Source organism: Hyperoodon ampullatus, assembly GCF_949752795.1.
Source record: "Hyperoodon ampullatus genome assembly, chromosome: 7".
Classification (NCBI taxonomy): Eukaryota; Metazoa; Chordata; class Mammalia; order Artiodactyla; family Ziphiidae; genus Hyperoodon; species Hyperoodon ampullatus.
This window is the reverse complement of record NC_136920.1, coordinates 41047668-41169563: the sequence shown is the minus strand read 5'-3', so window position 1 is coordinate 41169563 and position 121896 is coordinate 41047668. Positions and strand designations below refer to the sequence as shown.

Here is a 121896-nt window from a genome sequence, read left to right as displayed (position 1 = left end):
GGGATGCTAAGCTTCTGAGAACAGTGATTAAACCATACAGCAGACTCCCCTGAAAAAAGACACATTCTACCACCACGTGCCCCATGGATGTCAATTCTGCTCTGGAACTCAACCTTGTGGCCGCCCTCCAAAGCTGAATTATTCTGCTACAGCCCTTACCAGCCAAATGCTTTCCATATGGGATCACCTTCCTCAAGTCGCTCACTTCTAGATCAGAATCTCGTGGGAGTGAGTCTGCTGGCGGAGCCCAGGTCACATGTGTCTGTGCTAGCTGAAAAGGACACTGGAACAGAATTTGGGAGTTTATTTTGGGGATACAGGATTCATATGGCAGTAAATTCCCCAAATATAACAGTATGTTGTTCAAAAGGAGCTAGACAGCCTGAAAAGAAATGACAAATACCTACCACAGCTTTCTAATGAGCAAGTTTATTCTACTATTTATTAATTTTGTATTTTAGAGATTTTCTAGGCTCTCCCCACTGTTGAAGATACATCATGACTCCCCTGGACACCACACAGACTCCTTCTTCATCTACCCACACATTTATCTATATCATATTTTTAAATAGATCAGTATTTGAGTTTGCATTATTTTGTCTATGTGAACATTATTTTTATCTTGGCCAAGTACTGTATTACATTCTTTTCTTATATAATGTTATGTTTTCCCTAGAATTAATAGTTAACTTTTTTTCATTTGATAACTTTCTATATACCTATCATTAATGCATTCTAAACTTTATTCCAGAATTATAATTTCTTGTATCATATTTTAAAATTTCTAAGGCCTATCTGGTTTTCTAAACGTTCTTTTTATAACTTTTGTGTGCATGTGTCATGGATGTAATGCAGGGATGTAATCATCCCTGAAGATGATTATAGTTTTTTTGTTTTTGTTTTTTCTGCTTCCTATATTGTTTCATCTGTGCTACCTTTTTCTATTTGTTTTGGTCTCTCTGATGTTAAAAGTTTCCCCCAAATCTCTTGTTATTCTTGTTTTGCTCATATTTAAGAAAGAGGACTTAAAATTGTGAGAAGAGAGAATAGGGCTTATTAAAGACTTGGCTTCACTGAAGGATAATTGAGTAGAACACAGCCATTTCATTAGGGGTCTCCCAAGTGCAAGTAGTTTATTTTGTTTTTCTCATTTTCCTCTTTGGCTGATCACTTTCCTCAGAGAGGAATCCTCTAAACTCCTGCCTTTAAATATGACTGCCAGCATTCTAAGAGCTGAGCCATGGAAGAGGTTGTTTAGAATAGAGGCTTTCATTCAGTTCCCCTGTTTTTGGTATGGTACTCCATCCTCCTCTCTGCTGAATGCCCTAAGTCCGGAGACCTCTGGTTTGACATCTCCAGAGAGTAAACCTCTAGTTTTCTGCCAGATTCAAGAAGAGGCAGTTATCCAGCTGGGGAATGGTATAGAGGGAAGGATCCGGGTATACCCTATGTAGATGTTCAATCAACACTCTGTTTTCTTCCCTACCTGTTCCCCAATATTTTGAAGCACTTGGTGGATTGAATTCCTGAGCTTTCTTTTTTGGAAATCCCTGGCATGAGTTGACATACTTCTTAGCTTCAGCTCTTGTAGGCTTAGATTTCAGCTTCCCCTGGTCTAAGGAGTCAGTCACCACTAATCCATCAACTTTCCAGCTGCCAAAATTATACCACTGTCTTCTTTCCTGTTCTTTCTCTTCCTGTTCCCTTCCCTTTCACTCTCCTCCTCTCTCTCTCTCATTCTCTCTCTGTCTCTTGCAATCTCTCTCTCTCCCTCTTTCTTTCTCTATCAACATCTACCTCCCTCTCCCCTCTTCTTCTCTCTATTTTTGTGTGTGTGTGTGTATGTGTGTGTGTGTGTGTGTACTTCATATTCTATTGACATTGTAGTGGAATTTCAGGAGAGGAGAGTAGGGAAGGCATGTTTCAATCTGCCGTGTTAGTCAGAAATCCTTTGTTATATATTCTTTCTTAAAATCTTGTCAACACCCTGTAGTCCAACAGATAGAATTGAAATTATGTTTTTCACAATTTACAGGGCTGATTTTATCCACTTTCAACAAATCAGATCTTTAGTACTAACAAACTGGTGTTCCTGTTGGGCTTTTGATCATTATGTTGAGATTTGGGTAAGGTCTCATCTCCATTCTCTTCCAATCTCAATCCAATGTTTATAGCTAAAAGTTAAATCTCTCCCTGTTATGCACACTTGCTACCTTCTAATTATATAAGCAATACATGTTTATTTTAGCAAGTTTGGAATCACAGAAAGACACAAAGAAGGAGTAAAAAATTACTTGTAATTATTCCTCTTTTTCAATGTAATGTGTAAAACTCACTCCTCTGCAGTCCACTAGGTTCATTTCCAACCACCTACCATACGTCTGTAAGCACTATCAACATTTTCATCTGTAAGCTTCTAGAAACTTTTATGCTTACACCTACATATGTAAGATTTGGTCGGTTTCTCCCAAAATAAAAAATCACGCTATATATATCATTGCTATACATATCATAAAACTTGCTCTGTTCTTTTTAATTAATGATATATCAACAATGCTTTTCTAAGTTAGTATTTTTTAACATACCTCATTATTTTTAATGGGTATTGATATGGTTTTAAAATGCATTCACAAAGTAAAAGAAGTCCATTAATTCTTGATACTCCTTTCCAAAAGGTGGAGCCTAATTCCCCTCCCCTGAGTGTGGACTGAACTTAGTGACTCGCTTCTAATGAATAGAATGTGGTGGAAGTGACATTATGTGACTTCTGAGACTAGATCATAAAAGACATTGCAGCTTCCCCTTTTCTCTTTCTCTCTCAGATCACTCATTCTGAGAGAAGCCAGTTCTTTGTCATGAGGACACTCAAGAAGCCCTGAAGAAAGACCTATATGGCCAGGAATTAAGGTCCCATGCCAACAGCCAGTGAGGAACAGTGGCCCTCTGACACTACACATTCAAGTGAACCATTTTGGCAGTGGATACCCCAGCCCCACTGAAGCCTTTAAAAGAATGCCACGGGAGGGAGAGGAGGAGATAAATTAGGAGTTTGGGATTAACAAATATACACTACGGTATATAAAATAGATAAACAGCAAGGACCTACTGTATAGCACAGGGAACTCTACTCAATATCTTGTAATACCTATAAAGGAACTATAATGGAAAATAATCTGAGAAATATAATATATAATATATATATATATATATATATATATATATATATATATATATAACTGAGTCACTTTGCTGTACACTTGAAATTAACACAACTTTGTAAATTAACTATACTTCAATTTAAAAAAGTGAAAACAGCCCCACTGACATCTTGACTATAACCTCATGAGAGACCCTGAGCCAAAGTCACCCAGTTAAGTTGCTTCCTGATTCGTGACCCACAGCAATTGTGATATAATAAATGGTTGTTATAAGCTGCTATGTTTTGGAGTAATTTGTTACACAGCAGTAGATAATGATACTGATTTTGATACCTGGAAGTTGGATGCTATCCTAATAAGTACCTAAAAATGTGAAAGTGGCTTTGGAACTGGGTAGTGGGAAAAGGCTGTAAAGGCTTTGAGGAGAGTGTCAGAAAGTGTTAATAGAGGCCTGGTTGCCATAGGGAGGCTCTGGTGAGAGCTTACAGGAAAGTGAGGAACAACTTTAGGGAAACTGGAGAAAAGGGGATCCTTGTTACATAGTGGCAGAAAGTTTAGTAAGACTGTCCCGTGTGGTAATGTGGAAAGTAGAAAATGTACCTGATGTGCCAGATGATCTAGCTAAGGACATTTCCAGGTAAAATGCTGAAGGTGCCACCTGGTTTCTTCTTGCTGATTGTAATGAAATATGAGAGGAAAGAGAGAAACCAAAGGAAGGATTGTTAAACACAAAGAAGCCAGAAATGGATGGTTTTTAAAAATTCTGTCTTTCCAGATGGCAAACAAAACTAAAATGAAGAAATGGATTTGCAGCAAAGATCAATTCCAGGCCACTGCCAAGAAAGCCTAGTTTAGAGATGAGGCTAAGAGTGTAGCTTTAAAATACTTTGCTTATGACCTCAGGAAGATCTAAGATGGTGCCTCAGAGAGCTGTTCAAACAACAGAGCTTTGAAGAAGCTGAAGCATATTGTCCTTCCATAGTTCAGCAGAAGTTCAAGGTAGAGAAGAATTTACCTTGAAGAGATTTGTGGGTGTGGCTTTTGTCTAATGAAGTGAACCCTGATAAGATTCGTGGGAGGCCCACAGAGTTTCTAAAAATAATTATAATTACAGAAATAACACCAGCTTAGACTGAAGGAGATAGTACACAATGAAAACAGGCATTTGGAGCTCCAAAATTTTACTGAGAAAACTACATAGCTCCAAAATAGGCTAACTTTCAAGGAAAAGGAGGAATGAATCAGGAAAGTAGAAAATGTACCTGATGTACCAGGTGACCTTCAGAGGTTATTGAAGCCAAGAGCCATGAACAATCATTCCTGGTCAGGAGTAGGAATGAGTTTGAATCAAGAACTTCTAACATGTAGCTGAGTGGATTTCAGAATTGCTATAGAACAGTGACTGCTTTGGACATCCCATTTTTTCTCTTTTTGAACAAGAATGTCCAGAGTGGTTATCCTGTGCCTGTCCCATATATACAATATATATATATATATATATATATATATATACACACACATACATATATATATGTATATATATAGGATGAGTTATCCCCTCATGTATGTATTTATGTGTGTGTATATGGATGTATATATATATATGGATAACTTGTCTCTTTAGTTCACAGGGCTTGAGATCTAAGGGGATCTCAAGTATCCCCTTGCTGGGGGATCTCCTTGTTGGAACCATACTCAAGGAGTTGCACTTAAGGAATGACACCTGACAAGCTGAAGCCTCACCTGGATCTGATTAAGTTGACATGTTTCTGGACTTTAAACCGATGCAATAAATTGTTGAAATGGGGTTGGTTGGGGGGTGTTGGAAGGGGATGAGTATATTTTCTATGTGAGAATAATTTTAATCTGTGGCCGGAGGACAAGTTAAATAGTTTTAAAAATACATCCATAAATCATTCAACACACGTCCCTCCAAAAATGGAGCCTAATTCACTTTCCCTTGAGCTTAGACTGGATTTGGTGACTTGGTGCTAATGAATAGAATATTATAGAAATGATAATGTGTGATCTCCAAGACTAGTTCATAAAAGGCATTGCAGCTTCCTTCTTGTTGTCTTTTAGCTCATTTTTCCTGAGAGAAGCCAGCTGCCATGTCATGAGGATGCTCAAGAAGCTCCATGGAAATGTTCACACGGTCCATGTAGAGAGGGACTGAGGTCCCCTGCCAACAGACAGGAGTGGGCCATCTTGGAAGCAGATCCTTCAGTCCCAGTCAAGTCTTCAAAGGCTCCAGTCCTGGTCAACATCCTGACTGTAATCTCATGAGAGACTCTGAACCAGAAGCACCCAGCTAAGCCAAAACCAAATTCATGACCCTTAAAGAAATAAGGTAATAGATATTTGTTGTTTTCAACTGATAATTTTGGGGATAATTTGTTACACAGCAGTACATAGCTAATAAAGGTGTACACTATTCTGTTGCTCTCCCCCTTCCTTTTTTGCTATTATAAACAATGCTGCAACAAAACCTATTTTTATGTATATCTTTATGTCCTCAAGAAATTATTTCTATAGGATAAATTCTTAAAATTGGAATTTTAGGCTTGCACATTTTAAATTTAGGTAGATATTGTTAAATTGCCTCCCCAGAATAATTGTAACAATTTATACTCTCCCAAACAGTAGATGAGAATGTCTCTCTCTCTTTGCCAATTTTAAATGTTATTAGTCTTTCTAATTTTTCTCAATCCTACTTGATATTTTTATTAATTTGTATTCTTTATTGGTGAGGATGAGCATTTTTTTGTATATTTATGATTTGAAAAAAGCACCTTGCTTATCAGATGAATTTCTCTTTGCATGCTCCTACCCCTTGATCTTTCCTCTCCCACAATGCCTAGCATATAGTTCACATTACATAAATGTGCTGTTTTTGAATGGATGAATAATGGAATAGTAAATGAAATTTCGACACACAGAAAGTCTTTATTTAACCCCATGAGGTTGACTTTTTTTTTTTTTGCTGTATGTGGGCCTCTCACTGTTGTGGCCTCTCCCGCTGCGGAGCACAGGCTCCGGACGCATAGGCTCAGCGGCCATGGCTCACTGGCCTAGCCGCTCCGCGGCATGTGGGATCTTCCCGGACCGGGGCACGAACCGGTGTCCCCTGCATCGGCAGGCGGACTCTCAACCACTGCGCCATCAGGGAAGCCCGGGATTGACTTTTAATTGGGAAAAATACCTTAGCAACCAATTAATTTAATTACCTTTCCCTTTCCCTTTATCAATATTTAATTATCATTCAAGTGTTCTCTAAGCTCTTTATTTTAACTTGTCCAGGCTAATTTGCTTCTAAAAGTTTTTCTCTCTGAATATATAAAACACAGCAGAATAGTTACATAACGAATAATAACACTACAATAGAAACAACCATGTAGTGATGCTAATTCCAACTATTCTTAGGTACCTACTGAGTGACAAGCACGTTAAATACATCACTGACCTAATTTAATATGTACTACAGCCCTGTAACTACTATTATTTCCCACTATGGAAAGGAGGAAACTAATACTCAGTGAAATTAAATGTTAGACAGTCATATAGCTGTTAAATAACAGAGTTGGGATTCAAACTCTCATCTGTCTGAATTCAAAGCCCATCTTCTTTCTGTAATGCTCAGATAAATTTCTCAGAAATAAATCACTTGTATAGTTGTATTTTAATATTGTATATTCAAAGGAAAAGAAGGGTTCAAGATAAGAATTCCACAATTTTAAATGATGAACATTGAAATTATATATCTTTTCCTGCTTGGAGGGCCTACTGCCTACTGCTATTGATTCTTTTTTCAGAAGAATGAATTTCCTTTCCTTCATTGTTAACAAACCTAATTCAGCCATGGGCAGGTAAGTGACTTAGCCCAGTTAAAGTGAGAAATGCAATTGAAACATTTAACAATGAAAAGAGAAAAAAAAAAGAAAATGTGGTTTCTTCTCACAATGATCATCAGTCTCTCCCATCTAAGGATTTATGTCAAGCTGAGAAAATTCTCCCAGTCAGTTCAGATATAGGACTGCATAATGAATTTCAGCACAACCCCATGATAATGAGATTGATGCCTTCTTTACAAAGCAATTTACAAACTTTCAGAGATAATTTGGGTTTCTGGATGTTGAGGTTACCATAAACTGAAGGCAAGTATACTTTTCAGGTGACACTCCACAATGTTCCATCAGAATGATGTAAGTTTAGTTTTTAGAGATGACCAATCCCTAAATTGTCAAAAGTTGTTTTCTAACAAGTTTTCTGTAGAATCAAGCACTGTAGAATGCAAGCAGGTGGCGAGTAAGCGGCTCTATATGTAAGGGCACTGGGAACTAGATTTCATGGTACATATTTCTCTGCTTCCTTTTCTGAGACATATCTAAGAGGTTTCATCATTTTTGTCCAGGAAAAGGAAAAGAGAAAAATGTTTTGGTTTTCTTTTTTCCTATTGAATGTGGCAAACTTATGTTCCCTCAACACTGAACTCAGATGCCTCCTGGAATAATGTTTTATTATAGGCATAACAACTCATATTAGGTAGCAACAGGGACAGTGCTAACATGCTTTATACCAGGAACAAAAAGAGGCATAATGGTGGCAACATGATGAGTAGTCTTGCAACACAAACCTAAGAAACAAGGGTACTAGGAGTCACTTTTCTTCAACCTTCGTGTTGTTTCACATGCTCATTGAAGGGTGACACTAAAATGGATAAAACACTGGTATCTCTCTCCAACAGGAGCTGCAGTCTCTCGTGGTGATGACAGAATGTTTATCCATTGAAATTTGTTTCTTCATGTATCTCTAACTCAGTTTTACTCAGCCACCTGCACATTAACCACTGTTTATAGGATAACTAGGAAACATGACACTCAGAGATACACAGAAAGTAATTCTCAATTCATAGAAGTCATTTCAATAAAATTAAATAACAATAAAATAACGATAGTTAGATTTCCTAATACAAAATTCTGTGTTCTAAATATATTTTAAAGCCATATTCTCTTACTCCACACGTTGCTATAGTCTGTTCTTTAATCTCTCACTAACAACACTATTTATAGCAGAGGGGGGCTGATCTTGAAGCATCATTTATTTAACTCAGTCATAATTTTTACTGTTCCTGTTTCTAAAAATAAAGAGCTGAGGAAACTTAAAGAACATTTATATATAATATGATATGAAAAAATTTAAATAATGTAGAAAAGACTTCCATTTCTGGCAGCATGTTTGATTAGGTATACTGAACAACCCTCCTTATAAAAACAAATGAAATATAAAATATAAATATGTTGCTGAGTTGGAAAGAAAGAATGGAACCGATAGATTTGTAAACCCAAGTAAAAGCAAGACCTCTAACAAGGGAGTAAATGCTAACAGCAGCTTTGCCCTGAGTGTTTCTTCTTACACTGTGATGACTATGGGCAGAAGGGCAATGGATATAAAGCCCAGGACCAGCCCAGGTGAGGATTCTAATAGAAGACCCCTGCAAAAAACTGGGATCCCCAAAGGCTACTCTCACTATAAAAGTAAATGAGAGACAAAGAGTAAACTTAAATGCATACAAGTTTTTAAAAAGTGATTTAGGGGGTTGAAGGATCCCAGGATGGAATGCAAAATGTGACATTCTAACTATATTATAAATGTATGAAAGAGGTAAGGGGCAAAGGTACTGATCTAAGTAAATTTGGGTATGAATAGAATCTGTAAAAAAGGCAAAATTAACTGTACATAAGTACTGTACTCTAACTGATAAAGTTGTTTTTCAGAGGGTACAGGTTAACGCTTCCAATACTGCGATACCTGTATACTTATACAGTTGAGTAATTAAGTAAATAGATGGTGGATGGTAGGAGCCAATTTTTTCCTGTTGGCATAGGAGTTTACACATAAGCAAGGAGAGGAGGTTAGAATGATCCACATAATAGGTTAGTTGGAGATTACGATGGGAACTCATGTTTAGCCTAATAAAAAAACAAATGGTTACGTATAGAAGCATTTATAGATACTTGTAGATATAGATATTTATAGATATAGATGAGCCTGGAACATCTTATAATGCCAGAAAGTCATGAAGTGCTTCAAAAAATCCCAAAACTAAACGAAACTAAAACCCACAATGATGAGAGTATGTCAAAGGGACATAGAAGTTAACTGAAAGAATTCCCAGTGGCCAAAGCTGGAACAATTTGAGAAACAAAATAAATTAAAAAGCCTTGAATTATAATTCAAAGTATACAATAAATATCCATGAGTCCATACAGATATAAATAAATGAGAGAGATGAGACAAAACTTCCATGCAGAAGAATTTCAAATAATTCATATAGATACCCTACCCTTAAGGAGATGATGGAGCAAAACTCCTTATTCCTTAAGTGTGGGCTGTACATAATAACTTCCATCCAAAGAGCACAGAGTGGAAAGGGAGGGGAGAGTAACTTTACAGTGGGGAAACCTGACAAACACTATCTCAATCAGGTGACCAAGATCAACACCCACAATCATAAACCATGTTGACAGTAGGTACCCTTGATACAATGTGATGAAAATGGCAGTTTACTTCTGTGATCTTCTTCCCCCAAACCCATAATCCCAGTCTAATCATGAGAAAAACACAAGAAAAATTCCAATTGAAGGACATTCTACAAAATACCTGACCAGCACTTCTCAAAAATGTCAAGATCATCGAAAACAAGGAAATTCTTAGAAACTGTCACAGCCAAGAGATGCCTAAGAAGACATGATAACTAAAGGTAATGTGTTATCCTGGGTGGGATCTTGCAAGAGAAAAAAGGATGTTAGGTAAAAACTAAGGAAATCTGAGTAAAGTACAAACTGTAGTTAATAATAATACATCAGCATTTGTTTATTAATTGTAACAAATGGAGCATACTAATAAAAGATGTCAATAATAAGGGCTATTGAATGTGGGGTATATGGGAACTCTCTGTTTTATCTTCACAATTTTTCTGTAAATCTAAAACTATTCTAAAATAAAAGACACTTATTTTTTGTCACAAAAATGGAACAGCAGAACACATACCTATCTTAACTTTGACCCTAAGTGAAGGAAAATTCTTTCTCTGGAAATCTGTATCATAACTTGTTCCTACACTTATTTTTCATTCATTCATATTACCTGTGTTATCTTAAAAATCTCCTGTCAAAAATGTAATATAAAATAATTTGGGGTTGGTTATGCCGTAAGGCAACTCTCAAAAGCAAATGCAAATCCTTTGGAAAAATTTAACCTCAATTCTAGCCTCAAAGATGTCCCAGAAATAAATCCCCCCCACAAATTATCTTATAGTCAAAACTCATAAAACATACAAGAAAATAAGATAACATGATAAGAAATAGCAGTAATAGATCCCAAAATTTCAGAGATTGGAATTATAAGACACAGAATAGAAAATGACTATGATTAATATGTTTAAAAATTAAAAGAGAAGCCTGAACACTTTGACAAAGAAATGGAAGTTATAAAAAGTGACAAAGATGATTTGTGAAATAACCAAATATCAAATTCAACAAATACTTCTTGAGTACCCACTAAATGCAAGGGCATGTACTAGATACTTTCATATATAGTATCTGTTTTAATTTTCATAACAACAAATAATTCTATTAATAAGTACTAAAGTTGTAAACCTTCATCTTAAAATATTTTCCAATATTTTGTCTTTTCCCTACAATCTGGAAATTTTCTTCTGATCTGTTTTCCAGTTCACAAATTCTCTCTGTACCTGTATCAAATCTACTATTACACACATCTGCTGTGTTCTTAATTTTTGTTATTAGTAATTTTTTTAGCTTTAGAATTTCTATTTGGTTCCTTTTCAAATATGCTAAGTTGCTTTTTATATTTAGCACTTCTTACAGATTTTTCAATCTTATTTTTATTTCTTTAAACATATTATCCATATTTTTATAATCTTTGTCTGATTCCAATATATAAATCTTCTGTGGTTCTGTTTCTATGGTCTGTACTTTCTACTAGTTTTCCCTGATGGTATCTTGTTTCCTGGTCCTAGATTATATTTGCGTCTGTTCTGCTATTTGAGATATTATTCTTAGGAAGAATTTGAGGCCTAGAATGATTTTAATCTTCACCAGAGAAAATTTTTGCTAACTTTTTCCAGGTGTTTTAATCTACCAGTCCAACACTGCCTTATCCATGCTCAGAGACTGAGATTGTCCTGAATTACTTAGGTGATCCAAAGCTGGGCTGCAAGTTAGTGAGAGGACTGATTTATTTCCACTTCACCATTTTCCTGAGGGCAAAGCTCTTTGGGATTCCAGCTTAAAGGCAGAGGGTATTTATTGACTACTTATCTGGGGTGAGCCCAGGCTTTGTCTTTTGGCCCCTTTGCTTCCCAAGACTACCAGAACTGCTGCTCAGTTTTGTGGTTATTCCTTCCAGAACATCGAATGCTTTCCAGGCAAAAGAAGCATTGAGCTCTGGGCTCACTTCTGTAGGTTCTTGCCTTTCTTCAATTTTGACCCAATAATTTCTCACTATCATATTAGCTCGAGACCTGAAAGGTTTTAACAGAGATGAGCTTTTGGAAAGAGTTGACCCCTGGCTCCAAATTTGTCTTCCCCATTGGGAACCTTTCACTTCAGCATCAACCCTGCCATGCCTGATTCCAGGAAATAAGCTATTCCATCCATGAAACTTTAGCTCAAGACTGTAAAAAATCTTTAGTTCCCTTTAATATCCAAGAGAGGGTTACATTTTCAAAACCACAAAGCAAAACACTAAGGACCTCTAAGAAGGAAAACTATAGGAAAAAGTCATGGTAGCCATTTTCCAAAAAATTTAGTTTTATTTTCTGAAACTAAAATGAGATCCGGTGTTCCTAATTCCCATCAGGAGGATGTGCTTCTGTGGCACCTGGGCCCCTGGCCAGCCGACACAAAGAGGCCCTCCCATCAAATCTGAATTGTCTGAATTCTCTTTGGAGAAGCAGCCCTGATGAGGAGAACTCATAGGACTGTGAGTCATGATGCAGTGAAAGGCCTCACCCTGCCTGGCTAAGGGGCCTAGTTATGCTTTTCTCCAATCCCTTTCCCAATGCAGGGAAGGTTAATGAGGACTTTGAGGGAGGAGACTTTCATAGTCCATCTCAAATCACACCCAAATTACTTAGAATCTCTCTCATTGTATGACCCTTCACACTTAACAAAGGGCTTTAGTACATTGACCAGGCACTCATATTCCAGGGCTGTGCTGTCCAATTTGGTAGCCACCAGTCATGTGTGGCTATTGAGCACTTGAATATGGCTCTAGGAACTGATTGTGCTGGAAGTATAAACTACACACCAGATTTTGAAGATTAAGTATAGAAAAAAAGAATGTAAAATATCTCAATTTTTTATACTGACTATATGTTGAAAACATATAGTTGAAAACATATTTTGGATATGTTGGGTTAAATAAATATACTTTTCAAATACTTTTCAAATTAACTTCACCTGTTTCCTATTTTTTAAGTTTGACTACTAGAATATTTTAAATTACATGGGTGGATAGGTGGTATGCATTATATTTCTATGGGACAGTGCTGTCTCTAGGGTGGCCTCGGTTCTAAAGACCGAATCTCCTTTTCCTGAATGGCTATTTTCTCAACTAGAATATGCATTGAAGCATCTCCAGAAGACTCCCTCAACCTGCTTCCACTTATAGAAGTGGCAAGATACAATCAGGAAAAAACCTGGATTCTAATCTCTATTTTTATCATTAACTAGAAATAGAACTAGTCAAATCATTTTAATTCTTTGGGTCTGAGTTTCTTTATATAAAATGAAGGTTTGGACTAGGTGCCCTTAATGAATTCTTCCAATTCTATGGTTATTTCATAATTATTATTATTAAATTTTTTTCTAAAATATTTTCCATGCATAAGGTAGTCATAACTTTTCATTGTAATATATATAATTTTTTAGCCTTCTTTTTAAAATGATATAAAAATAAATATTCCCATGTTGATAAAAAGACAGACATAAAGATAATTTATATAACCTTCCATATATTAAAGTCATATGTTTGTTTTCTGTACTACTATTATAAATTTTGGCATGAAAACTGTTTTGTTAATGAAGGTTTTTCAATTTTTAAGGTTCAGTCTATAATGATTATTATTTATTCTACATAATTCATCCCTTAGCTTTTCTTCCAAAGACCATCCTCGATCCTCTCCTCATCCCTTTCAAAACAATTTCACCTGAAAAGATCTAATAATAGGTACATTTCAGGTAAATTCAAGGCTTTGCAGTTCTTACTTGATGGCGGGGAGTCATGGAGCAGTGAGGAGGAGGGTAGGGTAGGTCTTTGCATTTTAAGTCTTAAGTCTCACCCTGAAATGAAACCTTTATTCCTATTCAATTGAATGGGATATTTCTATTCTGTATTGAAATTTTCTTTAAATCTGTCATAGTATGTGAACTCTCACATACCTATGCTTTGCAAGCCCTGCTCACATTCATTCTTTCTTGTGAAAATATGGCTTTAAATACATCTACAGTTACCTGTGCAAGATTCTGACTGCTAAAGAAACCTACTCAACCTTAATTTTTGGACAGAGTTTGAAGAGCACTGGATTTGAAGTAAGATGATCTTGGTCCATATCTTAGCTGCACTTGAACTAGATGTATACTCTTGGACAAAATTTTTTAATTCTCTCTAAACCTTAGGTTCCTAATATGCTAAAAGGAGCTATAATAACACCTGTTACACTTGTGTTGCATGGTACATTTTGAGCATATAAGGAACTAATGAACATAAAAGTACTTACCAATGGTAAAGGGCTACACAGCGTGAGTGATATTGGGCATCCTGAAACTTCATTAAATTTCACTCCTATTTCCATTTTCCCTTCCTGGGGTCAGAATAAATACATTGATCCATTCAGTTTAGACAAGAATAGAGAATATGACTAAGGTTTACAGAATAATGGAAGGTCTCAAGTTAAGATAAAATGATCACTTTCTTCATTCAATCATAATGAGGACTATGAAACACTTATTAGCACTAATGACCTGAGTTACTTTACACAATTCATCTATGAAACTCAATTTGTCAAGAAACAGCAAATGATTTTTTGAAATTCAGGTGGAATTTGGATGGAGGAATTGAGGTCAGTATTAAATTGATAGCCATATTAAAGTAGCAAATTAATGTTAATATTATGAAAGTGGAGTGCAAATAAAAGATTTTAAGAATTAGGAATTAATCGACTGAATGTATTGCAAGGAATACTGTCCCTAAAATAGATGCTAGAATATTTTCCAAACACAAAATCTAAGTGCTTAAAATATCACTCGTGGTATCAGTAGAAGAAAAAAAAGGGAATATATATATGTGTGTGTGTGTGTGTGTATATGTACAAGTATTTATGCATATATTCTTTCCTATCATTTCTTTGAAATCAGAACCATGAGACAGAGCTTCTGTCATCAGTTATACTTGGAATTTGGTGAAAAAGAAGAAAGAATTTGGAATCAATCACTCTGAGTTCCGTCCGTGTTCCCCCAGTTAGGAGGTATTTCCTTCTCCCTAAAAGGGAAGCAACACTATCTGCTCCGTCTAACTCGCAGAGTTGTTCTAAGGACCCAATGCGCTAGACGGGAAAGACAGGTACAGTTGCTGCTGAAAGTCCAGCAGCGCTTCCTAGCTGGGGGACACTTTGGTGACTCGAAGGGCAGCTCTCTTTGCCGTAAGTCTATTTCTTTTTCGTATCATTTCAAATGTGGGTAAGAGCGGGGGAAGCCAGGGGGATTTAAGGAACCTGGATGCAGAACCCTCCCTCCCCACAGCTGTTTACACTTTGTTCCCTCGTTATTTCGTGCATTCATTCGACAAATATTTCTCGGATCCCCATCGAGTGCCGGACACTCTGCTAAGCAGTGGGAGCCACAAAGTGGACAGCACCCAGAATATGGTCTCGGGGAGCCCTCCGTCTACTGAGCAGACCCCACACGCAGAACTGCAGGGCGGCGAGGTCCCGGGTAGCCCGGCAAGGCGCGCCAGCCGCGGCCTCCCGCGGGTCAGCCCGCCGCGCCGCCGAGCCCATGCCCCACCTCACCCCGCGCAGCAGCGAGTTCGGCCGCGTCCCCATGGCAGCCAGCGGCGGCTCTGCGGCGGCGTCGGGCCGGGAGCGAGAGGCCGTAAAGGCCTCGGAGGCCGCGCGGCGGGCGGCGCGGCCCCTCGGGGCGGGCAGGGCTGGCGGTGGTCCCGGCGTTCCTACTCTGGGGGCTTCAGACCTGTCGGGAGAGCGCGCGGCTCGGCGCAGGTAACCCGCCTCGGACCCTCGACCTTCAGCGCTTGTCCAAGAGGGGCGGGGGACCCCCAACAGACAGGCTGATCCGAGGAGGTTGGCCTTGAACCCTCCCGGCGGGCGCGGGCTGCGGGCGGGTGGAGAGAGGCTCGGACTGACCCTGTAGAATTCATAACAGAGATTCTCCCTAAACTGGAAGGTCTGTGTTCTAGTTGTGTGGCTTTGGGCAAGTCACTTGGCTCGTCTGTGCCTCAGTTTCCCTGATGTTAAAGTGAGGGATTTGAGAACCTACAAAATGAAATTATTCATCTGAACGTACTGGTCAAGTTTTCATTCCCCATTCCTGCTCCTCGGCCTCCTGCTGCACTCCCAATTCCAGGGTCTCTCTTTAATCCCTTTGATTTGAGAGGGACCTGAGCCTGCCTGTCTTCCTCCTCTTTCTACCATCTTGAATGCTGTTTAACTTTTATTCAGAGGAGTCAAAGTCCTTTTCAATATTTGTCCATTATCCTCATAGATTTTTTCTTTTTAATTAAAACTACCTTGCTGGGAAAAACATTTTTTTTTACTTTAGGAAGTACTAACATCCCTATTTTGTCAAAAGGGTGAGCAGGTGCCCACAGAGCCACTGAGGAATTGTAAGATTTCTGTTTTTAGGCAATTTTAGGCTTTTTGTCCTAAATCTCATGGTATATTCATTCTAACTAAATCCAGACAGGACCAAAGAAAGAATCTACTCAAATAAAGGCAGACCTTTAGGGGAGCCACCAGGAAGGAAAGCTTGGGTACCTTCAGCTGGGACCCATCTGGAGTAGGAATTCTGTTTTACTTATCTCACGTGCTGGCACTTTGCAAAGTACCTGGCACCAAGCTGTTGTTCATTAGATAGTGAATGAATGTTCACTTCAGTCAGTAGCACCTATTTCAACTCATCACTAAGCCAATGTCATAAATGCATGGGGCACACACACACATGCAAGTTTCTATGTTTTGTGGAACCAAGAGCTACTACACTCAGAAGAACTCATATAACAACATGGTTTGCCAGTAGCAACATTTTCTTGTTTTATAGGTTAATAAATGTAAGCATTTTAGAAATCTAGATCATTTTTCCCCCTCACAGATTAAAAATCAAGAAATACAAACAAGATGCTGTAGTTTCTTGACATGGAGAACCAAGCCCATAATACAGTGGGGTAAGTGCTGAGACATTTCTTTTTAATTACGTTGGTACTTAATTATGCCAAAATCTCCCTGATGATATGTGAATTTTGAAATTTAGTATTAATAGAGGATGTACCAATTATTTTTGGTGAGGAGGTTGGGAGAAATTCAAGTGACTTTAATTAAGAATCTATAGTTTGAGTCTTTCCAGTTTTAACTATGGATCTGTAGTCAAAAATCACCATTTTCCAACTTTTAGTGAAATTTTCCAGTGTTCTAGGGTGATGGATGCCCACAGAGGCCTCATGTGCTCTTGGGTTTCCACAGTGCAGCAGCTCCTGGCCAGCTTGCTCCTTTTCTGCTGCATTGAGTGTCCAAGCATCCCTCCAGGCTTGCCCTTAAGGCTGAACTCAAAACGTAAACATAGCCTCAAAACAGATTTAGCTCCTCAAAACTGCAACAAGAACTGGATATTTTACCAAACGTTTCAGGAAGAGATAAGGAACAGAGTTTGTATGGCATTTGCCATTGTAAAAAATTAAATTCTTTTTGACAAATGTCTGTCCTTCCCTGCCACCAACACCGTAAAGGTTTCTCTTCCTACTGTTTCATTAGCCAACTGGCCACTGGCTGACCCTAGAGCTTAGGGCGTTGAGAAGGAGTGGAGAAAGCGGGAGAGGGATGGGGGGTAGGGGTGATACTATAGTGCCTGATCTTGACTGTGACTGACTTTGGCACTAGTCAAACACTCCAGATATCTTACTTTCAGTTATTCTGCTCAGACTGTGACTTTGACATCAGGCTAAAGGAAAGCTGCACAAAGTCTTAAACTTCTACTGCATAGTCCTCCTTAGAACAGCCCTGCTAGGTATCATTCTCATTTTACAACTAACAAAATTGAGCATATTAGTTATAGTCTAAGCTTTTGTGACAAAGAGACCCCCAAATACACAGGTTTAAAAAAGATTGAAGTGTATTTCTGTTTCATCCACAAGACCAGAGATGAGCAGACCAGGGCTGGTAGGGCAGCTCTGCCATTCTCACTACATGATTTCCAGCTCTGGGCCTGAAGTGATTGCTTCAGCTCCCACCATCATGACTGTGCTCCTGCCAGAGGGAAGGGGGAAGGGCAAGAGGAGAGAGTAAGACCGTTCCTCTTAGGAGTATGACCTGGAAGTGACAAGCCTTGCTTCTGTTCACTCCGCATTGGCCAGAACTTAGCCCCAGGGCAAAAGCTAGCTGCAAGGAAGGCTGAGAAATGCAGTCTCTAACTGGGCAGCCATATGGCCAGTTAAAGCTTAGAGGTACTATAATAAAAGGAAAAAGAATGGATATTGGTGAACAACTAGCAGCCTCTGTCACATTGAGTTCAGAAAGGTGGAAAGAGAGAGAAATAAAGCAGGAACTTGGCCCAGAATACACAGCTGGTTTCTGGAGAAGGTAGGATTTGAATTCAGCAGATATGTCTGGCTCCAATCCCAGCATTTTGCTACATTAGAAATGGATGGCAAAAAGATGTGGGGAGTATCCTGCCTGGAATCCATAGCAGAGCCAGGACAGGGTTCTGGATTGAGCAGGTGGTAAGTCCCTGGTGTGAAGATGGCACTAAGGGCTAATATGCAGATTGAAGGTCTTGAAGCTAAGGTTGGGTACCAGATATCACTTCACTCCTGCAAATCTGAGGCCATGGAGACTGCTATTTCTCTTCATTCATTCTTTTGGAAAAAAGTATGGAAGACTGAATGTATGCCAGGCACAACACTAGGCTCTCTGACTCATACAAAGACCATTAAGAAACAAACCTTAAAGAACTTAGTATTTAGTAGGGAGCCATAGAGCTCATTTGGGTACAATGTAATTACAAACCAGAAGTGAATGAGAATTACTGGAGGTTTCCATGAGAAAGCCACCACTTACCACAACAGACATGGGACCAGACCTTGTCGACCTTGGCCTCCAAAGAATGGAGAGCCAGGTTGGCTTTGCCTCTGTCCCATGCACTATTGAGAAATATGTAAAAATTTAGATCATGAAGATGATAAAACCTCACTCATCAGGGATTTGTTATATGCTTATCAAACCATGTCACCTATATACACAGTAATGATTTGTGGAGCAATCTTCATTTGACAAAGATTTCATTTATGTAAAGTCTACAGTGAGCCATTCATTGGTCTAAGCACCAGGAAGACAGCAGTGAACGCACTAGAGACCACTCCTCCAAGGGATTTTTACATTAGTGGGAGAGACAGTGGGAGATATCAACATGTTTCATATGTGATATGAAGAAGAATAAAGCAGGCTGAGGATGAAAATGGGGTGGTCAAACAAAGATTCCTGGTAAGGCAGCATTTGAGCAGAGCTTATGTCTGGGAGAAGACGGTTCCAGACACGAAGAACAGAAAACACAAAGGCCTGAGGTGGGAGATTTTACACAGAACATTTATGATGTGGGTGAGTCATGATTATCTGACATCTAGGTTATAACAGGGTTTGATTTTTATTTATCCAAGATTTCTCCCAATTATAGGTGTTTGTGCCATAATTATCAACCTAAACTCCTTCTAAATGAAACATTTATTTATTTATTTTTGTCATGTTTGGTGGGGTTTTTCTGTTGTTGTTTTTTATACATCTTTATTGGAGTATAACTGCTTCACAATGCTGTGCTAATTTCTGTTGTACAACAAAGTGAATCAGACAAGTTTGTCCTTTTTGTTTTCAGAGTGTATGCCCAGAACATAAATAACTATAGAATGAATAAATAATCTACTTTTATTGGACTTTTTAAGAGAACCATGTCTACATTTTACTTTGTTTTTGCTTTATTCATGAATTACTACTCTTTGTCCTTTTATGTTTTATTTTACTTATCCTGTTCTGATTTTTGAGTTGAAAAATATGATTCAGTTATTTTAATGATTTCTGGATTTCATGATTTCTTTAAATAATACAAGCATTTAAAGCTAAAGTTCCTCTTGGGCTCAACTTTGCAGGCCGTAGAATTAGTGTTCCCACTCATTTTCTAAATTGTCTATTATTTCAGCTTTGATTTCCTCTTTGACTCAAGAGATATTTGGGAGATGTAATTTCTGGGGGTGGGGTTTAATTATCTTTTTATTATTACTTTCTAATCTCCCTACATCCATGGTCATAGAATATGACCTATATGATAGTTCAGTTTCATTAAGATTATTCTTATGATTTGTTACATGATCAACTTTTATTAATGTCCTTTAGGCATTGAAAACAAATGTATGTTCTCTTTTGCTTAAGAAAAAAGGTTAAAAAGTTATACATATATAGCCAAACTGTTTGTTATTATTATTATGTTTAAATTATGCTTTTCAAATCCATTATTACCTTTTTGTCTATTTGATCTGTCACATTTTAAGGAAGATCTTTACTATAATTGTAATTTTTATCCAATTCTTCTTTTATTTCAGGCAGTTTTTATTTTATATGTCCAGTGTTCTGTTGCTCAATATATTGAGGTTCATGGATGTTATATCTTCGTGGTATATTATATGGTTTAGCTTTCTAGAGTGTCTCACAAGTATAAGTGAGTGATTTTTATTTGAATTCTACTTTGCCTGATATTGATATTGCCCTCTCTGCTTTCTTCTTAATTTGCATTAGTCTGTAATAGCCTTCTTCATCCCTTTTATAAAGGAAAAAATTCAGTCTTTTCATTCCTTTGTAGGGAAAAACCCATTTTTTCCCTACTGTGTCTTTCTTCCCTGTGTGTCTCCTTTACCTTCACAGAGAACACTTCACTTCTGGTCACCAAATGTGTGGAAGTTTTTTCCCCCACCAGGCAATTCTCTGGGACACCAGCTGGGTGTCCTGCAATTCAACTCAGTTCTCACACTGTCTACCCAGAGACAGCATCAGATCCCATGGGTTGAGGGCTCAGTCCCACAAGACTGCTCACCACCCTCTTCAGCTCCAGTTGCAAGCCCAGGTTGTCACCTGTGCTTCTGACCACAGAGGTTCCAATAGCTCCTCCTTAGATTTGATTAATTTGCTAGAGTAGCTCACAGACTAGGGGAAACACGTTTAAACTCTTACTTTCATCCAGCTTGTTAAAGGATACAGATGAGCATCCAGATGGAAAGGATGCATAGCGCAAGGTATATGGGAAGCGGCATGCCACTCTCCCAGCACCTCCACCTGGTCACCAACCCAGAAGCTCTCCAAACCCTATACTTTGGGGATTTTTATGGAGGCTTCATCACGTAGGCATGATTGATCATTCATCACGTAGGCATGATTGATCATTAACTCCATTTTCAGACCATCTCCCTACACAAGAGAATGGAGGGGGGAGAGGCGGGGCTGAAAATTCCAAGTTTCTAATCATGACTTGGTCTTTCTGGTGACCAGCCCTCATCCAGGAGTCATCTAGGAACCTGCCCAAAGTTGCCTCATTAGAACAAAAGACACTCCTATCACCCAGGAAATTACTAAGGTTTCAGGAACCAAGGTCTAAGACCAATATTAGAGCAAGAGATCCCCCTAGAGTTCTTATCACTTAGGAAATTACAAGGGTTTTAGGAACTTTGTGCCAGGAACCAGAGGCAGAGACCAATATAGATTTTCTATTCTCTCATACCCTTGTTTTCAATATTTTTTTAATATCATATTGTGTCTCTTATAAGTAGCATATGGTTAGATTCATGTATATATATATATACCTCAATTGGAATGTCTTTGCCACTAAAAAGAGGATTTTATGATCATTAATATATTAACATTTGACCCTTTTTGCTTTGCCGACATTTGCTAGTCTTATCTAGTTTTCTTTTTCTTCTTTTTCTCTTAGAAGTTCTACATCCTATTTTGTAAGTTTTTAATTTACATTTTTTACAAATATTTTAAATTTGGATTTCTAGCCTGGCTTCCCGAATTTTTAGTGTAACTTTGACCTCCCTCAACCCTAAGTAAGACTTCACCTTTAGTACTGTTTTTGCTTCCGCATTCCCTTACTTCACCTCCGAGAAATAATCTGGATTTCTAGTCCTGATTTCTATTAATTTATATATAAATGATTATATATAGGATAATGTTAACTATTTTATTCCTCTTTTAAGAATCCTCTTTAACAGCTGTAAATTTGATTGCATCGCTTATTACTATTATATAAAATTTTCCCTGTTTTAATTTAAATTATTTAAAATTCATTTTTAATTTGACTGAAGTACTGCCTTAGGTAATCTTTTCATAAAAATGAACATAGGTAGTGTACTTCTTAACTTTTTTCATGTCCAAATGTCTTATTTTTTCCCTTACACAGGAACTCTGTAACAGTCATTACTCCCATGGTCTTGAAGTGTGGAGTGTTGAATATGGAAAGTCCAATGCCAGTCTCATTCTCTCCTTCAGGTTTTGTTATCCCTTTCTTTTTTTTTTTCATATCCGGAGGCTTATGGGATTTCTTTTTATCCTTGGAATTTACAAATTTACCAAGATAACTTTCTAGGTATAGATCCTTTCTCAATAATCCTTCACAGCGTTTGGTGAACACTTTTATTACTGAAGATTCAAATCTCTTCAGCTCAGTGAAATTTTCTTCTACTCCTTTGACTAATAATTTTCCACCATCTTGTTTCAATCTACTAGAATGCCTACGTCTCTTTCTTTTTTCTCATACTTTCCATCATTGTCTTTTTTGTTCTATGTTCTGGAGGAATTCCTTGCATTTTGTCATTTTTATTTCAGCAATGATTACATTCTGGTTTTTTATTGCTTCTCTTGAGATCTTTAGTATTGACAACCATGTTTTTATTTCCAATACTTCTTTTTTGTATGTTTATTTCATTGTTCCTTTTACATAGTAAATTGCTTTTCTTTATCAATGCAATACACCCTTTGACTCATTAAAAATATGAATAAGAAGTGTTTGAAATTATTTCTTCCTTCTTATATTAACTCCTTTACAGTCAGTCATTCTGTGGGTGTGGCTCTGGTATATTTCTCCACATCTTTCAATTTGTGCCTCTTTCCAAACCCCAACAATTACTCCACGGCACTGCCTTTCTCCCAGCCTCTGCTACTCTAGAAGAGAAATCAATTATGTTTTCCAGAGAAATCATTCCACCAACTACAGTGCAGCTACAGCTCCCTAAGGGCTCAGTATAACCACCATCCAATGTGCTGTGCAGTCTAATGTATTTAAGATTATTAAAGCTTATGTTTAATAAACTTATCTCTGAAGGTCATTTCTAAATAGGAATTCCACAAATGCACTGAGCAATGCTAGGGTCAGTAAAACACAGAGAGTCCCAAAGTTTCTGAATTCTGGAGTGATGTTTTGAAAAATGTCATTTTCCTTGTACAATATAAGTGGATGCACATATGATGGATTTTTTTCTTTAAAATATCTTTTCTAACTGAAAAACAATATTTATCCAGATTTTCCTTTACTTAGTTACTCATGTATGTAATTTAAAAAGTCATTTGGTTCTTTGTCACTGTTACCAAAAAACAGCAATCTCCTATTCCTGCTCCAGTTTTCCACTCCTGAAAGGCAACCACTTTCATTTCTTTTGGCTGATCCTTTGATATTTATCTCCACATCTCTAAAGAACATGCTTACATTGCTACTTCTTGATTGTTCAGTTTTGGTCACCTCGTCATCCCTGCTATACACACACACACACATACACACACACACACACACACACACACACACACACACACCTTTCCTCCGTTCTCTCAATACACCATAATTTTGGTTGGATCAATATTCTGTTTGCCTTGTTATGACTTTATAAATACCTCTACCTTTATAAATACTCTTCACCTCTGAGCCATATAGTATACTGTGATTACTTTTCCTTTCCTGCACATTTTGTTTTTCCTGGAGCTAATACCTCTAGATCTTAATTATAAATTTTTTGAAGTTTTCTTCTTTCTGCATAATTTTCTTCAAACAATGCCTTTCTGTTTGTATTTGACCTCGCTGTGTGAACTGCTTTCCTCAGATGTCTGTGATCTCTGACTGCTTGCTCCTATTTAAGAGTAATGGCATCGGAAGCTGATGGGAAGATCCAGTGTACCTGGGTAGGGCTTGTTGATAGTGGTCTTCACTGTCTGATTATCAGGGTAGTCTCTTTCCTTTGTCTCAGGCTGATCAGTTTCCAGAGAACATGATTCGAAATTCTCCTGCTTACAGGGTATAAGTTGGGCAGCCAGCGTTCACCTCCTGCTTCCAGAAATATCTAGTGGGTTGCTTCTTGGCTTTTTCCAATACCAGCTCCCATTTTTTTTAACCTTGTAGGTTAAAAATATTCCCTTGCTTTATTTTAGTAGGATTTGGGAAGGGAGCAAAATTTGTATGTTCATCTGTCTTCAACCAAAAGTCTCATTTTCTCTACTGAATCATTTACTCTTTATTCTGTGACTTATATCTTAGTCGTTGATCTCATTCATAGAATCTTGTCAAATCCTTCCTAAAAATCTAGGTACTGCTACATGATCTACCAAAATTTTTTTATCTGCCGTGAAAGTCATATTTTCAAAGACCAAGGCAGATGAATATTAAAGCACATTCTCACATCTGAATTCAGAAAAATCCTTTAAAGGAGTACTCTTCTATGTATACAACTTCTTTTTTTTAACGTTTTTATTGGTGTATAATTGCTTTACATTGGTGTGTTAGTTTCTGCTTTATAACGAAGTGAATCAGTTATACATATACATATATCCACATATCTCTTCCCTCTTGCATCTCCCTCCCTCCCACCCTACATATCCCACCCTTCTAGCTGGTCACAAAGCACCAGGCTGATCTCCCTGTGCTATGCGACTGCTTCCCACTAGCTATCTATTTTACATTTGGTAGTGTATATATGTCCATATATACACTAACACTCGCTCACTTTGTCCCAGCTTACCCTTCCCCCTCCCCGTGTCCTCAAGTCCATTCTCTAGTAGGTCTGTATCTTTATTCCCATCTTGCCCCTAGGTTCTTCATGACCATTTATTTATTTATTTATTTATTTATTTATTTAGATTATATATATATATATATATATATATATATATATATATATATGTTAGCATACGGTATTTGTTTTTCTCTTTCTGACTTACTTCACTCTGTATTACAGACTCTAGGTCCTTCCACCTCACTACAAATAACTCAATTTTGTTCCTTTTTATGGTTGAGTAGTATTCCGTTGTATATATGTGCCACATCTCCTTTATGCATTCATCTGTTGATGGACACTTCGGTTGCTTCCATGTCCTGGCTATTGTAAATAGAGCTGCAATGAACATTGTGGTACATGACTCTTTTTGAATTATGGTTTTCTCAGGGTATATACCAAGTAGTGGGATTGCTGGGTCATATGGTAGTTCTATTTTTAGTTTTTTAAGGAACCTCCATGCTGTTCTCCATAGTGGCTGTATCAGTTTACATTCCTACCAACAGTGCAAGAGGGTTTCCTTTTCTCCACACCCTCTCCAGCATTTATTCTTTGTAGATTTTTGATGATGGCCATTCTGACTGGCGTGAGATGATATCGCATTGTAGTTTTGACTTGCATTTCTCTAATGATTAATGATGTTGAGCATTCTTTGATGTGTTTGTTGGCAATCTGTATACCTTCTCTGGTGAAATGTCTATTTAGGTCTTCTGCCCATTTTTGGATTACGTTGTTTGTTTGTTTGATATTGAGCTACATGAGCTGCTTGTAAATTTTGGAGATTAATCCTTTGTCAGTTGCTTCATTTGCAAATACTTTCTCCCATTCTGAGGGTTGTCTTTTCATCGTTTATTGTTTCCTTTGCTGTGCAAAAGTTTTTAAGTTTCATTAGGTCCCATTGTTTATTTTTGTTTTTATTTCCATTTCTGTAGGAGGTGGGTCAAAAAGGATCTTGCTGAGATTTATGTCATAGAGTGTTCTGCCTATGTTTTCCTCTAAGACTTTTATAGTTTCTGGCCTTACATTTAGGTCTTTAATCCACTTTGAGTTTATTTTTGTGTATGGTGTTAGGGAGTGTTCTAATTTCATTCTTTTACATGTACCTGTCCAGTTTTCCCAGCACCACTTATTGAAGAGGCTGTCTTTTCTCCATTGTATATTCTTGCCTCCTTTATCAAAGACAAGGTGACCATATGTATGTGGGTTTATCTCTGGGCTTTCTATCCTGTTCCATTGATCTATATTTCTGTTTTGTGCCATTACCATATTGTCTTGATTACTGTAGCTTTGTAGTATAGTCTGAAGTCCAGGAGCCTGATTCCTCCAGAATCCAACAGCACATTAAAAGGATCGTACACCATGACCTAAGTGGGGTTTATCCCAGGAATGCAAGGATTCTTCAATATATGCAAATCAATCAATGTCATACACTATATTAACAAATTGAAGGAGAAAAACCATACGATCATCTCAATAGATGCAGAGAAAGCTTTCGACAAAATTCAACAAGCATTTATCCCAGGAATGCAAGGATTCTTCAATATATGCAAATCAATCAATGTCATACACTGTATTAACAAATTGAAGGAGAAAAACCATACGATCATCTCAATAGATGCAGAGAAAGCTTTCGACAAAATTCAACAAGCATTTATGATAAAAGCCCTCCAGAAAGTAGGCATAGAGGGAACTTACCTCAACATAATAAAGGCCATATATGACAAACCCACAGCCAACATCATCCTCAGTGGTGAAAAACTGAAACCATTTCCACGAAGATCAGGAACAAGACAAGGTTGCCCTCTCTCACCACTATTATTCAACATAGTTTTGGAAGTTTTAGTCACAGCAATCAGAGAAGAAAAAGAAATAAAAGGAATCCAAATCAGAAAAGAAGTAAAGCTGCCACTGTTTGCAGATGACATGATACTATACATAGAGAATCCTAAAAATGCTACCAGAAAACTAGTAGAGCTAATCAATGAATTTGGTAAAGTAGCAGGATACAAAATTAATGCACAGAAATCTCTTGCATTCCTATACACTAATGATGAAAAATCTGAAAGTGAAATTAAGAAAACACTCTCATTTACCACTGCAACAAAAAGAATAAAATACCTAGGAATAAACCTACCTAAGGAGACAAAAGACCTGTATGCAGAAAATTATAAGACACCAATGAAAGAGATTAAAGACGATACAAATAGATGGAGAGATATACCATGTTCTTGGATTGGAAGAATCAACATTGTGAAAATGACTCTACTACTCAAAGCAATCTACAGATTCAGTGCAATCCTGTCAAACTACCACTGGCATTTTTCACAGAACTAGAACAAAAAATTTCACAATTTGGGCTTTCCTGGTGGCGCAGTGGTTGAGAGTCCGCCTGCCAATGCAGGGGACACGGGTTCGTGCCCCGGTCCGGGAAGATCCCACATGCTGCGGAGCGGCTGGGCCCATGAGCCATGGCCACTGAACCTGCGCATCTGGAGCCTGTGCTCCACAACGGGAGAGGCCACAACAGTGAGAGGCCCGCGTACCGGAGGGGGAAAAAAAATTCCACAATTTGTATGGAAACACAAAAGACCCTGAATATACAACTTTCTTAACTTTATAGTGTCCTGTCCCTCTGAGACATATTCATAATCACAACTTTACTTACCTGTTTCTTATGAGTTAAATACATTTTTAATTATAATTTGTAAAATATTCTAAGTCAATATATATTTGTAGTTCAATAAATTGTCATGTATTTTTTTTGCACATTGAAAATTCTTTTTATTTGATTGATTCTCGTGGTATCTGAGTGGCCCAGACTATACCCCATTATTCTCCCTCCATCATAATTTATCCCCCATAAAATACACATATTCCTCTCTAGAGTAATCAGATTTAACAAGTTCTAGTTTCTTGTTTCTCTGAAGAAGCAAAGTGAAGTGGACCTAGGGTAGAATTCTGATATCTCAGACTTTGAAGTTAGACCCTGAAGAGTTAGCACAATGCTAAGTGGTTGTAGGAATTCACTGAGTGACTTTGAAAGGAGGGAAAGACACTTAGGAAGAAAGGGGAGGGAGTGGGATAGAGGGGAGGAGGTAGTAAGGGAAGAAAGAAGGGAAGAGAAAGATTCCTTTGAAAGACTTGTTAAGCTGCTATTAAGTTAAGGCAAAGATTAAAGATTACCTCTGTGTAGGATAAATTTGCACGTAATTTTTACAGGACAATGTTTACAAAATGTTGGTTGTATTTGTTACAAGTTACATTTTTTTTTAAATGAAAAAGAAATAAGCCATGATATGTGTAAACCTAGGCATGTACCTCAGGATCCAGGCACACTCACCCTGACCTGACATTGCAGGTGCTCCATGGTCCGGCACCTTGGAACCACTTGGAGCAGTTGCGAGCCTCTTGTCAGAGCATTGGTTAAACAGAGAGGTGCTAAAACATGAAAATGATAGAAACAGGAGGAGCTCATTAGTTCTCTCCCCTGCGGGGGAAAAAGCAGTCTCAATGGACCATAGTTCATGTAAAAGCTATGTACAAAAAGAGCATAACAGAGCCAGGTGCATTATAGAATCATGTGGTGAAATGGCTTCCAAATTTTCTCTAAAAAAGAGAAAAGCAGAAATGCAAATATCTTGTGCTAATCTTATTTTCAAATTATGAAAATACTTTTAAAAAGTTCAAGAATAGGAAAAAAATGGGTGGATCAGCAAAACAGCTGACTCATGAAGGACAGCTGATCAGAGTATGGATGAAATCTGTACCCATTCATATAAGAAACTGAAGTGGGATCTGAGGCACATTTGGTGCTGTGGCCCAGGGACCCCGGAATACCCAAATCTTGCCTCAGATCACAGACCATCTCAGGGAAACACATACATACTTACAATGGCAAAGAAAAACAGACACTTTGAGCGGTGAATGATAACGAGGCCACCCACTTCCCACAGTGTCCATGGGGGCCATGAGGACACCCCTGCCCCTCTCAGCCGTGGTGGTATTGGCAAAGGACTAGTGGGGAGCCTGAACCCCTCCCCCGGCCACCCAGCAGTAATGAGGAGTCCCTTCTCCCAAGTAGCAACAGATGCTTAGTCAAGGACGTGGATTCCACCATGGCCTGGCAGGAGTGAGACAGCACCCCATGTCTCTGATGGTGCATTCTCAGAAGAGGCCTGTTGAACACAAATTTTAAAAAGGATCCAGAGTCTCATAACACAATACCCAAACAGATTAGGGTTTTTATTTTTCTGCAGATTGGCAGTTCAGAGCTGACACTGGCTCTACCATACCATCAGGGATTCATGGCACTTACAGTGCAGTGGGGGGACAGATTTTAACAGATAAATGAGGGTATATTCTGTCAGGGGGATGGTAGTGACTGCTTTGAAGAAAAATTAATCAGGTTATGGTAGTAGAGAGTTACAAAGTAAATCTGATAAGGTGACATCTGAAGAAAGACCTACAGAAAGTGAGGGCTCTCTTCATATGTATTCATATATATGAATATATATATGAAATATATATATATGAATTATATATGAAAATATATAATTCATATATATATGAATTATATATATGTATGTATGTGTGTGTGTATATATATATTCAATATGGCCTGGGGAATGGCATTCCAGGCAAAGGAGACAGCAAAACAAAGGTTCTGAGGCAGGAACACGCTTAGTATTTTCAAGGAACAAAAAAAAGGCCAGTGTGTTTAGAGAGGAGCAAGCCGGGAGGAAGGTGGTAGGTGGTGACCTCAGAGAGACAAATAGAACCAAGTCCTGTAGGGCCTTGCAGACCTTGGTAAAGACTTTAGGTTTCACTGTGTAAAATGCAAAGTCACTGGAAGGCTTTGAGCAAAGCAGTGACATTTTCTGACCTAATGTTTTTTGTTTGTTTGTTTTGTTTTGTTTTGTTTTTGCGGTACATGGGCCTTTCACTGTTGTGGCCTCTCCCGTTGTGGAGCACAGGCTCCGGACATGCAGGCTCAGCGGCCATGGCTCATGGGCCCAGCCACTCTGCGGCATGTGGGATCTTCCCGGACCGGGGCACGAACCCGTGTCCCCTGCATCGGTAGGCAGACTCTCAACCACTGCGCCACCAGGGAAGCCCTGACCTAATGTTTTGAAAGGCTCATTCTGGTTGCTATGTGAAGACAAGACCATAGCAAAGCAAGGGTAGAAAAGACAGACAAGCCGAATTCTAATTCAGTGGGAGATGGCAGTGGTTTGGATCAGGTTGGTAGAAATAGTGAAAAATGGCGATGTTGTGACAGAAAAGCTGATAATATTTAGAAATCATAGATTGAATGTGGAGTGTGCAGGAAGGAGATGTGATGGTGGGCTTTTGTCCCACCAGTTGGAAAGATAAGATTGTCATTTATTAAAATAAAGAAGGCTGGAGAAAATGCAAGCTTGGTTTGAGATGCCTGTTACCCATCCAAGTAAAGATCAAATAATTAGCTGTATATCCAAGTCTAGATGTATCTTTCTGCTTTATCACCCTCAGTGTGTGGCTTTATTGTTTGGCCCCAACTAATGATTGCAAGATGGCGAAACCACCTCCAGCATCACATCTGCCTTCCAGGAAGGGAGCAGAGGAAGGGCAATGGGTAAAAACAAAAGAGAGCGTGCCAGCATTTTATTTGGGGTCCCTACAGAAGCCAAAGCCCTGAAACAAGGATTTGGATACAAATAGTTTATTTGGGAGATGAAAGTATGGTGTATTAGTTTCCTATGACTGCTGTATAACAAACTCAGTGGCTTAAAACAACTAAAATGCATTTACTCACAGTTCTGTGGTCCGGAAGTCCAAAATCAGTGTCACTGGGCCAAAATCAAGGTGCATTCCCTCCAGATGCTCTAGGGGAGAATCTGTTCCTTGCTTCTTCAGGCTTCTGGTGACTGCCAACATTCCTTGGCTTGTGGCTACATCACTCTGATCCTTAAGGCCAGCATCTTCTCATCTGTGTCTGATTCATCTTCATACCCCCTTTTCTTGTGTGTGTCAAATTTCCCTCTGCCTCTTTCTTAGGGCCCACCCAGATAATGTAGGATAATCTCCCCATCTCAAGACACTTAATTTATACAAAGAACTTTCTTCCAAATAAAATAACATTTACAGGTTCTGGGGACTCAGACCTTACATCTTTGGTGGCCATTTTTCAGCCTATCACCTGTAGGGTTGGGGAAGTAAAACAAGGAAAGGTAGGTTATCAAACCAAGTACCACTGAGGGTGACTGGAGCAAAATCCTGATGGGGAAATTCTGGAACCCAGTGTAAATCACACTCCTCAGAGTTCTTCCATCCAAGGAGCAAATGAATGTTTATACACCAGTAACCGAGAGTTATTGGTTGAAGGTTGCTCCTGGGAGGGCTTCAATTCCCTGTCACTCCTGGCCTATCACATAGTAGGCAAAGAGGACTCCAGTAGCAAGAGAAGACACTTAGGCAAAGAAATGCAGGTTCTGTCCACTGGAAATCAGGCTGAGTGCCCTGAAGTGGTAAGTGTGAGAGATGTGTGGGACACCAACGGCAACTGCTGTGTCCTTCTCTTCAACAGCTTCACGGCAACTTCCGCTTACATTTCATAAGCCAGATTTTGTTACATGGCCATGCCTAGCTCCAGGGAAGACTGGGAAATGTAGTTGTTTTTTTCGCTGGACACATTTCCACACTGAATAACATCAGAGCTCTCTGTTGGTATGGAAGAAAGGAAAGCTGGATGTTGAGTAGGCAACTAGCCACATAGGAGATAAGGATGGAAGCAGACAAGAGATAAGGATGACTCAGATTAGGGTTTTATCACTGGATATGGTGAGAAGTAGTCAGAATTTAGTATACTGGAGGCAGTGCCAATAGGACTATTGTTCTGGGGTTTGAGGAAAACACAAATCTAGAATCATGAAGTTTTTTATCTTGAGTCACTGTAACTATGGTGCCAATTAAAGAAATGGAGTGGACTGGAGTGGGAGCAGGTTTGTGGCACAGGGAGGGAGTCTAGCACTCTGCTTTGAACTTGTGAAGATTGAGATGCCTATAGACGCCTATGGGAATGTCAATGTTGAATAGGTAGTTGGTTAGAGAAGTCCAGAGCTCAGCAGTTCAGGCTGCAGATACAGTTTTGGAAGTTATCAGAACAAGCTGGCATTAGAAGTTTCATTAGAAATTTCTAACATTTAGGGAACAGTATATTTCTTAGTTTTCTAGCATTGGAAAAACAGATTTTATCAGTGTTTGCCTAATTCTTCACTGTTAAGATCCAGTGAAATAGACGGCTGTAGTTTTAAATAGAAAAAGGGTAAAGTGACTGTCCTCACATGTACTAACACTGCAGTCTCTCATCAGATAGACCTTTTGGCAGGAGGGAATTTTAATTGTCTTAAGAGATTGGCTTATAGAATCCATGCTTATGGTTATTAGTGGAAGTCAATCATTAAATATTTAAATGTTTAAATAGTCAAAAAAAGTACAAAGGGGGGCTTCCCTGGTGGTGCAGTGGTTGAGAGTCCGTCTGCCGATGCAGGGGACACGGGTTCGTGCCCCGGTCCGGGAAGATCCCACATGCCGCGGAGCGGCTGGGCCCGTGAGCCATGGCCGCTGGGCCTGCACATCCAGAGCCTGTGCTCCGCAACAGGAGAGGCCACAACAGTGAGAGGCCCGTGTACCGCAAAAAAAAAAAAAAAAAAATACAAAGGGTAATTTTAGATGTTGAAAATGGGATAGCAATATACGTCAGATACAAATTTGATTTGGGGTTCATACTTTTTCAGTGGCTTTATAATATGTCCAGATTTGCTTTAGTTTCAACCTCTCCCATAGGCTTAAAAAAAGAAATATAAAAAAACAAAAAAATCTAAGCTAATGCATGTGTAAATATTTATTTACTATTAATTGTATCCTATGTTTGTATGTATTAATATAGAATAATTTTTCAGATAATTATTTATGCTTCTAGATGATTGTAGAAATCACCCTGAAGAAAGAGGGTTAGTGCTTGCTAACATTTCACTGTCTCCTTACCTTATTCGATCTGTGAACCAAGATGTTACTCAGAATGTGAATAATTATCACAGAAAAGTTTCAAGAAAAAGTTTATCTGTAATGTAGATCTTTAAACAGAATTTCCATTCCCTTTAGAACATTAAAAAAAATGAGATTTTAAATTTGTATGTACCTAGAATTCTTATAAAACATTGATAGAGACTTCAAAGCTATGACATTGCATTTTCTTTCTATAAACATCTTTTTTTATGATTATAATGAAGGCTTTAGAATAAGGCCTTTATAAGTACAGTTAAGCATGCTTTATTGGAATAGTGGGATTTACACCTCCTCCACATCCTAACATTAAGCTTATCACAAATGAGAACAAAGAATGGACTGAATATGAGCCACCATCTCAAATATGCAATAAGAATAGGCATTACAATGCTAGTATGTCAGCAAACAGTCATTGTGACAGTAAATAACATTTTTTGGACAACAAAAAAAAGTGCTTGAGAAAAAGCTACTTTTAACTATAATTCAATAATTAATTTTGAAGAAGGGCAACCATGAAACTATGACCTAAAAATCATAAAGTGATAAATCTTTCATTTACTGTTTTAGGAGAGACAATTGACTAAAGAGCAGGCTGACACCACAGACATGTATACAAAAGTGAGTTCTAGGAGTTCTGCTGGAGTCTTTCTCATTTGGTTCTAATTATGTTTCAGGTGTAGTACAGAATGTGACGTGCAAAAATAGGATTTGTGAGCCACCACGGAAATGTTAAATTCTATTTATTTATTATTATTTTTGAAACTGAAAAAAAACAGTTTATCCATTTCTCCTACCTCCACCTCTTGCCTCTGGCCACCACCAATCTGTTACCTGTATCTATGAGTTTGGTTCATATATATATATATATATATATATATATATATATATATATATATATATATATATATCTTAGATATATATATATATATATAATCTTAGACTCCACATATAAGAGAGTACATATGGTATTTGTCTTTCAGTGTCTGACTTATTTCACTTAGCATAATACCCTCAGTGTTCATCCATGTTGTTGCAAATGGCAAGATATCACTCTTTTATGTGGCTGAATAATATTCCATTGTATGTGTGTGTGTCTATACACACACACATATACATACATGTACCACATCTTCATCCATTTAACCATCAATGGACATTTACTTTGTTTCCATAACTTGGCTATTGTTAAATAATGCTGTAATGAACATGGGGATGCATATATCTTTTCAAGTTAGTGTTTTCATTTTCTTCAGATAAATGCCCAGAGGTGTAATTGCTAGATCATATGGTAGTTCTATTTTTAATTTTTTGAGGAACCTTCATACTGTTTTCCATAAAAACTGTACCAATTTACATTCCCATCAACAGTGAACAAGTGTTCTCTCTTCTCCACATCCTTGCCAACACTTATTATTTCTAGTCATTTTGATAATAGCCATTCTGACAGGTGTGAAGTGATATCTCACTGGTTTTTTTTTTTGTATTATGTTTAATGATTAGTGATGTAGGTTAATGATAAAGAGCATTTTTCATGTGTCTTTTGGACATGTGTATGTCTTTTTTGGAAAAACGTTTATTCAGATCTCATTTTTTAATCATATTTTTTTGTATTGAGTTGTATGAGTTGTTTATATATTTTGGATATTTGCAAATGTTTTCTCCATTTTCATTTTGTCAATGATTTCCTTCGCTATGCAGAAACTTTTTAGTTTGATATAGTCCCGCTTGTTTATTTTTGCTTTTGTTCCTTGTACTTTTGGTGTGAGAATCAAAAAATCATCGTCAAGGCATAATGTCAAAGAGCTTTACCACCTGTTTTCTTCTAGGAATTTTATGATTTCTGGTCTTACACTCAAGTCTTTAATCCATTTTGAGTTAATATTTGTGTATGGTGTAAAAGTATTAGTCCAGTTTCAATCTTCTGCATGTGGCTGTCCAATTTTCCCAAAACCATTTATAGAAAAGACTGTCCTTTCCCCACTGTGTATTCTTGGCTTCTTTGTCATCAATTATTTAACCATATATGCTTGGGTTTATTTCTGGTCTCTTTATTTTGTTCCTTTGATCTGTGTGTCTGCTTTTCTCTGAATACCATACTGTTTAAATTACTATAGCTTGTAATGTAGTTTGAAATTAGAGAGTGTGATGCCTTCAGCTTTGTTCTTCTTTCTCAAGATTGCTTTGTCTATTTGGGGTCTTTTATGGTTTCATACAAATTTTAGGATTATTTGTTCTATTTCTGTGAAAAATTCCATTGGGATAGGGATTTTGATAGGGATTGCATTGAATCTGTAGATTGATTTGGGTGGTATGGACATTTTAACAATATTAATTCTTCCAATCCATGAGCATGGAATATCTGTCCATTTATTTGTGTTGTTTTCAATTTCTTTAATATCATGTAGTTTTCAATATACAGGTCTTCCAACTCCTTGGTTAAATTTATTGCTAGGTATTTTATTCTTTTTTGATGCAATTGTAAATGGGATTGTTTACTTAATTTCTCTTTCTGATAGTTCATTATTAGTTTATTTAAATACAACAGATTTTTGTATATTGATGTTGTATCCTACAACTTTACTGATTTGTTTATTAGTTTTTAACAGTTTTTTGATGGAGTCTTTATGCCATATATATATATATATATATATATATATATATAGTGTCATCTTAATATAGTGACAGTTTTACTTCTTCCTTTCCAATTTGGATGCCTTTTATTTCTTTTTCTTGCCCAATTACTCTGGCTAGGACTTCCAATACTATATTTAATAAAAGTGGTAAGAGTAGGTATCCTTTTCTTGTTCCTTATCTTAGAGGAAAAACTTTCAGCTTTTCACCATTGAGTATGATGTAGGCTTGTCACATATGGCCTTTATTATGTTGAAGTACTTTTGTATGTCCCCTCTGTACCCACTTTATTGAGGAGTTTGTCATAATGGATGTTGAATTTTGTCAAATGCTTTTTCTGCATCTATTGAGATGATCATATGATTTTTATCCTTTATTTTGCCTATGTAACATATCACAGTGACTGATTTGTGGTTGTTGAACCATCCTTGCATCCCTAGAATAAATCCCACTTGATCATAGTGTATGCCTGTTGAATTTGGTTTGCTAATATTTTGTTGAGGATTTTGCATTTGTGTTCACCAGGTAATTTTCTTTTCTTGTGGTATTCTCGTCTGGTTTCAGTATCAGGTAATGCTGGCCTCATAAAATGAGTTTGGAAGAGTTCCCTCCTTTTTTTTTTGGAATAGTTTGAGAAGGATTGGTATTAATTCTTTGAATGTTTGGTAAAATTCACCAGTGAAGCCATCCGGTCCTGGACTTTTGTTTGTTGAGAGATTTTTGATTACTGATTCAATCTCTTTACTAGCAGTCAGTCTGTTTAGATTTTTTATTTCATTATGATTCAATCTTGGTAGATTGTATATTTCTAGGAATTTATCCATTTCTTCCAGGTTGTCCAATTTGTTAGTGTATAATTTTTCATAGTAGTCTCTTATGATCTGTTTATTTCTGTGGTATCAGTTATAATATCTCCTCTTTCATTTCTGATTTTGAGTCCTCTTTTTTTCTTGGTGAGTCCAGCTAGAGGTTTGTCAGTTTTATTTATCTTTTTCACAGAACCAGCTTAGTTTCACTGATCTTTTTTTATTGTCTTTTTAATCTCTATTTCACTTACTTCTGCTCTAATCTTTATTTCCTTCCTTCTACTAACTTTGTTTTTGTTTGTTCTTCTTTTTCTAGTTCCTTGAGGTGTAAAGTCGGACTGTTTATTTGAGACTTTTTTTTTCTTGAGGTAGGTATTTATAGCTAAAACTTCCCTCTTAGGACTACTTTTGCTGCATTCCATAAATTTTGTATGTTACATACCCATTTTCATTTGTCTCAAGGTATTTTTTACTATCTCTTTTTATTTCTTCTTTGAACCTTTGGTTATTCAGTAGCATGTTGTTTAATATCCACACATTTGTGAATTTTCCAGCTTTTTTGTGTAATAAATTACTAGTTTCATAACATTGTGGTCAGAAAAGTTGCTTGATATGACTTCAATCCTTTTAAATTTAGTAAGACTTGTTTTGTGACCTAACATATCATCCAGCTTGGAAAATATTCCATGTGCACTTGAGAGGACTGTGTTTTTGTTGCTTTTGGATAGAGTATTTTATAAATATCTATTAAGTCCATCTGGTCTAATGTGTTGTTTAAGGCTGATGTTTTTTAATTGATTATTTGTCTGGATGATCTATCCATTAATGTAAGTGGAGTATTATAGTGTCCTACTATTAGTGTATTGCTGTCTATTTCTCCCTTTAGGTCGGTTAATATTTGCTTTATATATTTAGGTGCTCCTACGTTGGGTATGTAAATATTTACAAATGTTATATCTTCTTGTTGGATTGACTTCTTTATCATTATACAATGCCCTTTTTTGTCTCTGTTACAGTCTTTGTTTTAAAGTCTATTTTGTCTGATAAAAGTATAGCTACTCCAACTTTTTTTTTCAGTTTCCATTTGTATGAGATATCTTTTTCCATCCCTTCACTTTCACTCTATGTGTGTCCTTACATCCTAAATGAGTCTCTTGTAGGCAGCATATATATGGGTCTTATTTTCTTATCTGTTCAGCCACTCTGTGTCTTTTGATTGGAGAATTTAGTCCATTTACATTTAAAGTAATTATTATTTTTTTAATTTTAAAAATTATTTTTATTTATTGTTTATTTATTCATTTTGCCTGTGCTGGGTCTCAGTTGTGGCATGTGGACTTCTTAGCTGTGGCATTCAGACTGTTAGTTGTGGCATGAGGGCTTCTTAGTTGCAGCATGTGGACTTCTTAGTTGTGGCATGCGGACTCTTAGTTGCAGCATGTGAACTCTTAGTTGTGGCATGCATGTGGGATCTAGTTCCCTGACCAGGGATTGAATCCAGGCCCCTGTGTTGGGAGTGTGGAGTCTTACCCACTGGACCACCAGCAAAGTCCCTAAAGTAATTATTGATAGCTGTGCACTTACTGCCATTTTGTTAATTGTTTTATAGCTGTTTTTATAGTTCCTCTCTGTTCCTTTCTTCTTCTCTTGCTCTCTTCCTTTGTGATTTGATGACTTTCTTTAGTGGTATGCTTATATTCCTTTATCTTTTGGGTATTTACTATAGGTTGTTGCTTTGTGGTTACCATGAGGTTTACATGTAACAATTGCTATCTATAACAGTTGATATAAAGTTGATAATAACTTAAGTTTGATACCATTGTAAAGCTCAACATTCTTACTCTTCCCCTTGCTGCATTTAATGTTTTTGATGTCACATTTTACATCTTTTCATCTTGTATATCCCTTAATTGTTGTAATCACAGTTATTTTTACTACCTGTTTTTGAATCTTCTTACTAGCTTTATAAGTGATTAACTCACTACCTTTACTATATAATTACCTTCCCAGTGAGATTTATTCTTTCATATGTGTTCTTGTAATTAATCAGTGCCCTTTCTTTTCAGCTTCAAGACGTTCCTTTAACATTTCTTGTCAGGCCAATTTAGTGGTGATGAACTCCTTTAGCTTTTGCTTTTCTGGAAAACTCTTTATATCTTTTCTGAATGGTAACTTTGCTAGTTAGAGTAGTCTTGGTTGAAAATTTTTTTCTTTCACCTCTTTGAATATATTGTGCCACTATACATTTAGTAGAACTAAATAATAGTAATATAACTAAGACAGATAGTATGTTAATACATTTTTTAAATGAGTTTTATTAGAATATTTTGAAAAAGGTAAGACCTAATAAGATTGCTCATCAGCCTTTTGGAAACTCATTTTCTTAGGCTTGTCCATGTTGCATAAATTAGTGTCCTCTTTATTTTTTCTCCCTGCTTCCCTTCCTCTCTCCCTCCCCTTTCTCCATGATGACTTCTATATTTGTTTTTTAAGGCAAAGCCCCTCTTCTCTCTCCCAAGGTAAAGATCCATTTCTGTCAGACATTTCTCATGTCCTGAACTGAACTCACTCTTTTTTTTTTTTTTAAATAGACCTGTTATCCACTTCTGTTTTCCAGACTGGTGTTGTATAGACTGACTCTACATTTCAGTTTGCCGAGAACAACCACTGTTTACACCTGTTGTCCTGGAATAATTATTATTAGTGCCCCTTTCACTTTTTTTTTTTTTTTTTTTTTTGCGGTACGTGGGCCTCTCACTGTTGTGGCCTCTCCCGTTGCGGAGCACAGGCTCCGGACATGCAGGCTCAGTGGCCATGGCTCACGGGCCTAGCCTCTCCGCGTCATGTGGGATCTTCCCGGACTGGGGCACGAACCCGTGTCCCCTGCATCGGCAGGCGGACTCTCAACCACAGCACCACCAAGGAAGCCCTCCCCTTTCACTTTTAAAATTGTCCTGGGTTGGATAACAAATCATATGGTCACCATAGTTATCTGTCTGATGAAGGTCTGCCTTTTAAGAATCAGCACCTAAGCCCATTGTTAAAGGACTTTGGAGTGACATAGATTCCATATATCTTACCCTAGCCCCTTTTACTCTGAATGACTCTCTCCACATTCCATTCCCCTGCCCTTTCCCAACACACTTGCCACTACTGCCTCCATTTACGTCACCAGCTTTCTAGTTTGCTCTCTCTTCATCTCCAAATAATGGTGTACTGATATTTTAACTCTAGGATCCCCAAACTGGTATGTTACCCTGCAAGTCTCAATGTGCCCCCTCCTTTCTGGCTTAATGCATTCAGACTGCTGTCCTGACCTCAGGATCTTTCTCTTGTGAATTGCTCCCAAGGATAAACCCAATAGTTAGGGCAGGGGTTTATATGTCTTAAGTAGTGTTATCAGGCGCAATCCAACCAGTCTCCAATGCTGAAAGAGTCAGAGAATTTTTTTTTCTTTTTTAGCTCCTTGATAACTTTTCTAAACTTGGAATAATAAGGTCTACTTTATGGGATGTTATGAGGATTCGTGACAGGAAGTACAGGAAAGTAATTAGCATAGTGTTAGTCAGCATTTAACTAAAGGAAGAAATAAAAATATAAATAATGTACTGTCCAGTTATGGAGGAGGCTAAACTAAGCCTTTTGTATTTTATTTTAAAGTTCACTAGATTTAGGAACAGATATTGATATGGAGACAGCTGAACTGCTATTAATTATCTCTGAGAAACTGAAGAAGGGAAAATATACTACAAGATTAGACAACTGACTTTCAAAAGGGAGTATAAAGCTGAATTTGATGTAAAAGTGTGTTTGACTAAATCTTAGGTAAGACTCTGGAAAAGATTATCAGTGGTTTGTAAGCATCCAGAAGAGGAAGCAGTGGCCACCAGGACTCAGCATGGATGCACCCAGACCACTGCATGCTAGACCAGCCTTGCTTCAAAATGCAAATATGCTGGTGCATTGGAGAACATATAGACAGAGATGTACTTGGGCTTTGGCATATTTTATAGGGCTTTTCACCACATTTTTTGTGGGAAAAAAAGTAAAGTTAATTAAGTGGATTAACATCTGATTATAATAAAAGAAATAATCAACAGATCACTGCGACCCTGAAGGGCTTGATAATGGAAGGCCAGAGGGCTCTGTCCTCTCTCCTGTCCTTTATGACATTTAACAATCAGTTGTATAAAAAAAAATGTATATGTAAAACAAGTAATGCTTGTCAAATCTGCTGCTGACACAAAATTGAGAGGTATAGTGAATATATTCTCTGACAGTACCAGGATCACAAAATATAAGCTCAGATGTTACCTCTTTCAGGAAGGTTTCTGTGATTGTCCACGCTGTCCAATACCCAAGGGGTATTCGAGCCCCTCCTTTCTGTTCCCAAAGGAACTGTATGTATTCATCAATCTGTTACTGTACCTGCCTGCCTTGCAAGTCTTCCTATACACAGGCAGTTGGTCTTGTATCTCTATCTTCCTAGTTCCTCTCACAGTGGGTAGAAGTCACCTGTGAATGTTTGCTTCCTTAAAGAATCAGTGATGACAACCTACACAGAGACTGAAACTGTAACACTGAAATGTAATGAAAATAAATATAAATCCCTGCCCTTGGAGCATCCCCCAAAATGAAACAATCACAAGATAGTGAGTAGGTGGCTTTACTCGTAGCATGCATTAAAAGGAAAAAGCATGTTTAGCAAGAAAAAACTCGCCTTAAAAGTCATATGATATCACTGCTTTACCCTTCCCCCTCCCAAATTCAAAGCTAAGGTGATCTTCATCTGCTTGAATGAAAATATGTATCACCTAAAACAAAGGATGTGAGAGTCCCTCTCTGAGCTAATTAGACTATACCTTGGGCACCATGTTAAAGTTCTGAACAATACATTTCAAGGAGGAAATCGACAAACAGGAAAGAACTTGTTCAGAGGAGAGTCACCAGGATTATGAAGGTTCTGAAAATCTTAAAATAGTCATTCATTTCTTCAACTAATACACAGTTCAACAACTGTATATTAAGCATATAGTATTTCCTAGGCAGTATACTAGGTAGTCAATGGTAGAGAAAAAAAAATCTCTACAAGCAATTGAAGGAAATAAAGATAACTTGTGAAAATAAACAAAGACCACCCAATAAGAACAAATGAAGGCTATTTATTCAAAGATTTCTATAAAAAGGGAGTCAGCTATCACTTGCATTTGGCAGACTCAAAGACAGGAAGGAGAGTGGGAAGGCTTAACAGTGAAAAACCAGAAGGCTTCAGGTATGCCTCAGCCCTAGGCTGTTGACATGGGGAAGCTAGAGGCAGGATCGTTAGAAGCAGGGCCTCCTATGTGATTAGTTTGGGGAACATATTTGCCTTTCTCTGGTTGGTCCTGAGTTGGAAGTGGAGGCAAAATTGGAGAAGCTGTCAGTCATTGACCAACTCTTGACCATTCTAGGACTGTTGCTGCAAAGGTTTTGGGTCAGAATCCATTACCATATATTCTGGCATTGTCTGTTAGTATGTTCAGTCTCAAGTATTGAACATTGAGAAGACTCAGGAAGAATCTGGAGGTACACTGATAACTGTATTCAGTGTATTGATAACTGTATTCAAGTATTTTATAGTCTACAGTGTTGAAAAGGCATTTGTTCTCAATGGTTACAATGGATCAAATTAGGACCAGTGGATGAAAAAGTTCTTCAGTATAAGAAAGAACTTTTAAAAACCCACTTCTGTCTAGATGCAATCTCAGACAGTGGTTACCTGCTAAAGGAAAAGTTCAGACCTAGGCTGGGTGACTTCTTGGCAGTGATATTACAAAATAGATCACAAACTTAGGCATGCACCAAGTGGCACGTACTTGATACCTTTGTTACCAATGCAGAATCTGGGCTCTGTCCTAGATTTGCTGAATCTGATCAGTGGGGTATGATAGATGATTCTCTCCAGAAACATTTGTGGAAGGTATGCAAACACTGAATGGGTAGTTGGACTAGATGACTTGTAAAAGCCCTTCCACCTTGAAGTCTAATATTCTGATTTTTGCATATCATAGTCATAACCAGGAAATAAACATTTTGTTCACTTATTTAACAATACTGATTGAGTAGCTCATATTATGCCATACTCTACTTTAGGCCTATATTTTAATTCCATTAGCATGGTACATTCCTATACACCAAGGAGATAGTAATGGAAAATACTCGTTTGTTGACTCTTCAGAGGTTTATTGAGCATCTGCTATGTGCTGGAGCACTGTGCTAAGCCTTGGGGAGATAGTGATGAACAAGACTGATGTAGTCCTTTTTCTTTCAGAGCTTACACCAGCAGAAAAAAATAAACAAAATGTATTTACAGTAAAGGGTGATACATGTTGTTATGAAATTAAAATGATGTGAAAACCATTCTTTTCATTCTGTTGTTTTTCCCCACATCAGAACTTCAATCAAAATCCAATCAAGTTTTTTATAGAGGAATTAGTATTTCCTTTCCTCAGATTTGTTTTAGGTTTTAAGTAAAAATTGAGAGCCTTCGGGCCTTAGCCCAGGAATGTTAGAAGACTTAAGAATGGCATTTTGTACTTAAAACCTCTCTGGTGTCAAAACTGGTGAATCTGCTGTTGAATAAGCCAATCAAAGGGACATCCCTTGTTCAGGGTGACTCTGGGTATTTGAGAAAGGGATTCTGGAAATTCTGAGTTCTTTGAGTTCAAATACCTATTTCTAAACCTATTGCAACAGAGCTAATTTGTACTACATTTTTCAAGCAAGTTCTTATGCAAAACGCCATGTCTTTTGCTGTGTGGTATACAGGAAGGAGCTTAATTAAGACGGGAAGCAGCCATCTAGGATCTAGTTCTGGCTCTTCCATTAATTAATGTGTGATCTTGATGTCGCTGGGCTTCAGTTTTTTAAAAATGCTAAATGATCCTTAATTAGCCCTAAAATTCTGATTTGGTGAAACTAAATGGAGGAAATGATGTCTTTTACACCTGCCTCTCCTGCCTTCCTCCCAGCTACGCAAATATATTGGAAGCCCTATCAGCACCATTGAATGGATACTGAAGTAACTTGCTTTTCTAATCTGGACATTTGTGTGTTCTTTAAGCTGAAGTCTGAGGCCTCAACATCTACCTGCTTATCCAGGCTGAATGACTGGATTTATACCAGGTCCTTGCGGAATGCTTCAGCTTCTATGAAGGAGAACTCTACCCTGGGAGCACTTAGCAATCTCTCCAACTCTTGGTCTCTATAATTCTAGTTATCACCAAGCATCTTGTTTCAAACACATTAGACCTTCCTAGACCCAAAATATTACCACTTTTCTGACTAATAGTATCCGCTTGTCTAAAATCTTACATTACTCTGCCCACACCTGCCCACTTAGATTCCTTCCAAAGAGACACCACCAGCCAGATCACACCAACTTTCTCTCCCGAAGGAGCAGCAGTGTAGCCCAGATAGTACATTTGAATCTGGTCCTACCTAGCCTGGGCTTGTTCCTCTCTCCCTGGCAGGCACAACTGAAGCCCCAGCTGACCTACCATCAAACCTCCTCAACTTATGATAAGCACATAGGTATATATATATTTACATGTAAGAGCATGGAATCATTTTTCATAATTAGAATTTTCCTTCAAATTGGCCCACTCTAAAATTAATTAATTAATTAATTGATTGATTGATTGATTATTTTTAAACTAACTTTCTTTATTGTGACCTTATTTCTGACATAATCCACACAATATTTTTTCATTTTAGGACTCCCTTGTCTAAGTCAAAACTTTTAGGTCAGGGAGATCCATGCATTACCACCAGTACATAAGAGAAATGCAGGCAGTGATTTTATCAATATATTGCATTATATTATGGCAGCAACTGTACTTTTTTAAATGCCTTTGAAAAGTATGTACACTGTTAGCTCTGAAATTAGCTTTTAGTTTTAATTTAAAATGTTAACCTCTGGTTTTCGGAATTCTTCCTATTTAAATAATTGAACAATTTGAGGAAATAATGATCAAGCTATTCAAAGCAAGATCATAATTTTTCTTGTTCTCACATTTCACTCTTTTTAAATGTATTTTACTTTTCTACAATTGCCAGAGCTTCTCCTTGTGAGGCTGAGCTTCAGGAATTAATGAAACAAATTGACATCATGGTAAACAACAAAAAACTGGATTGGGAAAGGAAGATGCAGGCTCTGGAGACACGATTAGATCTTCGGGATCAAGAGTTGGGAAATGCACAAATTTGTTTAGAACAGAAAGGTCAAGAGGTACTGCATAGATGTGTTAATAAATTGTTAATTCCTCAGACTGTTATAAATAGTATTTGTTCTGTCAGAATATATTTTTCATTACACAAACTTTTTATCAGTCATCAGCAATAGCATTTATAGCTTGAAATTCTGTCAGTGTGCTAAATGTATTCTATCAAATAAGCAGCAAGCAGAGCTTAAACTGGTAGTAAGTAATTGCCAGTGCAGACAGAAATAGAGTCTAGTCAATGTCATCTAGGAAAGTAAACAAACATTCAATATGTATGTGAAATAAATACTGTTTGCAAGCAAAGATGTCCATGCTTTTGCTGCTGTAGAAACAAAGTAGTCAACAAAGCTGTGCCTTTGGATGAGGCAGAGTTCAGGAGCATTTGCCTTTTCTCATCCGCTAAAAAAATCTTTCCTAAAAGAAGTAAAAGGTAAAACCTTGATTGTAGAACAAGAGAGAAAACAGTTTGGTGAAGGGAGTGTGTGTATACCTGGGCGCCCACTTGGGAGGAATGCCCTGGGCCCCAGTGAAGGTGCTTGTGGCCAAGCTGGTGATAGTAGAAGGAGGTCTGAGTGCTCTCTGGCCTGCAGAGGAGTTCAGGAAAGGCATACGCTTCACCTGATGTGGACTTTCATGTCTGTGAATTTTTCTTTGGGGTGAAGCATAAGAAACATGTTTACTGATCACATGCTAATAACTAAAACATCAAGTCAACTTGTTCAGTGGCCGTTTTTCTACCTCTAATGGCCTCTCAGTGGAACTTAGTTTTTTTGTCATGGTTAACTAAGTTATTGTTTGGCCTAGTTAGTTATCAATAGAGGCAGGTCATAAGACCTGGCATATGGAAGGGACTATTTTCTCACTTTTGTACCTGTCACAATACAGATGTGCGAACAGGGGCCTTGCCTACTTTTTAAGCAAATTCTGTAAGCCAAATCCCTAAGAACTCCTCTTAGACATTTTTCTTTTTCTTTTTAATTTGTTAGTTCTTATAAAAATGTAACAATTACTCCACAACACCACTAAAACAGAGTTCCCATTGAAGGTAGTAGCACCTAAAATAAAGCTGAAGTGTGTCTGCAGGGGTTCTACCCCAGGAACGACGACATAAGTCTCCCAAAAAGATAATACGAAGTAAATTTTAAATCTTGCTTTAAAATGTGCCGGTGAGAAGGATCTTTTGTCAAACATCCATACCATACTGTCTTAATGTGTACCCAGTGGAATAGTGCTAGCTACATTTGGTTTTTGTGAATTTAATTATTAATAACTATTCTAAGAACCACAGTACAAATATTTATTCTTGGTTTGGTACAGCAGTTTTATTTGAACTGTACTCCTCTTTTGTACATTTTCTGATCTTGTCAGGCAAAATTTAGAAAAATCAAAATTAAATTTTATTCTTAATTCAGGTGGGGTTCCTTAGACAGAAGTTGGACAGTTTGGAAAAATGTAACTTAGCAATGACTCAGAATTACGAAGGACAACTACAAACCCTAAAAGCTCAAGTAAGGAAACTTATTACAATTTAATATCATATGTTTTGGTATATGTTTTGACCTATAAAATTGTGTTAATTTTGTTAAAATGAATTATTTTTAGTACAAGCAAAAGTTCTAGTATTTCAACTACAGGTTATATGTTTGGCCCTGTCTTTCATTGTTTTATGTGTATTGATTTTGTCTCTTTTATTAGATTGTCAGCTCTGTATCCCTTTAACTCTTAGCACAGTGCTAGACTAATGGCTTTCTATTTATCAAGTGATTAGTAGATTAATTATATCATGATAATTAGCTTTGTGAACAACAACAACAAAGCATTATCTTTTGTAGTCCCTACTTCCTAATAGGGGTGTCCTTTCTTCTATGGCAATTTAAAATATGGAGGTTTGTTATTATGAAATAGATATTTGAAAGAACAAAACTAGTCTTTATTGCTTTGTTACTGGTAGGACTGTTTCATATGTGAGAGGGCTTCTGCATATATGATGAGAGGGATACTGATTTCTTTCTGATTTATCCCTATATTATACTCCCCACTGTGCTAGGAAGCAAAAAGTCTTCTCTTTCTTCCCACAGGTGACACATAGGGCAATAAGCATCTGAGCATCTCAGGTCTCGTAGGTACTGTAGCCTTGCTTCACTTAGTAAATTAATCAATGGGAAATATGGTTTGATTATGAATTTTACTTTACAACCAGCTTTTTTTGGGGTGCAGAGATTTCACAGATGATAATATAGTTAAAGGAGCCCAAAGAAGTTAAAGTTCCTCCTTACGTACCTTTTTAGGGAGGTGATCAGCCATTACAATAGGAATATGAAGCATTTGATTCCACTTAATGGGTATGATCTTACAAGACTAGCTCTTAAGTCTACCTAGATATTTTGCCTGCAATTTAAATAGCTGCTGCTAGATGGTAGCTTGAATTGTGAAACTTTATATGGGTTTTCCTAGTTAAGACTCTAAGCATTTAACACTTAAGTCAATCAACCTTGCTTTTTCTGTAAAGATGAAGCTCTAACATAGCAACATAAATATTGAATCACTATAATTTTTCAGTATAAACAAAGAGATCACAACCTGGAATAAGTTTGAAAAAATACAGAAATCTAGATACAAGTTAAGTACCATCTCTAAATTATATTTAACGAGTTCAGTCACAGCTTACCAGATCTTTAATTTCTGGATTTTTTTTCATGTCTGTTGTTAAAAAGTTTGGGGCTTGTTTACAGGCACTGAGCAGTCATTTAATATATGAATCCTTGCCATTTGATGCTTTGCAGCTCTATTTTATTACTCAGCTGCCAGCTAGCCAACAAATGTCTTTACGGCAATTTTCACAAAAATTTGTTCTGTGTACTAACACTGAGAGCTTAGGAAATACTATTTACTCTTCCTCTTCTCCTGGACATTCACAGTGCATAGTAGCGTATTACAGGCTGTGAGAAGTCTTGCTTTAAAAATATCCATTTAGCCTTTTTAATCCATCATTTTTCAAACATATTTGACCATGGAACCCTTTTGTTTTTTAAACTAAAACCAACTAACACCATAGCACAGCTACAGTGTAAACACCATAAACAAGTGTTTCATGGAATACACTTTAGAAACACTACATTGTTGTTGAGAGAACAGCTATATGCTTCCGCTGCAGTTTTCTGCCTCTCTTTTCTTCTCTGGTTAAAAGAAAGGAAGGGAGAGAGTTATGGGGGGAAGGCAGAAGAGAAGGAAGAGGAAAGGAGGGAAAAAGAGAAAAAAAGAAAAGTACTATGTATTTGACTTGGTTTGCATAATAACTAGTAATATGTCATTTTCTAACCAGAAAACGATATCTTGTGGCAAACATGCTTTTGTTGCTGCTGGCTCACTCTACTGCTTCTTTCTTTGAAATTCCTCATTTCTTTACAACCTTATTTTCCTAAAATATCTTAAGGGTACATTTTACCACACTCTGCCTTAAAAAACTCAACTCTGTCAAAACTTTCTTGTAGAATTTCCTTCCTTTTATAAAATGGGGTGTTTTCTTTTCCTTCTAACCATTATAAAACTATAATTATATATATATTTGAGATTTCTACTTCTGGAAAGGTGGAGTCAATCTACTTTCCCCTATTCTTCCTGCTAAATGGAACTAGAAATCCTGGGCATTATTTATAAAACAATAAGGAGACTCCGAGAAGTGGAGAGGAAAGACAGACCAATTAGGACCTTGGGACCCAAGGAACAACATGGTGGTGAGTTCCTGGAATTTCTTTTTACCTTTTATATCCCAGACTGGATAACAGAGAAGCCAGCAACCCAGACACTCCAGTGGGCACAATCAAACAAAAAGAGCCCCAAGGAAAGCCTGCTCCCTACAACTGAAAAACCAGAAGAAAAGACAACCTACCAAGATTAAACACTTTTAGATAATAACTGCTTGACTCTAGCCAAAGGCCACAGAATAAGACTATGGCTGCAAACCCACTTCACCAGCAGAGACTGAGTGGACAGCCTCGGTTCCACCCTTACCATCTATAATGAGGTAACCCAGGCCCCAACCTGGATGGAGTCAGAGAAGACTGAGTGGAAATCCAGGAGTTTCATCACCACTGAGTGTCAACAAGGCCCTCCCCAGCCCATGGTGTCAGTGGAGACCATGTGGAGAGCCTGGACTTCTCTGCCCATCTGGTGGTGATGAGGCAGCCCTCCTCCTCTTCTCTGGAATGGTATCCGAGGAAGCCTAATGAGGAGTCAGGACATTCACCACCTCTCCATAGCAACAGGGCTACTCCCCTCACTACAGCATCATTGAAGGCCGTGTGAGAAGCAGTAACAAGGCACTTATGCCCCTCCAATCAAAGTGGTGTTAGTGAAAAATGTGGGGAGCCTGAACTCTTACTCCCACTCAGCAGTAATTAGGAACACCTCCTCCCAGTTACCAGCTGAGGCCAAGTTAAGACCTGGACTTTCCCTGCCACCTGACAGCAATGAGGCAGCATTCTATTTTTCCCTACTGGGATGTTGTCAGAAAAAGTACTGCTAAAACACAATATTTAAATAAAATCCAGAGTCATGTAACACAATACCCAAAAATGGCCTCAGTTAAAAAATCGCTCATCACACCGAAGACAAGGAAGATCTCAACTTGAATGAGAATAGGCAATCAAGAGACACCAACACTGAGTTGATATAGGTGTTAGAATTATCTGACAAGGAGTTGAAAGCAGCTGTTATAAAAATGCTTCAATGAGCAATTACAAACATCCGTGAAACAAATTAAATTAGAACATTTTAGCAAAGAAAACTAAAGAGCAAACAGTTAGAAATTTTATAACTGAAAAATACAGTAACCAAACTAAAAAAAGTCAATGGATAGGCTCAAAAGCAGAATGGAGAGGACAGAGGACATAATCAGTGAACTTGAACATAGCAAAATAGAAATTACCCAATCTGAACAACAGAGAGAAAACAGACTAAAAGAAAATGAACCTCAAGGACCTGTAGTATTATTATAAAAGGTTGAAAATTTGTATCATCAGAGTCCCAGAAAAGAGGATAAAAAAGGGTAGGACTGAAAAAGTATTCAAAGAAGTAATGACTGAAAAGTTTCAAAACCTGGCAAAAGATGTAAATCTACAGATTCAAGAGACTGTGTGACACTCAAATATGATAAATCCAAACAGATCTACACCAAGACACATCATGGTCAAAGTTCTGAAAACTAAGACAAAGTCTTGGAAACAGAAAGAGAGAAATAACACTTTGCCTATATAGAAAAACCAATTCAGATAATGGATTTCTTATCAGAGACCATGGAGGCCAGAAGGAAGTGGAATGTTTTTCAATTGCTGAAAGAGAAAAAATGTCAACCCAGAATTCCATGTTCAGAGAAAATATCCTTAAGAATCAAGAGGAAATTGAGAAATTCTCAAATGAAGGAAAACTAAGAGATTTTGTCAGTAATAGATCTGCCCTAAAAGAATAGCTAAAGGAAGTTCTCTTGGTAGAAAGGAAATGATAAAGACTTTTGAGACATCAGGAAGGAAGAAAAAAATTGGAAAAAGTGAAAACATGGGTAAATGCAACAGACTTTACTTCTCTTGAGTTTTCTATTGATAAATTGTTTGACAGCTGAAGCAAAAATTATAACAGTGTCTAAAGTGATTCTTAATGTATATTGAGAAATTTCTTAAAGACAGTAATGTTAGAAATGGGTCATGGCAAAGGGACATAAAGAGAACTAAGATGCTGCACTTCACTTGAACTGGTAAAATGTTGACACCAGTAGATTGTAATAAGCTATGCATCTATAATATTACACCTAGAGCAATAACTAAAAATGCTATACGAAGAAATACATTCAAAAATACTATAGGTAAATCAAAATGGAATTCTAAAAAATGTTCAAAGAACCCAGAGGAAGTCAGGAAAACTAAAACAGAGAAACGAAAAACTGGATAACAAACAGAAAACAAAAAATGTCAGGCTTAAACCCTAGCATAATAATAATTACATTAAATAAAAATGGTCTAAATACACATGTTAAAAGATAGAGATTTACAGAGTAAATTTTTAAAATGACCAAACTATATATTGTGTTCCAGAAACTCACTTCAAATATAACTACATATGTAAATTGAAAGTAAAAGATAGAAAAAAATATATAGAAAAATATATACCCTACAAATATTAATCAAAAGAAAGCAAAAGTGGTGCCAAAATAATTCAATGGAGAAAGAATAGTCTTTTCAACAGTGACAGGACAACTGGATATCCACATGAAAAAGAATTAAGTTCAACCCTTACCATAGACAAAAATTAACTCAAAATTGATCAAAGACCTAAATATAAAAACTAAATCTGTAAAACTCTTAGAAGAAAATATTGGAGTAAATCCTCATGATTTTGGATTAGGCAATAGTTTCTTAGATTTGGCACCAAAAGCACAAGAAAAATTAGGTAAACTTGATTTCATGAAAATTTTAAAAACCTTTGTGCTTCAAAGCACACCAAAAGAAAGTGAAAAGACAACTGACAAAATGGGAGAAAACATTTGCAAATCATATATTTGATAAGGGACTAGTGTCCAGAATTAAAAAGAAAAAACTCTTACTAGTCAACAATAAAAAGACAGAAGACCAAATTTTAAAATGGGCATAGATCTAAATAGGCATTTCTCCAAAGGAGATATATAAATGACCAATAAGCACATGAAAAAGTGCTGAACATCATTAGTCATTAGGGAAATGCAAATCAAAACCATAATGAGATACCCCTTCACACCTGCTAATGGCTATAACCAAATGATAGATAACAGCAAATGTTGGTGAGGATATGGAGAAATTGGAACCCTGTACATTACCACTGGAAATGAAAAGTGGTACAGCCACTTTGGAAAACCGTTGGCAGTTCCTTAAAAAGTTAAACTTAGAGTTTCCATATGACCCAGCTATTCTACTCCTAGGTATATACCCAAGAGAAATAAAAACATATATCCACACAAAAACTTGTACACAAATGTTCATAGCAGCATTTTCCCATAATATCCAAAAAGTGGAAACAATCCAAATGTCCATCAACTGATGAATGGATAAACAAAATGTGGTATATCCATGCAATGAAATATTATTCAGCCATTAAAAGGAATGAAATATTGATACATGCTACAACATGGATGAACCTTGAAAACATTATGCTAAGTGAAAGAAACCAGACACAAAAGACTACATGTTGTATGACTCCATTAATATGAAATGATCAGAGTAGGCAAATCTATAGAAATGGAAAGTAGATTAGTTGTTGCCAGGCCTTGGGGAAGGAGGAAATGTGTAGTCACTGTTAATAGATATAGGGTTTCTAACGGAGGTGATGAAAATATTCTGAAATTAGATAGTGTGATGGTTATACAACTACGAATATACTAGAAACCAATGAAGTATATACTCTAAAGCGTGAAGTTTATAGTCGATGAATTATATATCAATTTTAAAAACAATGTGAGAAGGAAAAAGGAAGCAGCAATGACTACATTACTGTCAGATAAAGTAGACACAATTGTTCACAGCTTTACTTATAATAGTCAAAAACTGGGAGCAACCAAAAATGTCTCAATATGTGAATGGTCAAACAAACTGTGGTTACATCCATACCATGGAATAATACTGAGCAATAAAAAGGAATGAACTACTGATACACCCATGCATATATTGTACTGACATCAATTTCCTGGGTTTGATACTATACTATATAGTTCAATAAGATGTAAATATTTGGGAAAACTGGGTGAAGAGGATGCAGAACCTCTCTGTAATACCTTTGCAACTTCCTCTGAATCTATACTTATTTCAAGATAAAAAATAAAAACAAAATAATTTGTTAAGTTATTTAGAAATTTCCTCACAGACGTTGATAGACCATGACACTTATAATCAATTACTTGAAGGTAGAAGCAAGAAAAAATAATACAGAGTCTAAGTTATAACAAGAATTACTGGTAAGAAAAAGATTATATCAAGCTTGATATTTAATTTTATTTAAACTTATATCAACATGAATAAGTGTATGTTGTTTATATCTTTTAAATTAAGTCCTCGGTTTTCTTAAATGGAGTATAAGTTGGTTATTTTATAGATTGACTTACTGAAATTAAAATCGTCAACACAAGATGTCACTAAATAAAATTAAGAAAAAAAACTTGGTTGTTTTAAATTTTGAGCCTTGCTACATATGGTTAAGACAGAACTGAACAAAACATTTTATCAAGTGAATCGCTGTTTAACTGTGCAGTTAATGAAGTTCCAAATTTACACGAAAGCTGAATTGTGTTCAGCTTCAATAATTTAGTTTTAATAACTGGTTCTATCTTCACTAATTGGAACATTTAAGCTTTACTGCATATCCTAATCGTGACTTAAATTTTGAAAGAGGTACACAAGAAAAGAACTATCATGAAATCGAGTTAGGAATAACCAATAGTAAAATGTTATCATTCTGTATTATTTACAGTTCTCCAAACTAACTCATAGCTTTGAAAAACTGAGATTACACCAGATGGAACAAAATAAATTTCTACAAAAAGAAGTACCACATGTCAAAGAAGAAACACCCTTTGAACTGAGCAATTTGAACCAGAAATTAGAGGTGAGCTATATTTTCTTAGTTTCTCCCTGTGTATTGAGATTGGTTTTTGTTGTTGCTGTTGAGGGCTATTTGTCTCTAGTGTACACAATGACATGTACCGCTGTGGTAACAAACTCCATTAGAAATCAACTTCTCATTGAATATATTTTCTTAGTGCACCTTCCCTTCAGGCACTTAGTGAATTAAAACATCACTTCAATTTATACATCTTTTATGTATATCAGCATTTTTGGAGAGCAAAAAAAAAAGTTCAAAGGAACTGTAGATGTTGAGTGAAACTGAAGGACATCCCTGGGGTCACTTAAAGTGAGTGTCTAGTAAATCTTTTAATGGCTGTTTAACTATTAGGTGCTTAAATCCCAATGAAGCCTCATAGCAGTTTTCAGAACAGAGCTTGAAGTTTCAGGATCTTTTCTTTGAAGAGGTAGTGCCACTCCAATATAGCTACCCCATGTTACCTGGAACTTCTAAAATCTCAGTCCCTATAAAGGTTTACCATTATGTCATAGATACACTTATTTTAATCCCCTTAACTTTCCAACCTTGGAAAAAATAAACCAGCTATTTTTCTTCCCTGTGCCCTTGAGCATTCCTGCTACTGGTCACATAACAACAAATAGATTCTAGTATGAATTCCTGTTCTCTAACCTTAGCTAAATTCCCAGTGCTGCTCAATCATTGTTTTTTAATTGACCTCAAGTTGACCCCTATCATGTTATCCCAGTCATTTTTTTTTCACTGTTCTCAAGCCTTAAACCCCAGCTTCTCCCACTGTCAGCCAATGATTTCAGTTTCTTCTACTTTGTTAATAGGTAATGGTTCTGTACTTCCCAATCACCCACATAGAAGCCTCTTAGGAATCTTTGATCTGTTCCTTTCTCTTACTCTCATATTCCAGCCCAGATTTGCCCCTTTCCTTTGTCTAATGCCTCTTATCTCTGTCTTTTCTCCTGTCTAATTGTCCTTGCCCTGTTTCATACTTCTTCATCTTTATCATGACTCTTCAATTAAGTCCTTCTCAAACTTCTCCTCCAAAATATTTTTAAGAGCAGGAAAAAAAAAAATCTGGAATCACAGTCCTAAAACCAGACTATTGCAAGAACTTTGTTGGAAGTCTTTGGTTTTAGTTTTTAAATTCCTGCAAATTTTATATTGTACTGAATAATAAATGTACATTCTTTTAAATACAAAATTACTACCACTAAGTAAGTTTGACCCTCTAGGAAAATGCACTGTGTATAAGTCCCTGGCTCTTGCAATGGTGTAACTCGACTGGCTTCTGAAATATTCTGGTCTCACAGAAGATGCCCAAAGATTGCTACGTAATATACATGAGCTTTCACTGAAAATGCAGTTAAGTCACTGATGTTCCATTTGATTGACTTCTCATGGGGATTAGTGGGAGAATTACATTCATATAAATTGTTTGGACAAAAAAAATGCCTTAAGTTAAGTACTTTGTGTGTATACATTTTACATTTAGGGAGCTAAATATTTATATAAAATGTATCTCATGAAATTATAGTGGAAATTAGTAGCAAAGTATGACTTGATATGTTTGTACTTATACAAAAAATTTTAAGCACACTATGTAGAAACAGTTTAATCAATTTTATTACAGAAATGCTTCGTGTACCTGTTTTTGCTTAGAGGCATCTGAAAAATTAATGTGTAGGAGATGGGCTATTCCAGTTTTAGTCTACATCTAAGCATGTTTCTCCTTGGGGACAAACATTTACACACTGGTACAGTGATCGAGCAATGGGAAGCAGCTTGCTATAGTGGAAGAACCTGACAGTTTACAACTTAAAATAGGACCTGACTGACTCGTTTATTTGCCCTGTGACCTTTAGACAAGCTGTTAACTTCACAGAGATTACAATTTTCACCAATAAATGGGGCTAAAAATATAAGTGACATTGTGGTGATGGAAGAAAAAAATATATGTGTGTTTAGATGCACACTCAAGTATTTGGGGGTAAAAATACATGAAGTCTGGAAGTTGCCTTAAAGTTCTCCAACAAGAAAGGGTGAAGCGATAGATGAAATATAGATGGACTGAGTTGACAGTAGTTAAGCTGGGTGAAGGGTATATGGGAGTTTGTTTTACTCTCTACTTTTATGTAAGTATGAAAATTTTCACACTAAAAAGTTAAAACTATCTTGCAAGTGGAGGTTTGTAGAGTCCCTGACATACAGTAATCACTAAAGAAATGGTCATTCTACCTCTCAAGATTTAGTAGAGGGATTAAAAAATATATATATAATAATATAGCTTCTGCTAGAAACTTTGATTGTAATGCCTCTGATCCACTCTCAAACTTAAAGACCCAGAAAAGGTTTCTAGCTGTGGAAAACTTACTCTGGAGGTTTAGGCAAGTGTACAGAGCCTCTGGAACTGGAGCCTGGGCCGACACCTCCAGTCTCTACAAAATCCTTATAAAGCTTTCTCTGTCTTTGCATGGCCCCATGACTGCTGGAGATATTGTGCTTGCTTGCTTGCTGATCTTGAAACCAATACATCTGTAAGACCAAGGAAGCCAGGACTGTTATAAGGACCAGTCTATATGTTTGTAACACACATTTTTAGCCTTGTTTGGCCTCATTCTTGGCCTCATTTCTACCTGTTGTAGAATTTGTAAGGAAGTGAGGCTGATGTTCCTGCCTCCTCCTAAAGCATGCTGGGAAATATTTATTGTCAAGATTGAGATTGTTGGGTGTTAAGTATTAATATCATTGAAAGATATGAACTGTGCAAGTCAACCTTGCCCACATTTTGACTTCTGACTCCAAAAACTCCTTTCTAAATTAAACAGCAATTTTTTAATCCACCTTGTACTGATTTGAAGTGTACCAAGTTTTGTAAATTTGTCACTATTTCTGAAGACCCTGTTTTCATGTACCTAATTTTAAATTGTCAAATGTCAGAATCAAAGTCAATAACTTTAACTGAACTGTCTCCATTTATCTTAATAAATATGGTCTATTTATCAGGGTATTATTATATATTTAAAACAGGGTCTATCTATATTTCTCCATCTTTATTACCACCACTCAATTTCAGGTCACCTTTAATTACTATAAAAGCCTCCAAATTTATAGCCTTCTTCCACTGATTATTTTGGGACTTTTGGATTTATAAAATGAAGATTTCCCCAAATATTCTTTAAAATCATTTCTCTATAGAAAATATGAAACGCCATATTCTCATTTTAAGCAAGATGTAGCTTTCATTCTCTAAATTAGTATATTTATTTTCCAGCTAGCCAATCCAGTCATTTCAGCCATCTTCAAAACATCACCAATCTCTCTAGCCAAGTGAACTCTTTTCCAATTGACATATTGTTGGGGATGGCTAAGATAATCATGGCATCATCTGCATGGCTTTTATGTGGCACTATTATTGTACTAATACTGTAAAATTATTTACATGTACATTTCCCTACTTTATTTTATATATAAATTGATTTTTTCTTTCAAAAATTTGTTTCTTTTAATCATGAAATATTTCCAAATTCTCCTCTCTCCACAGTACCTGCTGGACACTAACACTACTAATACTACAATTAATACTACTGAGTTGATAATTGGAAACATCAATGCATTCATGCCATGTATTTACATTCAGTAATATATCGCTATGGACTTAGTAGCTATAGAGTTTGTTTCCAACCACATTGTTTTCTTTGCAAAATTTAGTGAGAAATGTTTACATTTTTGGAAATATTAATACCATGCTTTTGTTTGTACATTCATGTAAGTGGTGCCTGGCACTTTGCCATGCACTGTGAGAAATACAAAAGTAATGAAATACATAGTCCTTACCCTTAAGTTGCTTACAGCCTGGACAGAAAGATGAGATATGATGGCCAGCCCTAGGCAAAATTGAGAAGCAGTGAAGTTTTCTTTGGGATTCCCAAAGCCACATTCTTTCCTCTTATAAATTTGTGAACAGATAACCAGGCTCCATGAAGACACTACTTGAGCAAAACGGTGAAGAACTGAGAGCATGCTGTATCAAGTAGTTCTACCATTTCTTCCCCAGCTTAGCCCAGTTGGTACTGCCTAAAGGAGGCCTGAGATGGTTGTTCTGTCTGTGCTCAAGAATGGGTCAATCTTGGCTTCACCTGGGATAACAGCTTTGAAAGCCAGAGGGGACAAAGTCATTAAATCAGTCCAAGCCCCACCCCCTCAAAAACAAGGGAGAAGGTTTGGTGACTGAGTGTAAAGAATGAAAGAAGGGAAAAAAACTTCTGGTGTCAGCTCAGGAAATAGAAAGGAAGTACTGGTTGATGCAAAAAATTGTTTGAAAGTCCGCTATTTGTTATAAAAAATTTTTACATTTTTAACAAACAAAATCCTTATTTTTAAAAAGATGCAGTAAAGGAACTATACTCTAATAAAAATTAAAAATAAAAATAAAATAGCGGATTCAATTCCATACTTTCCTAGCAAAAATTAGAAGATATATCTATTAGTAAATACAAGATGAATGATTTGATACTTTTTTGTTTTCCTATTGGGGAAAGAATGGATTTACTTTTTTTCTCAGAAGAAAGATGTACAAATGAAAGAAGCCCTGTTCACTGTGCTTTAAAATGAATAATTTTTTCAATTTATATTTCTCTCTCCACTTTTTAAAGGAATTTAGAGCAAAGTCAAGAGAATGGGACAAGCAGGAGATACTATATCAGACTCATCTGGTTTCTTTAGATGCTCAACCAAAAGTATTATCTGATAAGTGTAATCAATTTCAGGTACATTATCTAATACTATCCTCTAAATCAGAATAAATTAGAGGTTAAATACTATTACTTTCTTTACCATTCAGCATGTAATCCTTCTACAGATACAAATGCCAACTAAGGGAAAATAACCAGAGTAGGTCCAACACTGGATAGAGTTACAAGTGCGTGAAATATCTGTAATGGTGACTTTAGTCTGTATGTCTCAGAAGGTGGTGCTATTAAAAGTCTCCATTGTATTACGTTATTAAATAACATGTTTTTGCATACCTATCAGCAAGTCATTTAGAAAGTCTTAAGATTGCTTGGTCCTGGCACTCTAGAACCTTACAGCCTAGACACAGATAATACATGTACAGGTTTACAGATAATTAATGACAAGTGAATGAAAAGGATACAAATCCTTTTGGAGGTCGAAGGAGTAAGAGAAAACTTTGGACTGAGATAGTCAGGAAACATCCTCCAGCAGGGGTGGGACTAGGCCTGGGCCTAGAAGAAAAATGGCTATATTTTGAGACAAGAGAGAATGTATTCCAGGTGGTGGAAATAACATGAGCAAAGTCACTGAGGCAAGAGAGCAAAAGGCAAATTCAGGGAATGGAAAGTGGGCCAATTGGCTGGAAGTCCATGTGGGAGGTGAAGGGGCAGTAGGCGGGAGGGAAGGCTGGCGAGTTGGATATTAGATTGTAATAAGCCTTAAAGGCTTACCTAAGGAATTTGGAATTTTTATTAATGCTGGTAAGAAACATTTTTGTTTGATATATACTTATTTTTCATTCTTTCTTTAAGTTACTTGAATTATGTGTTATATATGTTCCCTGAATTCAACAATACAAAATAATGTGATGTAAAACTGATAGCCTCATCCTCTATTCCATTCTTATCCATTTAATATAAGCATTGTTAACAATTAGGTGTTTATCTTCACATACATTTTCTTTTGTTTGTACAAATATGTAAATATATGCTTGTGTGGAAATTGTATATTTTTCTTTTATAAATTTTGCTTTTTTACTTAATAAGCCATGAATAGCCTTTTGAGTCACTACTTAATTAAAATATTTCAAAGTATATAGTGTATATATATCATATATACCATAGTATATCATAGATGTACCATAATTCTTCAATCATTTCCTTATTAACTAACACTCAGGTTGTTTCCAATTTTCTGCTATTACAGTAGTGTAACAAATACCCTTGTATGTACATCTTTAAATACGAATACTTTCCTTTTGTTAAATAAAAATCCTAGAAATGATCGCTGAGCCAAAGGGTATGTTCATTCAAATTTTTAATAAATATTAGCAGATTACTTTCTTAAAAATGATAGTAATTTATAATTCAGGAACAGGCAACAAGACTACCCCTACTCTCACCAGCATGGACTATCTGTCTTTTGATTTTTACTAACTTGATGGACTAATAGTAACCTTGACTTCATTTGCTTTACGTTTCTCTGACTACTTGTAAGGTTGAGCATCTCTTCTTGTGTTTCTCAGCCTTTTTCATTTCCTCTTCTGTGAATTGCCTGTGCATAAACTTTGCCCACTTTTCTTTTGTGTTGTTTGTCTTTTTTAATTGATGTGTAGAAGTTTTTGTACATCAGAAATCACCCTTGTTATACATGTTGACAACTTTTTTGTACAATCCAGATATTTTGTTTTATTTTTTGTCATAGAGACATTTTCAACTATTATGTAACTGAATCCATGCTTTTTTTCATATCTTCTGTATTTTCTTTTTTGCTGAATAAGAATTCCCTAGCAAAAGCTGTCTACTCTACTCTGCATCTTTGCTCTGAGGTTATACAGATATATTTTCTCTTTATGCCACCTGAAATTGAGGTTTTAGAATAAACACAAGACTGAATTATGAAGGACAAAGCTTCATTATCTAATAATATATTTAAAGATGTTTTTACTAATTCTTTTCTATCATTCTTGAACTTTATGTAAGCTTAAATACGATATTCTTCACTTAACTGACACAATTTTCATATTTCTCAGAAACAGGAGCAAAGTTACCAAACTCCACTAAATAGTAAAAAACAGGGCATAGAAGACAGCAGCTCTGAAATTCCTTGGATATGGGAACCAGATACCAGTTGTGAAACCAATAAAAGAGATGAGTTTGTTATTGAAAAATTAAAATCAGCTGTGAGTGAAATAGAGTTAAGCAGGAATAAGTTACAATATGAAAATCAGAAGCTCTTACAAGAACTAAAAATGTACCAAAGACAGTGCCAGGTAAAGATTTATTTGTTTTTCAACTGTTACAGCCCATGAGTTGTACAAATGATGACTCAACAGGTATATGGATTAGACAGCTAATTTTTTTTATTACATATGTAAATTCAGCTCATATTTCCTCTTAATAAGTAATTCTTACTTGATGAGTAAATTCAGTAATCCCATGGGTACTTTTCCCCACTAGGTGCACTCGGGTTCTGCAGCAATGTAATAATAAATATTACCAGTGCAGTAGAACAGTGGTCTCTCACAGACCTCTCTTCCTAAAAACCATGGCCCTTTAGCCACACCACACCCTCTGTCCCCAGTGTTCATTCTCTCTGACGCTGTGCCTCTTTGCCTCGCAGGAATCCTGGGCTGGAGACCCAAGAAATTATTAAGGGTTTGACAACGTAATCACCTCCCTGAGAGTCATTAGGGTCACTCCCTGTGATTTATCACCATTAACCTTATCATAATCGTTTACCAAATAGGAGGTAACTCCACCTTGATAGATGTGATGGATGGTTTTTCCAAGGATTAATTTTTTTCTTAACTCAAAAATCTTTTTTTGTCTCTCTCTTGGAACCGCTAAGAAGGTTATGCAGCATTCATCAAAATTGATCATTACCAATTTCTCGACTAAATATGTATTTCTTATTCATGGCTCTCCCAGTTACTTGAGACATTCTGTGGTTTTCTCTCCCATTCTAGGTCTTATCTCCCACAAGCAAACATTCAGCCTCTTTCTACTGGTTCCTCTGTGTCAGTTGGCCCATTTCTTAGTCCCACTGTACTCCCTCCTCAGGCTGAGGTCACCTTCCCAGGCCACTGCCTGAGCAGACTCCCACATGTCTAAGATATTCTACCTCAGGCTCTTCTTCCTAGGGTCATTTCTTAGTGTTGGGCCGACTTCTCCTTCCCTCCTTCTGCCACATTGTATGTGGGATTACGTGGGGGATTCATCCTTTCCCTTCTTTCTCTGCCAGCATCTATCTTCTGTGTTCCCCTGTCCCCACGTTGGCAAGGGGACAGAGCACAGGCTCCCAGCTTCTCCTATCCTGTGGCATTTCTAAGAGACGTACAGCTTCCCACCCCAAACTCCAGTTTTGTTTGGGGAGGGGGTGTTATTCCAATACAAATGAGAAAGCAGATGTACACAAACCAAGCTAAACCACAAATGCTAAACACTGAGAAAGTCATACATCTTCTAGAAACAGAAAAGTTATTGATGATGTTTTCTCTGGATTCACTAGAATGTAAATGAGACGAGCCCCTCCTCTTCTGCTCTGGAGCTTGTCCAGGTGCTTTCTAGTGTTTAGCTCGCCGTCAGCCCACCAGTCCTGGTGGAGCTGGGTTTGCGTGACTGCTGGTTCTGACAGGCTCCCCTTCCTCCCAGGGGCTGCTTCCCCTTCATCCCCCTGGACAGGGGCCACTGGTCACACCTCTGGCCCTGATTTAAAGATGACTTAAATTTACATTTTGCAGCTGTCTTTATACTGCTAGAGGCTGCACCAGAATCACAAGGATTCACTTGTAGAAAAAAAAATCTAATTATTCTGGAGTATGTTTCACACACACACAAAAGATATATTATAGTTCTAATGAAAAGATTTTTGAGAAGTAATTTGCTTCAAAAACTTCAAGGTATCTAAAAGCTAAGATTTCTACTTCCAGGAAAACACTAATTAATTTTGATGCAACTAGAAAAAAATGCTCAAAATGATGCTTTTGTTTGGCCTTTTCCCTGTTTTACTTCCAAATTTTACTTATGTTTCATTCTTTTGCTTTAGAATAATTATCAATTATTTACTGCTTGATAACTGATTGAGGGTTCAAAATCACTGCTTCTCTCAAACCATTAAGCAAATTTCTAACTAAACAGAAGGGCCTCAAACTTGTTTTACAAAATTTATATTTTACCAAATGGGAATAATTAGAAGTGAATAATCACTGTAACCAGTGCATGTACTTAGAAAGAAGTTTGTCTTCTCTTTTTGCAAAACTGTCATATGATGGTGTTCCACGTCTTGCACATGAATTTAAAAAGACAACCATTTCAGTCTGAATTACTGTCACTTATTGTATATAAAATTCTCTTTAGTTTACAACACACTTTAATGCCAGCTGCATCTGAATTTTCACACGAATCACATCTTCTCACTTGTCTTTCCACAACCTTGAAATGTGTCAGCATAGCTATTAATTCCATTGCATATGTTTATTTACTGTGCTGCACTACTCACATTTTGAAAATGTACAATATTTCCCATTGGCAGTTAATGACAGAAATAAATTGTTCTGCATTTTTTCTAATATCTATGCCAAAAAAATGGACCTTTTTTGTTTGCTTGTTAATATGTTATTAAGGTACTAGAGCAGCACTGTCCAATAGAAATATAATGCAAACCACAAATGTAATTTAAACTTTTCTAGTAGCCACATTAAAAGAAGTAATATGAACTGGGTGAAATTAATATATAATAGTAATAAACTTTATGCAACACAACATATATCCAAAGAGTTATCATTTCAACATATAATCAATGTAAAAAATTATTAATGAGATATTTTACGTTTCTTTTCATACTAAGTCTTCAAAATCTGGTGTGTATGTTACACTTACACATCTCAATTTGGGTGTTTAGTATTCACCAGAAGTTCCCAATCTGTATTAAGATTTCATAAAAGTTACAGTTAAAAAAGTAGAGATTTACATACCCAAGTTGTTCCAAACAAACTTGAAAGTGTTCCAGTAACTGAATCAAGTACCAAAGAATCATTTTCCTGAATATTTGCATCCACACTGACAAATAATTGATTTGGCTTTTATACAAAAGCATGCTAATTTTAAATCACCTAATCTAAGTTAAATCACCAATTCTTGTGTCAACTCAGTATTATTAACATTGAATTCAAAGGGATATTACACAAGTCAAAAAACAACTCAATTTATCAATATCAACAAAGCTTCTTTTTTTGCACTTTCTAGTCAATTTTACATAATGTTGTCAATTATAATTAAAAACTTTCACATATTCCTTCATGTTAGAAAAACCTGTCAAATCATTATTATTGTAAAAGTTTCAATTCTAACATAAATTCTTCTACCTCTGCAGCTAGATCACAAATAAGCTTTTTTTTCCCTTAATGATATCTCCAAATGTCACTCTTTTTTTTTTTTTTTTTTTTTTTTGCGGTATGCGGGCCTCTCACTGTTGTGGCCTCTCCCGTTGCGGAGCACAGGCTCCGGACGCGCAGGCTCAGCGGCCATGGCTCATGGGCCCAGCCGCTCCGCGACATGTGGGGAATCTTCCCGGACTGGGGCACGAACCTGTGTCCCCTGCATCGGCAGGCAGACTCTCAACCACTGCGCCACCAGGGAAGCCCCAAATGTCACTCTTTTAGGTATTATTTTCTAATGACAGTACACAAGTAGACTCCATTATTATCACATTTTACAGAATTCCATGGTGACACTACATTTCATTGTACTGGAGTTAGAGCCCTTTTGTACCCACCCCCTTCCCCAAGTGAAGGCAGGTCCACTCTTCTACATGCAGATTCATGTTAGATTTCTCCCTGGTAGTAAATCTGCAATGCAGGGAGCCGGGAGAGTGCCCTCCTCAATTGGGTAAAGTAATCGATGACATTCACATCAAGTTAATTTGTCTTTCTATTTGCTAATCTATTGTTTCACATTTCTTTTGTTTATTTTGGAATTTTAACCTCATCTGAAAAATCCCCACTGTTTGAGACAAGGACTTTATCCAAACAAGTCTGTTAAGTCACCTATTTGAATATATTTTCATTCTTATTTCCAAATCAGCCAGGAATTTCTGGGGCTAAAGTATTGCAGCTAGGTCTTTTACTGAACCCAGGTCTCTAGGTCTCCTGGAAAATAATACATTATATTTAAGACTTTGGTAAAAAAAGAAAGAAAGTTTATCTGGGAACCCATATGTCCTATACTGTCTACATGATTGTAATTCTAAGCTGTGAATTTTTGCATAAGAATTAATGAATAAGAAAATGTATGTCCACATCAAAGCTTATACATGAATTTCATAACAGCATTATTCATAATAGCTAAAAAAAAGGAAATACCCAAACGTTCATCAATTGATGAATAAATAAAGTGGTGTATCTATACAATTAAATATTATTAATAAAAAGGAATGAAGTGCTGATACATGCTACAACTTGGATGAACCTTGGAAGCATTATGCCCAGAGAAAGAAACCAGTCACAAAGGCCACATGTCATATGATTCCATTTGTATGAATTGTGCAGAATAGGTAATTCCGTAGAGACACAACATATGGTAGTGGTTGCCAGGGGTTGGAAGGAAGGGAAAATGAGGAGTGGTTGCTAATGGGTATGTGGTTTATTTTAAGAGTGATGAAAATGTTCTGGAATTAGATAGTGGTGATGCTTGCACAACTTTATGAATATACTCAAATCCACCGAACTGTACACTTTAAATGGGTGAATTTTATGGTATATGGATTATATTTGAATTAATCTATTATTGACATATAAAGCATTATTGAACAAACGATTTTTTGAAAATATCAACAGTGGTTTTTTTACAGCCTTTATTAGCAGTGCCCTCAGAACAACACCCACCCCCCATCTTTACCAATAAGCTACAGGTCTGTTTTACTTATTTTGCATGAAACAATTATTTTTGCATCTTGAATGTTCTAACTGGACTAGTAGACAAAAGATCTGGATTTTTCCATTCCAGAATCTGCCACTTATGAGCTATGTAACTTTGGACCAAGTCTGGCCCTCAATTTCCTCATCTATAAAAATGGCGATGGATTTGATGACTTGGGTCATCAAATATATTAATATGTATTTAATATTAATTACATTAATAAATATTCATTTCTCTGTGTAATTGAGTGGAGGAGACCTGTTGATATGAAAGGACTCTTCCATTCCTGTCTCCCAGAGAACAGCCAAGTTCTGCTGGAGAAAATCACTCAACAGGTCATGGACACAAACCTCAAATGAGTATCAACACTACCAGGAGTCCTACTGTGTTGCTCCAAACAACTAACTCTCCCATGCCCGTTGAAGGCCATCTCAAACCTTCTCCACTCTCAAAAATCCCTCCCCTACCCCCACCTCCACCTCTCCTTCCACTGACCTGACATTGCCTTTTTCCTTCACAAGGAAAATAGAAGCCAACAGGTAGCCCCTCTCCTAGCTCCCCATTTCCAAATGCATATACGTGTCTCCATTCCATCTTCCTTCCTTCTTTCCTACTGCAGGAGCAGAGGGACTTTTTGCTTTAGGCTATTCTTTCACTTGTGCTTTGGGACCCACCCCACCTACCTTCTCAGGAACCTGACACTGTTAGTATTACCCCTTCTCTCTCCCAACTGGATCCTTCCCAACAGCTTCTAAACTTGCTCAAGTCCCTGCTATTAGCCAAATAAAACACTGGGCTCACAGGATTGCTGGTATTTCTAGTTACCAGCTAAAGTAGGGCTACTATTGGGCAATAGTGGAACCATAAACCGTGGTTTATAATTCACTTTGTTGGCCAGCTTTGAAATTAGATTTTTCTTGGCTATTATCTTATTTAAATTAGGAATTATTTGCATTAATTCAAATTTTATGCATTGATATTTTATTCATACTTTTATATTTCCCTCTTTCATACAGTATGGCCATATTTGGATGCTTCTTTGTCTCTATCACTAGACTGTAAGCTCATAAGGACAGATCCTGTGTCTGTATCCTCAGTGCTGAGCATAGAGTAAGAGCTCAGTAAATATTTGTTGAATAAATGAATGAAATTCTGTAAGACAGAGCCAGCAAAGTATTATATATCCGTTCATTTGAAATTAGGCTGCTTCATAGATGTTAAATATTTTTTAAAGTATTATACATCATGATATCCAAATGTGAGGATTGAAATTTTTTGATGTTTTTATTTAGGCCATGGAAGCAGAACTCTCAGAGGTGAAAAGTGAGTTACAATCACGTGATGATCTCTTGAGAATTATAGAAATGGAACGATTGCAGTTGCACAGAGAACTATTAAAAGGAGGAGAGTGCCAAAGTGCTCCAGAAGATAAAAAAAGGTATATTTTTATATTCAGCAGCCTGAGAAAAACTATTCAAAACATCATGTTTGAATATTTTTAAGAGTTTTATATTTGAAACTAGAATTAAAAGTCAGTTTTGGGGGCTTCCCTGGTGGCGCAGTGGTTGAGAGTCCGCCTGCCGATGCAGGGGACACGGGTTCATGCCCTGGTCCGGGAGGATCCCACATGCCACGGAGCAGCTGGGCCCATGAGCCATGGCCACTGGGCCTGCGCGTCTGGAGCCTGTGCTCCTCAGCGGGAGAGGCCACAACAGTGAGAGGCCTGCGTACCGCAAAAAAAAAAAAAAAAAAAAAAAAAAAAAAAGTCAGTTTTGTATTAACATGCTGTTAATTATTAGGTAATATTAGATATTAAAAATAAAGTTAGTGATTATCTTCAAAATCAGTATCTTTACTCATCTAGAAAATTACATCATGTTCTGATATGTGGATATTTATGTGTCATAATGAAATCAGAGACTTTCTTAGAAGTTTATTCTTCAGAATATCGTAAAAACAATAGTATAGAGCTGGTATTTAATTATCAATGTTGATAAATAATATTTATTCCATATTTTTCAAATGTTTTTATTTTGTTGGCCTTAAACCTGTTACTAACTTTTCACTCATAAATGTTGTATTTATTTTGGCCTCCACACTCACCATCGTGTCAGTTCCATTAAGGGTTTTGTTAGAACAGACTTTTTTTTCCTTTTTTAAAATCAGACAGATATTGTGTACTACATAACCACAAAGGAAATGGGACTTCAGAGGATTATTAAATGTTTATGTTTGTGAATAGACAGTTTGACTGTTCTAACTATTCACTGATGTTCTAAGTCTCATTAGAACTTGAATCCTTCTTACATCTGAAGGCTAATGCCAGACCAATGATAGGATTTTAGAAACTGAATAGCCAAATGGTAAGGGATATTTTATTGAAGGATAATTACATTGTTTTAAAGGCAATAATTATTTCTTCTAAGTTGTGGGATCTGCTAGCATTTCTTTGAGGTCTACACTTAACAACAAATGGCAAATTAAGATCTGTAAAAATGACCTACTGTGCATCTAACCAAGGATGGTAGAATGCCTGTTAGCCAGTTAGCATTATAGAGTGCTCAGATATATAAGCTATATGTCATCACTACTGATCATTAATAAATCCATTGGAAATATATTATGTGCAAGGCACTGTCCCAGTGTGGTGAGTTGGTGAGAAATGTCTTCACGTAAAGAATGTATATGCCTAAAAACGTAAGAAATTTCCTACAAGAGCAAACCATTCAACCCATGTCTAGCTCTGGTTTGTGAAGAGCATTGTAGGTATTTTCTCTGGAGCTTTCTCACAAAGCCAATGCTGAATTCCAGACATTGCCAACTGTCCTTCAATACATGATTTAATCTAAAATCTTGCAGTTATTCACATATTTGGCTAATACAACTCTTCTGGTATGCCTGCTTGCCATCTTCTATTTAAGTTGGTATATATTTTGGTCTCCGAGCTACATCCTTCTAATTTGGAGGATATTCTTCAGTTCTAGTATTCTGAGATTTGATGAAAAGATAGATATTTAATGTTTCACAGCTTCCATTGTATTTTAGACTTTGGGCAGAGTCTTCTCAGCCTTCGTCTTTCCCACTGAAAGTTTCTAATTCTTAGAGTTTGTTCTCATATGAACATGATTCTATCCTCTTTAATGTTTTTTTTTTTATTTAGACTCTGTTGTGTCTTTACAGCTGTATTAAGGTGAAGCAGCCAAGGCTACTGAATGTAGACACACAATAGCTTTATAATAGTAGCATTATAATGTCTTCATTCATTTTCAGAACCTTTCTCCATAATGCTAAGATTTTGTTAGCTTTTTCTTTTCTTATAGAAACACCTTGAGCTGATACGTTCTGAGAGTTATAAAAATAATTTCTACATTCCCTTCTTACAAGATAAATGATAGTTCCTTTATATCTTTATATTAGCATGATTATTGTTTTCTTCTTTGAACTTGTCCACATTAAAGCTTGATGTTTGTTCCATTCACTCACTGAAATTTATAAGATCATTATGAGGTTTTACCATTCAGTTCAGCATTCCACTCCCTGAATTGCTTCAGAAGAATTTAAAAAATAGGAAATTTCATTTTTCACCTTTTTAAAATCATAGCAAATAAGAGATATTTAGGATTGATCCTGAGATAATGTTTTAGGAGAATATTGGATAAAATACTCACAATATATTACTGAGTGGGAAACAAAAGGGGACTGAAAAATAGTGTGTTCAGTACATTCTAATGGTACAGGAAACATGTATGTTTTTATACACATATGCACAGGCAAAAAAGACAATTAATATATACACAAAAATGCTGACAACAGTTTTTCCTAGATGACAATTTATCACAGTATATACTCTGATAAACTCTGTTTTCTACAGTTAACATGTATATTTGATAATCAGAAAAAAGCAATCCAGTCCAGACATATGTACCTCAGGGATATCACTATTAATTTATACCTTTTAAAAGAGCCCTTTATTTTCCATCTTTACATTAGTTATTTCTCTATCATTACTCAGATTTTGTTGTGTTTGAATGTGTGGCTTAAGTTTTTGATTTGTGGAACTCTTTAAAAAGCTCTTTGGAAATCTAAAATTATGCTCACTTACAGGTGGGTACATTCCTCAAAACCCCAGACTCTACCAGGTTAGTCCAGCAATAGTGGAAAGCATGTTTCTTTTCTTGCCTGGTTATCTTTATTTTTCTGTTTTAATGTTTTTTTAATTTTACCAACCTCCCTGATGTGGAAGTGAACATTACCTGTTTCTAGTTCTCCAACCTTCCTATGGAAATGGTACTTTTTATACTAGTTTCTGCCTTTCCTCTCTAGTGTCCATATGTGGTTGCTATTCCATTTTATAAATTGAGCAGCCAAAAAATAGACATATTTGCACTCTCTCTGGGTAGACCGTCAGATTTAATCATTTTGGATCACTTTTACAGAGTAGTGGCTCCCCTCGGACATCTCCTGACATAGTTCCTTTCCACAGTGTAGAAGCAGGTCAGGTGTATTTTCTTTTTTAAACTGGCTCCCAAGCTATTTTATTATACCAAACAGTCTTTTGTTCTTATCCAAAAATCTTATCTACATATGCAAATCCAGTATTCAGCCAATTTTTAATGTATAGTTGAAATTCCATATTAATAACTAGGTTTTATTTTTTTCACTAAGACTATTTGCACTCAGTTAAATATGCAAATACTTATGGGACCTGAATGTATTAGAACTTGCCATTTCTGTAACTAGAAATGTTTCCAGCAGACTAATAATCTATCTCTGCATCCTATGATGGCCTAAATTAACAATATAATCCTAACAATTTATCAAGTTAAACTTAATTTTTACTCATTATAATTTGTAGACTTGAATCATCTTATTCACCATCTATTAAAGAAACAGAAAAACAATGGAAAGAGCTGTTTGCAGTGACCCCAGATCAACCAAATCATGAAAAAGAATTGAACAAGGTATGGCAAATAATGAGCTTTGTTCTTCCAGGCAGATCTGAAGTTTCTGAATACAAAGGGGGAAAATAATCTTCCCTCTCACTCCCTTCTTTTTCCTTCTGTGTTTTCTCCTAAGATAATAACCTACCAAGCTGCTAAACTACCAATTCTGACACTCTTCTGTGTGATGCTATAAGAAACACAAACCTTAGGTCATCACTCTGCTGCTGGGAGACTGCCCAGGAAACGCAGAGGGGCTGTGGCTCCATGCAGAGTAGCTGAGCACAGTAAGTGTGAGAGCAGAGGCCTGCACTCAAAACCACACACTAGGTGCATAAGCTTTGGGAAGTTGCCTATGCGAGCTGCTTATGGTCCTCATTTCTAGGATGGGGGTGGGATAATTAGCCCTACCTCATAAGGTTGTGATGAGGATTAAACAAGCTTAAACAACTCTTGCCATGTGCCAGAAGCTGTTCTAAGGGCTTAACAAATCCTAATTCATGTATCCCTCACAACCATCTTATAAGGTAGGTACTAATACTATCCTCTTTTACATTTAAGGAAACTAAGGCACAGAGAAGGTCAGTAATTTCCACCAATATTATATAACTAGTAAGTAGCAGGGGCCAGATTTGAATCCAGACAATCTGGCTCCAGAATTCATACTCTTCCTTTAAGTTAAAATCCATTAAAAAATGCAAGTAAAATGCTTAAAACAGGGCCTACCTAGCTCAGAGGAAGCACCTAATAGATGTTGGCTGCTATTGTTATTGGTTACACCCACATTTTGTCATTGAGCACCTAACATGTGCCAAGTACTCTGCCAGGAGCTAGGCAGCTACAAAAACTGTCTTCTCTTCTTCCTCTAGTAAAATTCAGTAGTGGCTTTCCCATGAGTTTCTCATGGCTGCTACCCACTTCTCTGGTCTTTCAGTTTAAGGATTACACAGAATATTCAATGCTATATAGTCTAAACAATTGTTAAAAGTAGGAAAATACTGGATGTGGCTTTGAATTATCATCTAGTGCTCAGCAAAGTGCCTGACACACAATGAGTGAAAATAAATATTTAGAGAACAAATTAATTAATATTAAGGCTGAAGTCTCCCATAATTGTATAGGGTCATAAATTCAGTTGTTTGTATAAATTAAACAAACATTTATTGAGTATCTAGTAGGACTGTTGCTATACTGCTTATTTCTGTAGGAAATATAATCATGTAAAAGACAAATCCCATCTCCTGAGGAATTGACTGTCAGGCAACTATTAAGTGTAGAAAAGGTGTTATGAATTAATGATCATTTTCCTTATTTTTTCACATAATCCCATGAAACTTATTTTACTGATATTTTAAAATATAACTTTAAAAACTGTTTTTGACTGGAGTCCCCAGTGAATACATTATGATAAAAGGTTGATTAAATCCTCCTAAAGTATAGTTACACTGTTCTTAACCTCATAGATTTAGGTAGAGTAATAAAACTTAGAAGGAATCTACTGATTTTGCACAGTTTTGATGTGGAGGGAGAGACTGCAAGACACAAATCTCTTTACAGACTCTGGGAGACCTCTAGATAATGCATTGCTGTGCAGAAAAGGTAACAAATGAATTGTGTATAAATAGCTATAGTTTCTGGGAAGTGTTTGTAGAGAGCATTTTCATTCTCTTGTAATAAAACCAACAAGAGCCATGTATTATGAATCTTTCAAGTGTTTTATTTCTTTCTCTTTTGTCAATATAGAACGATTTTTAGTAACTTATTTTGTGATAGAATTGACATTTTTAATAAAGCCAAAAGTCATTTACAGCTAGGTAAATTAATCTCATTTAAAAAGAAATTTTGCAGTATAGCATGTTTTAATATCTAAATGTTGTGAAAATAATGAAAATAGTTTACTCCTTCTTCATGATAATATATTCATTTTTCCCACATTTTAAAAATACCATTTTAAGAGAACATGTTAAACTACACTATGGGGATGCAATCAGCAAAATCCAAATTGGGGCAAATGATAGAACAACCCCATTGTTCATCGAATAAATTGTAAGAGAAAAAATTGGAGAGAGAAGATGGGAGACGAAAGGAGATGTGTAATATTGTCCCGGGGTAAGGGTATTTGTACTTCAGTCTCCTAGTCTATGCTTCTACTCTTAGGAGCTGGATAACTTAGACCCAGTCAGTTCCTTTCCCTGTGAGCCTTTTTTTTTCCATTTTTTAAATGATGGAGTTAGACCATGTGATTTCTAAGGTTATGTCCAACTCTGAAATTCTAAAAATTTTAATAAAAAGAATAGCCTCAGATGAGAGATTGATGGTATAAAACCTGAGGCTGGACTATGGTTACCTTACTGACCTGAGTACTTTCCATGTTAGGTCATCCCACTCTGGCTTTTTTCCAATGTGGGAACCACGTTCTAGGGCCATGCTCACAGAGGTTACATAGCACAATGGGTAAGGACCTGGAATCAGACTGCCTGTCACCAAGAATGTGACTGTGAACAGCTATGTATCTTAATTTTCTGATCTTGAATATAGAGATTGTGGTGATTAAATAAGACAATGTATGCAGAGTACTCAGCACACACACACACACACACACGCACATGCACATGCATGCACAAAGAGAAGCTTTAAAAAGATAGGTGCCAGGGACTTCCCTGGTGGCGCAGTGGTTGAGAGTCCGCCTGCCGATGCAGGAGACACGGGTTCATGACCCGGTCCAGGAGGATCCCACATGCCGCGGAGCGGCTGGGCCCGTGTGCCATGGCCGCTGAGCCTGCGCGTCCGGAGCCTGCGCATCCGGAGCCTGTGCTCCGCAACGGGAGAGGCCACAGCAGTGAGAGGCCCCCGTACGGGGGAAAAAAAAAAAAAAAGATAGGTGCCAGTCTCAATGTGTGGACCATATTTAGATCTCAATTCAAATAAGCAAACCTGAAAACCATTCATTACACTTCTGATACAATTTTAAATTTGATAGTGCCTGGATATTGTATGATATTGAGGAATTGTTGTTAATATTTTTAAGACATTACAATGGTATTCTGGTTATGTTAGAAAAGAGAGAGAGCACACTGCTATTCTTTTAGAGATATATCCTGAAATGTTTAAAGATGAAATGAAAAAAAAGTTTTTGAAGTAAGTTCCGAGGGGTAAATTCATATAAATCTCTTTGTGAATGGCCCCTACTTAACTCTCCAGCCTTACTTCTCACAACGCACCAAGTCCCAGCCACTCCAAACTCCTTTTGGTTCACTGAGTGTGCCTTCTCCCTCTGACCCCGCTCCTTCACAGCATTCGTTGCCTGGGAGCTCACCTCCATCTCTCTCTTCCATCTGGCTTCCATTCATCCTTCAGTATTCAGTGCGATGTCCCTTCCTCTGGGAATCCTATTCTGGCATCCCCAGGCTGGAGTAAGCTCTACTCCACTACCTACTGCTGATATCAGTTGCTACACTGTTCTGTTTATTTTCCTCTTTCCCCCGATGGACTGTGATTTTTTTTTGAGACCAGTGATTACATACTTTATCTCTGAACCTCAAGAATTAGAGAGAGTGAAAGATTTCTAGAAAGCCGGGAGGAGGCTGGACTAAGACAGTGGTAGTAGGAATGGAAAGCAGAGGTGAGATTTAAGAGAGGTTGAAACAGAAGGGACAGAATTTGCTACCTGACTTGATTTGGGAGGATGAGGGAGGGGAGGAGTCCAAGGTGATCCAGAGGTTTCTACCTTGGAAGGTTTAGCTAAAGTTAAGAATATGAGACTCCACCGGCTTAAGAAATGTAGGTGATGCTTTTTGATGGACACCTTAAGTTTGAAATTTATTGTAACAAGATTCTAAAAAACATAGTCTTCAGTCACAAATAGTACAGCATGATTTAGTCCAAAAAAGCACTGAATTTAGATCCAACAGTCCTAAGTTCTAGACCTAGCTCTGCCAGTTAATAGCTTTATGAATTTGAGCAAGTCACTTAACCTCTCTAAGCCAATTTTTTTCTCCCTAAAAAATGGTTCTTCAGCCTCTGGGTTGTGGGTCCCATGCTCTTCCATGACACCAAATCCGAAGTGGTGGTTTAATGGGTATGAAGTAAGTTACACGAGATGAGTGAGTTCCACAGTCTGCTGCACAACACAGTGCAACAATAAACAATAAGGTATTGTGCACTTAAAAATTTGTTAAGAAGGTAGAGCTTGAGTTGAGTATTCTTACCACACATACACAAAATTAAAACAACAGGGGACACAAAGAAACTTTTAGAAGTAATGTAATGTTTATTTTCTTGATTATGGTGATAGTAACACAAGTGTATGTCCAAACTCACCAAATTTTATCCATGAACTATGTGCAGTTTTTGTATAGCAATTATACCTCAATGAAGCTGGGGGAAAAGTGCTTGATAATACTTTCCCCACCTTCCTGTCAAAGTCATCATTAAAGTGGTATCAGTAGTTGGTGATGACTTACATACAATAGAAAATATAAGTGAAAAAAATTTTGAAATTGGAAGGAGAAAGTAAATTAATCATTATTGTAAGTATCTTTTTCATTTAGCATTGATCAGAAAAGAAGGGTAAAGTGAGGTCTGGCAAAGTTTTAAGATAAGATGGGAAGACCGAACATGGCCAATAAAACCTTTCAGCTGCTGTATAAAGGATTTGTTACTATTTTCTGGAAAATATCTGCTGCAGATAAGAAGCCAACTCTATCAGGAGGAAGAGTACCATAGCTCTGAGCAGGAAAGAATGAGGAATGAAATCTCTGACCTAACAGAGGAGCTTCATCAGAAGGAGATCACTATAGCAACTATCATGAAGAAAGCTGCCTTTCTGGAAAGACAGTTAAAACTGGAGTTAGAAATAAAAGAGAAAATGTTGGCGAAACAACAGGTATGCAAGCGACAGGAAGCACCTGTCCAGGTCACTCTTGCTCAGTGCAAATAGTCGCCTTCCTTATTGATTAATAAAAGTGTTGTATTTCTTGTATTGTTTCTGAGACTAACAGCACAGAAATGCTTTGTGGAGTCACATAAAACCTTGGTGAGATAATGCAAAGTGTCATCAAACAAGAACCAGGGAAACAAGTGACAGCACAAGAAAATTTCTTTAAATCTCATGCTAATATTTTCTATTGACCCATGTTCTGATCACCTCCCACAGCATGCTCTGGTCAAAGATTTCTTCCTGAATTTGTTTTCCATAGTTCTCTTCTATTAACATTTGTATCTTAAAAAAAGCTTCTACTCCAGCTTTTCTTGGACACTTCCCACTCCCATTTTGTACCTTTATTTTAGAGTTTTAAAAAATGGATATGAAACACGAAGATTAGTTCATATTTACTGAACATTCACTCAATGCATAGCGTGGTTCATGGGGAAAAACAGCCATTATAACATTCTACTGTTAAAATACTGCAAGTGACTTCTAAGTCTTCCCTCCCTCCCTCCCCTCCTATTCATTTTGAAATTCCCTCAGTCCCATACTCATCATCAAATTGGTGGCCTGCTACTGAAAGTATAGGGTTTCTCAGTGTTTTTACCCCAGATATAGAGGGGTTTTTAAATTTTATTTTATTTATTTATTTTTATACAGCAAGTTCTTATTAGGTAGCTATTTTATACATATCAGTGTATATATGTCAATCCCAATCTCCCAATTCATCTCACCACCAAATAGAGTATTTGAGAGCACCATTCAATAAGTTTCTAGGCATATGAGGGTTACTTCATAAATAACAGGGCTATTTCAATCCTGAGTATTGTACAAACAAGAAAAGATTCTGCCTATGCCCAATTATAAGCTTTAAAGTGTGATTAATTTGTATAATATACAGGAAAACAGCATGGATAGGACAATAGCATTGGTTGCACCTGTAAAGGAAATGATATTTTTACAGGTGTTAACAGTGATCTGGGTAGTTGGATCATGAATGATTTTTATTTTCACCTTTATATTCTTCTATATTTTTAGATTTTTGTCAAGGAGAATATATTTTGTAATTTACAAAAGTAAACCTTTTTAAGGGAAGTATTTTATATGGAAATGAGCCCTAGATAAATAAAAGGGCAAATGCTATGTCTAAGTGCTCTTAAGTAGAAGAAATGAGGGAAAAAAATAAATTAGGAGACAAAATGAAATTGTCACAAAAAGAAGGAAATTTGGCAGAAGTATCAAGAAGAACAAAATTAAACATGAAATCATATTTGCATATTGTAAAAATTAATCAGGTCATGAACAAATTTAACGGACACTATTATTCAAGCATGTTTTTAAAAGTGTGATTTTTCTGATGGTAATTTGCATACCATAAAAAAATAGTAGTGAGAAATGGAATTTTGGAATAGAAAAGAAAAATATAATGAATCATTATTGTAAGTATCTATTTTTAATTTAGCACCAATCAGAAAAGGAGGGTAAAATGGGGCCTGCTAAAGATCTGAGAACTGAATGAGGATACCTGATTTATGATGATCCTGCCTAAGAAGTGTTTCCCTTCACTACACTTCGAAAATATTTACATTACCAAAATAAAATTAATTTTCATAGAATGGTGAACTTTTATTATGAATTTTACATTCACTTTTAACTACTAATCTCCTTTCAGGTCTCAGATATGAGACATAAAGCTGTCAGAACTGAAAACACACACCAGAAAGGCATGATGGGAGATCTAGACCCTGGATGGTACATGGTAATATGCTGAAATCATTCAGTAACTTGAACAGAGAGATTACTTAGTTGGTCGGGATTTACCCAGACATTCTTTACTGAACGCTTCCCACATGTCAGGCATGCAGGAGATGGGGTGGCAAATTATCTTGCACTTAGATTGAATTTACTTTTATCCTCAGGCTAGAACATGTGAATTTCTAGTTTTCTCCCTTGTTCTTTTCTTTCATTGGGCTCAATTCTGATCATTTCCTCAAACACACTACTTCCTTGCTTTTGCTCTTGTTGTTGCCTCTGGAATCCTACATCCTACATGGCCTGACTCATGTGTCAACTTTCCCCTTGATGAAGCTGCTTCTGAAACTCCAGTCAGAATAAATCATTCCATTTACACTTGGTTTGTATTTTGGTCTGACTTGTTTCATAGCTTATCACTTCCCCACTGGATGGTGAACAAAGACTGTGCCTCACTAATGTGTGTATCACCAGTACCTCCCAGCGTCAGGAGTATAGACAATGTTCAGTGAATGCTGGTTGAATAAAAAGAAGGATGGATCAGTGAATGATTGAGGACTGACCATGTCGTTTCAACCAGTGTCTTTACAGGTTTACACAAGGCAACTTAAACAGGTTCTGTGCCTTTCATTTCAAATGTTTAATATAACAGTTGAGGATTGGTTTTTTACATGTAAAATAGGAAAACTTTTATTTATTGAACTAATGAAATACTATTGTTACTTGTCTACCATTTATTTGCTCTGAGTGAAAATTCTGAGATAAAATAATTTTCTGCCATGCAGGGAATGGAGGGAATCGAGTACAGCAGTTGCTTAACCTGGCCTCACATTCCTCAGCTGTAAAGTGAGGAAGTTGGATCAGGCATTTTCCATGGTCCTTTCTTAAGCCAGGATACTGTATTTCTTTTTTTGTCAATATTTTATTTTTGCTTTTTTAATTGAAGTATAGTTGATTTACAATATTATATAAGTTACAGGTATACTACATAGTGACTCACAATTTTAAAGGTTATACACTATTTATAGTTATTATAAAATATTGGCTATATTCCCTGTGTTGTACAATATATCCTCATAGTTTATTTTATACATAATAATTTGTACCTCTTAATCCCCTACCCCTATCTCTATATCTGTGAATCTCTTTCTTTTTTGTTATGTTCACCAGTTTGTTGTATTTTTTAGATTATACATATAAGTGATATCATACAGTATTTGTCTTTCTCTGACTTATTTCACTTAGCATAATACCCTCCAAGTCCATCCATATTGTTGCACATGGTAAAATTTCATTCTTTTTTATGGCTGAGTAGTATTCCAGTGTGTGTGTGTGTGTGTGTGTGTGTGTGTGTGTGTACCACATCATCTTTATCCATTCATCTGTTGGTGGACACTTAGGTTGCTTCTGTATCTTGGCAATTGTAAATAATGCTGCTGTGAACATTGGGGTGCATATATCTTTTTGAATCAGTGTTTTTTGTTTTCCTCAGATACATACCCGTGAATGAAATTGCTGGGTCATATGATATTTCTATTTTTAGTTTTCTGAAAAACCTCCATACTGTTTTCCACAGTGGCTGCACCAATTTACATTCCCATCAACAGCGTATGACAGTTCCGTTTTCTCCACATTCTCACCAACATTTGTTATTTGTGTTCTTTTTGATGATAGCCGTTCTGACAGGTGTGAGGTGATATTTCATTGTGGTTTTAATTTGCATTTCTCTGATGATTAAGAATGTTGAGCATTTTTTCATGTGCCTGTTGGCCATCTGAATGTCCTCGTTGGAAAAATGTCTATTCAGTTCTTCTGCCTATTTTTTAATCGGGTTGTTTGTTTTTTTGATGTTGAGTGTATGAGCTGTTTTTGATATTAACCCTTATTGGTCATATCATTTGCAAATATTTTCTCCCATTCAGTAGGTTGTCTTCTCATTTTGTTGATGGTTTCCTTTGTTATGCAAAAGCTTTTAAGTTTAATTAGGTCTCATTTGTTTATTTTTGCTTTTATTTCCTTTGCTTTAGGAGACAGATCCAAAAAAATATTGCTACAATTTATGTCAAAGAGTGTTCTGCCTATGATGATACTATATTTCTGTGATAGTATGTCCTTGTTCTCCTAATAGTCTGTATTCTAGCATCAAAGAATAGAAGCATTCTGCATTCTTCTTTGGGCCTTGTTATGGATCCTGTGATTGGAGTATAGATGGATAAAAAGTAAAGTATGTGTGATTTCCCTGTCTGTTACAGAAAATCTGTGTAACATAAGGACTTTTTTTTTCTAAACTGGACACAGGAAAACGTTATTTAGGATCCTGCCCTCATCTATGTCTTTTTCTCTCTCAAAAAAATGGTTTTTGTGTCATTTTTTTACATTTCAATCTGGATGTTTTTAGTTGTGTATTCTGCTTCATCACAGCCCCCACTAAGCCTGCTTCACTCTGGCTCCTGTAGGCATTTGGCTTTGTTCATTTATTGGTTTTCATTTTTTCAAGAAATAAAACACATGAAGATGTGTAAGGAAGAAGCTAATTATCTCTGCTGCTATCCCCAATCCCAGTTTGGACTCCAGAGATACTCAGTGCTAACCAGCTAGTGTATAGCATTCTATAACTTTTTCCTTGCTTGTGTACACACTTAGGAGGGATGAGCTGAGTGTTCTTTTACAGAAATACATGTGTAATATATACATTATTCTAAACTGCCTTTTGACTATGTATCACGGACATCTCTACAAGTCAGTAGAGAAACACCTTTTTTATTTTTCTTAATTTCTTAGAAAAAATAAATGTATATATACTCATGTAAGGTATATACAAATTTTAATGAATTGACGCATAACTTACACACTAGTGATTTTAGTACAGTCTCTCTTTTTCTCTTGCTTCTCCCCTTCCCCTTTCCTCCATTTCTCTAGCCACCTCATAACCCATCCACCAGATAACACGTTAACTATTCAATATGTATCATTTTGTGTTTTTTCATATATGTTTGTGTATGTGTGTAGTCATATACCTATTTAGGGGTTTTAATTTTTTTTTAAAAATGGATTAGATTTTACACACTTCTCTGTGTCTTGTACCCTTTGCAGATCCTATGTCAACAAGTTTAGGTCTTATTTGATTGTATAGAGTAGCTTAATAATATCCCATGATGTGAATGTATCAAAAGTTATTCAGCTATTTTTTCAGAATTATGGTTGACCCTTGAATAACGCAGGGGTCAGGGGTGCTGACTCCATGCAGTCAAAAGTCTGTACATAGGGGCTTCCCTGGTGGCACAGTGGTTGAGAGTCCACCTGCCGATGCAGGGGACACGGGTTCGTGCCCCAGTCCGGGAAGATCCCACATGCCTCGGAGCGGCTGGGCCCGTGAGCCATGGCCGCTGAGCCTGCGCATCCGGAGCCTGTGATCCGCAACAGGAGAGGCCAAAACTGAGAGGCCCGCGTACCACAAAAAAAAAAAAAAAAAAAGTCTGTACATAACTTTACAGTCAGCCCTCCTCCATATCTGAGGATTCAATCAACTGTGGGTCGTGTAGTACTGTGGTACGTATTTAGTGAAAAAAATCCATGTATAAATGGGCCCGCACAGTTCAAACCCCTGTTGTTCAAGGGTCAACTGTAATTCATTCATAATTAATAACTCTGTTTCTAGATTTTTACACAGATACACAATACTGTCAAAAACATCCTTGTACATACATCTTGGAATAGCTTTCTGAGAATGGAATTGCCGATTCAAAGAATATGTTTTAATTTTAAAATATTTGTTGTTGAATCATATTTCTGCCGTCTCTGTATGAGAGTACCCTTATCTTTCATCCTTAGTGGCAATAATAGGTGTTATTGCTCTTTTATATTTTTGTCGGTCTGATGGGTGTAAAGTGATTTCCCAATCGTAGTGTAATTTGCATTTCCCTGACTACAATGAGCATATTTTTGCGTATTTATTGACAATGTACTATAAATTAGTTATATTCTTTGCTCCTTTTTCTTGAGCAAAGCTCAAACTCATTTTCTTTGGGCAATCTTTTTCTTGTCAATTTATAACAGCATTTTTCTAAATTTGTTGCTTCTAATTTTATTTGTGATATCTTTTTATCATACAAAAATTTTTAAACTTTTATTTGTCAAACATGTACATCCTTTTGTTTATAGCATCTGAATTTCCTTCCTTGTGTAACATGGTTCTTCCAACTTCTAGACAATACATATAGTTTATTCAAAGATTTTTATATTCTTCATCTAAGTCTTTAATCCATTTGAATTACACTTTTGCATGTGATATAAAACAAGAATCCAATTTAAATTTTTATATAAATATTAAGCTCAATTAATCCAGTTTCTCCTGATAATTTCCTGTTGGATTCTGTTTGGAATTGAATTAAGTTTATATATTATCTTTGAAAGAATTGGCATTTTTATAATAGTAAAATTTGCCATCCAAGAATATGGCATGGCTTTCCATTTCTTCATCTCTTATTTTATGCTCTTCAATAAGACCTTACAATTATCTTTGTATAAATTCTGTGCCTTTCTTTTTAAATTTATTCTCAAGTATTTTATAATTCTTGTCACTATTGTAAGTGGAATATTTTCCATATCTAAAAACTTACTGCTAATATAGAAAAAAAAGCCAAATTATCTTTTAATTCTAGTAGGCATTTTATTAGAGGTTCTTAAGATTTTGAGATATGCAGTTGTCTCAACAAAAATAGTTGTATCTCTTCTTTTCTCCTGTTCATATCAGTAATTTTTGTCATATTGAACTTGCTAGCACTTCCAAGAGAATATTAAATAATAATAGTGATTGTTGACAAATTTGTCTAATTTATGATTTTAGATGAAATTGTTTTAGAGTTTTACTGTTTAGGATAATATTTGTTCTTGACTTATGGTCTTTATTTTGTCTTTCTATTCCTAATTAGAGTTTTTAAGATTTGCTGCCAGTTTTATGAAATGCCTTTTCAGCATATGTGACATCATGTAGTTTTTTGTCCACATTAATTTGTTGATGTGTAATAGACTATGACTGACAGATTTGCTGATATTGATCCTCATTTGAATTCCTGGAATAAACCTTCTTGGTCATTGTATTCATTTTCTAGTGCTGTCATAACAAAGTACCACAAACTGGGTGGCTTAAAACAAGAGAAACTGTTGTATAGTTCTGGAAGCTAGAAGTCTAAAATCAAGGTGTCAACAGGGCCATGCTCCCTCTGAAACCTGTGTGGGAGGATTCGTCCTTGCCTGTTTATAGCCTGTAGTGATTTGCCAACAATCTTTGGCAATCCTTGGATTATAGATGCATCACTCCAATGCTTTGTCTTCACATGGCCATCTTCTTTCTGTTTTTTCATATCGTCTTCCCTCTATGCATGTCTTTCCCGGTGTCCACATTTCCCTTTTTTATAGAATACCTGTCATATTGGATTAGAGTCCACCCTAATGACCTCATTTTTTATTTGATTGCCTCAGTAAAGATCCTGTTTACAAGTAAAGTCCCATTCTAAGGCATTAATAATGGTTAGGACTTCAACATATAACAGTCATACTCTAACAGTTTTGATATATTTCTGGATTCTATGTGGTAATATTTTATTTAGAAATTAAGATTTGTGTGTATAAATGACATTTGTATATAATTCTCTTTTTCCTTGCTTGTTATACAATTATGCTGGCTTTATAACATAAATTGGGGGCTTTCCATATTTATGAGCAGTCTAGCATGGTTTAAATAATATTGGAATTACAGTTCTTTAAAGGTTAGAAGGAGTTTAGCTATGAAACTGTCTGGATGTTGAACCAGTGAAGATAAACCATAATGGAAAAGAATATAAAAAAGAATGTATATATATGTAACTGAAGTTTCAGTGAAGTAGATTTTCAATTACCTTTCTGTTCTCTTTCAGGGTACCTGGTATATTCAAATTTCACTTCTTCTTAGGTTGTTTGTGGTCATTTTTATTTTTCTAGGAAATCTTTACCCATTCCAGTATGTTTCCTTGTTACCAAAGGGAGTAATATCCTAAAGTTCTTTGCATCTTTTCTATATTCTGTATTTGTTTCCTTTCTTAATTCTAAGTTTGTATAGTTTAGCTCTCTCTCTTTTTTAAGTCTGGCACACAGAATCATTGCTTATTTTATTAGTATTAAAAGTATTGACTTTGGATTTGTTATTATTTATTCTTCCTAATTTCATTATTACTGTCTTTTATTAATTTCCTCTTCCTGATTTGTTTTGTTGTACTTTGTCTAATATCTTAAGATAAATACTGAATTTCTTAATTTTATATATTTTTCTTTAATTGTAAGGGTTTTAAAAGCTAGATGTGTTCCTCTGGATATAGCTCTTGCTGCATCCCATCAATTTTGCTGTGAAATGTTTCTCTTCAAATGCACTCTGCCAGTCATAGAGTGGGCTTGGTCTCTGAGAACAGGAAGACCAGGAACACCCAAGAGGGCTAATATAACCCAGCCAAGCCCCTCCTAGGTTACGTGGCCCTGCTTGCTCTGAGGGAAGGAAGGAGTCTTCACCAGCTTTCCCTGACAGGAGCCTCACTCACTTGGCTCAGGAGCAAAAGGTTAGAAATAAACATGGTACAGGGGAGATGCAGCAAGATGCCAACTTCCAAGTCTCCCTCACTCCACAAAACAAGAATATTAGAAAATGTATATCCCAAGAGAAGTTAGCACTCAAGTTTTAATGAAGTTAGTCAGTTTCACATTGGTTTCTTAAAGCTTTCTTTTTTTCCCCCTAGCTTTATTAAGGTATAATTGACAAGTAAAATAGTATATATTTAAAGTATACAGTGTGATGATTTGATGTATATATATATTGTGAAATGATTACCACAAATTATTTAACACATCCATCACTTGCATAGTTACCATTTGTGTGTGTGCGTGGTAAGAACACTTAAGATCTACTTTCTTTGCTAATTCTCAGTGTACAATACAGTATTATTAACTATAGTCATTATGCTGTACATTAGATCTCCTGAACTTTTTCACCTTATAAATGAAACTTTGTATTCTTTGATTCAACATCTGTTCATTCCACCCCTGCAACCCCCCACCCAGAGAGCCCCTGGCAACCACCATTCTACTCTCTGCTTCTATCAGTTTGACTTTTTAAAGAAATTCCACATATAAGTGCAATCATACAGCATTTGTTTTTCTCTGTCTGGATTATGTCACTTAGCATAATGTCCTCCAGGTTCACCCATGTTGTCACAAATGGCAGGATTTCCTTCTTTCTATGGCTGAATAATATTCCATTATGTAGAATTTTCTGTATCCATTCATCCATTGATAGACACTTAGGTTGTTTCCATATTTTAGCTATTGTGAACAATGCTGCAATGAACATGGGAGTGCAGATATCTCTTCAAAATACTGATTTCATTTCCTTTAGATATACCCAGATGTGGGATTGCTGGGTCATATGGTAGTTCTATTTTTTATTTTTTCAGGAAACTCTGTACAGTTTTCCATAGTGGCTTCTCCAGTTTATATTCCCATCAGCAGTGTACAAGAGTTCTTTTTGCTCCACATTCTCACTAACACTTGTTATCTTTTGCCATTTTGATACTAGCCATCCTAACAGGTATGAGGTGATATCTCATTGTGGTTTTGATTTGCATTTCCTTGATGATTAGTGATGTTAATAACTTTTTCATGTGTCTGTTGCCATTTATATGTCTTCTTTAGAAAAATGTCTATTCAGGCCCTTTGCCCAATTTTTAATTTTATTTTTCGTATTTTTGCTGTTAAGTTGAATGAGTTTGTTATATATTGTGTAAATTAACCCCTTTTCAGATATATGGTTGGCAAATATTTTCTCCCATTCCATAGGTTGCCTCTTCACTCTGTCAATTGTTTTCTTTGCTGTGCAAGAAGCTTTTTAGTTTGCTGTAGTCCCACTTGTCTATTTTTGCTTTTGTTGCCTGTGCTTTTGTTGTTATATCCAAAGTATCATTGCCAGGGCCCATGTTAAATAGCTATTTCCCTTGTGTTTTCTTCTAGGAGTTTTACAGTTTCAGGTCTTATATTTAAGTCTTTAATCTATTTTGAGTTAGTTTTTTGTGAGTAGTCTACGATAGAGGTCTAGTTTCATTTGTTTGCTTGTGAACATCTAGTTTTCCCAACAACACTTATTGAAAAGACCATCCTTTCCCCATTGTGTGTTCTTGGTGCCCTTGTCAATGATTAGTTGACTGTACATGTGTGGATTTATTTCTGGGTTCTCTATTTTGTTCTGTATTTATCACACACCACAATCACCATAGAATGTTTTTATTCATTCTATAAATACTTATTGAATGTCTGCTATGTGTCAGACAGTATGTTAGGATTGTAAGTCAGACTAGATCCTTGAATTCATGGAGCTTAATATTAGTGGAAGGAGACATACATTAGTGGATACAGACAATTAACTAGATAGTTATGCTAAAGAGTGATAGGAAATTGCAGAGTGCAGGGGGCTGTATAGGGGTTACCTAACCTGGTGCCACCAGGGAAGCCCCAGTCATAGACTTCTTGAGGGAATAAGTGGACTATGTTTTATAGTTTTTCTTCATACAGAGTTTGGTATAGTGTAGGGCTCAGTGAATACTTGTGGATTTATGGGACTCACCTGTAGTCTAAGAAGCATGAATAAGTTATCATGAAAATCATTTCTAATATCATCAAAAAGATCACTGAAGCCTTGTCTTATCTCACTTTCTGGATGATCTCAATCCCAATAATCGTTGACATTCATTGATTCAGAAAACATTTGAGTTCCTACTTGGTGCAACATAATTTAACACATAATTATACCATATCTATATTATTTACTATTTTTTCATACACGTTACTTTAGCCTACTCAATTTTATTGTATTTTCCATAAAGGCAGAGTCACTTTTTGATATTTGATTACCTCTGGAGCACTTAGCACATATATATATATATATATATATATATATATATATATATATATATATATATATATACACACACACATATATAATATATATGTCTAAAGATTTGTTAATGGGTTATCACAAAATGGAATGCCATTGATGTATAGCCTTCAATGTGATCTTATTAAAATAGCATTTAATCATATATATTTTATGTAAGATTTTACTTCATATAGGAAGGTTATTTTAATTGAAATGTACTTGACATAAAATATGTTGGTTTCAGGTGTGCCTCATAGTGATTTAGCATTTGCATATATTATGAAATGATCACAATAGTCTAGTAACCATATGTCCCATATAAAGTTATTTCAGTATTATTGACCATATTCCATATGCTGTTTAGTACATCCCATTGCTTATTTATTTTATACCTGGAGGTTTGTACCTCTTTTTTTTTTTTTTTTTTTTTTTTGTGGTACGCGGGCCTCTCACTGTTGTGGCCTCTCCCGTTGCGGAGCACAGGCTCCGGACACGCAGGCTCAGCGGCCATGGCTCACGGGCCCAGCCGCTCTGCGGCATGTGGGATCCTCCCGGACCGGGGCACGAACCCGTGTCCCCTGCATCGGCAGGCAGAGTCTCAACCACTGCGCCACCAGGGAAGCCCAGGTTTGTACCTCTTAATCCCCTTCACTCATTTCACCCATCCACTCTTACGCCCTCCCCTCTGGCAACCATCAATTTGTTCTGTGTATCCTTGAGTCTGTTTTGTTTTGTTTTTTAGATTCCACGTATAAGTGAGATTATATGGTATTTGTCCTTCTCAGTCTGACTTATTTCACTTAGCATAATAGCCTCTAGATCCATCCACTAGATCCACTTGTTGTCCCAAATAGCAAGATTTCATTTTTTTAAAATTATGGCTGAATAATATTCCATTGTATATATACACCACATCTTCTTTATCCATTTGTCTGTTGATGGACATTTAGGTTGTTTCCATATCTTAGCTATTGAGTTAGTGTTTTTGTTTTCTTTAGGTAAATACGCAGATGTGAAATTGCTGGATCATATGACAGTTCTGTTTTTAATTTTTTGAGGAACCTCCATATTTTTTTCCTTAGAGGCTGTACCAATTTATATTCCCACCAGTAGTGCACGAACATTGCTTTTCTCCACATCCTCACCAACACTTGTTATTTTCTGTCTTTTTTATGATAGCCTTTCTAACGGGTGTTAACAGATGATCACATTGTGGTTTTGATTTGCATTTCCTTGATGATTAGTGACGTTGAGCATCTTTTCATGTCTTTTAGTCATCTGTATGTCTATTGACATCCACATTTTTTAATCAGTTTTTTTTTTATGTTGAGTTGTATCAGTTCTTTATATATTTTGGATATTAACCCCTTATCAGATGTATCATTTACAAATATCTTCTCCCACTTGTCAAGCTGCCTTTTCATTTTGTTTATAGTTTCTTTCCCTGTGCAAAAGCTTTTTAGTTTGATGTAAGCACGCTTGTTTATTTTTGCTTTTGTTTCCCTTGCCTGAGGAGACAGATCCAAAAACTATATTACTAAGACCAGTGTAAACGAGTATACTGCCTATGTTTCCTTCTAGGAGTTCTTTGATTTTAGGTCTTACATTTAAATCTTTAATACATTCTGTGTTTATTTTGTGCATGGTGTGAGAGTAGTCCAGTTTGATTCTTTTGCATGTAGCTGTCCAGTTTTCCCAACACCATTTATTGAAGAGTGGTCTTTTTCCCATTGTATATTCTTGCCTCCTTTGTTGTAGATTAATGACCATATAAGTGTGGATTTATTTCTGGGCTCTCTGGTCTGTTCTATTGATCAATGTACTATTTTTGTGCCAGTGCCATACTATTTTGATTACAGTAGCTTTGTAGTATAGTCTAAAGTCAGGGAGCATGATATATCCAGCTTTGTTCTCCATTCTCAAGATTTTTTTTGGTTATTCAAGGTCTTTTGCATTTCTAAACAAATTTTAGAATTATTTCTGCTAGTGCTGTGAAAAATACGGTTGGTATTTTGAAAGGGATTGCATTGAATCTGTAGATTGCCTTGGGGAATAGGGTCATTTTAACAATATTAATTCTTCCAACTTTTGAGCACAGTATATCTTTCCATTTGTTTCAGTCATCTTCAATTTCTTTCATCAGTGTCTTATAGTTTTCCAGGTATAGGTCTTTCACCTCCTTAGGTCAATTTATTCCTAGGTATTTTATTTTTTTAATGTGATTATAAATGGGAATGTTTTCTTAATTTCTCTTTCTGATAGTTCATTATTAGTGTATAGGAATGCAAAGGATTTCTGTATATTAATTTTGTATCCTGAAACTTATTGAATTCATTTATTACATCTAATAGTTTTTTGGTGGCATCTTGAGGGTTTTCTATATATCATTTCGTGTCATCTACAAACAGTGACAGTTTTACTTCTTCCTTTCCAATTTTAAATCCTTTTATTTGTTTTTCTTGTCTCATTACTGTGGCTAGGACTTCCAGTACTATGTTAAATAAGTGGCAAGAGTGGGTATCCTTGTCTTGGTACTGATCTTAGAGGAATTGCTTTCAGCTTTTCACTGTTGAGTATGATGTTAACTGTGGGTTTGTCATATATGGCCTCTATTATGTTGAGGTATGTTCCCTCTATGCCCTCTTTCTGGAGAGCTTTTATCATAAATGGATGTTGAATTTTGTCAAAAGCTTTATCTGTATCTATTGTGATGATCACATGACTTTTATTCTTCAGTTTGTTACTGTGGTGTATCAAATTGATTGATTTGCAGACATTGAACCATCCATGCATCTCTGGGATAAATCCCACTTGATCATGGTGTATGATCTTTTTAAAGCGTTGTTGAGCTAGATTTGCTGGTATTTTGTTGAGGACTTTTGCATCTATGTTCAGCAGTGATATTGGCCTGTGGGGTGTGTGTGTGTGTGTGTGTGTGTGTGTGGTGTCTTTGTTTGGTTTCAGCATCAATCTGATGCTGGCCTCACAGAATGAGTTCAGAAGCATTCCTTCCCCCTCAATATTTTGGAATAATTTGAAAATAATCAGCATTAACTCTTCTTTAAATGTTTGGTAGAATTAACCTATGAAGTTGTCTGATCCTTAACTTTTATTTGTTGGGAGTTTTTTGATTACTGATTCAATTTCATGACTGGTAATGTCTGTTCATATTTTCTACTTCTTGATTCAGTTTTGGAAGATTGTACATTTCTAAAAGGTTATCCATTTCCTCTCGGTTGTCCATTTTATTGGTGTATAATTGTTCATAATAATCTTTTATGATCCTTGGTATTTCTGTGGTGTCAGTTGTAATTTCTCCATTTTCATTTCTGATTTTATTTATTTGGGCCGTATTTCTTTTTTTTCTTTATGAGTCTGGCTAAAGGTTTATCAATTTTTTATCTTTTAAAAGGAGCAGCTCTTAGTGCCATTAATTTTTTCTATTATTTAGCTTCTAATTCATCTATTTATGCTCTGATCTTATGATTTCTTTCCTTCTGCTAAGTGTGGGTTTTGTTTATTCTTCTTTTTCTAGTTTCTTTAGGTGCAAGGTTAGATTGTTTGAGATTTTTATTGTTTCCTGAGGTAGGCTGGTATCACTATAAACTTCTCTCTTGGAACTGCTTTTGCTTTATTCCCATAGATTTCGAATTGTGTTTCCATTTTCACTTGTCTCCAGATATTTGTATTTTCTCTTTATTTCTTCAGTGACCAATTTGTTGTTTAATAGCATTTTTTTTCTTACAACTTTCCGTTTAGTTATTTCTAGTCTTATAGTATTGTAGTCGAAAAAGATGCTTGATATAATTTCAATTTTCTTAAATGTATTGAGACTTGTTTCTGGCCTAGCATGTGATCTATTCTAGAGAATTTTCCATGTGCACTTGAAAAGAATGTGTATTCTGCTGGTTTTGGATGAAATGTTTTGTATGTATCTATTAACTCTAACTGTTCTAGTGTGTCATTTATGGGCAGTATTTCCTTATTGATTTTCTGTCGGGATAATGAGTCCATTGATGTAAGTAGGTTGTTATAGTCCCCTACTATTATTGTATTACTTTCACTTTCTCCTTTTATGTTTGTTAATATTTGCTTATGTATTTAGGTGCTCCCATGTTGGGTGCATATATATTTACAATTATTATATCTTTTTCTTGAATTGATCCCTTTATCATTATGCTATGTCCTTCTTTGTCTTGTTATAGTCTTCATTTTAAAGTCTATTTTGTCTGGTAGGAGTATTGCTACCCCAACTTTCTTTTCATTTCCATTTGCATAGAATACCTTTTTCCATCCCCTCATTTTCAGTCTGTGTGTGTCTTTAGATCTAAGTGTGTCTCTTGTAGGCAGCATATATATGGGTCTTGTTTTTTAATCTGTTCAGCCACTCTGTGTCTTTTGATTGGAGTGTTTAGGCCACTTATATTTAAAGTAATTATTAATAAGTATGTGCTTACTGCCATCTTGTTCATTGTTTTCATAGTTCTTTTTTGTTCTTTTCTTCTTCTTTTGCTTTTTTCCTTGTGATTTGATGACTATGTTTATGATGATTTCTTAAGTTTAGATGCATTTTGACAACTCTACATTTTTACTCCCCACTCACGTTTAATGTTTTTGAGGTCATGTTTTATATCTCTTTGTTTTGTGTATTCCTTAACTATTTATTATAGATATAGATGATTTTAATACTTTTGTCTTTTAACCTTCTTCTAGCTTTACTACCTTCTGTATGTTTGCCTTTACCAATGAGAGTTTTTCCTTTCCTAATTTTCATATTTCCAGTAGTGACCTTTTCTTTTCTGCTTAAGGAAGTCCCTGTAACATTTCCTGTAAAGCCGGTTTAGTGGTGCTGAACACTTATAGCTTTTGCTAAAAGCTTTGTCTCTCCTTCAAATCTTAATAATAGCCTTACTGGGTAGAGTATTCTTGGTTGTAGGTTTTTCCCTTTCGTCACTTTAAACATATCATGCCATCCTCTGCTGAGCTGCAGTTTCTGCTGAAAAGTCAGCTGACAGTCTTTCAGAGTTCCCTTGTATGTAACTAGTTGCTTTCCCTTACTGCTTTTAAGATTCTCTTTACCTTAATTTTTTTCCATTTTAATTAAAATGTGTCTTGGTGTGGGCCTTTTTGGGTTCGTCTTATTTGGGACTCTCTATGCTTCCTGTACCTGGATGTCTGTTTCCTTCCCCAGGTTAGGGGGATTTACAGCTATTATTTCCTGCAGTAAGTTCTCTGCTCCTTTCCCTCTCCCTTCTCCTTCTGCAACCCCTATAATGTGAATATTAGTATCCTTGATGTTGTCCCAAAGGTATCTTAAACTGTCCTCATTTTTTTAAATTATTTTTTCTTTTTTCTGTTCAGGTTGGGTGATTTCCCCTACTGTCTTCCAGTTCACTGGTCCATTCCTCTCTATCATCTAATCTGTTGATCCCTTCTAGTGTATTTTTTCAGTTATTGTATTCTTCAGCTCTTTTTGGTTCTTCTTTGTATTTTCTAACTCTTTGCTAAACTTATCACTGTGTTCATCCATTCTTCTCCTGAGCTCATTGAGCATCTTTAAAATCATTGCCTTGAACTCTTTATTGGGTAGATTGCTTATCTCCCTTCACCTACCTCTTCTACATATGGAATATATATCTCTCTCACCTCATTTTGCCTAATTTTCTGTTTTTATTTCTTCATAGTAGGTAGGTTGATTATGATTCCTGATTTTGGAGAAGTGGCCTTATGTAGGAGATGTCCTATGGGACCCAGCAGAACACTCCCCTCTATTCACCAGAGTTGTGTGCTCTTGGGATGCCTCATATGTGGGCTGTATGAACCCTTCTCTTGTGGCATGGCCAACTAATGTGGGCACACTGGTTGGCAGGGCTGGGCCCTTGTGAGGGTGGCTGCCAGGCTCTGCCTCATGTGGTGGATGCTGGCCCACAGGTGGGTGGGGTTGGGCCCCAGCATAGCTGACCATGCTGGGGCCTGAGGCTGGTTCCAGACTTCTGATAGGTGGGGCCATGCCCTGGCACAGCTGGATGTGCAGCTCATGAAGTCCTGGGACTGGTGCCATCCAGCTGGTGGGCAGGTAACCCCTGGCACTAAGAGGCTAGAGGGAGGTCTCCAAAATGGCACTTGCCAGTGCTGGTGTCCATGTGGTAGAACGAGCTCCCAAGAATAGCTGCCACCTGTATCATCATCCCCAGGGGAGTCCTATTTGCCTCCTGCCTCTCCAGGAGGCTCTCCAAGATTAGCAAGTTTATCTGATCCCAGATCCTTTCAAACTCTGCCTCTGTGCTGAGACTTGGAGCATGAGAAGTTTTGTGTGTTTTCTTGAAGAGCAGAGTCTCTGTTCCCTACAGCCCTCTGGCTTAACATAAGTCCTGCTGGTGTTCAAAGCCAGACATCCTAGGGGCTCATTTTCCTGGTACAGGACCCCCAGTCTGGGGAGCCTGATGTGGGGCTCAGATCCCTTGCTCCTTGGGGAGGACCTCTGCAATTATGATATTCTTCCAGTTTGAAAGTTGCTGATCCAAGAATGTGGGTCCTGACTATACCGTGTCTCCACCCCTTCTACCCGTCTCATTGTGGTTCTTTCTTTATAACTTTAGTCATGGAAAATCTTCTCTGCTAGTCTTCAGGTTGTTCTCATAGGTAGTTGCTCTATAAGTAGTTGTAATTTTGGTGTGCCCCTGGGACAAGGTGAGTTCAGGGTCTTCCTACTATGCCATCTTGAACACATTCCCCTCATAGGAAGTTGACTTTATAATTGCTCTCCATTTTTTATATATGAAGATTTGGAATTGACTTTGATAATTGAAATAGTCACGCCACTGCCTGAAGAGAAAAATCTTGTGTGTATTGAATAATAAAAAAGAATTCAGTATGACTCTTGGCTCTTTAAGCCTTTAAAATCTATTGTCACCTATTTAGCACTTATCTGTTTAAAGATTTAATAAAGAAAACTCATATCTGTTATATGTTAAAATCCCATAATTAGATAGTTAATTTGCTCTGAAATAACTAAAATTAATAAGTAAACATACAATTAAATAATTTGTGTTGAAACTTTACCTCGGGCAGTAAGAAACATAATATTTACATCATTATCTTTAGATCTTCTAAAATATGTAGTATTTGTATAATATTAAAATAACAATTATTTTTTTCCTTCCTAGATAAGTGGAATTGCTGATATAAAGGTAGGTCATTTCTGAATAACTAGAGCTTTGAGAACTTTTCTGCTTAATTAATTGTGAAACTCCCTGATTATTTACACTTAGGGGAAAAAAAGGTTGAAAAGTGACACCCACCCAGTGGTAAGACCTACCCAGGTAGGAACAGCAGCCCTGCACTCAGTTCTTACCTACTGCATACCTGGGGCTGTGACCACCCCATTTTCCTCTGGAGAATTTACTGTAGGGACTATCCACCTGGTATGTAAGTTTTCCTCCAGTCTCAGTGAGACACTTAGAATAGGAACAGTACTAGCAAGTGGTTTTTTTGTGCAAAAACTTGACTGTATGGAGAAAAGTGAGGGGTTTGTCTTTATTCTGCTCCTGGGTAAATTGCAAAGAATCAATTTTATCATGATAGTTTTTTTGTGATTCCATATCTATTTAGACCTATATTTGTATTTGTTAAATTTTCTTTTATTTAATGAAGGTGTAATCAAGTTAGATTTAATCAGAACTCAGAATTTATGGTAATTTTTAAGACTAATTTGCCTTTCACTATCCATAAAGTTTGCTAAATAAAATAACAGCATAAAAAATTAGTACCCTCATAAGCATCTAAAACATCCATTTATATACTAAAAATTAATATAGTAACCTTAAATTAACATGATTAAAGCCAGTCCTTCTGTAGAAGTACTTTGTTAGCCTAATTACTATTGTAGAATACACATGAATTTAAGAGAAAAAGTGCACATACAAAGTACTATCATTCAGACAGTTCAGCAACTCAACTGGCCTCGAGCCAGTGAGTTCAAGTAAACAGGCACCAGCAGGTTTTTCCATTTCAAGAAAAAAGGTCGATTAAAACTATGAAACCCTAAAATTTAGAGGGAAAAAACAAGAAATTGAGATAATGGGCCTGTAAAAGAAACCATCAGCAGTACAGAGGTAAAGTTTAATCAATGCATGATAACCATCTAGTGGAGGATATATTTCTGAAATCCCTAGAAAAGTATTTAGGAAAAAAATAAAATGAGAGAGCCCCAAAATGTTGTCCAGGAAACTGGAAAACGCTTTTAAATACAAATCGTGTAAATACATTACCTGTGTAATTCTCTCAGGTCATGCTCACAACACATTTAATTTTGGTACATTTAGAAAATTCTGGGTTTTTAAAAAAATCATTACTATCATCCTTAATGACTTTAAACCAACACTGGGCCAAAGAGTCACAGATGAAATCTAATTTTATAGAAAATTTTTGAATAAAATTATAACAGAGCAGCAGACCATCAAGAGTTATATATTTTGACTAGTAGATGTCTTTTTAGGAGTCAAATTTTGAATCTTTTCCAAGATCTTTTTCAAACATATCTGTACATATGAGTATTCTCCTTATGAGTGCAAATTTTATAAGATCTGCCTCCTTTATGTTTATCACAAATCTGCTCTAATTTTAGAATAAACAATCCTTTCTCTTTTAAAGCAGATTATAGATTACTCTTTTATATGCACCAGTGTATCTCAAATGAGCAAAGTTGAGATATACTAAAGGCAAGGGCCTAACAAGCAGAGAAATACATTGAATGGCCCTTCTTTCCCAAAGGGCATCTTGGTCAATAGACATATAAATATATAACCCTTGCTGTACTGTTTTGAGGACACTTGATCTCCTGGGGCATTTTTTTTTTTATTCAAAAGTAAGATCTTTCTAAAATTCATAAACTTCTATAATACATTAGGCAGTAAACAAAAATTTTAATAAACAGACTTTGCCTGTGAAGCAAAAAATAAAACAAATAGGTAAACATTTTAAATGACTAATATATATTTCTATACCTATCAATGTTGATACTAATATGATAGTATATGAATAATTTTAAATGTGCAATTAGTCAAAAATTTTTGAATGACTTTAATGGCATGGCAGCTCATATGAAATGGCACTCAAAGCCTTAAATTTAGAAACTTAAAAATGAAAGTTCTAAGCCATAATCAACTATAGTCTTATGAGGTTTTAAACATAGACATTTGTAGCTTCAAAAGATACTTTACTCATGTTATGCTTTTTGTGCTAAAATATTATCCTTCTGAAAGCAGAGAGCTATTGTTTAATCAGCAACTACATAATTCATGGGTATTCGAATCATAACACTATAAAGGACTACATGGGGTCATTTAAAACATTTTCATGCGTTTTCATGTGAGTATATATCCTGTTTTTTAAAATTTTGTGAGAAAAATGTTTAGACTCTCCCTAAGAAACTTCTTACAGCATTTAATTAAAACAGCATCAGGAATCTTTCTTCTTGCTCTAAACCTCTCATTTTGTGATTTAAATATGCTGCTTATTCTTTTATGAAGATATTAAAATTGGGTTGCCCATACCAGAGAGTAAAACTTTATCATGAAGCTACATTGGTCAAGACTGTGTGGTATTGGCATGGTCTCAACCAGGATCTAATGATCTTGGTATAGAATGGTCCAAAATCATATCCCAGTCTACATGGATTTAGTATATAATTTGTTGCATCACCCAACAGTGGGGAATTGATGTGTGATTTTCCATAATGACATGTATTGTTTTAATCAGAAAAAAATCTTTTAAAATTGAAAGTTATGTCAATTCTGGCTCCATTATTAATCAGCACTAGAAGGCATACCCTATAAACACAAAAACTCCTTTATCTAGCCAATTTCCTCTAACTGCAGAGAACAGTAATGCATGGAGTGAGCCTTTTCTGTACTGGAGCGTGGGCAGTAGTGTGTGCACCCCTTTTACTGCGATGTGTTCAGTGGCAGCTGTCCCTGAGGACCTGTGTTGTGAGAAGGCGAGGGTGAGAAGAGGCATTTAGGAGGCACACAGGAGTAGAGCTACATCACTTGACTCTAATTAAAGGGTCTTTCCAACGTGTGTCCAAATGCACAGAAAACATGCGTCACTTGTAAGTAACAATTTTTTCAATGATAGTTTATTTTATTCTCTAGAGTATGGACTTCACTAACAGCGAACATGCAAGGCATACATCTACTAACATACTGGAATATGAGAATGAAAGGCTCCGAAATGACCTTGCAGAACTTCATGCCAGTGGAAAATCAGCATGGGCTAACCAAAATACCTACGAAGAAACAGGAAGGTATGCCTATCAGAGCCAAAAAAATAAGGGAAAAAATGAAGATTGGTATGCTGACACCATTACATAAGGACATAACTGTACAGACATTTAAGTGACATTTATTTTTAAACAATTCAAATTATAATTTTATATACTTTCTCTTCAGTTTTTTAACATTTATTTTATGGTGATAATTCAATAGTCTAGATATACCATTTTTTATATGAAATTCTGTGTTGCCAATAGCTTTCAAAGTATAACAGTGAAATGGGTAGAGTGTTAAAATGAGTTTTCGTCACTTCAGACCCTTCTTAGAACCTGATGTGGCATACAAAATATACAAATAAGTAATCTTATTTTTTACGTCAAAATATAGGAAGATACCACGTCTGACTTAACTTCAAATATATATACACTTTATATTGACACTCCAGCAGTGGTGAAAAACTGTGGTCATTTCATAGGAAAGAATCTATGAATGTGTAAGAGAGGTCCTTTCTGTGTGAAAAGAAGAGTGTGGAAAATCAATATCTGCTGCCTCATTATCCCCAGGCTCTTTAAAATGTCTTAGTTTAAAATTTAAGTAAATACATCAGCCACAAAATTGGCTAATTTCTTCAACTTCAGTAAAGTATTTATGGAGTCAGAACTATCTCTGGAGTTCTTTCACCATTTTCCCATACTTGGAAAATGCTCAGCAAGACAAACAAGTTTCTTTTCTATAGGATTTCTCAAAGCCATTAATATTGCTAATTACATTGTGAGTTTCCAGGAACAGGTATGATGTGCAACATTCCCCAAACTTATTTGATTTATTAACATTCCATGGTGCTGAGAAACAGTAAATTAATAAGTCCAGACCCAACTTCAATACAACTTTTGCTTTGAAGCTCATAATACTTAGCATGAAAACTTTACATACTGTTTTCATAAAATATAAATAATATTTGCAACTTTGGGAAATTCACTTAACCTTTGTTTTCCCGTCTGACAAATACAGATAATAGTTATAGGGGTTTTCTGAGGACTATAGGAGAAAACATAGTTCCATGTAAAATATATAGTCCCCTAAATGTTAGCCATTATTACTGATGTTATTATAACTAACAAAATTGTTAGTATTTATAATAATGTTAATACTGCTCCAACAACTCACAGTACCTAAAAAGTATATTTTGGTGGATAAACAAATGGCTGAATCTGACATTTCCTCAAAAGATAGTCCTGTTGGGGAGGAGTGATACCAGGCTCGACTTTGTAACTAAGGGGTCCAGTTCTACAGGTAGATAAATCCATAAGTCCAGGGGCTGTACTAAAAATGTCTGCTCAGCATTCTTGTGGATGTAGTACAGTTCTCTCCCACTTTCACCTCCCCAGCCCTGTATGTATTAGAGGGATATATTCTAACCTGATGTAAGAAACAGAAAGCATTCAGAAGTGCTAAAGTAATAACCCCTCTTCAGGTGGCTAGGGAAGGGAATGAGGGAAGACTGGCTGCTACCCAAAAAAAAGCAGTGTGTGGGGTGCTGTGATGGGGTGGAAGCAGCAGCACAAAAGCAGTGTGGGGAGGATGAAAGCCGGCACTGCGCCACACCAGGGGCCAGTTCTCTGGTGCATGTGCCCACGTTGACCGACCAGTAAAACTGAAAATCTGTCCAAAGTGGCCTAATCTTGATTTGAGGGTAAGAATGTATTTTCTAATATAGAATGAACGCTTTACAAAGTGCTTCCCTACTCTATGGATTCATTTCTCCATGGGTCAACTCACCACCCCATGTGTATAGTTTCTCATTGTAGGAGAAAGCAGGCCCCTGTGTTACAAAGGGTCTTCCAGTGTATCTTAGTCATTGGTCTGTGTTGAGCGCCCATTAGATGCACAACACTGTTTCCTATTCTTGCTTGTTGGGAATAACTTTGAAAGCCTTGGATGAAAGGTGTTGTTATTTAAACAAAAAGACAGCTACTCTGCTTTTTACTATTTTTAAAGAGTGTTTTTATTGTTTGGATTGCTCCCTTTTCTCTTTGCCAGGCAGTAGGGAATGTGTTAAACATGCCTAATGAAAACAAGACAGTAGGGGACACAGAGAGCAGCATAAGAGGTAAAATGCTCAGCAGGAGACTATCTTAATAAGCAGTTTGGGCGACTATTCCTGCTGCAAAGCCTTGTGTCCTGCCAGTCTGATTTGTTGAAAGTTTCATTAAGTTTGTTTTAATGGCTTGTCTGATTTCCGTGTTCTCCAGTGACCTGATTTTTTTTAAAAGAAACAACATTTCAAATGTTCTGAATAAATTATTACCATGTAAAACCCACTATGGGGAAAGAGTTGTTGAGAGGCAAGGACACTGTGAACTCACCAGTGGAGAACTGTAAAGCACATATCTATTAATTTTAGTAAGTGAAAAAGGCAATGTGCTTTCCTTCCCTCACAGCACGGCTCAGTGAAGTCAAATAGTGAAAGCTCTATGTATTGATTAGGCAGAAAATAATTTTAAAAAATACATAGTCATATTTACATATCAATGGCTAATGCAATAAGGTCATATTAAGCTATTTTAGAAAGGAAAAAGCTTTTAGGTAAAGGTATATAAAAATAACGTTCCACAAAATTTTTAAGTCTGCAGTCTAATTTTGAGCCACTTCTTGCTTTTACCTGAGGAAGATTTGTATACTGTATTATTAAAATAATCTTTTAGCCACTTGGAGGTAACTCAGTTTTTGTTGTTGTTTTTCACTCCTGTTAGAAGTGATAAGAAAATTTTCATGCTCATCCACTTAAAATGTGAAGAATTTTAGGATATTCCAGAGGATTTACTTTCCAATAAGAAAGTTATTCAGCACTTTAAAAAAATTAATGAATGAGATGAAATTGAATTTGGTGAGGATGTATTAAATGTTTTTAAAGTTTTTAAAAGTTAGAGTTTTGAAGTTTAAGGATCATTTACATTCTCACTTAGAGTAGTGGTATCCAGAGCTATTAATATACAACTAATTTTAATGGCAAATCAGTTTTATAATAAATGGAGTTTTATCTCTATATACAATTCACACTTAAAACTGAATATACGGCTTTAAAAATTATATCCTGTACCAGAAATATCTTGGTAATCACAAGCAAATCTAGTCAATAAATTAAAAGTTTCTAATACTAAAAAACCACAAAGTCAGGTTTGTCTTAATCACTCTACAAAATCCCTTGTCAAGGAATGAATAGCTGGTTAGAAGCAAAAAAGTAAGTTGAGTAAGTTTTGGCACCATGGTGTTGCTTAATCAGGAGAAAAACACAGCAGGTGAAAGAGTTCTAGGCCAGGAAATAATGAGTAGTTCATAGAATAAGGGAGCGTTATGTGGAGTGTTAGAAGGCGAGGCTGGAAGCAGGTAAATTAGCATAGTTTGTGCAGGGATCCTGTTCCATGCTGAGGACATTATGGGACAGCCCAGGGAGGGTTATAAAATTAATGGAGGGCCAGGATTGGATGTAGTCGGACAACTCTGTAAACTGTGCAGAGTTGACTGAGGTCTCAAGTCGACTCAAGTTGGGTAGAGTTCTGCTCCCCAACAAAGCAGTCAGGTCCTGCACTCCTGGCAAAGTAGGCAGAGGCCTTAGAATGGGGCCTTTGGGAAAGCTAATTGAACAGACGGGCTTGTGAGAGTGTATTAAAAGCTTTCTGAAATAATTTTTTTGTGTGTGTGTGGTACGCGGGCCTCTCACTGTTGTGGCCTCTCCCGCTGTGGAGCACAGGCTCTGGACGTGCAGGCTCAGCGGCCATGGCTCACGGGCCCAGCCGCTCTGCGGCATGTGGGATCTTCCCAGGCCGGGGCACGAATCCGTGTCCCCTGCATCAGCAAGCGGACTCTCAACCACTGTGCCACCAAGGAAGCCCTGAAATAATTTTTAAGATAGCTTTTAAATTGATATTCTTAGCATGTTTTGCAAGGTGGTTTTATGAAGTATTTGAATAGCTGTATTCTAGAAGAACAACTTAGATATAAAGATGATTTAAAGCAAAAGTACTTTACTTCATAATGTAGTCTTTCCTTTCAATTTCTACATTTTATTGATCTTAAAATAAAGAGAATGTTCATACATAAATTTTAGTAGTTAAGACCATAAAATTGTATCTATACATCCAAAGCCAAATGGATAATTGAGATAATTATTTAGATAATTTAAGACAAATAATACTTTCCCTGAATTCTCTGTGTAATTGAGATTATAGAGAGACGTATATTTCTTGAACCATTTCTATAATTATCTTATTTTTTTCCCACTGTGCTTTGAAGTATAGATGGTAGCTTCACTTAAGTTAAAAGGTTCAGCTGAAGATTCTATGCAGATGTACTAGGCAATTGTTGTAATTCTATTTGAATTGTGGGATGTTTCATTTTATTGTGCACATCATAAACCATGTTATTTCAGTTTAATTTGCTGTTCTGTTTCCATGGTAATTATGGTTTGGAAGAATGGATTTTTTAAAAAAGATCTATTTCAAGATGAGTAAAAATGTAAAGCATGTTGTGCTTGTTTTTATGTACTAATTTACAGATGCCTCACTTACCTTTTATTGCTATTTGTATGCATAGCTTTGAAAATGTTTGCATAATAAAAAACAAGTTTATATAGATAGTCTTTGGATAAGAACAGAGGAAAAGAATGTAACTTTTTTGAACTGTATGAAGTTAAAATATGAAGACTTTGAAAATGGTTAATCAATACCTGTGGAGAATTTGAATTATTAGTAAAAATAAATAAATAAATTTAAATTCAAGGGGTTTTTATATTTTCATGGTCTTTGATGATTTTGATTAAGTTTAAACCCCATTTTCATGAATTAAGGTTCAGAAAAAAATATTTATTTAGCTCCAAACAGCCCCTACCGTTAGGACCTTTTTGTATAAAATTTTAGGGTAAGTTGGTTTGTTTCTTTGTTTTATTATTCATTTGTTTAGTCAGCATACCAAAATTTAAAATCTCACTGGTATTTTATTCAGTCTCATCTTCTACCCCATATCTTAGCACAAACAGCAAATTCTATACTGCACCTTTCATCAAATTATGGAGTTCAATTCACCTAATAACCTTTTTATATAAATGAAAAAATTAAAGTCACAGAAAGATATAGTCACCTGCTCAAGGTCATACAACTAAGGGTGGAGGAGTGCAGGAGATGATATAAATTGAAAACATACTATAAATTATTAAGCTCCTTAGAAATTAGAATTATTATTATACAGAAACTTATATTAGCATCAAAAAAAAAAAAAGGAATAACTCTGCTAAGAAAGCCAGTGAGGTTAAGTGAAATAGAGAATTAAAAAAAAAAGAGTACCTATTTAGAACTGTCAAGGGCAGCCGTGTTAACTGTTTTGAAATTTTTCTCAAACTGGTTTAATATTATTTAATTAAATGGCCAAGAGATAAAACAGTAAAACACAGAAAGGGAAGCAACGTAGGCAATAAGAATGGCAGAATATTTTTTAACAATTATAAAAGTTTTCTGCTTCATTATTAATTGTTCTAAGTCTTTTAAGTGGAATAGAAATTATCAGCAAAATTATTTTCCAAGAAATACCCAGATACCAAGCACAAACGTTTTGTTGTATTTTCCTCACAGTTAGATATCAGAGGAATTTAAATCCTTAGCCCCATAAATAAGCAGGTGTCCTTGGTAGCAATAATGACAACCAGTCCTTCTCTTTTAGATTTAGCCACGATCGTGAGCCGAACAAAAGTGCAACACCTTCGTTGCCACCTTTGCCATTTCAAACCAAAGAAATGACAAGTCCTTTGGTTAGTGATGATGAAGTATTCCCAATGGTGAGTTGCTGATTATTGGTTATTGCTTTTTCCTTTATAGGGTGATTACTCTTACACTGATACTGATATACTGATGTGTACATAGTGGTTAAAAAAAAAACATTGCTCCTTGAATAGGACTCCAAGATGGGTCTTGTGAGTCATTTGGCCATGACTACCTATAGAAGGAAAGGATCCATAATGTTTCATGACGTATTTCACCTCTAGAACAGGCCAGAATTACTGGTGACTCTTTTTTTTAAAAAATGCAAGTCACCTCTGCACATTCTAAGACCCCCTCAAAGATCTGTATATTTTAAAGAGCTACAAGTGATTTTTTGTGCCTGCTTTTTTTTAAAAAAAAAAAAAACTCTTTTATGGACTCTGACATACATACAGAAACATGTGCCAATCAGAATTGGACAGCTTGATGAATTATTGAAAAGGGAACACAGCAGTAAAACTACCACCCAAGTAATAAAAAGAGCATTAGCTGTACTCCAGAGGCTCCCTTCTGTGCCCTTCCAGTCACTCTGATTCGCTCCCAAGATAACCACTATCTTGACCTTTAACATCGTAAATTAGTTGTGGCCATTTATAAATTTTATATAAATGGTATTACACTATATGTGTTCTTTTGTATAGCTTCTTTTGTTTAAACATTGTTTGATGAGAGTCATCATCCATATTGTTGGCTGTAGTTTATCCATTTTTGTTTCTCTATAGTATTACGTTGTATATAAATACTATATATAATGATACTGTTATATAATGACACTGATACAATTTATTCATTCTACTATTGACAGATATTTGAATTATTGCTCTTTTGGGCAATTACAAATACTGTTGCTAAAAACATTCTTGCAAGTGTTCTTTGGTGCACATGTGTACATATTTCCATTGGATCTATATCTAAGAGTGGAATTGCTAGGTTATAGAATATGCATAAGGTCAGCTTTAGCAGGTACTGTCAAGCTGTTTTCCTAACTAACTGTTTGAGGCAGTTCATATCCCTACAAGTAGTGTGTGAGTATTCTCCTTTTCTATATTCTTTCTAACAGTTGGTATTATTGGTCTTCATTTTAGCTTTTATGGTCAGTGTGTAGCAACATCTTATTGTGATTTTAATTCTTGTTTCCTGGTGACTAATGAGGTGAGCACCTTTTCATAAATTTGTTGGCTATTTTGATATCCTCCTTTGTAAAGTGTCTGTTTGATTTTCTTGCCTAATTTTCTATTAGATTCTCTTTATTCTTCTTGATTTATAGGGGTTCTTGGTATATTCTAGATATAAGCCCTTTGTTGATTATATGTATTGCAAGTATCTTCTCCCACTCTTGCTTGCCTCTTCTCTTAATGGAATGTTTTGATAACCAGAAGTTCCTAATTTTAATACATTCATACTTATGAATCTTTTCCTTTATGCTTCACAGTTTTGGTGTCCTATTTAAAGCTTTTGCCTGTCCCAAAGTTATAAAAAATATTATCCTATGTTACCTCTCGGAAGCTTTGACTCTTTATTTTTTACTTAAGTATACACCTGGAATTAATTTTTTGCATATAGTGTAAGGTATGACCTCAGTCCCTTTTCCCATGGAAATATTCAATTGAATTTATATATGTTTTCCAGTTCTGTAGATTCTTTGGATTTTCTATATTCAGAATCAAAATAATGATATTTAGACTTCCTACTTTCAAATCTTTATACCTTTCTTTTCTTCTTCTTGCCTTATTGTACACTAGGACCTCTAGTAAATGTTCAGTAGTAAAAGTGGTATTGCCAGCATCTTTCTCTTATTTTCAATTGCAAAGGGAAAGCATTCAGTATGTCATCATTGTACATAATATTTGCTATATATATTTTGTAGGTTCCTTTTAAAAGATTAAGAAGGTTCCTTTTATTCCTAGGTTGCTAAATTTGTTTTCACGAGTTGATATTGAACTTATCAAATGCTTTTTCCACTGCTATTGAAATGACCATATAATTTCTCCTTTGCTCTGTTAATGTGGTGTTTTTTTCTTGCTGATAGATTGTTAACCCAACTTTGAATTCTTAGAATAAACCACACTTGATTACTGGCTTTGGTCTGTTCATATTTGTTTAGAATTTTTGCTTTATGTTCATGAGAGAAATTAGTCTGTAATGTTTCTTTGTTGTCTTTGTCAAGCATTGGTATCAGATTTTGCTGACCTCATAAAACAGGTGGGAAGGGTTTTAAATTCCATATTCCTCTGTTCTTCATTTTCCTTGACTCTCTGTGTTGGTTTCTCTGCATAAGATAAAGAGCCACCTGTCCCAGCCTTGAGGAAGCAGCCTTATGTAGGTTAATTTCAGTTTTTATTATTTTTCTGTTCTTGGATTTTCATTTGATTTTTCCTTTTAGTTTCCAGTTCTTTGCTGAAATTTTCTACCTTGTGATTTAATTTACTGAACATAATCACATATTTTTAAAAGATATGTAGGTTTTTCACTTCAGAAACTAGTAGTACTCTTAGCAGTTACCTTTGCTTATATTCAAAGTGTATTATGTAATTTTTCAGTGCCTCTCCATGATACACCACTATTGGATACAAATTATAAAAACAAACAATAACAAAAAAACCCCAGAAAATGTTTAAACTGGTTAGGCATCCCATGAGTACTTTTCTGCTTTTCTGGAATCTATCACCTTCTTTGGGAGAGACTGGTAGTAAGATTTAAGCTATTGTGGAAGAAGAAGACTTAAATCCATTAACTTTGGATGTTTTAGAGATCTCTAAAGCCCTGAAATGCTCTTTTGTTTCATCTCAACATAAAATGCCAAAATTATTTGAACAGAATAAAATTCCATAACAATAAAGTAAAGTAAATAAACTTCCTCATTTAAGCTAAAGGAACATCTAAGGGGACTTAGCAAATTTTGATCAACAAAACTTTGATCTTTAAGTACTCCAAAGTAAGCACATACTCCAGTCCAGCAAGAGAAAAAAAAGGGATAAATTGCTAAATCCTTCATTGTTCTAATATCAGATGATTTTAGGATTTTACGATGATTTGTCTCTGCTCAAATATCACCTCATCAGAAACACCTGCGCAGCTACCCTACAGTAGCACCTCCCTTGTAGACGCCCTGTCCCCTCATCCTATTTTTTGTTTTTCCATAGCACTTTGCCATAATATATTTTGTTTGTTTGCCTCCCTCTTCTAGAACTTAAGCACCATTAAAGTAGGATTTTTTTTTTCTATTTTTGTTTACTGTTTTAACCCCAACACCTAAAACAGTGCCTGGCACTAACAGACACAAAAAGCATTCAAGAGTATCTATTGTATAACTTAACACTGCGTTTCTTTCCACCTCTAAAATTCTACATTATTCCTTTGAGGAGTTCATAACTACAGAGTCAACCAGGAAAGAAAATTCTCTACTGTTGCAGGTCTGGGCACAGGGAGCTTAAGATGTGATGGTGGCCCTAGAGTTTCCTGAAAGACATAGCCCAACCCACCGTTCTGGGTCCAGTGATTTCCATCCACTGCTGCATTTTTACTTCTACATCAATACTGTTCCTACTCAGACTACCAGTGACATCCTAGTTGTTAATTAAATACACAGTTTAAAGAACTCATCTTCCTTAATCCTTTTCTCTTGATACTCTTATGTTCTCTGACTTCTAAGATGCTGTTCTCCACTGATTCCCCTACTGCCTTTCTGGTTACTCTTTCCCAGTCTGCTTCCAAGTTTCTCCCTCCTATACCTGTCCCTTAAATACTAGAGTTCATCATTCACTCAGTCACTGATAAAATAAACATATATTAAGCACTCACTGTATGGCAGGTTCTGTTCTAAACACATCTTTGATGAGACAGACAAGTCTATAGACTGGTGAAAAAAAGAGGAGAACTCCATCAATGGGTGAATGGATAAACAAAGAGTGGTATGTATACACGGTGCAATACTATTCAGTCATAAAAAGGAGTAAAGTACTGATATATGCTATAATGTGGATGAACCTGGATAATATTATGCTACGTGAAGGAAGCCAGACACAAAAGGTCATATATTATATGATTCCATTTATACAAAATGCCTAGAATAGGTAAATATATAGAAACAGAATGAAGGTTGGTGGTTACCAGGAGTAAAGGGGGAGGGAGGATTAAGGAGCAGTGGCTTAACGGGTATAGACTTTCCTTTTGGGATGATGAAAATATTTTGGAACTAGATAGAGGTGTGGTTTTAGTACATTGTGAATGTGCTAAATCCACTGAATTGTTCATTTTGAAATGGTTAATCTTATTTTATGTGCATTTTATCTCAAAAAAGAGGGAACAGTTAATGACTAGAAACAAATGAACAAGGAAGAAAATATCAAAAGGTTATAAATGCTATAAAAAATGATGAAAAGAAAGCAGACGATGTGATAGGAAGTGATGAGAGTATGGGGGATGACTTTAGGTTGAGTGGCCAGGAAAATGATTACTGAGGAGGGGACTTTTAGGATGAGACCTAAATAACAAAAAAGATCCAGCCTTGCAAAGATCTGGAAGTAGAGCCCTTTGGGCAGAGGGAACCACTGGTACAAATCTGTATGGCAGGAAGAAGTTTGGTAAGTTTGAGAAGCAGAAAAAGGGAAGGGGGTGGTCTGGAGCTTAGAAGGACAGAGAGAGAATGTAATGAAATGGGTACAGAGAAATAGGCAGGGGAAGTCCAGGTATGTAGAGACTGTAGGCCATGGGAAGGAATTTGGATTTTATTTTAAAGAAATGGGAAGCTGTGGGAAAGTTGCAAGTAGGGGAGTATATGATCTGTTTAAAAATCTTTAAGAGATCCATTTGACTGCCAAATAAAGAATAAATTATAAATTATAGATGGGCAAAGGTAGAAGTGGGGAGAACAATTGTCAGGCTATTTCAGTAGTCGAAGCAAGGGATGATGCTGCTGGCTTGGGAACGGTGGAGGTGGAACCACATGTTAGATCCAGGAAATGTTTTGGAGAGATTAGACTTGACAGTGGATTGGCTATGGGAGCGAGGGAAAGAGAGGACTCAAAGATGACTCCTGGGATCTCAACCTGAGCCTCAGGTAGATTCTCGTACCACTCTCTGATATGGAAGGCTAGGAAGGAGCCAGGGTTAGAGGAGAAAATCATGATTTCTAGGTTAGACATTTAAATTTAATGTGTTTATTAAACATTCAAATAGAGATATTAAATAGGAAATAGATATGTGAACCTGGTAATCAAGGAAGAGATCAGAGCTGGAAATAAAATATGGGAGTAATCAGCATAAGGCTGATACTTAAATCTATCAGACTGGTTGATAATACTTAAAAGAGTATAAATGGAAAAGATGTCCCAAGACAAAGCCTTAGACCATAACATTTAGTGGTCCAATGGGAATCTTCAAGGAGAGGAGGAAAGTTTGATGGTGAAAGGGGTGGGGTGGGACCCAGGGAGGGGTTAGGTTCATTTGTAGAAGCAAAGTCATTAAGCAGGTAAGAAGGAATAGAATCCACAGTGTAGGTAGAAGGAAGACTCTTAAACAGAGTATGGCCTAAAATATGGCTCCAGGTGCAAGTGGTGTGGAGAGATGAAGGAGTTTCCACCTGAGAAAGAGGCAAGGCCACAATGCCATGAGTGAGAAAGTGAACATAATAGGGAAGTGCAGTAGAATGGCCAGGCAGTGCTAACTAACCATTTAAATTTGTGGTCATGAATTTCAAATGAAACCAGTCTCTACAGTAATGTAATTTCTCCTCCATCCACCTGCCCAGCATTCAGTTGCTCAGGTACAGGCATGGTGCAGGCAGTTTAATTAGGCCTGGGTTTTACCAAATACCTAGGATAGAGCCAGGGTATAGGGAGGGACAAGTTGCTGAATGGTTATCGTAATGGATATGGAATATGAGCAGAGTTAAAAAAGAATGGATGCTATGAGAAAGTGGGAATACTAGACTAAGTCAGATGGAAGGATAATAGGTGGGTTGCATAAAATCTTTATTAGTAAGTAATGCAGTTATCACTGATGACAATGTCAAGAATATGACCATGGGAGTGGGTGCCTGAAATGAAGTGTTCCCCTACGTTTTCCTCTAGGAATTTTATAGTATCTGGTCCTACCTTTAGGTCTTTAAACCATTTTGAGTTTATTTTTGTATATGGTGTTAGAGAATCTTCTAATTTCATTCTTTTACCTGTAGCTATGCACTTTTCCCAGCACCACTTATTGAAGAGATGGTCTTTTCTCCATCATATATTATTGCCTCCTTTCTCATAGAGTAATTGACCATAAGTGCATGGGTTTAGTTCTGGGCTTTCTGTCCTGTTCCATTGATTTATGTGTCTGTTTTTGTGCTAGTACCATACTGTTTTAATTACAGTAGCTTTGTAGTACAGTTTGAAGTCAGGGATTATGAGTCCTCCAGCTCCGTTCTTCTTTCTCAAGATTGTTTTGGCTATTTGGGGACTTTTGTGTTTCCATACAAATTTAAAAATCCTTTGTTCTAGTTCTGTAAAAAATGCCACTAGTCATTTGATAGGGATTGCATTGAATCTGTAGATTGCCATGGGTAGTATGGTCATTTTTAACAATATTGATTCTTCCAATCCAAGAACATGGTATATCTTTCCATCTGTTTGTGTGGTCTTCAATTTCTTTAATTAGTGTCCTATAGCTTTCGGAGTACAGGTCTTTTGCATCCTTAGGTAGGTTTATTCCTAGATATTTTATTCTTTTTGATGCGATGGTAAATGGAATTGTTTCCTTAATTTTCTTTCTGATATTTTCTTGTTAATGTATAGAAACGCAACAGATTTCTGTATATTAATTTTGTATCCTACAACTTAACCAAATTCATTGATGAGCTCCAGTAGTTTTCTGGTAGCATCTTTAGGACTTTCTATGTATAGCATCATGTCATCTGCAAACAGTGACAGTTTTACTTCTTTCCAATTTGGATTCCTTTTATTTCTTTTTCTTCTCTGATTGCTGTGGCTAGAACTTCTAAAACTATGTTGAATAAAAGTGGCAAGAGTGGACATCCTTGTCTTGTTCCTGATCTTAGGGGGAATGCTTTCAGCTTTTCACCATTGAGTATGATGTTAGCTGGGGGTTTGTCTATATGGCCTTTATTTATATTGAGGTATGTTCCCTCTATGCCCACTTTCTGGAGAGTTTTTATCATAGATGAATGTCGAATTTTATTAAAAGCTTTTTCTCCATCTATTGAGATGATCATATGGTTTTTCTCCTTCCGTTTCTTAATATGGTGTATCACATTGATTGATTTGTATATATTGAAGAATCCTTGCATCCCTGGGATAAATCCCACTTGATCCTTTTAATGTGTTTGCTAGTATTTTGTTGAGAATTTTTGCTTCTATGTTCATCTGTGATATTGGTCTGTAATTTTCTTTTTTTGTGATATCTTTGTCTGGTTTTGGTATCAGGGTGATGGCCTCACAGAATGAGTTCAGAAGTGTTCCTTCCTCTGCAGTTGTTTGGAATAGTTTCAGAAGGATAGGTCTTAACTCTTCTCTAAGTGTTTGATAGAATTCACCTGTGAAGCCATTTGGTCCTGGACTTTTGTTTGTTGGAAGTTTTAAAATTACTGATTTAATGTCAGTACTGGTAATTGGTCTGTTCATATTTTCTATTTCTCAGTGTTGGGAGATTGTATCAATACCTTTCTAAGAATTTGTCCATTTCTAGGTTGTCCATTTTATTGGTACATAGTTGCTCATAGTAGTCTCTTACGATCTTTTGTATTTCTGTTGTGTTTGTTGCATTGTAACTTCTGCTTTTTCATTTCTAAGATTTGGGTCCTCCCTTTTTTCTTGATGAGTCTGGCTAAAAAAATGTATCAATTTTATTTATCTTTTCAAAGAACCAGCTTTTAATTTCATTGATCTTTTCTATTTTTTTAGTCTCTATTTCATTTATTTCTGCTTTGATCTTTATGATTTCTTTCCTTCTACTAACTTTTTGCTTTGTTTGTTCTTCTTTCTCTAGTTGCTTTAGGTGTAAGTTTAGGTTGTTTATTTGGGATCTTTCTTGTTTCCTGAGGTAGGATTGTATTGCTATAAACTTCCCTCTTGGTACTGCTTTTGCTGCATCCCAGAGGTGTTGGATTGCTGTGCTTTCCTTTTCATTTGTCTCTAGGTATTTTTTTATTTCCTCTTTGATTTCTTCAGTGATCCATTGGTTTTTCAGTAGCATATTGTTTAGCCTCCACATGTTTGTGTTTTTTGCCATTTTTTTCTTGTAGTTGATTTCTAGTCTTATAACGTTGTGATCAGAAAAGATGCATGATATGATTTCAGTTTTCTTAAATTTAGCAAGGCTTGTTTTGTGGCCTAGCATGTGATCTATCCTGGAGGATGTTCCATGTGCACTTGAAGAGAATGTGTATTCTGTTGCTTTTGGGTGGAATGCTCTATAAATATCAAGTAAGTCCATTTGGTCTAATGTGGTATTTAAGACTTGTGCTTCCTTATTGATTTTGTCTGGATGATCTGTCCATTGATGTAAGTGGGTTGTTAAAGTCTCCCACTATTAGTGTATTACTGTCAATTTCTTTTATGTCTATTAACATCTGCCTTATATACAGAGGTGCTCCTATGTTGGGTGCATATATATTGACAATTGTTATATCTTCTTCTTGGATTGATCCTTTGATCGTTATGTAGTGTCCATCTTTGTCTCTTTTTTTTTTTTTTTTGGTGGTACGCGGGGCTCTCACTGTTGTGGCCTCTCCCGTTGCGGAGCACAGGCTCCGGACATGCAGGCTTAGCGGCCATGGCTCATGGGCCCAGCCGCTCCGCAGCATGTGGGATCTTCCCGGACCGGGGCACGAACCTGTGTCCCCTGCATCGGCAGGCGGACTCTCAACCACTGCACCACCAGGGAAGCCTCCATCTTTGTCTCTTTAACAGCCTTTATTTTAAAGTGTATTTTGTCTGATATAAGTACTGCAACTCTGGCTTTCTTTTGATTTCCATTTGCATAGAATATCTTTTTCCATCCCCCCACTTTTAGTCTGTATGTGTCTCTAGAACTGAAGTGGGTAATTTGTAGGCAGCAAATATACAGGTCTTGTTTTGGTATCCATTCAGCCAGTGTGTGTATTTTGGTGGAGCATTTAGTCCATTTACATTTAAGGTAATTATTGATATGTATGTGCTTATTGCCATTTTGTTAATTGTTTTGCATTTGTTTTTGTAGGTCTTTTTTTTTTTCCTTTTCTTCATTTGTTCTCTTCTTTTGTGATTTGATTACTATCTTTAGTGTTATATTTGGATTCCTTTTCCTTTTTTGTGTGTATATCTATTACAGATTTTTCATTTGTAGTTACAGTGAGGTTTTGGTATAGCAGTCTACATATATACATGATTGTTTTAAGTTGCTAATCTCTTAATTTCAAATGCATTTTAAATGCCTTGCATTTGTATTCTCCTTCCCTCACGATTACTGTTTGTTTTTTGTTTGTTTGTTTTTTGTGGTATGTGGGCCTCTCACTGTTGTGGCTTCTCCCTTTGCGGAGCACAGGCTCTGGACATGCAGGCTCAGCGGCCATGGCTCACAGGCACAGCCGCTCCGCGGCATGTGGGATCTTCCTGGACCAAGGCACGAACCCGTGTCCCCTGCATTGGCAGGCGGACTCTTAACCACTGCGCCACCAGGGAAGCCCGATTACTATTTTTGATATCATATTTTACATCTAATTGTTTTGTGTATCCTTTAACTGCTTATTGTGGATATAGACAATTTTACTACTTTTGTCTTTTAACCTCCCTACTAGCTTTGTGTATGGATGATTTCCTATGTTTTCCTTTATTGGTGAGGTTTTTCCTTCCATAATTTTCTTTTTTCTAGTTGTGGCCTTTCTTTTTTGCCTAGAGAAGTTCCTGTAATATTTGTTACAAAGCTGGTTTGGTGGTATTGAATTCTTTTAGCTTTTGTTTGTCTATAAAGCTTTTGATCTCTCCATCCAATCTAAATGAGACTCTTGCTAGGTAGAGTATTCTTGATTGTAGGTTTTTCCCTTTCATTACTTTAAATATATTGTGCCACTTCCTTCTGAACTGCAGAGTTTCTGCTGAAAAATCAGCCGATAGCCTTATGGGTATACCCTTGTAGGTTATTTGTTGCTTTTCCCTTGCTGCTTTTAGTATTCTCTCTTTATCTTTAATTTTTTTTCATTTTGATTACTATGTGTCTTAGTGTACTCCTCTGTGGCTTAATCCTGTATGGGAGTCTCTGCATTTCCTGGACTTAAGTAACTATTTCCTTTCCCAGGTTAGGGAGGTTTTCAGCTATTACCTCTTCAGATATTTTCTTGGGCACTTTCTCTCTCTTCTCCTTCTGGGACCCCTATAATGTGAATATTAGTGCACCTGATGTTGTCCCAGGGGTCTCTTAAACTGTCCTCATTTCTTTTCATTCTTTTTTCTGTTCGGCAACAGTGATGTCCACTACTCTGTCTTCCAGCTCACTGATCCATTCTTCTGAATCATTTATTCTATTATTGATTCCTTCTAGTGTATTTTTCATTTGAGTTATTGTATTCTTCATCTCTGTTTGGTTGTTCTTTTTTTTTTTTTTTTTTTTTTTTTTTTTTTTTTTTTTTTTTTTTTGTGGTACGCGGGCCTCTCACTGTTGTGGCCTCTCCCGTTGCGGAGCACAGGCTCCGGATGCGCAGGCTCAGCAGCCATGGCTCACGGGCCCAGCCGCTCCGCGGCATATGGGATCCTCCCAGACCGGGGCACGAACCCGTATCCCCTGCATCGGCAGGCGGACTCTCAACCACTGCGCCACCAGGGAGGCCCCTGTTTGGTTGTTCTTTATGTTTTCTAACTCTTAGTTAAAAAATTCTAACTTCTTGCTCTGTGCATCCATTCTCCTCCTGAGTTCTTTGATCATCTTTATGATCATTACTCTGAACTCTTTCTCAGGTAGATTGACTATCTCCATATCACTTAGTTCTTCTTCTAAAGATTTATCTTGTCTGGAACATACTCCTCTACCACCTCATTTTGTCTAAGTTGCTATTTGTATATTTATGTATGTGGTTGGTAAGTTAATGTTTCTCAACCTTGGAGAAGGCATCCTATGCATCCGAGCAGTGCACTCCCCTCTTGTCACCCATGGTATACGCTCTAGGGGTTCCCCCTAAGAGGGCAGGGTGGGTCCTTCTCTTACAACAGGCTATGTGGGTGGTCTGGTAGGCTTGGTTGGCCCCTAGTCTGGTTGGTTGCCAGGCCCTGCCTTGTGCAGTTGCTGCTGGCTGCTGTTTAGTGGGGCCTGGTCACGAGGTGGCTGGTTGTGGAATCCTAGGGGGCCCTGGGCCTAGTGCTGGCTCACTGATGGGTGGAATCAGGATCCCAAAGACTGAGGCTGTCGCCAACTCACTGGCAGGTAAAGCCAGATCCTGGGGTTAGTGCTGGACTAGTGGCAGGGAGAGCTGGTTCCTAGGGTCTGGCTGCAGGGCCCTGGGATCCCAGAGCTCATTTCAGATCACTGAGGGGTGGAGGCAGTTGACTGTGGGGTCCGAGGTGTCTGGAAGGTTGCATTGGCCTGCTACTGTGCAGGGCCAGGGCCCAGCTAGTCCCAGGAGGCCTGCATTGCAGGATTGTAGTTTTCTTGCTTCTGGTGTCTCTCTGTGGTGGGTGAGGCTGATCTAGAGGTTTGTGCAGGCTTCCTGGCAAGAGGGGCCAGTGCCTGCCCACTGGTAGGTAGAGTCGGGTCTTGGCCCTCTGGTGGGCTGGGCCCTGTCTAGTGGTGTGTCCACAGGCGGCTGTGGGTTCCTTAGTCTGTAGGCAGCCTGTCTGCTGATGGGTAGGGTTGTGTTCCTGCGCACTTAGTTGTTTGGCCTGAAGCGTCCCAGCACTGCTTCCGTTATGTAGTAGTAGTCTTACCACTTCATGATGATTTGGGTCAGTTACCGCTGCCAGTATAGTACCTCTTTTCCATGCCTCTGATCTGTCAGCATGAGGAGGCCAAAGTGAGTAGGTACAGCCAAAGCTTTAAGACTCTTACAGTCTCACTTGGTGAGAGGCATTGCTTCTCTGAGACCAAAGACCTGTAGACCAACCAGACAGAGACAGAAGGAACAAATTCTCCAAGAGGGCCAACAGAGAGTGAAGCCATTCCTACATCCTCCCTTCTGTTCCCAGATCACTGTTACAAACACAGTAGCCTATAACAGCCATTGGTTTAAAGTCTATACCATATGCTGAAGAATGGCACCCCATCCTCGCAGGATATGATTTCCAAGCTAATTCCTCAGCTGTGCCTTCAAGAAGCCTATCAGGCTAGCATCCTCTGGAGACACTTCATGCTGTATGTGGTAGAACCAGTAGATACTCGGTCATGCCCTCACTGCCATACTCCTCTGCTGTAAAGTAGGTTTGTTTATTATTAATCAGGATCTCATGTCAGTAAATCAGTTACTCTGTGAGCCCTCGGATAGTGGTGCGGACCGAGGCCCTGCAGGCAGGAAAGGCAAATTATAGGATACACATCAGTTCTGGTAAGGATAACACATTGCCCTTTCCAAAGTATAAGGGACCTGATGTAATCTAATTACCACTGAGAGGCTGGTTGATGTCCTTGAGGGACGGTGCCATATCAGAAGCTCAGCTTTGGCCTCTATTGCAAGCAAATCAGCCATTCAACAGGAACAGTAGCTAGATGAACCTGGGTAAAAGGGAGATGGTGCTGTTCGGCCCATGCATAATTTCCACTGGAGTGGCCAAGGACAGAAGCTAGATCAAGTCATCCTGTCTACTTCTTAGATGCTCTGTCTCAACCGGGGCACACTAGCATGACAGGAACTGTTCTGCAAATAGTATACAGTTTTCTGCAGCCGACGGCACGGCCTTGCTGCAGAATCTCAAGGGTTTGTAACACAGCTCCCCCCTGAACCTTGCCAAAGGCTCCACAGAGCACTTTTCTCTATGAGACATTCTTCTAGTATGAGAGCTGGTAAGTCATTTCACCCAACTAGCAGGACTGCTTTTCCCCCCATTCCCACCTTACTGCAAAGCCCTTTCTTGCTCTGGGCCCTGCTCAAAAACAAACAAACAAACAAAACTGCCTCTGTGTCCATGTAATAAATGAGTCAGATTATTCCTCCCAAGAGTGGAACATGCTGCCTTCAAAACCTGAAGAGACCTACCAAGCTTTATGCTTCTTTCATAGTGATAAGAAATGCAAGGTGCATTAATTTGTGTTTAAAAGGAGATGTCCTGACATGTTCCATATCACCAGACACCTACAAACAAAGTGTCAAGCCTTGAATTGCTTCTGGGGTTTACCTTTCACTCTCTGGAGTACCTGTGTCTTTCCAGGCCTTCAACATGCTTGCCAATTCTTGCTCATCAGGGCTGAGCATGATGTTCATGTTACTGTATCCTGTCCTATAGTCTGCAGTCCGTGGAATGTCCAGGTGGTCCAGGATCCTTGAGAGTGTATTATGACAGCATCGTTAACATAAAACATAATGTTGGGGCGAGAACATGGATGTGTACTGTTGTCTATCCCATGAGAATGCTAACTGCTTCTGATCTTCCTCCTTACTGAGTATTAAAAAGAATGCATTTGCCAGATCAACAGCAGCATACCATGCCCCCAAGACTGTGACATTCTACTTCAGTAAAGATGTGATACCTGGCACGGCAGCTACAGTTGGGGCTACTACTTGGATAAGCTGGCAGTACTCCACTGTCATCTGCCACAATCCCTACACTTCTGGCAGAGGCCAGACTTGTGAACTACATCCCCCTATAACAGAGTTCACCTGCATACAGATCGCTGACTCTCCATACGCTTTACAAAAATCCCATTCTTCCCATAAAACAAAAGTTGAAGAAGAGTCTGGGGGGTGCCGCAGAACTAAAAAATTAAAGTACAGATTTCCCCAACTTATTTTTTTTAATTAACTGAACAAATTATTTTGAATGAAACACTGTAAAATTATGGTATCATTGCCCTTTATTCCTCAGCCACACATTGTATGTGTGTGCGTGTGTGTGTGTGTAAATAAGCACTACACAGGTCACAGTTAACTGAGAACTTCCATACCACATGAAGGGTGGAAGCAGGCACTCATCACTGAAGTGTTCTCAACTGCAGTTGGCCAAACAAGAGAGCCCCAGCATTACGCACCCACCTCCACTATACGTCATGCTTTCATCCCACCTCACCTGGCCACCTCCATGCAGCAGCGAGCCCCCTTGAAGCCCAGCCTTAAGTTTCTTTCCTCTATAAGCTTTCTTTGCCCGACTCGACTATACTCTTCACTTGCTGTTTTCGTTCCTTGAGGGTTTCATTAGCAGGAACTGTATTACACTGGTGTAGAGTTCAGCTTAAGATACATTATTTCATTAAGAGTTGCAGTATTTTGTCAGGGGTGAAGCATACCAAGAAATATGAAGACTTTTTGTAAAAGGCCTTGTGTTCCTCATCTAACTTTTCTTTTTCTTTTTTCAGTCGCCCCCAGATATAGCCTTCCCAGGTTCTTTGGCTGCACAGCATTTCCTTCTGGAGGAGGAGAAGCAAGAAAAAGAACTTGAAAAACTTCTGAATACACATATTGATGAACTGCAAAGAGACACAGAATTTACTCTTAATAAATACACCAAGCTAAAGCAAAACAGACACATATGAGCTTTTAAACTTTTTTATTTGCTTTGCCCACCCCAAGGAAAAAAGCTCTGGCAAAATATTTACAAAGCTGATTAATGAAACTGAGAAATTTTGTTCTGTTTTCCTGAGTAAATCATTTCTGTAAGGTAGCTAGAAAATAGTATTTTGTTCAATAAAGCTGTTTGTATTTCTGCATTAACAAAATTGTTGAGCTACAGTTACTCTAAAATAAACATGACTTCTCCAAAAGAGATTTTTTTCTCCAGTCTAAGGAATAGTTTGGAAATAAATATGCAGTTTTTTCCCACCTGAATCATGTATACTGAAACCCATTTCCTCTGTAACAACACATGATGAGGGAAAGGGTCACACTATATTCTAAATACAAACAGATCAAGTGCAGCTCTGTTGTACTAGGTTTGAAAACTCAACGATTTTTAAAAATGAATAGCTATGTAAACATCCTAAAATTTCTTTTAGGAAAAAAAGATACAGCTTACTGTTTCTGCATTCATCTTTGTAATGTCTCTCTGTTTCAACACAAAAGACCTGGAATGTGCTGTTTGCACACTTAAAACATATGTGCCAAATATTAATGCTTTCCTGTTAGTACTAATTATTACTTCATGGACATAAGATAAAGAAACTATAAAGCATTGCTGTTGTTACCTTCTCCTTTGTCATACCTCTGTTTTAAATACAATTAAAGAATGAGAAATTCTTTGGACTTAAAACATAAATGCCAGGTCTGTAAAGAATAGTAATAGCATGGTGGTGAACAATGAAACTCAAGTTCCAGATATACAAGCATGATAATCCATTTTTCTTTCTTTAAAAATGACATTTATATAAAGATTATGAAAAATCCCCATGTCATTACTCCAGGTTAAGTCCTACAGTTTTTATAGTTTTCTTTTTCTCTTTGAAGAAACTAAATATCCACATACGGAAAGATAAGTCACGATGTCCTTAGACAAGTGTCATTGCCATGGGAAATACAGAGCCCTGTTCAATTCAGGTGAAACAACCACGTGGGTTTGTAGAGCTCTTGATATTTGCAAAAAGCCTTCAGAGAGCATTATTCATTTCAGCCCAAAACACGCCTGTGCAGTCAGCTAGGCTAGTATCCCTGTTCCTGGGAATCAAGCTGTTAAGAACTTACTAGAATCACAGTGAGCAAGAGTCAGAAATGCCAGCTTCTGATTCCCAGCTCTGGCTCTTACCACTTCCCAGCATTATGTCTTGTCAGCAAGCAGGTGGTGAGCAGTGCTCTATACACAGAAGCCATGTTTCATGGCAAAACATCAGAGGGTACAAAGACCCACATGAGGAAAATAACCCAAGTTACCATACCTTTAATTAGAAATTTAGTAATTTCTAGCCTGGACACAAAGAAAATAGAATACTTTTCAGTGTTATCCTTAGAAGATGGGAAGAAAAAGTATGTTTAGGTAAAGGATAGTCCATAAACAAATTCTAAAACCTTTATATCCCTAATGCAAATGCAAACAATGCAAAAATTTAAAGGTACGTATCTTTAAAATACGCTACGTCTGCATGCATATATATTCATGCTGAATTGAAGACTCTAGACTACAATGATCTTAAAACAACAAAGTCAAGAGAACATGAACCTGGAAAATGTCCAGGACTCAAAGTGCATTTGCCCCTCCAGATTATTATGTCAAGTCCATAAGCAAACTTCTTTTAAATCACTAGTTTGGCATTCCTCTTCATACCCACTTTCTTAAAACAGTGGTTTTCAATAGTTTTTGCTTAACAGCAGGATTCAATGTTTGAAAGGAATCATATGCTGAAGCCCAACATATATACAGTCAAGATAAAAAGCAAGCTGCTCTGGTTGAACGTTGAAAGGAGAGGAGTGAGGCCTACCTGATGCTCCTCCCTTCCCTGCCCCTCCCCTCTCCTCCCCGCCCCTCTCCTCCCCTCCCTCTCCCTCCCCTTTCCAAACCCTCTCCCCTAGCCCCCTACCCCTCCCCTCCCCCTTCCCCTCCCCTTCCCCTCCCCTTCCCCCTCCCCTCCCCTCCCCTTCCCCCTCCCCTCCCCCCTCTCCTCCCCTCCCCTCCCCTTCCCCCTCTCCTCCCCTCCCCTCCCCTCCCCCTCCTCTCCCCTCCCCTCCCCTCCCCCTCCCCTTCCTCCTCCCCTCCCCTTCCCCCTCCCCCTCCCCTCCCCTTCCCCCTCCCCTCCCCTCCCCTCCCCTTCCCTCCCCTCCCCTTCCCGCTCCCCTCCCTCCCCTTCCCCCTCCCCTCCCCTCCCCTCCCCTCCCCTTCCCCCTCCCTCCCCTCCCCTTCCACCTCCCCTCCCCCCTCCCCTTCCCCCTCCCCTCCCCTTCCCCCTCCCCTCCCCAGACCCAGGGAGTCAACGGAGCAGTTGCCCATGTGTTGCTGTGGGAGGGATCAAAGGAGAGGCAGCTGTGCTGTTACTACCTCAGGACAGAATACAGTTTCCTACAGAAACCATGCCATGAAGAGTGGTTATAACCCTCTTCATGTTACAAAAGTCAGTTTAGCCCATGATTGAGCTAAAACACAACGAAAGGAGTAGAAGCAGAGCTGCAAGAGAAAGACCAATCAGGTCACCTAACGCTGGGAGTCAACTCAAAGAGGAGGTGGGACTTGAGTTAACTTTTGCCTTGTAATGGCCTAAATATATACTTTTACTTCTTAATTATCCAGGAGCAAACTAGTTTGAGAGTCAACCAAATTTGAGGGAGGGAGGGCTGCTGGAAAAACACAGATAACCCCCAAATGTCAGTTAAAACAAAATGATGGACAGCTCTGGATTATCTGTCAACAGCGCTGCTCTGGCTAAGTGGGATGCAGTCTCCCCAGGACCATGATCCTGAGACAGTGCCCTCCCCTCTGGGAGAGCAATCAGCTCAGCAGCTTGGGCTGCCTAAATAGAGGCCTGCCCTGCGGTGGGTTTGTCTAGTTCCCTGCCATGCCTCAACCATGGTTAACCTGACCCAAGCAATCCGTAATCGTGGTTTTAACGGTGCTGTGCCGTTATCCCCTCCCCATCCCGTTATCTCAATGTACATTTCCTCTTTATACATGCACCTCCAATCTCTCTAACTGGCCTGAAAGCTCCTAGAAAAGAGGAGTACTAGGCTTCTTTGCCTCCCCTGTGCACCTAGCACAGGTCCTGCTCATGGGAGGTATTGGATAAGTAGTGGTCAATGGGTGGATTGAATCCAAACATGGGGAATTCCTTTAGCAAAGGCAATAAGTAGAGGAAGTTCGAAGCAGTTTAGATAGAATACAAACTACTAGCCATATCAAATTGTCAGCTGCAGAAAGGAGCACAGAACTGTAAATTTGTCTGAATGCTGGTGGGTGTGGAGGGAGATTTTCACTTCATACTTGACCTAACGTAGGACCACTTGAGCATCTACACACTCCTTTTATATGTTTTAACTAATGTCTAACAGGAATCTAATATAGAACAGCAGCCATGGTGCTTAATAGTTACAGCAAATGAAACCATTAGAATCCCAGGAATGCAGAAGTTAGTATGAGAGGGATTTGGGCCCAAGGACTTATGCCCAACTAGCAACTGAAACTCTGTCCTACCCTCCCAACCCCATAGCCTAGAGCATCACCAAGAGCTAAAACCTAAGGGATAAAGCATTCCAAACTGATGAAAGGCTCTTTCCTGCTACAGAGAGGATGCACTCACTGTGCCCAGGGATGACAATGAATGGGCAATGGGCCTGTGAGTCCTGGCTGAGGGAAGAGCCTGGGGAAAAATTTTCATGACTGGCAGGGACTCCCAAGGCAGGCATGAGGCAAAAACATTGGCACAAGTCACAGAAACCAACTGGGCAGTGTTCAGAGGCTACCTGCCACAGAGCACCATCCTCCAACATGGGTCAAGAGGGGTCACAGTAGCTCATGCAGCTCAATACAAACAAACAACCCAATCAAACAATGGGCAGAAGACCTAAATAGACATTTCTCCAAAGAAGACATAAAGATGGCCAACAGGCACATGAAAAGATGCTCAGTATTGCTAATTATTAGAGAAATGCAAATCAAAACCTCAATGAGGTATCACCTCACACTGGTCAGAATGGCCACCATTAAAAAGTATACAAATAATAAATGCCGGAGAAAGTGTGGCAAAAAGGGAATCCTCCTACACTGTTGGTGGGAATGTAAAGTGTCCTCCTATGGAGGACAGTAAGGAGGTTCCTTAAAAAACTAAAGATAGAGTTACCATATGATCTAGCAATATCACTTCTGGGCATATACCCAGAAAAGACAAAAACTCTAATTCAAAAAGATACATGCACCCCAATGTTCATAGCAGCACTATGTACAATAGCCAAGACCTGGAAGCAACCTAAATGTTCATCAACAGATGAATGGATAAAGAAGATGTGTTAGATATATACAATAGAATATTACTCAGCCATAAAAAAGAATGAAATAATGCCATTTGCAGCAACATGGATGGATCAAGAGATTATCATACTAAGTGAAGTAAGTCAGAGGAAGACAAATATATGATATCATTTCTATGTGGAATCTAAAGAAAAATTATAAAAATGAACTTATTTACAAAACAGAAAGACTCACAGACATGGAAAACAAACTTATGATTACCACAGGGGAAGGCAGGGTGGGGAAAAATTAGGAGTTTGGGATTAACGGATACACACCACTATATATAAAATAGATAAACAACAAGGACCTACTGTATAGCACCGGGAACTATACTCAAAATCTTGTAATAACCTATAATAGAAAAGAATCTGAAAAACACATATATATGTTTATATATGTGTGTGTGTGTGTGTGTATATATGAAACTGAATCACTATGATATACACCTGAAACATGGTAAATCAACTATACTTCATTAAAAAATTTTTTTGACACCTCAAAGAAGAGCGGTCACTGTCTTGTGACAAGGAGAAACATGAGTCAGAGTCAGCCAGGTAATTATTATTATGGTGACCAGCAATTTCATTGCACAGCAGAACTGCCAGGTAATCTAGAACAGCAAGGCTTCAAACAGCAAAGGCTTCAGGAGGGCCAAGCATAGCACAAAGGAGATAGATGCTCAGAGCCACCTAGCCAGACTCACAACCAGACTAGAAATTCTTAGGTCTTAAAGGTTCCCGACACATTTGGACAGGTTAGATCTGTTGGAGGCCAGGTATTCTCCATGCCTCGACCCCAGGACCATAACAAAGCTTCCGTTTCCTTTTCTGTAGAACAGGCACAATACTACTACCTATGTCAGAGAGTTGTTGTGAGATTAAAGAAGGCAATGCACATAAAACGGTTAGCATAGAGTCTGGAACAGTGAGTACTCAGTAAATGCTAGCTGTGAGCATGTGACATCCTTGCCCTCTTGAGGCATTAGGTCTGAGCTCAGAAGATAAAATAAATCTGCAAAGAATGAGACTATCATTTATTGAGGACCATGTGCCAGCCACTATAATATAAACTCATTTAATCGTTAACAGTTCTATTAATAATTTACAAACCATAAAATGCAGCCATTTCAAGGGTATAATTCAATGATTTTTACTAAATTTACAAAGTTTTGCAACCATTGCCACAACCCAATTTTACAACATTTCCATCATTCCCCAAAGATCCCTAGTGCCCATTTGCAGTCACTCCCCCTTCCCATGCCCAACCCCAGGAAGCTGCTAAACTACTTTGTCTTTATGATTTACCTGGACATTTCGTATAAATGGATTCATATACTGTGTGGGTTTTTGCATCTGGCTTCTTTGGTATGTTTTTGTGGTTCATACTGTAGCATGTATTGATATTTTGTTATTTTTATTGTTGTTGCTGAATAGTGTTCTGTTGTTTCAATACACCACATTTTCTTTATCCATTTTACTAGTTCATTGACATTTGAGTTGTTTCCACTGAGGCTATTAAGAATAAAGCTATTATGAACATTTACATATAAGTCTGTGTGTGCACACTTTTTTTTTTACATCTTTATTGGAGTATAATTGCTTTACAATGGTGTGTTAGTTTCCGCTCTATAACAAAGTGAATCAGCCATACATATACATATGTTCC

The 121896-nt window shown here is 36.9% G+C and overlaps 1 protein-coding gene across 1 annotated transcript; it reads left to right on the top strand.

Annotated features, from left to right (window-relative positions):
* Positions 1-16611: 16611 nt before the first annotated feature.
* DEUP1 (deuterosome assembly protein 1) lies at positions 16612-115843 on the top strand (the record flags this gene model as incomplete). The annotated part of the gene is given in 14 exon segments (XM_079708319.1): positions 16612-16640; positions 44120-44291; positions 45696-45791; positions 52771-52905; positions 57549-57662; positions 59660-59899; positions 65837-65982; positions 69400-69505; positions 74172-74369; positions 76084-76170; positions 92283-92306; positions 95271-95465; positions 101104-101217; positions 115667-115843. Coding segments are annotated over 14 exon segments (1833 nt in total).
* Between the last annotated feature and the right edge of the window lie 6053 nt (positions 115844-121896).